The sequence below is a fragment of the Ornithorhynchus anatinus genome, chromosome 7, assembly GCF_004115215.2.
Source record: "Ornithorhynchus anatinus isolate Pmale09 chromosome 7, mOrnAna1.pri.v4, whole genome shotgun sequence".
NCBI lineage: Eukaryota > Metazoa > Chordata > Mammalia > Monotremata > Ornithorhynchidae > Ornithorhynchus > Ornithorhynchus anatinus.
The window spans coordinates 21,090,270-21,234,112 of record NC_041734.1 but is presented as its reverse complement, the minus strand read 5'-3'; the positions used below and the strand labels follow the sequence as shown (position 1 = coordinate 21,234,112).

Sequence of the window (143,843 nt, the reverse complement as noted above, 5' to 3'; positions counted from 1 at the left end):
ACGGACAGACAAGAACAATGGCAATAAATAGAATCGAGGGGAAGAACATGTCATTAGAACAGCAGCAAATAAATAGAATCGGGGTGATGTACATCTCATTAACAATCCCTTTTCTCAGCTCCCCCTCCCTTCCACATCACCTCGACTCCTTTCCTTTGCTCTTCCTCTCCTCTCCCTGCCCCTCAGCACTTGTGTATATATGTATATATCTACAATTCTATTTATTTATATCGATTCTCGTTTACTTGTTTTGCCGTCCGTCTCCCCCCTCTCGACCGTAAGCCCGTTGGGGGCGGGGACTGTCTCTCTTTGTTGCTATATTGTACTTTCCAAGCGCTTAGTACAGTGATTCTGCACACAGTAAGTGCTCAAAAAATGCAACTGAATGAATGAGAAAGAAGGAGGAGACTTTTTACCATGTGTCAAGCACTAAACTAAGCACTGGGATAGATGCAAGAAAATAGGATGCAGTCCCTGGCCCATCTGGGGCTCACAGCCTAAGTGGGGGAAGAAGAGATAACGGGCCCCACAGCACTTATGTACGTAGCCATAATTTATGTATTCATATTAATCCCTCTCTCCCCTTTTAGACTCTAAGCTCACTGTGGCATTTACTGAGCTCTTACTATGTGCAGAACGCTGTACTAGGCGCTTGGAATGAACAAGTCGGCAACAGATAGAGACAGTCCCTGCCGTTTGCCGGGCTTACGGTCTATTCGGGGGAGACGGGCAGACGAGAACGATGGCAATAAATAGAGTCGGGGGGAAGAACATGTCGTAAAAACAATGGCAACTAGATAGAATCAAGGCGATGTACATTTCATTAACAGGGAATGCGTTTGCTATATTATCTTGTACTCTCCCAAGCACTTAGTACAGTGTTCTGCACCCAGCGCTCAATAAGTATGATGGATTGATGAAGAAACTGAGGCACAGAGAAGTGAAGTGACTTTCCCAAGGTCACCCAGCGGGCAAGAGCAGGGTCTTCTGACCTCTCAGGCTCCTTCCGTAGCATCTAGCAACTCTACTGGATTGTGTTCTGCCAGACACTTTATACAGTGCTCTGCACACTGTGAGCGCTCCAGAAATACCACCCAATGAGTGATCGATTGACAGTAACAGTGCCGAGTGCAAGTCTGAACCTGGGCTTCTCTCCCCAGGCAGCGCTTCTCCCGGGGTCCGTTGCATCAGTGCTGTCCAGGGCACAGGCAGGGGGATGGCTGTAATGGAAAGGAGCAGTGATCCTAGAGGTGGAAAATTCCCCGAGTTGGGGTTAGACTACCGAGTGGTAGCAAGACCCTGTCCAGCCTGCACACACAGGCTCCTGGGTCCCAAATAATAATAATAATCATAATACTGTTGGTATTTGTGAAGCGCCATGTGCCAAGCGCTGTTCTAAGCGCTGGGGTAGGTACAAGGTGATCAGCTTGTCCCACGTAGAGCTCACAGTCTTCATCCCCATTTTACAGATGAGGTCACTGAGGTCACAGAGAAGTTAAGTGACTTGCCCAAGGTCACACAGCTGACAAGCGGCGGAGCCGGGATTAGAACCCATGACCTCCCCAGGGGCCTCCGGAGTGTTCAAGAAGATGAGGGCCCCAGCTCCATGACCCAACCGTACCCCCTGCCCTTAGTGGAAAAAAGCCCGGGCCTGGGAATCAGAGATCCTATTTTCCAATTCCGACTCCGCCACTCGCCTGCTGTGTGACCTTGGGCGAGTTACTACGTTTCTCCGTGCCACGGTTTCCTCAACCGTAAATCGAGGGCTCGATACCCGTTCGCCCTCCTTCTTACACTGTGAGCCCCAAGCGGGATAGGGACTGCGCCTGATCCGACTACTCTACCGACCCCAGCGCTCAGCACACAGTAAAGCGCGTAATGAATACCTCCACAAATGCCGGCGCCCCGAGGGAGTGGCGTGGGGCGGACGGGGTCCAGGATGGCCCAAGGAAATGCTGCCACAAAGAGAAGATCCAGCCCCGTGATGCCAGCGTCTCAGAACAGAGATTCCTTTGTGCAAGCACAGACCCGAGGGGCTGGCCCAGCCTCGGTGCCAAGGCAAAGCAGGGGGCGAAGTACAGTATCTCCCGGGCCGGCCCGCGCCGGTCACGTCACCGGGCCAAGTCTCTAGCCGGAGCCGGTCGGCCCCGTGCCGCCCTCCGACTTGTCTGGAAACGTTCGGTGGTTTCCCTCCCGGATCGGCGTTTTGGGTGGTGTCTAGGTGCCGGCGATCCCTTTAATTCTGCGGTTTCCACGTGTCTGCCGCTCACTTGGTAACTGCCCCCGCTGGGAGAGGGCGCCCAGCCCCAGCGGGGTGAGCAGCGAGGATTGCTCGGGGCCCGGGGAGTAGGGGGAGGCCACGTCCCCCGAGGCGAGCCTCCGGGCTGTGACTGTGGGCAAGTCACTTAACTTCTCTGTGCCTCAGTTCCCTCATCTGTAAAATGGGGATTAAGACGGTGAGCCCCACGTGGGACCACCTGATTCCCCTGTGTCTACCCCAGCGCTTAGAACAGTGCTCGGCACATAGTAAGCGCTTAACAAATGCCAGCATTTCCACGGTCGGCTGGGTCCCAACCGTCCCGTCACTCAAATCCCTAGACCTTAAGCTCGTTGCCGGCAGGGAATGTGCCTGTTGATTATTATACTGAACTCTCTCAAGCACTTAGTCCAGTGCTCTGCACACAGTAAGTGCTCAATAAATACGCTTGACCGACTGACTGAGCGCCTGGGCCAGTCAGGGGCCGAGTCGGGGGCTTTGCAGTGCCAAAAGGCGGGAGGGAGGCAGGACTGGATCCACTGGGAGCCCAGACTAAGACTAGAGGGGGAGAAGGACATTCATATAATAAATAAATCACAGATGTAATTTATAACGGTAATAACAGACACATTCCCTCCACATGCCCGCGACCTGCGTTGGAGCCGGCTAGCCCTCGGGGTGGGAGTCGGGGGGTCGGGGGGACACATCTGAGCTCTCCCAGTGATGTGCCTCTCTCTCCCCCCGGGGACGGACTTGCAGGAACGCTGGGGGAGAACGGACAGCGGGATGAGGGCGGAGGTGGTCGCCTCCCTCTGAGCCGCTCAGAGCCCGAAGCCACCCTCGCTAGCCCACGTGGGCCCCGGCCACCTGGACGTTCCCTGGACCCCGGTGATCCCGTCCAGCCCCATCCGCCACTCTGTCTTCAGAATCGGGAATTCTCCCCCCAGTCTGCTTTTTCTGCGGAATGCTGCCGTCTGAAAGGCAAGGGGATCTCGGACGGCCGGGTACGGTCTCTTTCACCAGAGGGCCACTGGGCCCGGAGGGATCCCAAGGAGAGAGCCAGGCTCGGTGTTTCGGCTGGGTGAACCACTGGGTGATGCTAACGGGACCACTCGTGGGCAGGGCACGAACCCAGTCAGTCGGTCGTATTTATCGAGCACTTACCCCGCCCAGAGCACCGTACCAAATGCTAGGGAGAATACAATGTAATGACAGACACATTCGCTTCCCACGGGGAGCTTACAGTCTAGGGGGGGGAGACAGGCGTTAATATAAATACATAAATTAGGGATAGGTGCTTAAATGCCGTGGGGCTGGGAGGGGGGATGAATAAAGAGATCAAGTCAGGGCAGAGCAGAAGGGAGTGGAAGGAAAAAAAAGAGGAATTAGTCAGGGACGGCCCCCTGGAGGAGTTGTGCCTTCAATTAGGCTTTGAAGAGGGAGAGCAACTGTGCGGCGGACAAAACGAGGGAGGGTGTTTCAGGCTCGCGGCAGAACCTGGGAGAGAGATTGGTGGTGAAATAGATTCGATGGAGGTACAGTGAGAAGGTGGGCATTAGAGGAGCCAAGTGTGCCGGCTGGGTTGTAGTAGGAGAGTAGCGAGGTGAGGTAGGAGGGGCCAAGTTGACGGAGCGATCCACCGAGCCATCCGATCCTGTCCGGCCGTCCCTGAGTGACAGGCCTGGTCAGCGGGAGGCCCCGTCCGGGGCCAAAGACAGAGCCGAGGCTAAGTGGGGGGGGGGGCTGGCCCGACCCCCACTTCTCCCCTCCAGCCTCCCAGCTACGAGGCGGGAGCGAGGACGGAAATCTCGGCCGTCCAAAGGTTGGGGCAATCGGATTTTCAACGAATGTGGGTTTGGCAGCACCGGGCGTGACGAACACGTGACCCAGAGGCAACCCGCTCGGCCGGCAGGCTGGTGGCTCAGCCCTGCTGCTTCCCCACCCACCGCAGCCCGGGCCTTCTTCCCCTGCCCCACGCTCCCCACCCAGGGGTCATTTCTCTGCCGCCGGACCCGGGTGGGCAGGTAGCTTCCCGCTCCGCCGCCAGCAGCGGAGAGCCTGGCTCACGAACATGAAGTCCCACAAAGCTTCTCTGCCGTGGGACCTTAGGCAAGTCACTTCACTTCTCTGGGCCTCGGTTACGTCACCTGTAAAATGGGGATTAAGAGTGTGAGCCCCAGGCGGGGCAGGGACTGTGTCCAACCTGATTAGATTGTATCTACCCCAGCACTTAGAACAGTGCTTGACACATAGTAAGCACTTAAAACCATTACTATCATTATCATTATTATTATTATTGAACGTCTTTCCCTGGTTAGTCCTCTCAATCAATCAATCAATCCATCAATGGTATTTTGGGGGTGCGCACTGTGTGCAGAGCACTGTACTTAGCACTCGGGAGAGTACAGTACCACAGAGTGGGTAATCGTTTCCCACAAGGAGCTTACAGTCTCCAGGACCTGACTGTCAGTCAGTCAATTGTATTTATTGAATGCTTACTGTGTGCAGAGAACTGTACTAAGCGCTTGGGAGAGTACACTATAGCAGTATAATAGAGCTTCTCCCACAGTGACTTCCATCCCTCTACCAACTCGGATATACTGTACTCTCCCAAGCGCTTAGTACAGGGCTCTCCAAACAGTAGGCGCTCAATAAATTCATTCATTCAATAGTATTTATTGAGCGCTTACTATATGCAGAGCACTGTACTAAGCGCTTGGAATGTACAAATCGGCAACAGATAGAGACGGTCCCCGCCCTCTGACGGGCTCTCGGTCTAATCGGGGGAGACGGGCAGACGAGAGCAGTGGCAATAAATAGAATCGAGGGGAAGAACATCTCATTAAAACAATAGCAAATAAATAGAATCGGGGTGATGTACATCTCATTAACAAATTAAATAGGGTAATGACGATATCTACAGTTGAGCGGACGAGTACAGTGCCGAGGGGATGGGACGGGAGAGGGGGAGGAGCAGAGGGAAAGGGGGGAGAAGAGGGTTTAGCTGCGGAGAGGTGAAAGGGGGGGGGTAGAGGGAGTAGAGGGAGAAGGGGAGCTCAGTCTGGGAAGGCCTCTTGGAGGAGGCGAGCTCTAAGTAGGGTTTTGAAGAGGGGAAGAGAATCAGTTTGGCGGAGGTGAGGAGGGAGGGCGTTCCGGGACCGCGGGAGGACGCGGCCCGGGGGTCGACGGCGGGATGGGCGAGAACGGGGGACGGCGAGGAGGTGGGCGGCGGAGGAGCGGAGCGTGCCGGGTGGGCGGTGGAAAGAGAGAAGGGAGGAGAGGTAGGACGGGGCGAGGTGATGCAGAGCCTCGAAGCCTAGAGTGAGAAGTGTTTGTTTCGTGCGGAGGTCGATAGGCAGCCACTGGAGGTTTTTAAGAAGGGGAGTGACAGGCCCAGAGCGTTTCCGCGGGAAGAGGAGCCGGGCAGCGGAGTGAAGAGTAGACCGGAGAGGGGAGAGAGAGGAGGAAGGGAGATCGGAGAGCAGGCCGACACGGTAGTCTAGCCGGGATATTACGAGAGCCCGTAGCAGTGAGGTAGCCGTCTGGGTGGAGAGGAAAGGGCGGATCTTGGCGATATTATAAAGGTGAGACCGCCAGGTCTCGGTGACGGATCGGATGTGCGGGGCGGACGAGAGAGCCGCGTCGAAGATGACGCCGAGGTCGCGGGCCCGAGAGACGGGAAGGACGGTCGTACCGTCCACGGTGATAGGGAAGTCAGGGAGAGGACCGGGCTTGGGAGGGAAGATGAGGAGCTCAGTCTCGGTCATGTTGAGTTTTAGGTGGCGGGCAGACATCCAGGTGGAGGCATCCCGGAGGCGGGAGGAGATGCGAGCCCGAAGGGAGGGGGAGAGGACGGGGGCGGAGATCTAGATCTGCGTGTCAACTGCATAGAGATGATAGTCGAAGCCGTGAGAGCGGATGAGTTCACCGAGGGAGCGAGTGTACATGGAGAACAGAAGAGGGCCGAGAACTGACCCTTGAGGAACCCCAACAGTTAGAGGACGGGAGGGGGAGGAGGCGCCAGCGAAGGAGACCGAGAATGACCGGCCAGAGAGGTGAGAGGAGAACCGGGAGAGGACGGAGTCCGTGAAGCCGAGGCGAGATGAGGTGTGGAGGAGAAGGGGATGGTCGACAGTGTCAAAGTGTAAATACCACTGAATGACGATGATCGATGACGACACTGTGACTTCTGTCTTGACTTCACTAGCCAGAGAGCAACTTTGCCAAAGGATCGGAGGATGAGAGGGAGTGTTCCCAAGTGACATTAGCGGACTTGGGCTGTGCCTTCACTTAGAGGTCGCCAGCCAACGAGCAATCCCTCCGAACCTCGTGGCCCGGGCTTCTTCGGACTACACAACGAAGCTTTCCGGCAGAGGTCCGGAGAGGAGATCCAACCTGTTTCGAACGGGGTTTCCCTGGGGTGTCGTCAGGGAGGAGAGGATGATTCGAAGTCTGAGCTGTTTGTTTGTCTAGCGCGGACTGCAGGCCCCCGGGGTTGAGACCTTGTCTTCTTCCAGGGAATCCGAGCATCCGGCTAATGAGGGAAAAATAAAAAAGGGGAAATGTTTAGGTGAGCATTCGATGGCCAGTGGCCCCTGGCTCTCATCTGAGTGGCTTAACGGAAAGAGCAGGGGCTTGAGAGTCCGAAGACGTGGGTTCTGACGTCGGCTCCACCGCTCGTCTGCCGTGTGACCTCGGGCGAGCCGCTTAGCTTCTCTCTGCCTCAGTTACCCCATCTGAAAAATAGGGATTAAGCCCCACCCTTGTATCTATCCCAGTGCTTGGCACATAGTAAGCACTGAACAAACCCCATCATCATTATTATTAATATTATTATTGTTCCTTCAGACTCGCTTCCAAGGCCAAGGCAGGAAGTGGGCAAGAGGAAGAGAAAGGTGGAGCCACTTGGGATAGACTGTATCCACCAGCCTAGGATCACCATCAACCACAACCAAGCAAAGAAGCTATAGGCTCCATTACGGGCTGCTCACACTCCTCTGTGGTGTATTCACACCTACTTTACATATAATTTGTGTCTGATTCGTATGCCCGCCCCTGGCTCCTATTCTTAGGCCGTGTCTCCTCTTTTCTTCCTCTCCTGGTCACCGCAAACGAAAGCAACACGGCCTAGTGGAAAGAGCATAAGTCTGGGAGCCAGAGGACCTGGGTTTTAATCATCATTGTGGTGTTTGCTAAGTGTTTACTGAGTGCCAGGCACTGTACTAAGCACTAGGGTGGTTACAACCAAATCGGGTTGGACACAGTCCCTGTCCCCCGTGGGGCTCACAGTCTTAATCCCCATTTAACAGATGAGGTAACTGAGCCGCGGAGAAGTGAAGCGGCCCGGCCAAGATCACACAGCAGACAAGTGGAGGATCCGTTATTCAAAGCCGGGTCCTTCGGACTCCGAGGCCCGTGGCACTAGGTGCACTAGCTGCTTCCCAGCTCTACCATACACCTGCTGTTTGACCTTGGGCAAGTCCCTCAACTTCTCTGTGCCTCAGTTCCTTCGTCGGCACAGTGGGGACTTAATACCTGTTCTCTCTCCTACTTAGACTGTGAACCCCATATGAGACCTGGTTACCTGGGACAGGGACTGGGTCCATCCCAATCACCTTGTATCTACCCCCCAGCACTTGGTACAGTGCTCGGTCTATAGTAAGTCCTTAGGAAATACTCTTTTTATTATTTTTATTGCTACTGATACAAATGGCCGGGTTCACTTCCCCTCAAGAGAGAGAGGGACAATGCCCGACATCCCCTACCCGGAGGCCCCCGGGAAAGGGTGGGTCTTGGAAAGCAGGCTTCGACACTAAGAAAAGTCAAGGTAATCCAGTACCTGAAGCCAACGCCAAGCGGGGGCTTGGCCAGGCCTGAGGGGTCAGGCCGGTCCACCCGGACCTCTGACCCGACTGACCACAACCAAGGGGCTGGGCCCTGGGAAACTTTTCTCGGGAAGGCTTCCCAGGGCTACCCAAGGGTGGCCAACTGTCCTGTTTTAGACCGGAAAATCCCATTTTCAGCCAGCCAGCCACCATCTGGTTCCGATGAAATAATAATAATAATAATAACTGTGGTATTTGTTAAGCAATTACCATGGGCCAGGCACTGTACTAAGCACAGGGGTAAATACAAGGTGATCGGGCTGGACACAGTTCCTGTCCCACCTGGGGCTCACGGTCTTAATCCCCATTTTACAGATGAGGGAAATGAGGCCCAGACAAGTGAAGTGACTTGCCTCGGGGACACAGCAGACAAGTGGTGGAGTCAGGTTTAGAACCCAGATCCTTCTGATTCCCAGGCCCGTGCACTATCCACTTGGCCCCGGATCCAGGTGGTTTATGCTCGGTTTTTCATTTTCAGCCTCCCTCCAAGCCTCCGAGCGACGACGAAACCCTCTTCGGTTGCTTCTCCGACCAAACCCTCTTTTCCCCTGCCTTCCCTCCCCTCTTTGTGGACTACGCTCTTGGCTTTGTGCCCCACGAGCACTTCGAGACTCATCCCAGCCCCGCAGCAATCTGTAATTTATTTCAATGACCATCTCCCCCTTGAGACTGTAAGCTCACTGAGGGCAGAGCTCACATCGACCAACTCTGTTTTGTTGTACTGTCCCACGTCCTTGGTGAGGTGCTGTGCACAAGGTAAGTGCTCAATAAATTCCAGTGATTAATCGATTGACGGATTGCAGCAGACCTCACCCTGATCTAAGACAGGACTTCAGAGGTTCTGGAGCAAGTCAGGGATACGGGTTTGCCCCTAAAAAATGCTCTAGGATGAGGTGACAAGCCTCCTACTTAGACTGTGAGCCCCATGTGGGACAGGGGCTGTGACAGACCGATTAACCTGAATCGACCCCGGGCCTTAGAACAGGGCTGGTGCTTGACACAGAGTAAGTGCTTCATAAACACAATCATAATCAGTGTAGTAAGAATAATCATCACCCTCTTCATTATGATATTTAGTAATTCCGGCATCGGTTAAGCACTTACTAGGTGCCGGGCACGGTACTAAGCACTGGGATGGATACGAGCAAATCATGTTGGACCCAATCCCTGTCCCGAGTGGGCCTCACGGTTTCAATCCCCATTTCACAGATGAGATAACTGAGGCACAGAGAAGTGAAGTGACCTGCCCAAGATCACACAACTGTCAAGCACTGACTGAACTAAGCGCTGGGGTAGATACAAGCTAATCAGGTACGACACAGTCCGTGTCCCACGTGGGGCTCCCGTTCTTGGTATTTACTTGGTATTTACTGAGCGCTTAGTGTCCAGAGCACTGTATTAAGAGCTTGGGAGAGTACAATATAGCAGACACATCGAACTCACAGTCTAAGAGGGGGAGACAGACATTAATATAAAGAAATAAATTACGTTATACCTAAATTACATAATAAATAATAGTCGCCCCGCGTGGCTCGGCCTGCTCCGATCCCAGAACTTTGGCCGTTTTCATCTTCCTTCTGGGTGGGGAAAGAGGAATAATAAGAAGAATAACTGTGGTATTTGTTAAGCGCTCAACTATGTGCGGAGCACGGTACTAAGCGTTGGGGTAGATACAAGATAATCTGGTTGGACACGATACCTTTCTCGCAAGGGGCTCAGAGTCTCCATCCCCATCTTACAGATGAGGTTACCGAGGCGCAGAGAAATGAAGTGACTTGCCCAAGGTCACACAACAGGCGAGTGGTGGAGGTGGGATTAGAACCCAGGTGATGATGATGATGACGGTGTCTGTTGAGCGCTTACCATGTGCCAGGCACCGTTTTAAGCGCCGGGGTAGATGCAAGCAAATCGGGTTGGACACAATCCCCGTCCCACGTGGGGCTCACAGTCTCGATCCCCGTTTTCCAGATGAGGCGACTGAGGCACAGAGAAGTTAAGCGACTTGCCCGAAGTCACACAGCGGAGCCGGGATTAATAATAACAATACCGTTGGTATTTGTTAAGCGCTTACTACGTGCAGAGCACCGTTCTAAGCGCTGGGGGAGATCCAGGGTCATCAGGTCGTCCCACGTGAGGCTCACGGTTAATCCCCGTTTTTACGGATGAGGTCACCGAGGCACAGAGAAGTTAAGTGATTTGCCCACGGTCACCCGGCTGACAAGTGGCAGAGCCGGGATTAGAACCCACGCCCTCTGACTCCCAAGCCCGGGCTCTTTCCACTCAGCCACGCTGCTTCCACTAGACCCCCGCTGCCTCTCCAAGACCAGACGCCGCCGCCTCTTGAAGACAGGCCTGCCCTGAAACGCGAGCCCCTCCATCCCAGCGCCCCCCCCCCCCCCCACAGTACGGGTCCCCTCTGGGTCCGGTTCGGAGCGGCCCCCCGGGAGACGGGCTCGGAGGCCCGCTGTTAAGGAATGCGCCGGGAGCCCCAGCCGGCCCGGGCTTGTCTCTGGGGCGCTACTGAAACACCCGCCCTGGAAGGCCTTTCGAGTCGTCACTTGCCGTGGAAGGAAGGTCTGCTGGCAGATGTTGTCATCATTAGCCTCGAGGCCATGTTTTTCCTCTTAAGTGTCTTGTGTCTCATCCTAAAGCTTCAAGCTTGTTAAACTGGGAGGGACTCGGGGCGCGTTGCCAATGTCAAAGAGTAAAGTTTTCTTTCCTTCTGGGCTAGCGGCCCGGGGAGACCGGGCTACCGGACGGAACGGGGAACGGGGGTGCAGCCGGGCACCACCGTGCCCACCCACGCTTGCCCCCCGCCCCCGTTACAGCAACTCCGTCTCCCTGAGGGGGAAGCTTTAGCCTCTGGGAAGGGAGCTGCTCCGAGGGAGCCGTCTTCCCCGTGGCCGGGTCAGTGCTGGAGACAAGGAGAGGTGAATTGTCATCTCCAGGTGAGATTAATAATCCCCGTGGTACTTGGTAAGGGCTTACTATGTGCCGAGCGCTGCTCTAGGTGCTGGGGTAGATACAAGTTAATTAGGCCGGACGTAGTCCCCGTCCCGCTCGGGGCTCACGGTCTCAATCCCCGTTTTACAGATGAGGTGACCGAGGCATAGAAAACTTTAGAGATTTTGCCCAAGGTCACACGGCAGCCGGGATTAGAACCCAGGTGTCCTTCTACCGCCCGGGCCCGTGCCCTATCCTCTAAGCTACACAGATGGAAGGAACCCGAGCTGGGGAGTCGGAGGTCATGGGTTCGAATCCCGCCCCTGCCACTTGTCCGCTGTGTGACTATGGGCAAGTCACTTAACTTCTCTGTGCCTCAGTGGCCTCATCTGTAAAATGGAGGTTAACCGTGAGCCCTACGCGGGACAACCTGATGACCCTGTATCTACCCCAGCCTTAGAACAGTGCTCTGCACATAGTCAGCGCTTAACAAATACCAACGTTATTATTATTATTATCAGTCGGTCAGTCAGTCAGTTGTATTTATTGAGCACTTACTGCGCGCAGACCGTTGTCCTAAGTGCTTGGGAGGGGACAATGCAACAATAGAGAGACCCGTTCCCCGCCCACAACGAGCTTACGGGTTTGACCATCTGGACCGCGTCCACGCCACCGGCTCCGGCTTTGTGGCCCAACCCGCCCCGGCCTGGGCACTTCCACAGAAGTGCTGGGCCGTGTTCAGATGCCCCTCTGACCACGGACCACGTCCCCGCCTCCGACCGGCGAAGGACACAGAATCTCAACTGGCCGGAACAGGTGTCTCTGGACTACGGGGAATGGAGTAGAGATTTTCAATTCCCGGACCCCAAAGTTCTCCTGGTACTAAAAACTGGTTTGCCGAGCACGTTCCGGAGTCCCCTTCCCGCCGCCTCATCCCAGAAGGCAGGTGCCGCTGGGAAGGAAAGCGACAGCTGGTGGAGAGATCTCAGCGGCCTTTCCAAGCAGGTTCAGGCAGGTTCGAGAATCCTGAGTGCGGTGAAATTGCAGGGGGCTGGAAGAGCCAGAATCAAGTTACCAGCGGTGTGGTTCGGCTGGGGCTCGGAGGAAAACGCCAATCATGCTTCGATTATACGAAGCATCTCCTAAACACCACTCAACTGACCGCCTCAGCTGGGAATTCCAGAATATGGGAAGAAAGGAGCCGGGACCCGCTCCTGGAAGGAGAACCGACGGGCAGGGGGTGTAGGTTCTTCCGTCTACATCTTTTCATTAACCCACTAGCCCTGCCCCCTGGGCCACTGCCCTTCCTTTCGAGAGTCAAGGCACCACAAGCCAGCTGGGAGGGATTTTCCAACATCCGAGTTCACTCCGATCGCTCCCTCATCCCCTCCGCTGACCACCCCCTCGGAGTCCGCCGGGGCCGATCTCATCCTGGGGTCCGTTCCCCTCAGCCAGTCACCCCTCTCCTAGCTGATCTGGGGAGACGGAACGCGGGCCGGGGCGGGGTGGAGGGTCCCGCCGGATAAGCTCCTCGTGGGCCGGGAATGTGTCTATACTGTTGCATTGTTCTCTCCCCGGCGCTCAGTACAGTGTTCTGCACGCAGTAAGCGCTCAATAAATACGACTGAATGGATGAATAAATGAGAGCTGCTCCATCGGGAACCTCCTTCAGAGCCTTACTCAAGGCACATCCCCCCCGAGAAGTCTTTCCTGACTAAACCCTCTTTTCCCTTCATCTCCCGCTCCCTTCCGCAACATGTTGACTTGCTCCTTTTTTTAATCCTCCCTCCAATCCCCAAAGCCCTTACATTCTTCTCTGTAATTTCTTTATTTATATCAATGTCCGTCTCTGCCGCTAGACCGTAAGCTTGTTGTCGGGCGGGGAATGTGACTCAGATATTGCCATGCTGTATTCATTCAATTCATTCATTCATATTTATTGAGTGCTTATTTGTACTCGCCCAAGCGCTTAGTACAGTGCTCTGCACACAGTAAATGTTCAAAAAAAACACAACTTACTGACTGACCTTCTAGCCCAATACCCTGCCATTGGCCGTCCTAGTTTTCCCTCCAGGGCTTCAGGGAAGAAGACATCTCCTCCTCCAGACGGTAAGCGCGTGGTGGGCAAGGAATGTGTCCGTTGATTGTTGTACTCTCCCGAGTGCTCGGTACAGTGCTTTGCACACAGAAAAAGCACTCAATAAATACGACCGAATTGAATTCTCCATTTTTTTCAAATTTCTAGGTAGAGGCCCACCCGCAGGAGGGTTTACGCACCGTCTGACTTCCAGGCCGAGGCTGGGAGCTCCGGAACGCTCCAGACGACGAACGCAACCCAGGCCCGGAAAGAGGTACGGAGGAGGGAATTCTTGGCTTGACGGGAGGTATGTGTTGGATTATTTTTTAAGCTGCTTATCAGTCAATCAGTGGTGTTTATTGAGTGCTTACCGCCCGCTCGATAACTTGAATCTGAGAGCTTACAGTCTAGAGCGAGAGACAGACAATAATATAAGTAAATGTTTGGAAAGCACTTGGGAAGAGTACAATACAACGGAGTCCGTTATAAATGTTCCCTGCCCACAAGGAGTTCACGGTCTACGGGGGGAGACGGGCATTAATATGAATAAGTTATGGATATGTACAAAAGTGCCATGGGGCTGAGGGAGGGGTGAATACCAAGTGCCCAAAGAAGCGGCGTGGCTTAGCGGAAAGAGCCCGGGCTTGGGAGTCAGAGGTCACGGGTTCTGATCCCGGCTCCGCCACCTGTCAGATGCCTGACTTTGGGCAAGTCACTTAACTTCTCTGTGGCTCGGTTACCTCATCTGTAAAATGGAGATTTAGACGGTGAGCCCTACGTGGGACAACCTGATTACCTCGTATCTACCCCAGCGCTTGGAACAGTGCTTGGCACATAGTAAACGCTTAACAAATACTATCATCATCATCACCATTATTATTGTTACAGATCCAACGGCAGGGATGATGCGACGGGGAGAGGGAGATGGGGCAAAGAGGGCTGAAGTGGGGAAGGCCTCTGGAAGGAGATGTGACCTTAATAAGGCTGTTTGTCATGTTTGTTTTCTGGGCACCTCCTGCAGAGGTCTGCGAACCTGATCCGAGAGCCCTGGGGATAAGCCTCTCCCAGTTCGGCCCAGTCGAGCTGAAGCTGCGGACTCAGTGGCTGGGGAGCTCTGGGTGCACGGTGGGTACCGACCCCCTCGGACAACCCGGCAGGTCAAGAAGCAAGAGGGGCTGTGTCCAACCCGATTTGCTTGTATCCACTCCACCTCAATGTCCCCGTCCCACGTGGGGCTCACAGTCTTAATCCCCATTCTACAGAGGAGGGAACTGAGGCCCGAGAAGCGAAGCGATTTGCTGAAGCACGCATAGCAGACAAGTGGCAGAGTCGGATTAGAACTCGGGTGCTTCTGACTCTCTCGGGCTCCCTGAAACGCGATGGATTTCACGGGGCCGCGTTTCGAGACCTTTAAGGCCGAGCTGCCCGGTGAGTCCGGGGGAGAGACCCAATCCTGCCGGGGATGGAAACTCACGTAGGCCCGCCGACCCGTCCCGTGAGACTTTGGTCTCACCGGTTCCTTTAAGGTCACCGGCCAGCCGCGCGGGGAAGGAGTCTGCGCTTGTGTGTGCGTTTGGGGTTGGCTCTTTCGATACCATTATTGGCTGCTGAACTGGAAATGAGCAATCTCTAGGGCTCTTCATTTTTCCTTTGAAGAAAAGCTTCAGACCTTAATGAGTCCCGTTAAAGTGGTTTTAATGAGGAGGCCTCATAACTGTAATTACATGGTCAAATAGAGCAGCCGGTCCTGTAAGGATTTGAGGTCAGGCTCGGTGAACTTCATCCAAAAGGGAGCGAGCGGACGCGATGTGTTCCCACTGAAAGCTGAGCACAAGGAAGCCGCAACAGGATGAAGATGGGGAGATTAGACCATAAGCTCCTTGAGGGCAGGAAATGCGTGTCTGGCTTCCGGTGCACTCACCCGCCCCCCCCCCCCCCCCCCCCCGCGCTGAGGCCGGCTCTTTGCAGGAGTAAGCCCTCAGGAAATAGCAATGATGGATTGAAGGGAAATTTGGACCGACTAGTGGTAATAATAATTACGGTATTTATTAAGTGCTTCCTATGTGCCAGGCATTCTACTAAGCGCCGGGGTGGATGCCAGCAATTCGGGTGTCCCACCTGGGGCTCACGGTCTCAATCCCCATTTTACAGATGAGGTAACTGAGGCCCAGAGAAGTGAAGTCACTTGCCCAAGGCCACGCTGCAGACAAGTGGCGGAGCTAAGATTAGAACCCATGACCTTCTGACTCCCAGCTCTGTGCTCTATCCGCCGTGGGATGCCGCTTCTCATCAATCAGACCCTGCCCGACCTGATCGACTTGTGTCTCCCCCAGTGCCCAGAACAGCGTTCTGCACATGGTAACACTTAAATACAATCACTATTATCCGTGGAGGGGAGACCTTAATGGGTTACTCGGATATGGAAAGGGGAGAGTTGGGGGGTTCTGGATGGGCCATCCCTAATTGGAAAGGAGGGCGCCCAAAAGGACAACGAACACAAGTTCCTCCAGAGGACAGAGACGGAGTCCTGAGCCAGGAGGGACTGATGAGGATGAGCCAACGTAGCGCGAGGGTCGAAAAGATATCCTAGATCTCTCCACCAGGGATGACGAATGGATTGCCCGGTCAGTATAAAACCAACGCATCCCCTGCCCACAACAAGCTTACAGCCTAGAAGGGGAGAGAGACATTCACAGAAATAAATAAGTTCCAGAAATGGACAGCACACGCCTGCCTGGATTCACTGCTCAGTTTAACGGCCCCGGGAGCCACCGTGGAAGGCTGCATTCCGACACCCCCCCAAACCTCTCCGTGGCCTTGAGTTAACCGGTTAGTAAGTCGGGGTATTTGTGAAGCACTTACTATGGGCCGAGCCCTCTTCTGAGGCTGGACGCCCGGCCTTAGGACTGCTTACTGAGTTGAAAATTTTAGCAGATCCTACATTGAAAATTTTAGCAAATGCTACATCTGAAAGTCCACTGAACCCAAAACAAGGGGTCAAAGTTGAAGAGGCACGGGAGACCGGAGGAAGCGATCCCGCAGTCGGACCTTGAGCGGTTCGGCGGGGTGGGGCGGGTAAGTGAATCAGACCACAGAAAGGAGCCAGCGGGGACCGTGCCTGAAAATCACCTGAATAAAATCGAGGCAACCCACCGAGCACGTCTTCCGAACCGTACGTGGATGATTGCCCGCGGGCAACGGAATCATGCCACCTTCGGGGGATCCCACCCCGCTTTCCCTCGGGTGACTTACGCGTTTGTACTTGAAGTTTATATCGGGCTCTCACAAGCGCTCAGTACAGTGCTTTGCCCACAGTAAGTGCTCAATAGACACGATGGAATGAAACGGTATTATTGCTAACAATAATAATAGCCGGTCATTTTACCTATCCCGGCAGGGTCTGTTTATAGTCGTATTTTCCTCTCTCAAGCGCTTAGTACGACGTTTCGCACACGGTAAGCGCTCGATAAATACGACCGAGTGAATGAATGGTTGCATGGTTATTCATCAGGGGCAGAGGCCAACCTTGAATTCCTTGAATTGGAGAAGCAAGCGTGGCTTAGTGGAAAGAGCACAGGCTTGGGAGTCAGAAGTCCTGGGTTCTAATCCCACTCTGCCACTCGTCAGCTTCACTTCTCGATGCCTCAGTTACCTCCTCCGCAAAATGGGGATGAAGCCCGTGAGCCCCACGTGGGACGACCTGATTACCTTGCATCTACCCCAGCGCTTAGAGCGGTGCTTGGCACATAGTAAGTGCTCAGCAAATGCCATCATTAATATTATTATTTCAGAGGAGAGCCTTCTTCTCAGCAAACAGAAGGGGGAGAACGTGAGGCCATAAACTGAAACCTTAGCCAACTCCACCTGAAAGGATGTCAAAATAATAGATAGCCTACTTGGAAAAACTTGTCGACAAGAGTTTAATCTGTGTTCGAAGATGGAAAGGGTGTAGTCGTTTCCTGGCGGCGGCCTCCCAGCATCTAACCTGAGTGAAAAAGGAAAATCTGTGGCGGCTCTGCCAACCTGTAATTGTTCCCTTAGCCCCCCAGGGCCCTGACACAGGCCGCGGCGGTCTCCTTGATTTGCACAATGCTTTCCGTTGGGAAGACTGGCCGGGGCTTCCTGCTTTTTCCGGCCAACGCCGGGGAGAGGGAGAGAGCTGGCTGGGCCTAAATCCCCTTTACTCCAGTCGGCTCGTGAGTGTGTGTGGCTTCGATGAAGATGATGGCATCTGTTAAGCCCTTACAATGCGTCGAGCGCTGCTCTGAACGCTAGGGTAGATATAAACTAATCAGATGGGACACAGTCCCTGTCCCACGTGGGGCTCACAGTCTTAATCCCCTTCTGACGGATGAGGACACTTGGGCCCAGATGCATTCGATTCATTCAGTCGTACTGACTGAGCGCCTGCTGGGGGCAGAGCACTTGGGAGAGTATAAGAGAACGGTAGACGGACGTGTGCCCAGCCCAGAACGGGCTGATAGTCCCGAGCTCGGCCCGTGAAATCATCATTCTAATGATGCCCACGTACTCTCTCCCGAGCATTTAGTACAGTGTTCTGCACCTAGCGAGCGCTCGAGAAATACCACTGATTGATTGACGGATAGTAAGTGATTAACAAAGGCTGCCATTATCTTTATTACTGTATATATACTACTTGTGCCCGCCTGCCTCTTCCAAATAGGTCCCTGTAGGGCCGGGACTCGTGTCTCCTAAGAGCTAAAATGGCAACTGGGCACTATAAAGTGGGGAGGTCGGAGATCATCTGGGGAGATGCGATCTCAGAAGGGCTTGGAAAATGGGGAGGGTTGAGGTCTGTCAGCTATGAAAGGTGAGAAAATTCAAGGTTGGGGGAGGGCAAAAACAAGGGGTCGATGTCAGGAGACACGGGTTCGAGGCACTGTTGGATAGGTTAGCTTGTGAGGTACCAAGAGAGATGCGAGTTGGGGGTCTAGTAGGAGAAGAGAGAGGATAAATAAGAGGACTTTAAGACCCTTGCTCAAGAATTTCTGCTTGCTGACGAGATGGGTGGGCAACCTTTGGAGGTTTGGGAGAAGTGGAGAGTCGGGCAGAATGACATTTTAGAAAAGTGACCTGAGTAGCGGAGTGAAGTATGGACCGGAGAGGGGAGAGGCCAGGGACAGGGACGTCAGCCAGAAGGCTGATGCCATAAATCAGTGCGGAATATGCCAAGTGTCTGGATCACAGCATGGTGCCTATTAGGATGGAGAGGGAGGGGAGGATTCTGGAAACGTGAAGGAAGAAGCAGCGTGGCTCAGTGGAAAGAGCACGGGCTTTGGAGTCAGGGCTCATGAGTTCGAATCCCAGCTCCGCCACTTGTCAGCTGTGTGACCGTGGGCGAGTCGCTTAACTTCTCTGTGCCGCAGTTCCCTCATCTGTAAAATGGGGATTAAGACTGTGAGCCCCACGTGGGACAACCTGATGCCCCTGTGTCTACCCCAGCGCTTAGAACAGTGCTCCGCACGTAGTGAGCCCTTGACAAATACCAACATTATTAACTAACCGGATGGGTGACGGTCTTGATACAGAGATCGAGAGAAACGGGGGAATCCTGGAAAATGTCAAGTTTGCAGGCAGGATATATGGAGAGGATAAGTGGTGCTGTCAACAGTGATGGGAAAGTGAGGTGGAGGACAGGTTTTGCTGGGGAAAATGAGCGGTTCACTTTGGGACATCTGAGCTTGGAGGAGCTGCGGGGACATCGACGCGGAGAACCGATCCCCTGACAAGTTCCCCGATATGCTCTAACGGGGAGGGAGAGCCGGTGTGGGACACCTGTGCCCTCTGATTCCCCCTAAATATCACGCTGTCTTCTCAGACAAAGAGCAGATAGTGTTCCACTGTGAGAGAGACGCCCGATTTGAAGAGAAAGTACGGACACCTGTAGGAAACACAAAGACCATTGTGTTCAGGAATGAAACATGTGATCTGGGGAAATAAATGCCGGTTTCTCCAACTTTGGCTGGGATGCCGTTGGGTTACGAGAAGGGACGTATTTTTGAGACAACCACGATTAACTGAGGCTTAATGTGCCTTCTTGTAATTACCTATAATTTTAAAAGATTACACTGTAGTTTGCAAGGAGGGTTCAAACACCGATCAGCTGATCTCTCATGAAAGGACCAAACATTGTCCTTATCATTTCTTACCATCAAGTAGGACTGAAACGTTTTCTCCGAGAATGAAACCCTTTCCTGCTGACATTAGACAGAAGAGACCGATTTCTGACATCTCTAGCTTATCCTTCTTCCTCGAAGAAGACGCAGTGATGGTGAAATTTACCTCTGTCCCTCGGTACCGTCCTCTTGTTTGCAGGTTCTAGGGCTGTTTTCACTTTTGTCACTTCTCACAGTCCTCATGAAGCTTCTTCTCAGAAAGAGCTGCTCCTCTCTTGATGGAAGGGTGCCAGACTCATCAATCTTTGGCGATTGACTCTCGGTTTCCTGCCGGGGCGCGGGCTTCTCTGAGGATTTGCTTTACCGTACCGTAATAACGTTGGTATCTGTTAAGCGCTTACTACGTGCCGAGCACTGTTCTAAGCGCTGGGGTAGACACAGGGGAATCAGGTTGTCCCGCGTGGGGCTCACAGTCTTAATCCCCATTTTACAGATGAGGTAACTGAGGCACAGAGAGGTTAAGCGGCTTGCCCAAAGTCACCCAGCTGACAAGTGGCCGAGCCGGCAATCGAACCCATGAACTCTGACTCCAAAGCCCGTGCTCTTTCCACTGAGCCACGCTACCGTATCCTGAAAGTGTTTTCTCTACCCTCCCGTCTTTCCATTTTCCCATTTCGGCTCCTCAGAGGACAGGAGTTCACCGTTCCCTTGTCCAGGCTCACTTCGTGAAAAACGGCACTATTTTTAAGTGATCACACCCTGCACGAGAACTCAGTCTTCTTTCTTCCGGGGGGTAAGTTGGACCATCCCATTCGGGCTAAGGAGCTTAGAAAGTGGGGAGGATTGAGAAAGAGCTACTGTGCTCAACTTGATTTGGTTGTATCCACCCCAGCGCTTAGTATAGTGCCTGGCATATAGTAAGCGCTTAACAGAGGCCACAGTTATTAGTATTAGAAGCACTGGTTCAGTTGCCCATCAGCACTACAGAGACACATATTGGAATCCAAAGGTCCATCCAACGGGGGGAGAGGAAGTCTCTGGGATGCGAGGAAAGTCCGTTGGACCAAAGAATCACGGGAAACAATGGGGGAAATAGAAGATTTTCGTACAGGAGCCACCGAGCCCACGACCTTCCCTCCACCCCCTCGTTGCATGCGCCCGGTGGCCATATCGGAAGGCGAGAACTCGACGCCACAGCCGAGGCAGTAGCCGTGGAAAAGGGAGTCCGGATGACGACCGGCCTAAGGCAGAGGAATGGCCACCCTACTTCCATGTGCATGCATTTAGGGGCCACACACGGATTGAGCGATTCCGGCAGGAAGGCTGCCGTTTCCAGAGGCTCACTTCCCCCGCCCCCCCCCCCTCCCCCCCCGGGCGCACCACGACCCGATTCCCGTTTCACAAAAATAGCAAATTCTGCGCTCGGCCGTCTTTCTCACTCCGCTTCAGCCAAAGTCAGACATAACCTTCCAGTCCTTTAGCACAAACTGGATCCCATCTCTGCCCAGACAAAAGCAATAGGTCTCTGCCTGAACACAAAAGGAAAAGGCATCTGAAAGCTTGGTATTCTTAGGGCAATCCCCAGATTCCCCTTCAAGTTCAGTCCTGTAAGGGAAGGAGCAGCAATGCTTTTTTCTAAATTTGGCTTGATGTACCACAATGATTCCCCATTGTGAAATAAGCCTTAAGATGACATCTGATTGTCTGGCAGTTTCTCGCCTATTGATACAGAAGGTGCCTTTGGAAGGATTGTCTTTGATGGAAATGAAACCCCGCTTCCTTCTCCACCCAAACAGCCTTCGACCTGCCTAATCAATCCGTGATATTTATTGAGCGCTCACTGCGTGCGGAGCTCTGTACCAAGCGGCCGGGAGAGTACGAGGAGGAAATCTGGAGGGTTTCCCACTAAACGCAGTCCACGCGCTTCGGTCCTCCGGTGCCAACTTACTCACGGTACTCCGACCTCATCTATCTCGCCACTCATGTCCTCGCTCTGGCCTGGGGCTCCCTTTCCCTCCGTATCCGACAGGCCGCCATTCTCCCCACCTTCAAATGCCTCCTAAAATCACACCTCCTCCAAGAGGCTTTCCCTGATTTAGCCCTAATTTCTTCCCTTTCTCCCTCTTCCTCCTGCATCACCTCTGAACTTGGATCTGTACCCTTGAAGCACTTGATATCTCCCCCCACCCTCAACCCCGAAGCACTCGGCTTACGTGTCTGTAATTGATTTCAACGTCTGTCTCCCCGTCTTGGCTATGAGCTCTTTGTGGGCGGGGAAAGTATCTACTAACTCTGTGGCGATGTATTTCTCCCAAGCACGCAATGCAGCGCCCTGTAAACAGTAAGCACTCGATAAATGCAACCGACCGATTCGTCAGTCGATCGCATTTCTCGTGCGCTTACTGAGTGCAGAGCGCTGTACTAGTCGACTGCGAGAACACAGTTCAACAGTAAACAGACACATCCCCTGCCCACGGGGAGCTTAAAATTTAGAGGGGGAGACAGATATAGATATAAATACGATATGATGGAGTAGGTAGATGCAGTCTCGGCCTATAAGGAGTTTACGGACGAGAGGGAAAGAGGGGCAATAAAATAAATGGCAGATGGATGTGAACTTAAGGGCTGTGGGAGTATTATACTATGCACTCGGGAAAGAGAGTACGATACAAAAAGGTTGGACGACATGATTTCTGCCCTCAGTTCCTCTGCAAAACTGAAGAACTAAAACTCCGATTTTGGTTTCACCACTCCGATAAACTGAAGGGGTATCTATTGGTCAGAATCGCTGTCGCCAAAACTACGTCTATACATCCCTCCATCAGTCGATCAATGGTATTTACTGAATGCCCGTCCTTCCTAACTTTCCGGCCGCCGATCGTCTCGGAAGATTGTCTCAAAGCGGTACCGAGGCAGTAGAGCCGAACGGATTCGGCTTTCCAAACTCCAGGCGCGAGTTGACTTCCAGTCGTTAACGAGCGCGCGGCAACCCGACGGCGTCCAACGGAGCCGCCCCTCTCCAGGTGGGCAGTGCCAAGGTTCCCGAATGAACGCTCAGCCTCCCACCTCTAGGGCCGCTGCCGGAAAGGAGGGGACGCTCTGGACCGTTGAGGAAGAGTGTGCGGGCAGGTCGTCCTGTCTGCTGAACGGGAGTCATGGGGGTTGGGAGGGTGGGTGTGGTGGTCGGATGGAGGGCCGATCGGTAGACTGACGGTTGGGGAGGCGGATGTGGGTGAATTTGGGTGAATTTGCTGGTGTTCCCGTCCTAGTGGAGCTTGACTATTTCTTCACTGGTTCATTCATTCAGTCGTATTTATTGAGCGCCTACTGTGTGCAAAGCAATGTACTAAGCGCTTGGGAGAGTTCACGGATAGGGAAGTTGATGCCCAAGTGCCGCCGATGCGGCTGGAGGAACGCTTTGGTCCAATCAGTGAACCGATCAGAGGCTGAGCCCTAACTGTGTGCAGAGCATTATACTAAACGCTGGGAGAATAGAATAGAAAAGTGTTGGGAGAAACGACCCCGGGCCCAAAAGGAGCTTACGGTCTAGAGGAGGAGACAGTTATTAAAATAAATTATGGATATTTTCTCTCCAGGAAGAAGGAGGGATTAATCGGGGAAGGCCTAGGGGAAGGAGCATGGCCGCATGGAACGGACGTGGGCCCGGGAGTCGGAGGACTTGGGTTCTAATTCTGCTTCTACCGTTCGAGCCTTGATGGGCTTGGTCAGGAGCCGTCGTTTGCCGCGAGAGGCAACGAACGGGGAGCCACCTCGGGCTCTGCGCTCGGCCGATGCCATCGATGGATCGATCGCAGGAAGAAATCACTTCAGACTCACAGAAAGTGAGCGGGGAGAAGTGAAGAAGGGAGAGTTGATCTGAATTTGCAGGAGATCTCCGATCGGCTCCTGTTAGCTCTGAGGAGGTGTTTTGGCATTGTGTTGGAAAGGTGCTTGTACGTGCATACTTTTTCCACAGCGCAAGTCTGCGCTTGTGTGGATTTGATTGTTTTTCCCAATTTGCTGGATTTGCGTCCCTGCGACACGGTCTCCCGACCTGACCGGGACTCCTCTGTTTGTGTTGCATACGCTGGAAAAGTTCCCTTAAAGTCATTCCAGTGTACCAGCATTCTGGGAGAAAAAAATAAATAAAAAGGTTGACTATTCTGTGCTTGGAAAGCCCAAGCGTAATTTAAGTCAAGGCCAAGCATCCATTTGGGTGTTGTTTAACATATGATTCTTTTTTATCGTCATAAGCGAAGTGAACAGAATCCCCTGAGAAGAGAAAAGGTCGACTGGGGATATCCAGTCCACCTTCTTCAGTTAAAAAAGCGAAATGCAGAAAATCCGTGCCCGAAGTCCCTTTAAAGCCCGAACCTTTAAATCCTCATAGTAGTTCTTACCCTTGTCTCACCCCATCTTGACTCCCCATCTAGACCGTAGGCTTGCTGTGGGCAGGGAGAGTGTCTGCCAATTCAGTTCAGTTGTGCTCTCCCAAGCGCTTAGTACAGGGCTCTGCCCATGCTAAGCGCTCCAGAAGTAATATCGATTGAGTGACTGACTACTGTATCTGCCTCCTCGCTGAGCTCCCGTCTCTCTCCTCCCCAGTCCATACTTCACTTTGCTGCATGGAACGTTTTTCTAAAAATACGTTCAGCCCACGTCTCCCCACTCCTCAAGAATCTCCAGGGGTTGCTCATCCACTTCCACATCAGACAGAAACTCCTTAGCTTAGGCTTTAAAGCCCTCAATCAACTCGCCCCATCCTACCCCACCTCGCTGATCTCCAGCCCCCACGCCTTTCTCCTCTAGGGCCATCTTGCTCACTGTGCCTCAGTTGACCCATCTCAGTTGACCTAGCTCACCGTTGACCCGTTTCCCTTTCCCTCCCTCCGGCCTGGAACTCCCTCCCCTTCAAGCCCACCACTCTCCCCACCTACAAGGCCTTATTAAGTTCACATCTCCTCCAAGTGGTCTCCCCTGACTCCCTCTCCCTTCTTCATCACTTGTACAGTTGATATTTTCACCCCTCCGCCCCCCAGCCCTTTATTCACATTAATGTCTGTCTCTCCCTTTAGACTATAAGCTCGCTGGGAGTAGGGAGCATGTCTACCAACCCCGTTGTACTGTACTCTCCTCAGCACTTAGTACGGTGCTCTGCCCACAGTAAGTGCTCGATAAATACGATCGATCGATCGATTGGTTACATCTCCTTTGAGAGTGACAGAAGGGATGATGGGGTTTAGTATATGATGATGATGATGATGGTATTTGTTAAGCGCTTACTACGTGCCAAGCACCGTTCTAAGTGCTGAGTGCGTAAGGCGTTTGACAGAGGGGTAGAGTTCAACTTGGCTGATTCAGTGTGTGAAGAGCAGAGCGGGGAGGGAAGAGAGGGAGAGGTCGTGTTTCAACCAAAAGTAGGGTAACCTAATAGAGAGTACCCAGGATTTACAGTCACGATCGTCGGGTTCTAATCCCGGCTCTAACACCTGCCTGCTGTGCATCCTTGGGCAAGTCCTTTCAGCTCTCTGTGCCTCAGTTTCTTCATCTGTTAAATGGGGATTGAATTCCTGTTTTCCCTCCCCCTTGGCCCGTGAGTCCCCATGGGAGACAGAGACTGCATGCCCCGACTGGCTCCCTCTGCTCTGCCCCCCTCTCCCCGCCCTACAGCACTTGTGTATAGATGTACATATCTATAATTTTATTTATTTCTATTAATGCCTGATTACTTGTTTTGAACGGTATATAGCTAAAATTCTATCGATTTATATCGATGCCCGTTTACCTGTTTCGATGTCTGTCTCCCCTCTTCTAGACTGTAAGCCGGGTGTAGGCAGGGATGGTCTCTATTGCCGAATTGTACTTTCCAAGCACTTAGTACATAGTCAGCGGTCACTAAATATGATTGAATGAATATCTAGCAGATAGTAAGCATTTAACAAATATCATATAATGAGGAAAAGGGAAAAAGCCTTAGCTGTCAGAAATCCAAACGGATGTTCTCTTGACTAATGGAACTGGGGTATGTCTCTCCTCTCAGGAAGAAGGAGCTCGAAAAAGACACGAGAATCCACCCGTAGACAGCAGGGGTTCAGTAACACACTCCAGCACAGGCCGGCGCTTAGAAGAGTGCCTGGTCATAGTAAGCACCTAACAAATACCGTTAAAAAACACATTAATAATGATAATAACGGTGACCGATTCGCTGGAAATGACTGAGAGAATGAGGCCATTATAGTACCCTGTCTTACCCCACCATCCAATTCATTCGTTCATTCACTCGTATTTGTGTGCAGAGCGCTATACTAAGCGCTTGGGAGAGTTCAGTATAACGATAACCCGACACAGTCCCTGCCCACAGCGAGCTTACTGCTGAGGGAGAATAGGTCAGACCAGCTCTGACCCGACCAGCCCCGTCAACGCTAAGCAGCCTCAATCCTTAAAGAGCTTTTCCGGGCTCCATTCGTTCAATCGTATTTATTGAGCGCCTACTGTACTAAGCGCTTGGGAAGTACGTCCGGCAACATTCACTGAGTCGTCTCTGGATCTACTGTTGCGTTTCATTAGTGAAAACTATAGCGAAGGCTTGGGGCCTTTCTCTGCTCTTCCCCTGTATCCAACACGCTGCAAAGATCAGGGTTGCTTGACCATACCAGGGGCCCAAGTCACGCGCTGCTTGGCCGAGTGGAAAGAGCGCAGGCTTGGGAGTCAGAGGACCTGGGTTCTAATTCCGGCTCCGCCACTTGTCTCTGTGCGTCTCCTACCTCATCTGTAAAATGGAGATTAAGACTGTGAGCACTATGTGGGACAGGGACTGTGTCTGACCTGATTATCTCGTGTCTATCCGGCGCAGGGTAAGCACTTAACAACGACCGCGATTATCCTTGTCGTTATTATTACTGCAATTCTGAGACAGTGCAGTCAGTGATCTTTTCCTCTGACCGGGAGGTCTCAAGCAGGGACCTCGCCAGCAGTCTTCCCTTTCACCTTTCTTCTTGAAGAATCAATCAATCAGTGGTTTTTATTAAGCGCTTACTGGGTGCAGAGCACTGTACTAAGCGCTCGGGAGGGTACGAGAGAGCAGAGTTGATAGACACGTTCCCTGCCCGTAATGAACTTACGGTCTGGAGGGAAAGCATCTTTCGGATCTGGAAGCGTCTCTTCACCGTCCAATAAATCGCAGAAAATGTGTACGGGTATTCGAGCACGGGGTTCCCTCCATCAGTTAATCAATCAGTCGGTCAGTCGGTGGTATTCATTGAGCCTGATATTGCTGGTTTGCTGTGACGTGCTGGACCTGGGATGCCACCGGGACCCGGAGATGGGTCATCTCTCATGCCGCTGACTGCGGCGATAACTTCCTGGATAGTTGAGAAGAGAATCGTGTTTTTTGGCCTTTGGAGGATTCCACCTTGGAGAGTAGAAAGGGCATCGAGGAGATTGTTGTTGTGAGGAGGTGAGTTGGGAAGGAACGGGGTAGAGCGGAAAGAACCCGGGACTGGGAATCAGGAGACTTGGGTCCTCAGTCCAGCCCCGCTTGTGAGACCTGGGGCAAGTCACCTAACTTCTCGCTGCCTTTGTTTCCTCATCTGTAAAATGGGGATTAAATACCTTTTCTCCCTCACCTTTAGCCCATGAGCCTTTTGTGGGACAGGAACTGTATCTGACCTGATTGCATTGAATCTGCCCCAGTGCTTAGCGCCTAGTAAATCCTTAACGAATATTACACTGAAATGTTTTTGCAATCCCTTCAGGGTTCCCTCCTTGTTTGTGACGGGGTGGAGATATCTTCATTCCTCAGTGGCACTATATAGGGCCAAATAATGCCCACAAGGCTATTATGTTATAAATTTTATAGATTTATATTGATGTCCGTCTCCCCCTCTAGACCGTAAGCTTGTTGCGGGCCGAGTAAATGTTCGCCAACTCTGCTTTTCGTACTCTCCCAAGTGCTTAGCACTGTGCTTTGCCCATAGCAAGCACCCGATAAATACCATCGACTGACCGGTTGATTGTCAAAGTTGGTCTGGTGGCGGTCTGCATGACCTTGAACCTCTTCTGCTTTGGCATCCCCCGATTTGCTGCCCGAGACTCTTAATCGACTTTACGTGACGCAGGCTAGGTTTCTGCAAGCCTGTCTTTTGTCAGGAGGAGTCTCAGATTTCCATCTCAGTGAAGAAACGGTGAACCACCGAGGGGGCTCGTCCACCCTTCCTCAGAACAAAGGGATTTTCCACCTGAATCACTAAGCCACTTCCTCCAGCACTTTAAGTCTCTCCTCTTGGTGTCTCTGCCCGACCTCGCCCTGCCGTTTCCCTGCATTAACAGTAATAATAATGTTGGTATCTGTTGAGCGCTTACTATGTGCAGAGCGCTTGTTCTAAGCGCTGGGGTAGATACGGGGTCATCGGGTTGTCCCACGTGAGGCTCACAGTTAATCCCCATTTTACAGATGAGGTCACTGAGGCACCGAGGAGTTAAGTGACTTGCCCAAAGTCGCACAGCTGACGAGTGGAAAGAGCCGGGATTCGAACTCAGACTTAGACCCATGGCATCGTATCCTGAACTGGTCTAGGTGTCAACACCTATGTGCCAAGCACCGTTCTAAGTGCTGGGGTGGATACAAGTTAATCAGGTTGGACACAGTCCCTGTCCCATACGGGGCTCGCACTCTTAACCCCCATTTTCCAGATGAGGGAACTTTGTTCGTTCAGTGTATTTATTCACTGAGGGCTTGCTGTGTGCAGAGAGAAGTGAGGGGACTTGCCCAAGGTCACATGGAAGCCACTGATGAAAACAGTTGGGATTTCTGTTAAGCGCTTACTATGTACCAGGTACTGTTCTAAGCGCTGGGGTAGGTACAAGACAATCGTGTTGGACACGGTCCCTGTCCCGCACAGTCTTAATCCCCAGTGGACAGTTGAGGGAACTAAGGCCCAGGGAAGTGAAGTGACTTGCTTGAGGTCACACGGCAGACAAGTGGCAGAGCCAGGATTAGAACCCAGGTCCTCTGACTCTGAGGTCCATGCTCTTCCCACTTGGCCACCCTGCTTCTTTTCTTCCACACCATGGGATTTTTATAGTCCTGGCTCCTGGTTCCCGTGACGAGTGGTGACAGAGACGCCGCCTAGCACGAATAATAATAATGTTGGTATTTGTTAAGCGCTTAGTCCGTGCAGAGCACTGTTCTAAGCGCTGGGGTAGACACAGGGGAATCAGGTTGTCCCACGTGGGGCTCACGGTCTTCATCCCCATTTTACAGATGAGGGAACTGAGGCACCGAGAAGCTAAGTGACACGCCCACAGTCACCCAGCTGACAAGTGGCCGAGCCGGGAGTCGAACCCGTGACCTCTGACTCCGAAGCCCAGGCTCTTTCCCCTGAGCCACGGTGCCTGGGTCCCTAAGAGTTTACACCTCGGAGTCAGATCACCAGGGAGAGACGCTACGGATGCACTTGACATTTTCCTCCATTTGTTTATATCTGGATGGATGTTGCGCTTCTTTGGAGAGCCCAGGCAAAAGAAAGGGGAAGGAAACCGAGAAAGGAAACAAGGCTAGTCAAGCGATAGATGAGAAAAGTTCAGCTCGGTGCAGTAACATAAAATTTGGCCACTTGGGTGGAATCTAAGTCTGAAAGATGAGCTGTTCTCTGACAAATATATCATCCTTTCTATGTCAAGCAATTCAACAGAGAATAATAATAATAACGTTGGTATTTGTTAAGCGCTTACTATGTGCCGAGCACTGTTCTAAGCGCTGGGGGGGGGATACAGGGTCATCGGGTCGTCCCACGTGAGGCTCCCGGTCTTCATCCCCATTTTACAGATGAGGGAACCGAGGCCCAGAGAAGTGAAGCGACTTGCCCACAGTCACACAGCTGACAAGTGGCAGAGCCGGGATTCGAACCCACGACCCCTGACTCCCAAGCCCGGCCTCTTTCCACTGAGCTACGCTGCTTCTCTAGGAGGCAGAGAAGCCGTGTGGCCTAGCAGAAAGAGCCCGGGTTTGGGAGTCAGAGGACGTGGATTCTAATCCCGGCTCTGCCGCGTTGCTGCTGGGTAACCTTGGGTAAGTCACTTCGCTTGTCTGTATCGCAGTTATCTCCTCTGGAAAATGGAAATTAATACCGTGAGCCTCAGTGCTTAGGTAAGTGCCCGGCACACAGTAGGAATTTACAAATATGATCGATCAAAAAACAGGGCAGGAGACTCCTCTAAATCTCCCTGCTCTTTCAAATGCTTCGTAAACTGACTTCGAACTCTGCCAGGCCCATGGCTCGTGGTTTTCCCGTTTCTCCTGCCCAGCAGCCTCCTTGATTAGGTTAGAGTGCTTCGTTTCAGGTTCGACAGCTGACCCTGAAAGTCACTGTCGCTGAAATGTAATAAACCTTCCTCATTTCCAAGTGAAAATGAAAACAAGTGGATGGAAAGACTTGGCGCGAGTCGATTTCCTGATGCACTTGTGGGTTGGGGAAGTGCAGAGAGATCATCTCCCACCCAGAGATCGGTTGCAGAGCGGGTGGAGGCACAGAGGAGGAACATTCATTCATTTATTCTATTGTATTTATTGGGCGCTTACTGTGTGCGGAGCACTGTACTAAGAGCTTGGAAAGTACAGTGGGCTCACAGTCTAGAAGGGGGAGACAGACAACAAAACAAAACAAGTAGACAGGCATCGAAACAATCAGAGGACTTCCTCAAAAGACGCTTCATTTGACGCAGTCTTTCCCCCTTTGAGCCCTGCTTATTCCTGGACCCTCGTTATTAATAATAATAATAATAACGATCTTTGTCGAACACTTACTTTTCGATAAACGCTATACTCAGCGCTGGGGTAGATCCGAAACAATCTTGTCCCGCACAGTCCCGGTCCCAAGTGGGGCTCCCCCTTTAGAGGGAGAGCAGGCATTTAATCCCTATTTTACCGACGAGGAAATCGAGGCACAGAGAAGTCAGGCAATTTGCCCACGGTCACACAGCAGGCAAGTGACAGAGCCAGGATTCCAACCCGGGTCCTCGATGCCCAAGCCCTGGTTCTTTCCATCAGGCCCCGCTGGATCTCCCTCCTCGCCTTTGTTCATCCCGCTAGACCGGAAGCTCCTTTGGAGACAGGGAACGTATCTACCACCTCTCCGGCACTGTAATGATGATGACGTTCGTTAGGCGCTTATTACGGGCCAAGCACCGTTCTAAGAGCTGAGCACTGTTCCGAGCACTGGACTCTCTCAAGCATTTAGCACAGTGCTCGGCGCCCAGTAAGCACTCAGTGAATCCCTTTGGTTGATGGAGCGATTGCCTCTCTCCCCGGGGAGCCGGTCCCGGGGACGGCTGAGGAGCGGGCTGGGCCGTCCAGACTGCCGACAGGGAGGAAGCGGGCCGTTGCCTGTCCAAGCCCCGGGACCCGGCTCAAGAGAGGGACTCCGATCTCCCTGTTTCCCCCTCTACAGTAGTCAGAGGACGGGGGTTCTAATCCCGGCTCCGCCACTTGTCTGCTGTGTGACCTTGGGCAAATCACTTCGCTCCTCTGGGCCTCAGTCACCTCACCTGTAAAACAGGGATTAAGACCGTGAGCCCCCCGTGTGGGACGGGGACCGTGTCCAACCCGATTACCTGGTATCTACCCCAGCGCTCAGAACAGTGCTTGGCACATAGGAAGCGCTTAAAAAGTACCACAGTTATTGTCGTTATCATTATCCCAATCTAGGCCTGCCCCTCACTGTGGATTCCAGAGAGACCAGGGCAGCCGCAAGGCCACATGGGAGCGTGGATTTCTTTCTGGGCGGGCCCGAGGGCCAGTCCGCCACAGGAAGCAGCACGGCATAGTGGATAGAGCACGGGCCTGGGAGTCAGAAATTCAAGGGTTCAGATCCCGCCGCTGCCTGCTGCGTGACCTTGGGCAAGTCGCTTCACTCCTCTGGGCCTCAGTCACCTCATCTGTAAAATGGAGACTGAGACCGTGAGCCCCACGAGCCCCACGTAGGAAAGGGACCGTGTCCGACCCGATTTGCTCCTATCACCCCAGAGCTTAGAACGGTGCCTGGCACACAGTAGGTGCTTAACAACTACCATTTAAGACAGCTGCCAGGACTGAAGCCGAGCTGAGACGGACCCCTCCCTACCTCCCCGGACCCCAGGCCCGGCGTGACCCTGTGGTCCCTCGGCCCGAGGCTAAGCCGCAGAAGCTTCGGGCGGTGGAGGTGGGGAGGACAGAGGTCAGAGGAGCAGGTGACTCGTCTCACCTCACCGATTTCCCTTCGATATCCAATTTCAGGCTCCCTGGGCCCAGAACAGAGGAGCCGCGGAAGGGGAGGGCGGGAGTCTCACAGATTTCTCTTCGCCATTGGCTTTCCCAAGCCACGAGGGCCTCGGAAGCCCCTAATGGCACGTCCAGAACACTCCCCTCGGGGCCCGCCGGAACCCTGCTCCTACCTCGGCGGCGAAAACGAGTTCGCCCGAAAGATCTCGCCGTACTCGCTGCGGATACACCCCTCCCACGGGCCCCGACTAAATTACTTCGCTGGAGGCTACAACATTTCTATCTCGGCGGTTTGTCGGGAGTTGACGGAGGCGTGAATAATTCACCCTGTGCGAAGGGGTGCCCGAGCTGAGCTGCGACAAGTTGGGCTCCGGCCTTTGATGCGGACCGGTCGGGCCGGTTCCCGGCCTGCCGGAGAACCGGTCTGGCTGGCCTGTTATGCCAACAAATTCTGGTTTGAGTCCACGTTCCGTAGAAACCTGCCCGGCCAGTTACATGAAAGGCGTATTGGGTTATCCGCTGCACACCATATATACCTGCATGCAACCCAGCTTCTCCACCCAGCCCCGGTTTCTCGGCGTCCTCCGCGGTGGTCCGGGGAAGGGGCTCCCTCGGTCCTCTCGGCGCCGGAAGATCATCGCTCCGAAGGAAATCAACTGTCGGCACGTTGGCCCGAAGCGGAGATCGTCCGAGACCGTACGACGGAAGGGTGGGTTATTTCGTTTTCCTAATTTAACTCTTCTCCCAGTAACGTGTTTAGGAAAGCTTTCGTTTGGAAATGAGCACGTTTCCAGGTCCGTAGTCTCTCTATTCCTTCGGAGTTTCGGTACCGTTCACTTCATCAGAGGCTGAGCAGGTAGAACGTCATATTATCGGAGCGGCCGTGGACACATCTTGCCCGTGGATTAGCATGAATCCATCAACCAAAGGTATTTATTGAGCACTTAGCGTGTGCGGAGCATTATATAAAGCTCTTGGGAGAGGGCAGTGCCCCAGAATTGGTGGATGTTCCTAGTCAGTGGTATTTATTGGGCATTTGCTGTGTGCAGAGCCCAGTGCTAAGAGCTTGGGAGAGGGCAATGCCCCAGGATTGGTGGATGTTCCTTGTCAGCGGTATCGACTGGGCATTTACGGTGGGCAGAGCGCGGTTCCAAGAGCTTGGAAAAGTACAGTACAGCAGGGTTGGTGGACACGTTCCCTGTTAATGAAGGTAGTTTTGTTAAGAATGTGCTTCTTGCCAGACTGATGTACTCCGTTTGACAGACTAGAGTCATCTCAAGAGGCTTGGCTGGACTGACCGTCTCCCTGGCTGCATTTAACGTCTTAACGATCAACCATTTGGATAGTGGATAGTAGAGGTTCCCGGGATGTCCCGATATGGAATGAATCAGAACTACAGTTAGACGCAGCATCCGAAAGACATTGCTAGAGCAGGGGAGAGATTGTAGAAAGACTCTGGGATCGTGAGTGCCCTCGGAGGAGGAACGGTCTTCTAAGAAGAATGGAAAAACATTTGTGTGTGAAAAACAAAGACCGGAATCTGGTAACTGATTAACTATTGGAGCCCAGAAGCACTTGCTGAGCTGAACAGAAAGGTATGAGGACAGGTTTTGTCATGCCTATAAGGGCCAAAGTACTTTATAGCTAAGGAAAATGGGAATCTTCTCCTCACCTGGATGATACTGAAAATTGCTTCTATCCCTTCTCTTCCTTTTCGGTTCCTGGAGGGGACCTATTTAAGTGAATCTTTTTGCAGTTAGGTCAGTCAATGAAAGGCATGTATTGAGTGCTTACTGTGTACAGAGCAATATACTAAGCGCCTGGGAGAGGTAATGTCGTTACCACCCTTTAGGCCGGCCTGATGGGATGGCGTATAATTTCCTAGAGGCCTGGACAAGTCGTTTCTGGCAGACCAAGACAGCTTTTCAGGTACCGATGTCTGGATTTCTTTAGGGGGTAAGGAGACGGGTAACCGATCTGAAGCCCTATCCTGAGCTCCAGTGCTTCTGCAAGCTAAAACTGGAGTGGGTTTCTTTCGGGGGGATAATAACAGAGGAGGGCGAAAGGAAACTTGTTCTTTCTTTCTCTCAGAAAGAAAATTGCTATTTAGGTCAAGTCGTGTTGCATTTTTAAGGAGAACACCCCCTCATCCATTCCCCAAAACTAATCAGTAAGCTCTTGGTGGGCAGGGTTCACGTTTACGGACTCGTATTGTACTTTCCCAAGTGCTCACTGCAGGGGTCTGCATACAGTAGACTGTAAAATCAATCTGTAGGGATGTGAAATCAATCAGTCAAACATTTACTGAGCGCTTGCTGTGTGCAGAGCACTGTACTAAGCACTTGGGAGAGTACAATATAATAATAAACAGGCACGCTCCCTATCCGCAACAAGGTTCTAGTCTAGAGAACCTACAGAGACGTTTTTCGTTTTGGAAGACCGTTCCTTCTCTGATAAATACCAATAAATACCAGTGATTAAAGGGAATTCTGCATTCACGTTTGAAAGATGAAAAGATGCAGAATTAGGATGGTTCGAAGTACAATTTTCTGCCTTTTTCAACGTATACACATTGTGGACCTAGCTATGATTTTCTAAACTGTTTCTTAAGTTGATATTTACCCCTCTTTTGTGTCTGAAAGGAGGCCCAGTTCACCTCTCCCATTTCCTACCTTAGCGACCCTCATATTTATGATCTTGGCATCCGTTTGGGAATAGCTTTGGTTACCTGTTTTGCCTTGGGAATTCAGGAGTAAAAATTACAAACCTGTTTTTTTTTCTTTTTCCTGTTAGGACATAGTGTCAAAGAGTTCTGGTACTCTGTGACAGGGGCTTCAGAAAACTTAAGCCCCAGCCGAAGGACAAACCGCTAGGCTTGGGAACAAAAACTAAAGGAAATAGAGCTTCGAAGGGCGGGTCTCCCTTAACATCACCAACAACCCCCAACCTACGGTATTGAGGAATTTTGATCCCAGGTCCCTCATCTCCCAGGCAAATTCGTACCAAGGAGCTGCCAATTTTCTTTTTTTTGCAAGAAATACACTATACGTACCTGCTAAGAATTGAATTTTTGTAGCTTGAGCTTCCATCTCTGAGTATAGGTAAAGTGTCTTTTTAGTGTTGTCCATTGGCCAATTACTTAAAAGTCATTCAGGATTTTTAATGCCTCTCTGTCACATACAAACAGGCACACCCACATATATATTCTCACAGGCACATATATGCACCCATACCCAGAGACATCCAATCTTCTGAAGCACCAGTTCACCCTCTTGTGGGTAGGGAACATGTCTACTAACTCTACAGTATTGTACTCTTCCTAGCAGTTAGTACTGAGCTCTGCACACAGTAAGTACTCTACAAATACCACTGATAGGCTAATAGATAAATTAATAGAGAAATCTCAGCATCTCCCTCCACCCCCCATTCTGGACTTTTGTCCCACTCCTCTAGGATGCCACCAAGGGGATGCAAAATCAGTCAATCATATTTATTAAGTGCTTGCTGGGTGCAGAGCCCTGCGCTAAGCACTTGAGAGAGTATAATATAACAGTAAATAATAATAATAATAATAATGTTGGTATTTGTTAAGCGCTTACTATGTGCCGAGCACTGTTCTAAGCGCTGGGGTAGACACAGGGGAATCAGGTTGTCCCACGTGGGGCTCAAAGTCTTAATCCCCATTTTACAGATGAGGGAACTGAGGCACCGAGAAGTTAAGTGACTTGCCCAAAGTCACACAGCTGGCAAGTGGCAGAGCCGGGGTTCGAACCCATGACCTCTCATTCCAAAGCCCGTGCTCTTTCCAGTGAGCCACGCTGCTTCTCTAGGCACATCCCCTGTCCACAACAAGGTAATAGGCTAGAGGGTCTACGAAAATGCTTTTCTTTCCGGAAGACAGTTCCTTCTCTGAGGGCATTTTCAATCCCGGCGTCTTTCTACAGTTTCTCCCCTGCTTTAGTAATGTTTTTCTGATCCTGCTTCTAGCTGTGCAAAACCTTGAAACGATTCCACTCCTGACATCTGGACAAGTGTTCTACTCCCTCCGACTGGAGAAGAGCCATCTCTCATCTGCTTCCTTAGTGGCAAAAACCATGAGCCTGGGAGTCAGAGGACCCGGGTTCTAATATACTTGCCTTGCTGTGTGACTTTGGGCAAGTCGCTTAAATTCTCTGGTCCTCAGTTTCCTCATCTGGAAAATGACCACGCGATACCCTTTCCAGCTCCCGCTGAGATTGTGAGCCCCTTGTAGGACAGGAACTATGTCTCACCTGACTAACCTGTGTCTATCCCAGCACGTAGAACAGTGCTTGACACACAGTAAGCGCTTAACAAATACCATTAAAAACAAAACAAAAAAACAATAAATTAAAAGTCTCCTGGCTCTTGTTATGCTATTGAGACAAAAGTGAAGTTTCACCTTACAGTTAGAAATAATAATAATTATTATTATAGTACTTGTTAAACACTCACTATGTGCCAGGTACTGTACTAAGCGCTGGGGTGGATACAAGCAAATCAGATTGGACACAGTCCCTGTTCCGCATGAGACTCAGAGTCTTAATACCCCTTTGATAGATGAGGTAACTTAGACCTACAGGGTGAAGTGACTTGCCCAAGGTCACACAGCAGTCAAGTGGCGGAGCAGGGATTAGAACCCATGACCTTCTGACTCCAAGGCCCAAGCTCTATCCACTACGCCATGCTGCTTCCCCTAGCCATGAGGACCCTTTCGTTGGCCTGTTAGAGATACAGGTGCATCTGCTCATTCGTTCATTCATTCGTATTTATTGAACAGTTACTGTGTGCAGAGCACTGTTAATGACTTCACCTTCAAAGCTGGAATTACAGTGGGTCAGTTCTAAAGGTCAGACGGATGGAGAAATATGCCTGAAAAGATCAGCCAAGGCCTCGGGTAAAGCCCGAAACATCACGTATCGGAGAAAACACTTTCTCCTAACGCCAGCTCAACATTTTTGTCCAAACCAGTCCATTACTAAAGCCTCCCGACGGTCTCATCCCATCCCCCAGGCTGTAATTTCCTAAACTTTCAACATCCCTAATTGCAGTGACTTCCTAGGCACTTGGGTGGGGTCCTGATCCAGCTTTGCATTCAAACCTGTACTCGATTCTCACTAGTCTGTGTGTGCGGGACCAGCTCTTTCCATCTAGAAGCAGCATTTGAAAGTGCTGGTTTTAATTCTACCCCCTTGGCCCTCAGATTCCCGTCCGCCTATTCCTTCTATATCCTTGGTCATTCTTCCGCGTTCCGGTGGACATTTCGGAAACTGCCTCAAACTCTAGTTTACCCTTCGTGACCGTGGCGCCGTTCGTGGGTGATTGACGGCTTGCTCGGGAAAAGCCAAAGCCTTCCCCGCCGTAGCAACTGAAATCTTCTGTTTCTCCCACAAATCCTGCTACCTGGGTGAGGGGTGAGGGCCGCAGCTGAAGGATTGGGGGAATAACTCGTCTTTGGAAGGTTTCATTCCAAGAAACGCCTTCCTTTTCATCGACTGTCTAAGCCTGGAGTAGCTGTTAACCGTAGCTCTAAATGAAGGAAGCAGTGAAAGAAACCTCAGAGATAGTATGTCCTCAGGGGCAGATATTTAACATGTTCACAATTAAACACGCTGAGCCTACAGATTGTTTAGTCGAAACAGGCCTCGACTTCCAGGTTACCTCCCTGGGGTTAAAAGGTGCCCTTTGTCGACTGTCTTTCCGACAGGTTAGGGATACAATCGCTGCTTTGCTGGGGTTAAAATAACAGTGTCCTCAAAGAGGCTGCTCAGAAGGCAGACTTGACACACATTTTGGGCAACTGAAAGCAATCTAGAAACACAGAAATGACGTTGAGAATGTCTGAAGGGAATCCACACCACCCCCCCTCAGGTGAGAATTAATATCCTCCTCAAAGAGCTTGGGTTGATTGGCCGGCTCCCTTTAGAAATGAAATGTAGCCTGCCTTACCTCCACTAGATTTTCACTTTCCTTTCACAGATGAGTCTCACCCAAGGCTTTCCCACTTGAAACCCCCGCTGAGGCTCATCTGTACCACATCCCGTGGACATCATCAGCCCGGTGCCGTGGGTCCCTGCGGCTCTCCCGGAACTTAGAAGAACTATCCTAGGAGGGCGGTGGTGCTCGATATCTTCTGTCTTACCTTGACCTCCTCTATCTCACCACCGACGTCTCGCCCACGTCCTGCCTCCGGCCTGGAATGCCCTCCCTCTTCACACCCGACAGACAATTATTCTCCCCACCTTCGAAGCCTTATTGAAGACACATCTCCTCCAAGTGGCCTTCCCTGACTCCACCCTCCTTTCCTCTTCTCCCGCTCCCTTCTGCCTCGCCCTGACTTGCTCCCTTTATTCATCCCCCTTCCCAGCCCCACGTCACTTATGTACACATCTGTAATTGTATTTATTTATTTATATTAATGTCTCTCTCTCCATCTGTAAGCTTGTGGCAAGGGAATGTGTCTGTTATATTGTTATATGGCACTCTCCCAAGTGCTCAGTACGGTGCTCAGCACCCCTGGGCCTCCTTAGGGACCCACCAGTGCTCAGATCTGTTGACCTCCTGTGCCAGGTCCACTGGAAAGAGTACTAAAGAGTAGTATAAATGGATTTTCCTGAGCTAAAAGTTGCCACCCATTACTGTGGTAATAAAACACATTCGCTCGATTTTAAATGAGTATTCTGTAGAGAAATAAAAAGATATAATACTAGTGATTACGATATTTGTTAAGCGCTTACTGTACTGAGCTCAGAGATGGATCCAGACAAATCGGGCTGGACACAGTCTCTTGCCCCATGTGGGGCTCACGGTCTCCATCCCCATTTTCCAGGTGAGGGAACTGAGGCTCAGAGAAGAAAAGTGGCCTGCCCAAGGTCACAGAGCAGGCAAGTGGCAGAGCTGGGATTAGAACCCAGCACCTTCTGACTCCCTGGCCCATCCTTTATCCACTACATCATGCTGCTTCTCAGGCGGAATTCTTGGCAGATGAGTGCTGCACGGTAAAGGAACTGTTTACCTAGCTCATCCTACTAGAAGCACATTTATTCTAAAGAAAATTTTATAATAGCAACGAAGAAACATTCTGTTTTCTGTTTCAGGGGAGCAGTGTGATCTAGTGGAAAGGGCAAGGACACGGGGGTCAGAGGATTTAGGTTCTAAACCCAGCTCCGCCACGTACCTGCTGTGTGACCTTGGATAAGTCACTTCACTTCTCTGTGCCTCAGTTTCCTCATCTATAAAATGGGGATTCAACGCCTGTTTTCCCTCATGACTTAAACTTTGAGCCCAGTGTCAGACGGGATAATCTCCTATCGGTGCTCGGCACATAGTAAGTGCTTAACAAATACCAGTTACCATTCTACCACCATGGGAAGGCGGGGAATTCTCTTAAATCATGTATTCGCTACATAAGCATTTCATTTACATCTTCAGTAGTTTAGTCCTGTGTTAACTGTCCACAGGCCAAAGGGACATTGTAGTTCAATTAATATGGAAAAACTCCTGCCCCCACAGACTTGCAAATCTAGTGCTAGGGTATTTAGGGGATGTATTTCTTTTTTTTCCTTTTTACAAAAAAGGAAAAAAATCCAGTCTTTTTTGTACCATCTGCCCAAGTGCCATGTTATGTTCTTTCAATCCACCGGTGGTATTTACTGAGCACTCAACTGTGTGCTGAGCACTGTACTAAAGCCCTCCGGAGAGTGCGGTAGCCTTGGAAATAAGGATCCCGGCCCTTTCGCCCATGGATTTGGGCTCTCCAGCAGCTGTGGTTCCATAAACCTTCAAACTAGCTGGTCAGGAAGGAGGAGGGTTGGAAGGAAGCAGGGGAGTGGAGCTATGGGGAAACCCTAGTCAAAATGCTGTACAGGAAAGAACAAATCGAAGAGCTACTGTCATTTTAAGAAATGGCTAGAAATAAAAGGTGTAGGAGAAAATCAAATCTTTTCCAGAATCTTTTCCTTGTGGGAAACAGATTTCCCACAAGGTCCCTTTCTAGTCTGACCCTGAAGAGGCGTTTATTGATTTTCCAACACAGCATGGAAGCAGCGCGGTCTAGTGGAAAGAGCACAGGTTTGGGAGTCAGAGGACCTGGGTTCTAATTCTGCCTCCGCCACTTGCTGCTGTTTGACCTTAGGCAGGTCACTTAACTTTTCTGGGCCTCAGTTACTTCACCTGTAAAATGGGGACTAAATCCCCTTCCCTCTGACATAAATAGTGAGTCCCAGTGTGGGACGGGGACTGTATCCAACCGGATTATCTCGCATCTACACCAGCGTTTAGTACAGTGTCTGGCACATAGTAAGCTCTTAGCGATATTTAAAAAATAAATAAAACAAAACAAAAGCAAAAAAAAAAAAAAACCCAAAAAAAGTGAGAGAGGTCTGTACAAGAGCTTATCGCCCCAGCGAGCAAAACGATCCACCAATCAATGGTGTTTAATGAGTGACTGCTGTGTGCAAAGCACTGTACTAAGCGCTTGGGACCGTACAATACTACAGGGTTGGTAGACCCGTTCCCTGCCCACGGGTTTTCAATTTAGAAGGGCGACTATTTCATCTCCCCGCTGCCCTTTTCAGCTGCTCCTTGCACATTCAGTTCACGGCCCCACTCCCAGATGGGTTTCCAGAGAGAGATACAATGTAAAGATGGATGAAATCCACATTTCCTGCTGTGGGCTGCACGTACAAAGGAAACTCTCTGCCTCTGCCATCCTACCTGACCCATATTTCGCCCTGAGCTGCTGTGAAACTCGATCCTCCTGAAGAGAGGGTAGGAGGAAGAGAGCCAAGAAACAAGCTCTGCAGATGGGCTGGGCTGCAACTTTCCTAAGTGCTGAGAGAAGCGGTGTGGTCTAGTGGATAGAACACAGGACTGGGAGTCAGAAGGACCTGGGTTCTAATCCCGGCTCTGTCACTTGTCTGCTGGGTGACCTTGAGCAAGTCACTTCGCTTCCCTGTGCCTCAGTGAGCTCATCAGGGAAATGGGAATGGAGACCGTAAGGCTCATGAGGGACAGGGACTGTGTCCAACCTGATTAGCTTGTATCTACCCCCCCGTGCTTAGAACACATAAGTGCTTAACAACTGCCGCTTAAAAAAAAAATGGGAGGGAAGAGAATCCTTTGAAGAGATGAGTATCCTTGCAGGCTGTTCCCCAGCCTGCAAGAGAAACGTAGTAGCCTTTTACTACTTTGGAAGAGCCCAAAGTAGGTATCCATCCGACAGAGACCAGTTTGATCTGTTCCCTCTCCTTTGTCAAGAGCCAGAGTCAGAAGGTGGCGATTTAGAGGAGAGGGCAAGGGCTGGGGAGTCGAAGGACATGGGTTCTAATCCTGGCTCCGCCACTTGTCTCCTACGTGACCTTGGGCAAGTCGCTTCACTTCCCTGGGCCTCAGTTACCTCATCTGTCAAATGGGGATTGAGATTTTGAGCCCCACGTGGGACAAGAGACTGTGTCCAGCCCGATTTGCCCGGATCCATCCCAGGGTTTAGTACAGTGCCTGGCACATAGTAAGCACTTTACATATATCATAGTCATTATTATGATGGTGATTATTATGAGCTACATGTTTTCACGAAGAGAAGTCCTGTAAGGCTCTCCATCACCTTGCCCCTTGCTACCTCTCCTCCCTTCTCTCTTTCTACCGCCCACCCCGCACCCTCCGCTCCTCCGCCGCCCACCTCCTCGCCGTCCCTCGGTCTGCGCCACGTCCTCCCCCGGTCCCGGAATGCGCTCCCTCCTCACCTCCAACAATCTAATTCTCTTCCCCTCTTCAAATCCCTACTTAAAGCTCACCTCCTCCAGGAGGCCTTCCCAGTCTGAGCTCCCCCCTTTTCCCTCTGCTCCCTCTACCCCCCCTTCACCTCTCCGCAGCTAAGCCCTCTTCTCCCCCCTCTCCCTCTGCCCCTCCCCCTCTCCCATCCCCTCAGCACTGTACTCGTCCGCTCAATTGTATATATCTTCATCACCCTATTTATTTGGTTTAATGAGATGTACATCACCCTGATTCTATTTATTTGCCATTGTTTTAATGAGATGTTCTTCCCCTTGACTCTATTTATTGCCATTGTTCTTGTCTGCCTGTCTCCCCCGATTAGACTATAAGCCCATCAAATGGCAGGGACTGTCTCTGTTGCTGATTTGTACATTCCAGGCGCTTAGTACAGTGCTCTGCACATAGTAAGCGCTCAATAAATACTATTGAATGAATGAATGAATAAAAGCCCCTGAGGAGGGTGGAAGTGTGAAATGAGTTCACAAGGCTGACACACACAAGGTCTGTTCAACAAAGAGGCCCCGAGCCCAATCCAGAAAGAATTATAGTCCCCCAAAGTGGGATTTGTTAAATGTTTACCGTGTGCAAAGGACGGTACTGAGCACAGAGATACATGCAAGAGAATCATGTCAGACACATTCCCGATCCCATACAGGGTTTACGGACTAAGGGCGAAGGGAAACAGACTTTGAATCCCCATTTTACAGATGAGGAAACTGAAGTCCAGAGAATTTAAGTGACCTGCTCGAGGCCACACAACAGCCAAGAGGCATAGCAGGATTAGAACTCTGGTCCCTGGACTCCCTTCCCACTAGATCACGCTGCTTCTCCCTGGGCTCAGAGAAAATCCATCGCCTCAATCCCTGGCCTGTGTGGGGAGGCTGTTAGCGGGGAGTGGAGAACCTGATGCTGATCCATCTTCCAGGTTTTTAGCTAAGACTCTTAGAGACTCAAATGTCCATTTGCTCCTGAAACGGTGCCTTAAAATGAAGACGAAAAAATCCTAAAGGCGGAGATGAAGCAGTTTTGACCTAATGAACAGAGAACAGTGGTTTTGCACTTGAGTCCTGCCAAGAGAGCAGGAGGGAAGCCACTATGTCCTGCCTCCCCAAAATTGTCAGTACTGGATGAAACAAATGAAGCAAAATAGGATGGCCCTTTTCCGTCAAACAGTGATATTTATTAAGAACTAACAGTGTGCAGAGCGCTGTACTAAGCACCTTTTCAGGTCTAGCTCTACCGTCTCTCTCAAAACGGAGATGGAGACTTAACCCGAGTTCTTCCCCAGTGGGGAAATTGCAGCGCTGGGTGTTGGAGAAACAAAGAGGAAGTCATCTATTTACCGGGAGTAAGCGGGCGAAAGGAATATAAGCCCTGCGTCAGAATAAATCAATCAGTAGCATTTACTGAATGCTTATGCTAGGCAGTGCCCAGGGCTGAGCGTTTGGGAGAGCACAACAATAGACTTAGTAGAAATGATCTCTGCCCTCAAGGAGCGTTTTTTGTTTTATTCGGAAAGAGGTGGGCTGAGTATCTAAGTGTGTAGGAGGTAAACAGTAAGGAGGGAAATTGGGTGGGGAGGTGACAGATTAGTACAGTGCCCTGCACACCGTAAGCGCTCAGTAAATACGACTGAATGAAGGTTAGTCAGGGAAGGCTTACTGGTTCTCATTAGGTTTCTCCTTGAAGACGTTCCCCTGAGACTCCTTTCTGGACTGTAAGCTTGTTGCGGGCAGGGAACGTGTCGTGAACACTTCCCAGTGCTAAGTACGGTGCTCTGCACCCAGGAACTGCTCAATAAATACCATTCAGGATGATGATATATCTATAAATATATATGTTGGTATTTGTTAAGCGCTTACTATGTGCAGAGCGCTGTTCTAAGCGCTGGCGTAGATGTACAGGGTAATCAGGTTGTCCCACGTGAGGCTCACAGTCTTCATCCCCATTTTACAGATGAGGTCACTGAGGCACCGTGAAGTGACTTGCCCACAGTCACACAGCTGACAAGTGGCAGAGCCGGGATGATGACTCAGTTTCCTCAATTGCCCAAACAGAAGACTAATAGTTCCCCCCTACCTAGCGGGGGATAAAATGAGATTGCTGCTGTAAAAGTGATTTAGAAAACTGAAACTTATTACAAGGTCAAGGTGCTACAACAACAATAATAACAATAATATTTGGTAAGTGCTATTATTTGTTAAGTGCTTACCATATGCCAGGCACTGTACTGAGCACCGGGGTAGATACAAGCAAATCGGGTTGGACACGGCGGCTGTCCCACGTGGGGTTCACAGTCTCAATCCCCATTTTGCGGATGAGGTAACTGAGGCACAGAGAAGTCAAGTGACTTGCCCAAGGTCACAGAACAGACCAGTGGCAGAGTCAGTATTAACACCCATGACCTTCTGACTCCCAGGCCCGGGCTCTATCCACTTTTTTCTCAGCCTGACGTTTCAGTGTGAGCTCCCAAATGCCACTTGGGTGATAGAGTCGCAATTACGGTCAGGAGAGGAGACGGTTTCTGAAATGAACTGCCGCCCGAAAGTCCATGAAGTTGCCACCAAAATGAAGAAATTAACCAAAATGAGGCTAAGGTGTTGGGAATGGTTCTGAGTGCCGTGGCAGGGAACGTTATTAATATGAGGAAAGAGAGGGAAAATCTTCCTTTCAGGGCTGAATCTCCGTCTCAATATATATCAGAATACAGAGTCTGCAGTGACACCTACCAGAAATTCCCTTTCAGCAGCCTGATTCATAAAGAGAAGGCCAGTTTCCCAAGTCAGGGCACTCTGCTTGAGTCGAGTCAAAACAGGATCAGGCACGGTATGGAGTCTGTACATGTGCCTGCCTGCAAACTATTAGGCTAATTGAGGCCTAAAATATTTTGGCTCCCCCCAAAACCCTTTCGCCTGATTAGGTGAGGTGCAGGGAATTGTGTTCGCCCGGGTTATCCTGATAACTTCAGCCTCGAATCCTTGGAAGACCAAGCAGTGGGGCCGTGTGCGATCTGGTTGGATGAGGGATCCGTCTGTGAACCGCTGGGATATGATAGCCAATAAATCACTGCTCGCCATATGAGCTCTGAAGAAGTTATGAATCACTAAAAGAAGCACGGACAGAGCCATGAGGATCGGACTTGTTTGCTCTTGAGTTATTGAAACGCGGTTGCCATTGGCTTCTTCCCGTCGTCCTCCCTCTTGAAAGTTGCCACCCACGCTACCACGGGCAAAGAGTATTTCCCAGCACCCATTTTACTTACCGAGGGATACTACATGCCCGAAAGACCAGTGACTTTCCTAAAGAGGATCCTCCGATTCCCAGATTTACCAGATTTATGTTCCTCAGTCTCCTCTATCTCACAGCAGTCCCCCTCGTCCTCATTCTTCCTCTGGCCTGCAACTCCCTCTCCTTTCACAGCCGACAGTCCACCACGCTCTCCACCTTCAAAGCCTTATTAAAATCACGTCTCCTGCAAAACGTCTTCCCTCACTAAGCCCTCATTTCCCCTTCTCCCTCTCCTACTGTGACCCCTCTGCACCTGGATCTGTAAGCGCTTGATACTCACCCCGCCCGCAGCCCCACGGCACTTCTAAGGCCATATCTGTAATCTATTTTCATGTCTCCCCTCTAGACCATAAGCTCCAGGGATGAAGTCGGTTGTACTCTACTCTCCCAAGCGCTTAGAAGAGTGTTCTGCACACAGTAAGCACTCAGTAAAATGCCATTTTTTCCTTGTAGTCGGTTTCTTCAGATGGTATCTGTTAATCACTTACTATATGCCAGGCACCGTGCTAAGTGCCGGAGTGGACACGAGATAATCGGATCAGGCGCACACGCTCCATTTCCCTCACAGTCTTAATCCCCATTTTACAGAGGAGGTAACCGAGGCACAGAGAAGCTAAATGACCTGCCCAAGGTCACGCAGGAGACAAGTGGTGGAGCCGGGACAAAATCCAGGTTCTTCTGACTCCCGGGCCGGTGCTCTGTATCCACTAGGCCGCGCTACTTCTCTTGATCGATTCATCAAGGTGAGAGCAAATCAAGCCAATGGTCTCTCTAGGGGCGACGGAAGAAATCAGCACTAAGGAATCTCTATTTCTCCCACCACGCTTTGCTCCAACAGTTGCTGGATTCCAAATACCTGGGCGAACTTCTTGAAACAATGAAGTCTTTCCAAATCTAGGCCCCCAGAATTCTGCCGAGCTTCCTCGGCCACGTTTATAAACTCGCGGATTTAACGAGGACTGAGACACCTTAACGTTGAGCAAGCTACCTAGCCGGGACTAGCTTTCCTGTCTCGGGGTGAAATGAGGTGTCCTTTAATGACCCTGACAACACTACCTAACCACTTACAGTTGGAAGTGAAGGATGGCTTCGTCAAATGTAACTGCAGGGAAAATTGAGGGAAGCAGTTTAATCACCCACATTGGCATCCAGGACTAGCACTCAGAGCCAACAGGCAGGGTTTTCCACACGATGATTACTATCACTGTGGTATTTGTTAAGGGCCGATTGCGTTCCAGGAACTGTACTGAGCGCTGGCGCGGATACAGGCAAATGGGGTCGGACACAGTCCCCGTCCCACGTGGGGCTCACGATCTTAATCCCCATTGTACAGACGGGGTAACCGAGGCACAGAGAGGTTAAATGACTTGTCCGAGGTCACTCAGCAGACGAGTGGCAGATCCGGGATTAGAATCCGGGTCCTTCGGACCCTCAGCCCGGGGCTCTGTCCCCTAGGCCACGCTCCTTCTCTATTAACACTGATTAACCAGCAGGTGAAAACCTTGTAGTACGGGGGAGAGAATGGCCACAATCCCGGTGCTCAGGAAATGTTCAGTAACTGGGCAAGGAGTGCTCGGGGCTGACACCCCACTCCCTGGACTTGGCAACTCAGCCCAAACCCCAGGAGCCGACTGCATGGCGGAGGTGGGGTGATCACCGCGGTATTTGTTAAATGCTTAGTATGTGCCGAGCACCGTACCGAGCGTTAAGGTAGGTCCAAGGTAATCCCATCGAGATACAGCCCCGGTCCCACGTGGGGCTCACACTACATTCCCCGGTGAAGATTCAAAACCCTGGCAACCTCGCCGTCCCGGTCTCTCCCCGCTTCGGTCTGCGCCGTCTGCTGCTGTACAGTCATCTTCCTGAAGCCTCTCTCTGCCCACATCCGTCCTCTCCTCAAAACCCTCCTCTGGCTCCCGACGTCTCTTGGCATCGAACAAAAATTCCTCACAGTTAGCACCGAGGCTTTCCACCAAATGGCCCCACCTTACCTATCTGTTCTCTTCTCCCTCTCTTCCCCAACTCAGTCAGTCAATCAGTGGTATTTATTGAGCATTCACTGTGCGCAGAGCACTGTACTCGTCACTTGGGAAAGTATCTCAGTGGCAAGAGCCCGGGCTCGGGAGTCGGAGGTCATGGGTTCAAATCCCGGCTCCGCCACTTGTCAGCTGTGTGACTGTGGGCAAGTCACTAAACTTCTCTGTGCCTCGGTGACCTCATCTGTAAAATGGGGATTAAGACTGTGAGCCTCACGGGGGACAACCTCATCACCCTGCATCTACCCCAGCGCTCAGAACAGTGCTCTGCACATAGTAAGCGCTTAACAAATACCAACAGTATTATTATTATAGTTATTAAGGCCTTACTCCGTGTTAAGCGCCGGGGTAGACGCAGTTAATCAGGTCGGACACCGTTACTGTCCCAGATGGGGCTCAGATCCTAAGTAGGAGGGCAAGCGGGCACGGAATCCCCCTTTTACAGTTAAGGAAACCGAGGCTCAGTGAAGCAGTGTGGCCTAGTGGAAAGAACGGGGGCCTGAGAGTCAGAGGTACTGACTCCACCACTTGTCTGCGGTACGATTGGGCAAGTCACTTCACTTCTCCGTGCCTCATCCGTAAAATGCGGATTAAGACTGGGAGCCCTACGCGGGACAGCGACTGTGTCCAACCCGATTAGCTTCTATCTACCCAGGGGTTAGTTCAGCGGCTGGCACGTAGTAAACGCTTAACACGTCTATATAAAAAAAAAAAAAAAATGAAGTGACTTGCCCAAGGTCACACGGCAAGCAATTTGCAGAGTTGAGATGAGAGCCCAGATCCTCTGACTCCCAGGCCCATGCTCCTTCCACCGGGCCCTGCTATTCAATAGTATTCATTTACTGAGCGCTTACTATGCGCAGAGCACTGTACTAAGCACTTGGAATGTACAAATCGGTAACAGAGACAGTCCCGGCCCTTTGACGGGCTTACGGTCTAATCGGGGGAGACGGGCAGACGAGAACGATAGCAACTCTCCATCCTATCCACAGAGAGCTTACAATCTACAGGGGAGACAAGCATTAAATAAATTATAGATAGGGGAAATAGAATATAAAGATATATACGTAAGTGCTGCGGGCTGGGGGACTAAAGTACTTAAGGGGTTCGCGGCTGAGTACGTAGGTGACGCAGAAGGAAGGGGGTAGAGGGGAATTGAGGGCTTAGCCGAGAAACACATCTTGGAGGAGATGTTATTTTCGGACGGTTTTTTATAGGTGGGGAGAGTGGTGGTCTGTCGGACACGAAGGGGGAAGGCGTTTCAGCCGGAGAAAGGATGTGGGCAAGGAGTCCCAGGTGGGATAGATGAGATCGAGGTTCGGAGAGTAGGTTGGCGTTAGAGGAGTGGAGTCTGCGTTTTGGGTTGTTGGAAGCCCAGGGAGGTAAGGTAGGAGGGAGAGAGCTGACCGAGTGCTCGATGCAAGAAATTTCTGCTGGATGTGGAGACGGATGGGTAACCCTTGGAGATTTTTGAAAAGTAAGGAGATATGGACTGAAGGTTTTTCAGAAAAACGACCTGGGTTGCAGAGTGAAGTCTCCCCCGCACTGTTGACTAACTAAAGATGTTGATGACCGTGGTATTTGTTAAGCGCTTACTACGTGCAGAGCACTGTTCTAAGCGCTGGGGTAGACACAGGGGGAATCAGGTTGTCCCACGTGGGGCTCACAGTCTTCATCCCCATTTTACAGATGAGGTCACTGAGGCCGGGATTCGAACCCATGACCTCTGACTCCAAAGCCCGTGCTCTTTCCACTGAGCCACGCTGCTTCTCTATCGCCTGAGTCTGCTTCTCCTCCACCCTCCACCACCCCCCTGTTCCAAGCCCTCCTGGATGGCTAACTTCTTCCGCCTCCTCGTGGGCCTCCCTGCTGTCAGCCTCTCCCCTCTTCAGTCCATCCAGCCTTCTCTTGTCCAGATCGTCGCTCGGTGGTATTCTCTGAGGGCTTACCGTGTGCAGAACACTGTGCTGAGCGCTTGGGAGAGTAGCACCCGACAGAATCGGTAGAGGCGATCCCTGGACACAGGAACATACAATCTAGTTGGAGAGCTAGACGTTAAAATGAATTATGGATCATCTTTCTAAAAAGCGTGTCTGCACACATCACTCTCCTCCTCGAAAACCCTCGACGGCCACCCATTTCCCTCCGCGTCGGACAGGCCGGCCGACCATTCAGTCGACCGATGGCATTTAACGAGCGCCTACCGTGTGCGGAGCGCCGGACTGAGTGCTTTAATAATAATACTAATTATGGTATCGGTTAAGCGTGCCAGGCACCGTACTGAGCGCTGGGGCGGATCCGACCAAATCGGGTTGGATACGGTCCCTGTCCCGCGTGGTGTTCACGGTCCTCCTCCCCATTTTACAGAGGAGGTAACCGAAGCGAAATGACTCGCCCGGGGTCACACGAAAGACAGGTGGTGGAGCCGCGATTAGAACCCATGACCTTCTGACTCCCAGGCCCGTGCGCTAGCCACTACACCGTGCCATTTTGACGTGGAAGAACGAGCGTCATCAGTCTCTTCTTTCCTCGCCTCCCACTACCCCTCAGCTCACACCGGGCGCGCTCCTCCAACTGAACTCTTGGCTTTCAACTCTCCTGTCTCCAACCCATTGTGCACACTCTTCCTCCTGCTTGGGGATTCCTTTCCCGTTCTCTCCCCAGGCGCTTCCTAAAAAAAAAATTTCCTCCAAGGGGCATTTTCCAACCAAAGCCCTGCTCTGGGTTCCGGTCCCTCTCCCACCTCTCCTCACCTTCCCTCCTGCCTCCTTCTTAGTATTAGTGTACGTACCGGTTTGTTCTTCCGCTCGTTTATTCATTTCGCTTGTAACCGGTCATTTCTGTTTTCTCTTTAGCTCCTGGGGTGTGTAGACTATACCTGCCTTTCTCTCCCTTTAGATTATAAATTGCTCGAGGCGGAAACCGTGGCTTCTACTTTTGTTTCATGTTCCCAGCTGCTCAGTTCGGTAGACTGCTCTGCCCAGCGTAGGTTCCCAATAATACCGACGATGAGGATCAATCAACCCGTCCATCAGTTAATGGCATTCGTCGGACGCTTTACTGCGTTCGGAGCGCCGCACCGAGCGTTTGGGAGAGTGCGGTGCGAAAGGGTTTGGTTGGCGTGTTCCCCGCCCAGCCGGAGCTTAGAGCCCAGATGGAGAGAGGGGTATTATTTATTTATTTCATTTATGGTATTTGTTAAGCACTGTTCTAAACGCTGGGGTAGACCCAAGCTAATCAGGTTGGACGCAGTCCCTGTCCCACACGGTCCCTGTTCCCATTTTAATAATGTTGGTATTTGTTAAGCGCTTACTATGGGCCGAGCACTGTTCTAAGCGCTGGGGTAGACACGGGAATCAGGATGTCCCACTTGGGGCTCACAGTCTTAATCCCCATTTTACAGATGAGGGAACTGAGGCACAGAGAAGTTAAGTGACTTGCCCACAGTCACACAGCTGACAAGTGGCAGAGCTGGGATTACAGATGAGGTGACTGAGGCCCAGAGAAGAGAAATGACTTGCCCAAGGTCACAGTACATAAGTGGCGGGAGCCAGGTCGAGAAGCCGGGTCCTTCTGACTCCCGGGCCCGGGCCCTATCCACTAAGCCGCACTATCTGTGCAGTTGGTTGACGCGTTCTCCGTCCAGGATGAGCCCACGGTCCAGAGGGGGAGAGAGACATCGATACGGAGAAACGAATGACGGATACGGACGTAGGTGCCGTGAAGCTGGGAGAGGGGGACAGATCCAAGTGAAACCTGGCTCTTGAAGCTAAAGCCCATTCTCCCAAACTGGATTCCAAAGAACCAAAGCCCAAGGGGTCAGTTAGTAGCCCACTTGACGCTAACGCCGGAAGAACTCAAGTTTTTCATTTCAACCCCCCGGAGAAGGCATGAAAATAAATTAGGGATATGGACCTTGGAGCTGTGGGGTGAGGGTGGGGTGAATATCAAGTGTTTAAAGGGAATGTATCTAAGCGCGTAGGAGATGCAGAAGGGAGAGAGAGTGGGGGAAGTGAGGGCTTAACGGGGGACTAGGAAGGGTAGGGAGAGTGGCGGTCTGTCCTGTGTGAAGGGGGTGGGCGTTCCAGGCCAGAGGGAGGATATGGGCAAGGGGTCAGGGATGAGATAGATGGCACTGAGGTACAGCGGAGTAGGGTGGACGTCGGAGAAGTAGAGCGTGCGGGCTGGGTCGTAGTAGGAGACCGGCGAGGTAAAGCAGGAGGGGGCAAGTCGATCGAGTGCTTTAAAGTCGGTGGTAAGGGATTTCTGTTTGATATAGAGGTGGATGGGCAACCGATGGAGGACTGTGGTAACAATTACCAGGTCAAATTTAATTATCGCCGACTCGATTCGAGATGTCTGTCCCACGCGGCCAAGTCCTTATCGGTCGACGGCGATCGTGGTATTTTGGGAATCTCTGCCTACTAATTCTATCGCGCTCTCCCGAGCGCTCAGTACGGTGCTCTGGACACGGCAGGCACTCGTTATGGATTATTGTTTGATTGATAGGAACCAACCCGCTTGAATTTCTGAGCTGGAATCCACGATGTACTTAGCAGTAAGGCTTTTAGAACTGACGGGTCTGTGAAAACTCATCAATTCCGAGGTGAAGCCGCAATTTCATACGCCTTATTGCACAGCTCCGGGAAGACTATGGAAAGAGAATTCAACTCTCTCCTGGAATGGGATCTCTGAAAACGTGGCTGAAAATTGTATTTCTATTGTTACGTTTACTACGCGTGCTTACTTAGCACTGGGCTAAGCACCGGGGTAGATATAAGATAATCACATCAGAGCCCGTCCCTGCCCCTCACAACCTAAGAGGTAAGGGGAGCAAGAATATTATCTCATTTTACAGATGACGAAACTGAGGAACAGAGAGGTCAGGAGACTTGCCTAAGGTCACTCAGCAAACCGCTGGTCCAGGTGGAATTAAAACGGGGTCCCTCGACTCACGGTCCCGAATTTTTCGATTCGGCCAGGCCGCAAGGCCTAGTGGAAAGATCACGGGCCTGGGAGTCAGAGGTCCTGGGTTGAGGTCGTGGGTTCGAATCTCGGCTCTGTTGTGTGACCTTGAGCAAGTCACGTAACTTCTCTGGGCCTCAGTGACCTCATCTGTAAAATGGAGATTAAGACCGTGAGCCCCACGTGAGACAGGGACCTCGTGTCCCATCCGACTTCCTCGTATGCTTACTTGTATGCTTACTGTGTGCAGAGCACTGTACTCGGTGTTTGGGGGAGTCCAACATAATCATAAACAGACACATTCGTTGCCCACAGTGAGCTTGCGGTCTAGAAGGGGAGACAGCCGTGAATATAAATAAATGAAATACGGATATGTACGTAAGTGCTGCGGGGCTGGGAGGTGGAGTGAATAAAGGGAGCAAGTTGGGGAGATGCAGAAGTCGGGTGGGAGAAGAGAAAGGTGGGGGGCTTAGTCAGGGAAGGCCTCCTGATGGACAATTGCCTTCAATAAGGCTTTCCTCGGGAGGTCGCATAACTGGGAGGGAGACCAGGAATGGAATCCCCGTTTCACAGAGGGGGAAACTGAGGCATGGAGAAATTAAGTGGCTTGCCCACAAAGGACAGCAGGCAAATGAAAAAGCCAGAATTAGAACCCAAGTCCTCTGACTCCAAGCCTGGGCTCTTTAGGCCAAGCTGCTTCATTTTTCACGCGTTCAGGTCATCTCTCCTGGAGTGACTCCCCCAGTACAATACGTTTTCCTCAGCACAGTAGTCCTGGTCCTCGGGTGCCGTTCATTTAGAGCGGGTTTAAAACTAGTGTACGAGAACAGGACAGAGAAGACCGTAAGCCCGTCAAAGGGCAGGGACTGTCTCTCTCTGTTACCGACTTGTACATTCCAAGCGCTCAGTATAGTGCCCTGCACATAGTAAGCGCTCAATAAATGCTATTGAATTAATCCAGAGTCTAGCTGTGTATCAGCCCTGCAGGCCAATTTAATCCGTTCGAGGCAGTTACCCAGAATCTGCAAGTAAGACAATGGCACGGGCTTTTTTCGATTAGCAGCCTCCCACAGACCGCTTTCAAAAGTCACGACCTTTTAACACAAGCTGTTCTGTGCTTGTAAAAGTAGAGGGAGGCTAAAGAGGGAGAGGTCTGCGGGATCAGTAAAGAAGTCACTAATGTTAAAAACACAGTTGTTGAGCGCAAGCCTCTTCCATTTAAACTCCTTTGGCTCACGCGAGAGGCCCCGTGAGGTCGCCCAGCCAAATCGGACATAATATTTATGCGAGTGGATTTTTTTTCTTTGGATCTAGCTACGGCAGGTCAGATGCGAACGCCTTTCAAATCGACGTCCGGCATGTCGAGCAGTTGGGTCCATGGCGGCGTCACCAGTTCATCCGATCGGATCGACTGGGCGCCCACCGGGTGCCGAGCACTGTAGTAAGTGCTTGGGAGAGGACCCGATAACAATGAGCAGACACATTCCCTGCCCACAGCCAGCTTTCAGTCTAGCGGGGAAGTTGCCTAGTGGCCAGAGCACGAGCCTGGGGCACAGAAGGTCACGGGTTCTAATCCCAGTTCTGCCACTTATCTGCTGTGCTATCTCGGGCAGGTCACTTTATTTCTCTGTGCCTCCGTTATTAGTTTTTCCGGCGCCGAGTCGTTTCCGATTCATAGCGACTCTCCGGCTCTATCTTCTCCAGAACGTCCCGTCTTCCGCCATAATCCGTAACCTCGCTGACGGTTCTCCCTTTATCGTTGTTACGGTTTCCGTCCATCTAGCTGCTGGCTGCCACGTTTTCCCTGGACTTTTCCTAGCACTGGTGTCCTCTCCAGAGAATCAGCTCTTATCATATGTCCAAGATACGCTAATCTGGGTCATCTGGCCTTCCCAAAGACCGCTTTTGGCTCAATCTGCTCCAAATTCCGCGTGTTTGTTTTTCAGGCAGTCCGCGCTGTTGACCGAAGCCGTTTCCAAGACCACATTTCCAAAGAATCGGTGCCCTTTCTATCCTGTTTCTGTACTGTCCGGCGTTCGGATCCATACGTTGTCACAGGAAACGCCGTAGAATTGACGGTTTGTATTTGTGTGGCAGTTGTTACCTCGGCAAGCCTCGTGACCTTTTCCAGGCTCTTCGTAGCAAGTCTTCCCAACACTGGGAGTCAGAGGTCTTGGGTTCGAATCCCGGCTCCGCCACTGGTCAGCCGGGTGACCGCGGCCGAGTCACTTCACTTCTCTGGGCCTCGGGGACCTCATCTGTAAAATGGGGATTAACCGTGAGCCTCACGTGGGAGGACCCGATGACCCTCTATCTCCCCCGGCGCTTAGAACGGTGCTCTGCCCATAGTAAGCGCTTAACAAATACCAACGTCATTATCATTATTAATCTCTGGCCTATTTCTTCATTCATTCATTCATTCATTCATTCATTCATTCATTCGTTCATTCGATCGTATTTATCGAGCGCTCACTGTGTGCGGGGCACTGGACCGAGCGCTGGGAATGGACAGTCGGGCAACGGCTAGAGACCATCCCGGCCCGACGATCTAGAAGGGGCGGACGGACGGCAAAACGAAACGAGTAGTCGGGCAGCAGTAGCCATCAGAATAGGTAAATAGAATCGCAGCTATATCCACGTCATTAGTAAGATAGAGTAATCGATCATATATGGAAATATAGACAGGTGCTGTGGGGGAGGGAAGGGGGGAGAGCAGAGGGAGGGAGTGGGGTGGGGGGGGACGGAGGGGGGAGGGGGGGGCAGAGGGAAAGGGAGGGGGGCAATCTGGGCGGGCCTCCCGGAGGAGGGGAGCTCTCAGTAGGGCTCTGAAGGGGGGGAGAGGGTTCGCTTGGCGAGGGGCGGGGCCTAGGCGGGTGGGGCCTGACGGCACGGAGGGGGCGGGGCTTCCGTCGGGCCGGGCTTTGCGCTGACGTCACGCGGAGGGGCGGGGCCGAGCCGCGGCCTCCCCTGAGGGGCGGGGCCGGTGACGTCACGAGCGGGGGGCGGGCCCGGGCCGGTGACGTCACGGGCGGGGGCGGGGCCGGCGGGGAGGCGCCGCAGTCGGCGCGGCGGCCCCCGCCCAGCCTTTGAAAAGCGCGGGCTGCGGGCGGGGCGGGAGCAGAGCGGAGCGCACCGCGCAGGGCTGCTGTCCCAGCCCCGGCCCGGTGAGTGCGCGCCAGCGCGGGTAAGAAGAACCACAATGATAATGAGGGTGTTCGTTAAGCGCCGACTACGTGCCCAGCCCCGCGCCGTAAGCGCTGCGGCACAGCCGAGGCCATCGGGGGGTCGTCGTCCCCGCCCCCGCGGGGCTCCCAGCCTTCATCCCCATTTTCCCGAGGAGGGAACTGAGGCCCGGGGAAGGGAGGCCGCTTGGCCGAGGTCGCGCAGCGGGCCGGGGGCGGCGGCGGGATTAGAACCCACGACCTCCGACTCCCCAGCCACCGACTCCGACTCCTCTCGCCCCTAAGACACCCTGCCGCAGGACCCTCCCCCCGCCCTGGGAGTCCTCATGCCCATCCAGCGCTTAGCACAGTGCTTGGCGCGTGAGAATGTTGGTATCTGTTAAGCGCTTACTATGTGCGGGGCACTGTGCTAAGCGCTGGGGCAGATACGGGGTCATCGGGTGGCCCATCTCCATTTCATCCCCGTTTGACAGATGAGGTAAACTGAGGCCCAGAGAAGTGAAGCGACTCGCCCACGGTCCCCCAGCTGACAGGCGGCAGCGCCGGGATTCGAACCCGTGACCTCTGACTCCCAAGCCCGGGCTCTTTCCCCTGAGCCACGCCGCTTCCCTAAGCGGCCCTGAGTAAGTCAGCCCTTAACAGATACCGACGTTATCATCACTATTCTCATGATTATCCCCTGCCCATGCCCCGGGGGTCTTCATGCCCATCCCTTGCCCCTGCCCTGGGGGTCCTCACGCCCATCCAGCGCTTAGAGCAGTGCTCGGCACATAGCACGCCCTTACCAAATACCAACGTTATCATTATTATTATCATTAATAATAATAAACAGTGTCGGTATTTGTTAAGCGCTTACTATGTGCCGAGCACCGTTCTAAGCGCTGGGGGAGATCGGGTTGTCCCACGGGAGGCTCCCGGTCTTCATCCCCCTTCTACAGATGAGGGAACCGAGGCACAGAGAAGTCAAGTGACCTGCCCACAGTCACACAGCTGACAGGTGGCAGAGCCGGGATTCGAACTCTTGCTCGTCACTATTATCATCATCCCCTGCCCCTGCCCCGAGAGCCCTCACGCCCATCCAGCGCTTAGAACGGTGCTTAGCGTTTAATAAGCACTTAACAGCTACTGTGAGCCCGTCACTGGGCAGGCATTGTCTCTGTTGCCAAATTGTACTTTCCAAGCGCTTAGTACAGTGCTCTGCGCTTAGTAAGCGCTCAATAAATACTATTAAATGAATGAACATTATTATTACTATTATTATTCTTAACCCCTGCCCTGGGGGTCGTCCCCCCCCCGACCCCCCTACCCGGACTGGGGGTGTGAGGGAGGCTTACACTTCGTTGTGATGATGTTGGTATCTGTTAAGCGCTTACTATGTGCAGAGCACTGTTCTAAGCGCTGGGGGAGATACAGGGTGATCGGGTTGTCCCGTGTGAGGCTCACAGTCTTAATCCCCATTTTACAGATGAGGTCACTGAGGCCCAGAGAAGTGAAGTGACTTGCCCGCAGGCACCCGGCTGACAAGTGGCGGAGCAGGGATTCGAACCCATGACCTCTGACTCCCCAGCCCGTACTCTTTTCACTGAGCCACGCAGCTTCTCTGCCAGGTGGGCAGGTAATGGGTCTGTTTACTGTCGTGTTGTTCTCCCCCAAGCGCTTAGTACGGTGCTCTGCGCACGCGAAGCGATCAAGAAACAGCCCTTTCTTTTGAGTGAACGAATGAATTCATTCATTCAGTCGTACTCATTACCGTGTGCAGCGCCCTGTGCCAAGCGCTCGATTTCTAGGCATCAATCCGGTGGCGACAACTGGGAAGTCCTTAAAGCAGGACCCGCTGTTTGACCCCGAGCGACCCCGGCCTCGCCCGCGTCCTGGAAAGCCCCCGGATCCAGGATGCCGACCTCGGCTCCACCACCCCCCGGCCTGCTGGGAGCCCTTGGGCAGGTCACTTGACTCCTCCGGCCTCAGTTTCCCCAGCTGGGCTGGGAGGGGGGGTCTTAAGTACCTGTTCCCCTATCCCGTGGGGGGCAGGGACCACGTCTCATGCGGTGGTCATTCATTCAGTAGTATTTGTTGAGCGCTTACTATGTGCGGAGCACTGTGCTAAGCGCTTGGAAGGGACAGATCGCTAACAGATAGAGACGGTCCCTGCCCTTCGACGGGCTCACGGTCTGTTCTGGCCCAGGTGAGAGATGGAGAACCTCGGGGTGCTGTTCGGTGGCCGGGGGAAAGAGGTACAAATCGAAGGCCAAAATGAGGGCGGTGTTTGCATTTCTGTAACCGTTTCCCCTCCATTATCGCTTAGAACAGTGCTTGGCACAGAGTAAGCGCCGACCAAATGCCATCCTCGTTATTATTCTTGCCAGTGTCCCTCCGCAAGCGTGGTAAACCCCGTTTCTCCCCCCTTATATTAGCTCTTTTCCCCTGCCCCTCGCCTTCCTCGACTGGCCTCCTGGAACAGCGTGAAGCTTAGTGTGCGGTGACTGCGCGAAACTTACCCTTACTTAGGCTCGCCCACCCTTCGCCGTCTGCCTTCAACGCTTCCGCTAGCGAACTCCTCTCCGTTGCCAGTGTTTTATACCTGGAAAGACTCTCAGGGAGGCGGCGTGGCTTAGTGGAGAAAGCACAGACGTGGAAGTCAGAGGACGCGGGTTCTAATCCCGGCTCCGCCGCTGGTCTGCCGTGTGACCTCGGTCAAGCCGCTCTGCTCCTCTGTGCCTCAGTTATCTGTAAAATGAGGATTTGACACTATCACCGCCTGATGACCTCGTGTCTACCCCAGCGCTTTGAACAGTGCTTGGCACATAGTAAGCGCTTAACGAATACCATCAGTATTAGTATTATTTATTATTATTTTTATTCAGCAGCAAAATCCTTGTGGAGAGGGATCTTGTCTGTCGACTTTATTGTACCCTCCCAAGCACTTAGTATCAGTGCTCTGATAGTGTATAAGCTGGATCCAAGCAGCGTGGCTCACTGGAAAGAGCACGGGCTTTGGAGTCAGAGGTCATGGGTTCGAACCCCGGCTCTACCACTTGTCAGCTGTGTGACTTTGGGCAAGTCACTTAACTTCTCGGTGCCTCAGTTACCTCATCTGTAAAATGGGGATTAAGACTGTGAGCCCCACGTGGGACAACCTGATTCCCCTGTGTCTACCCCAGTGCTTAGAACAGTGCTCGGCACATAGTAAGCGCTTAACAGATACCAACATTATTATTATCCAAGCAATAGGAGGGCAGAGGGAGGATAAGCTATTTCTCTTTAATAACAATAATAATAATGGTACTTTCAAGAGGCTCACTGTGTGCCAAGCGCTGTTCTAAACACCGGGATAGTACACGTTAATCAGGTTGGACACGGTCCCTGTCCCACGTTGGACTCACACTCTTAATCCCCATTTTTTAATCGATGAGGTAAGGGGCCCGGAGAGGTTAAGTGACTTACCCAAGGTCACACATGTGGCAGAACCAGGATTAGAACCCATGACCTTCTGACTCCCAGGCTTGTGCTCCCATAATAATCCTCACGGTATTTGTTAAGCACCTGTTATGTGCCAGGCGCTCTTCTAAGAGCTGGGATAGATGCAAGATGATACTTGGCTTATCCACTACGCCATCCTGCTTATTTGTGTTATTTGATCAGTCGATGGTATCGACGGCTTTTGTTCAGGGTACTGTACTAAGTGTTTGGGAGAGTACAGTCGTCGAGCGTACAAGTCTAGAGGGGAAGATAGACATTAGAGTAAATTAGCGATAGGTCCGTGAGTGTTACGGGCCTGAGGGTGGGCTGAATATCAGGTGCTTAAAGGGTACAGATCTAAGTGCAGACGGGAGAAGAATTAGGAGCTTCGGGGAAATTGTGCCTCTCTTGCTTCTGGCTTCCGGGATGGTTTGGTGCAGAGAGGTGCTTTTTACCTTTTTTCCCCTCGTATTCCATCACTGCCATCGAGGGTCACTTGCATATTGCAGCCCCTCGGAGTGCAGCCCTGCCTCAGGTAGAGAATTCCTTGACCGGGAAGAGTTCATTCAATCATATTTGACATAAGTCGATTCGAGTTGACATCAACGCCCTGGGTGGGATTGAGTAGCCTGAGAAGCAGCATGGTTTAGCCCGGGAGTCAGAGGGTCATGGGTTCTAATCCCGGCTCTGCCCCTTGGCTGCTGTGTGAGCCTGGGCAAGTCTTGTCTTGTTTCTGTTCTGTTTCGCTCTGCCGTCTGTCTCCCCCGTTTAGACGGCGAGCCGGGCGCCGGGCAGGGATTGTCTCTATCTGTTGCCGAATTGTCCATTCCAAGGGCTTAATACAGTGCTCTGCACATAGTGAGCGCTCAATAAATACTATTGAAGGAATGAATGAAAGTCATGTCACTTCTCTGGGCCTCAGTGACCTCACCTGTCAAGTGGGGAATTAAGACCGCGAGCCCCACGTGGGACAGGGACCCGATTTACTTGTATCCCCCCCAGCGCTTAGCGCAGTGCCTGGCACAGAGTAAGCGCTAACAAATACCATAATAATAGTAAGATTTAGTGACGTCGAATATGCGGATTGAATGACCGTAGTCTCCCCCTCTAGACTGTGAGCTCTTTGTGGGCAGGGAATGTGTCTTATGTTATATTGAACTCTCCCAAGCAATTAGTAAATTGCTTTGCGCGCAGTGAGCGCTCAATAAATACAATTAAGAATAATAAACTCATTATGGGCAGGGAAGGGGTTTGATAATTCTGTTGTACTGTACTCTCCCAAGTACTTAGCACACTGTTCTGAACAATGTAAGCGCTCAAATACGATTGAATGAGAAGTGAGTTTGAGATGAGAGTTTGCGATGAGAGATGAGAGATGAGATGAGAGATGAGTGAATTTGAGTTTGAGAGTTTGAGTGAGTTTGAGATGAGATGAGATCAAGGTTTGTGAGAAAAGAATAGTGTTCTCTACTGACGGGGTAAGAGGATGAGTTCTCTTCTGCACAATGTTACGTTTGAAGCGTCGGAAGAACATCCAAGTAGAGGCGGCCTGAGGCAGGAGGAAATGCGACAGGTTGGAGGAGGAGAGAGGTCGGGGCTGGAGAGGGGGATTTGGGAATCCTCTGCGTGGAGATGGTAGCGGAAGCCCCGGGAGTGGGTGGAGACGGAGCAAAGCCGGGCCCCAGAACTGAGGCAGCCCCACAGTTAGGGGAGGCAGAGGAGCGGCCCCGAAAGAGCCTGAGAAGAAGCAGCCAGAGAGGAAGAGAATGAAGAGAGGGCCTCGGCGGTGAAACCAAGGCTAGGGAGTGTTTCCGGGAGGAAGAGGTGGCTCACGGTGTACCAGGCAGCCCAGAGGTTGAGGAGGATGAGGGTGGAGTCAAGGCTTTTTTTTTTTTTTTTTTAACCTTCTAAACTCCTGCTTCACCCAACTCTATTCCCTCTTCCAATCAGGGAGAGTTAAATGGGCTCTTCATTAAGGTGGCATACTGCAAGAGTTGAGGTTTTTCTTCCTTCAGTCGTCAGGGCTTCCTTAGCAGCGGGGCTTAGCGGAAGGAGCCTGGGCTTAGGAGTCAGAAGTCATGGGCTCTAACGCCGACTCCACCACTTGGCAGCCGTGTGGCCCCGGGGAAGTCACTTAACTGCTCTGGGCCTCAGTTCCCTCTGTAAAATGGGGATTAAGACGGTGAGCCCCATGTGGGACAACCTTATTATCTTGTATCTACCCCAATGCTTAGAACAGTGCTTGGCACATAGTAAGCGCTTAACAAATACTATCCCTATCATTATTATATTAGTCCAACTCCCCAGAGGTAGTGGGGCCTAGTGGAAATAGAATTTAAGTGGCAGTCAAGAAACCTGGTCCTGGCTCCACCACTTGGCTGTTCTGTAACCTTGGGCAAGTCACTTAAGTTCACTGGGCTTCAGTTACCTCATTTGCGAAATGGAGATGCAGCGCCCGTTTTCCTTCCTTTTTAGACCGCGAGCCGTGTGTGGGATAGAACGGTGTCCCATCTGATTATCCTGCATCTCCCCCAGCATTTAGCGCAGTGCTTGGCAAAAAAATTCTCAACGAATACTACTGTCACTCTTCCCCTAAATGCTATGAATTTGCAGGAATGGGCATTTTTAGTCTGCAAACTGGAAAGGGTATTTGCAAAATTGACGCCATGCAGCGTAATCAAATTTGAAACCCTTCAGAGTGGAAAGTTCAGTGAAACAGATTCCTGCCGAAACCTTTACCACCTTATCTTCGAGGTGATTGGTGATAAATTGACAACGTTGGGTAGCATGTAACGAGTCCCTGAATAAACACAAAGACTTAAGCGTCGTCGATCTGTCATTATAGGTCTCCCATCCGTCGCCGAGGACAGCTTCGTGACTACGTAATGGAGCAGAAAGATTAAAAAGAAAACACCAGGCGAGAAGAAGTTCAGCCGGAGAGGACGAGATGAATGCTTCCGGAAGCGGTTGCGTCAGCCCCGGCTCTGCCGAAGTGGCTGGTGACTTTAAAGAACTCTGGTCTAAGCTAAGGGAGTGTCACGATAAAGAAGTACAAGGTAAAAAGAAAAACAACTCCACCGAGGTGCTTGGGTTGCCTTTCTAATAACTGAAATTTTGAAGGAAAAGTACACACACTGATAGGTGGAGGAGCGCTTAAGCTTTGTAAGATGACATGTAGAGAAGCCAAACAGGAGTGAAAATATGCTGTAAAGGTAAAGTGTATCCTTTAGATTTGTTTGTTCTCCTCAGGGGAGCCCCTTGGAGGGGAATGTACATAATCACCAACAAACATGAGGGGAAATCCCACTTAGAGGAACAAATCCCCCTTATATCCGCCCAAGCGCTTAATACAGTGCTCTGCACACGGTAAGCGCTCGATAATCCGACTGAATGAATGAATTCCAACTGTGTCCGGCCTGATTAACTTATATCTACCCCGACTCTTCTAGCAGTGCTTGACGCTTAATAAATGCCGTAGTACTAACGCTTAGCAGATTGGGATTCTGCAAAACAGAAGTTTCCCAGTGTTGAGAGAATTTAATCTACGGTCCTTTGACACCCAGTTCTGGAGTTGAAAGAAGGTACTGAGCTAAAATGTCCTCACAACAGTGGACCGTACTCTCCCAGTCGCTTCGCTCATCATTCCGCACACAGGAAGTGCTCAAAAAAACCCCCCTGGTTTTTAATGATCCGAGGTACCTAATGACTAAGTAGTGGAAAGAAAGATCAAAAGCAAGAGGGAGATAACTGGTGTACTACATGTAGCCATGGGCTACGTTTGGCCAGTTCTGATATAGCATGTGTTTTCATTACGTGATTAACAGACATCCCCGCCCTCACACACAGTCGCCTCTTTCCCTTTCCAACTCCAGTGCTACAGCTCTGCGGGATAGGAGCCATTTGGACTGTGGCGATATGGCAGAAAAGGATTAGGGCTGAGGGGCATTCTGTATTTCAGGAGACCCGAGTTGGGAGGACTGGACGGATGGTTCCTGGGATCACTCGCTTCACCACCATCAGTCAGTGGCATTTATTGAGCATCTGTGTGTGCAGAGCACTGTACTAAGCACTTGGTACACCGGCGATGGTGATAATTACGGCATTGGCACGTACTAAGCGCCCGGACGGACGGAGCCACGTGGGGCTCGGTCTCAATCCCCATTTTATAGGAGAGGTAACCGTGGCACGGGGAAATCAAGTGACTTGCCCTAGGGCACACAGCAGACAAGCGACGGAGGGGGATTAGAACCCGAGACCTCCTGACTCCCAGGCCCATGCCCTATCCGCTACGCCATGCTGCTTCTCACAGAGTTGGTGCACGTTCCCGGCCCCAACAAGCGAACGGTCGCGAGGGGAGACAGACATTCGTATAGATCATTTATAATGTGCTCATACCTGTAAATTATATAAAAGCTAGGGGGATGAAGGTGGGGTGAAATAATAAATGTCCTAAAGATCCAAGTGCATAGATGATGCGGAAGGGAGAGAAAGCTGGAGGAAAAGAGGGCTTAGATGGCCTCCCTCTCATCCTTCCCAGCTGTCCCAAAAGATCTCTCATCTGGGTACCGCATCTACTCTCACCACCTGGGTCCCCGTCCACCATAAAAGCACTTGAACACCCTTTTATCCCCCTCCCTGCCTGCCATCTTCAACCTATTACTCTCCGGTGGCTTCTTCCCCTCTTCCTTCAAGCCAGCGCGCATCTCTCCTACACTAAAAAAAATAAAACCCTTGCCTGGACCCACTCCCGCTTTGGCCAAACTCCTTGTTTGCACCACTCGCTCCCTTCTTGACCCTCTGCGGTGTGAGTTCCTCCCTCTTCACTCCATTAAACACCCACTCTCCAGGTTCACCAATGACCTTCTTGCCAAATACAACGAATCCTAAATCTCCTTTCTCTCTGCTGCCTTTGACGGCGCGCACTACGCCCTTCTGTCGGGGTTCTCTCCGGTTCTCCTGCCCAATTGCTCCTCCTCGGTCCCTTCTGCTGATTCTTCCTCTTCATCCCCTAACTATCCCCTAAGCCTCCGTTTAGTGTCCCCTTCTCATCTTACTTAGCACCTCTTTAATTGGACTCACCTACTCCCTTGATTTGGGGTGATCTACCTCGCTGGCCCCACCTTCTCTGCAATCCCACACTTCCTCCTGCTTTCAGGGCATTTCTACTTGAATGATAATAATAATGGTACTTATTATGTGCCAAGCAGTGTTCGAAGCGCTGGGGTAAATGCAAGATGATCAGATCAGACACAGTCCTTGTCCCACATGAGGACTCACGCTCTTATCCTCGTTTTACGGATGCGATAACTGAGGCTCAGAGAAGTTAAGTGACTTACCCAAGGTCACACAGCAGACAGGTGGCGGGAGCCGGGGTTAGAACCCAGGCTCTTCTAACTCCCAGGCCGGTGCTCTATCCACTAAGCCACACTGCTTCTCTGATGTCCCACCAGGACTTCAGACATAACACGTTGAAAACAGCATCCCACGTCTTCCCTCCCAAATCCTCTCCTCCCTCCTAATTGTCTTGTCACCGTAGACAACACCACCCCCTCCTGTCTCTCTTCATCTCTGGCATTATCCTTGACTCCTCTTGCAACCCCCGTGGTCAGCGTCTCTCCAAATCCTATCAGTGTTTTTTCCCCCAACATCCCCAAGATGACCTTTTCCTCCCCATCTAAGCAGGCGCCACTCTTGCCCAAGCACTTTACTGTTAGTTAAATCGGTCTCTGTCCGGACGGGTCGTCCTATCACCAGTTTCTCCCCTCCTTGGTCCATACTTTGCTCCGTTGCCCACATTTTCCTCTAACCCTGTCTTGCACGTAAGAGGACGTTCCAGTCCCGCCTCCGCCACCGTCTGCTGTGTGACCTCGGGCAAGTCACTTAACTTCTCTGTGCCTCAGTTACCTCACCGGTAAAACGGGGATTAAAAGTGTGAGCCCCGTGTGGGACAAGCTGATTACCCTGTATCTACCCCAGCGCTTAGAACAGCGGTTGGCCCATAGTAAGCACTTAACAAATAACATCATTATTATTATTATTTCCCCACCCTTTGTCAAACCCTCCAACGGTTACCCATTAAGAATATAGATACTGAGCACTTCTTAGGTGCCAAAACTCTGGGCCAGGTAATAATAATAATGGCGTTTATTAAGTGCTTACTATGTGCCAGGCCCTGTACTAAATGCTGGGGTGGATGCAAGCAAATTGGGTTGGACACAGTCCGGTGTCCCCCGTGGGGTTCACAGCCTCAATTGCCATTTCATAAGTGAGGCAACAGGCAAGTGAAATAACTTGCCTAAAATCTCGCAGCACACAAGTGGCGGAGCCGGGATTAGAACCCGTGACCTTCTGACTCCCAGGCCCGGGCTCTAACCACTACGCCGTGATCACATACAGTTCCTATTCCACACGGGGCTCACAATCTGTAGTTTGGTGTCTGTCTTCCCCCTCTGGACTGTAAGGTCCTTGTGGGCAGGGATCATATCTACCGATCCTATCGGATGGTACCTTCCCAAGTGCTTAGTTCGGTGTTCTGCACCCAGTGTGTGCTCAATAAATACCATTGATTGACAGGAGGTAGGCAGAGCAGGTATCTTATCATTTCTGGGTGAAGAAACTGGCTCAAAAGAGGTTGGGTGACTTGCCTAAAGTCACCCAAGTAGGGTTCCGGAGGTGAGAAGAACATTCTTCGGCTTTGCATATTTTTTTCCCCGTTATTCCAAGTCAGGTAATGAAAACACCCGTTATAACCAAACGGGGCATTCTGAATAAAAGAGAAGCTCCTCAGGCTGACTACCTCTTGCTTTTTATAGCTATCTTTATATTTTCTTTGCTTAGCCTATTCATTAGGCAGCCTGGATCATTACTGAGAGTGATGACGTTTTAGTTTTAAGCAACTCATAATTTAAACTTTCTCTAAATTTCAGAATGGTCAGATAAGGTCAGAAGACCTCGTTTTACATTTTCTCAACTCTAGGTTACTTCTGTTTTGCAGGCCTCCAAACTGGTAGTCTGCCAGTGGATAGCTTTTCTGTTTTGTGTTTTTTTTCCTCTCAAGTGGAACCTCCCTCCTCCCAACGTTCTCCCCCCAGGGCTCTCTCTACCAGTACCTCATATTTTAATTCCTTCTGGGCTTCTACACCTAACATTCAGTCATTCCATCGTGTTTGAGAGCTTACCTTGTGCAACGGACATTATTACCCTGTTGCTTCTGCACCCATTTATTCTTGGGAAGGGGGATCGTGTCTGCCAACCGTGTTGGCCTCTCCCAAGTGCTTAGTTTGCCGTGCGTGCGATAAGTGATATCGCAGAGACGCTAAACCACTCAGCACTCTGTGCAGAATTGTGTTAAGTCCTCCTGCTAACAACTCTGAAGTCTGCCTTTAAAGCGAGCGACTGTGCTACCGCCAGAGAGGTTTTGTGCTGGAGATCCTTAATCTCTGATCCAGGTGGACATCGTGGGTATGAAAACGTATCCCGAAAAAAAGCAATCAAAAACGTGTCTCCCTTTTTCAAGTATCGGTTAACCTTGAGTTTACATTTCTTTGTTTACATTTAGTAAATGTAGTTTACATTTAAACTCGACGTAGTTTGCCTTTATACCATGTACTGCAGTTAGAGGTGAATTTAAAACCTCCCTTGGGTACGACCAAATGCATTTTCTGGTAGGCAGGCGTTTTCACATCTAGCCTCTCCAAAAGTTTCCACACAGGCCTGTGGAAAATTAGATCTCCTGACTCTAGGGTAACGTCCAAAACACGCCTCGGGGATACTTTATTTCCTAAGGAGGTGGTGTTCTTCAATCGGATCTGATCTGAAAAGGCTACTTAAGTGGCATCCGTCATGGACTTGCCTGGACTCTACTTGTTTTGAAGTCTCCAAATAGGAATCAAAATTGACTCATTATTTTAAAATGCGATTATCAGCCAAAAAAAGGTCGGGAGACTTGATGAATGGTGATACTTAGTCAACAGGAAGGGTGTGTGTGTGTGTGTCGAGGGGAGGGTGTGGGGGAGGATGCTACTTTGGCTCAAGAAACATTAGCTGCATCATCCAAGGTATATAGTTATAGGGCTCGACCCGCAGGATTGGCGTCTCTGGAAGTAGAATTTGGCTTAATGTGGATGACCCTTATTATAACAATCGTGAAGTTTCACTTCGCTATATTTGTATTGAAAATCCAGTGTGGTAGATTAGACAGGCAGGTTAAAAAAAAAAAAAACAAAACAATTTACCGTTGCACTTTTATGCCCAAAGGTTATTGTTGAACTAGGCCCTTAAATGAATTGTGCCAAAGAAGAGAAGATGCCGTCATAGACAGCGGTCATTTTTGTTGGAAGTTTTTTGTTTTTTAAGGGGTACTGAAGCACCTCTTGTGAGCCAAGCGCCAGGCCGGAGCCAAGATAATCAGGTTGGACACAGTCCCCGTCCCATGTAGCGTTCACTAGCAACCCCGACTATTAGTGGTTAGCATCTGTACTTAGCGGTATTGAATTCATCTTTGATATAGAGCAGCAGCGTGGCTAAGTGACGAGAGCCCGGGCTTGGAAGTCAGAAGTCGTGAGTTCTAATCCCTGCTCCGCCACTTCTCAGCGGTGTGACTTTGGGCAAGTCCCTTAACTTCTCTGTGCCTCAGTTACCTCATCCGTAAAGTGAGGATTAAGACCGTGAGCCCCACGTGGGACAATCTGATGACCTGGAATCTACCCCAGCGCTCAGAAAAGTGGTCGGCGCATAGTACGTGCTTAACAAATACCATTATTATTATATACCACTTCCAAGGTTGGCACACGTTGGGCTGTTTTCTTGGCCATTGACAGAATCTTTTCTAGTTGTTTTTTTTTAATCTTCCAATATCGTGTGAGCCATCTGAAGCAGGGGCATCTTTGTTTAAATTTTTCCTCCTTTTTCTATAGTTGGTTTTCTTCTTGTGCCTCACTGAAGTAACCTTTAGGAAGGTCATATTTTCCCCAATACCACTGTGACTAACTGCTGTTAGTTCTGCTGTTCTCCCATCCCCCTTATGATCCTGGGGTCTTTAGCTGGTAAATAAAGTCCGCTCTCCATAGGAAACCAGACAGCTTTTACGTTTCCGGAACTTCATTTTTCGAGCTTTGTTGCCGCCTTCGAACAGGAATGCAGTTTGTGTTGCTTTGTACCTCTCTGTATTGCCTCTAGTTTTTATTCGGGGTCCCAGGGGGCAAAGATGGTCTCTCTTGAGCATGTACTGGGTGCAGAGCACTGTCCTAAGAGCTTGAATCCCTGCCATCAAGAAGCTTTCACTCTAGCAGAGGAGATGACAAAATAATTTTCAGAAAGGAGGAGAAAAGAAAAGTAGATATGTAGGGGACCGAGCGTTCGAAAGAGTAAATCGATACGTATAGAAGCACTCCACGCGGCTCTTAATTGATGCAGAGGTAGTAGCTGTGGAGATAAAGCCAAGGGAGGAAAAACCAATCAGGGAAACCCACCTGGAGGAGGTAATTTCAGATGGGGAAAGATGGATGTGGTGGATTTGAAGGGGGTTGGGGAGGAGCTCTAAGTAGGAGGAAGAGTAGAAGGCTTGTGGAAGAGACAAGAAGGGAGTAGGTTCACTTGTGCGGGATGAGTGGGAGCTGGGGTGGAGTGGGAGATGGGAGATCTGATTGAGCTCCTTAAAGCCAGCGGTCCAGAGTTTCCCCTTGACGTGGAGAGGATGGGCATCCTTGGGAGACTGTTGAGCAGTGGAGTGATATGCGGAGAGATAGTTTAGAAAAATGATCTGGGCAGCAGAGTGAAGGAGGCAGAGAGGCCAGACTCGGGCCAGGAAATAACAAGCATGGCCGGCTGTTTGGATGGCGAGGAAGGGGTGGATCCAAATAATAGTAATCGTTATTTTAAACACTTACCATGTGCCCGGCACCGTACTAAGTGCCGAGGTGGAAATGCAAACAAATTGGGTTGGGCACGGTCCCCGTCCCCCCATGGGGCTCACAGTCTTAGTCCCCATTTTACAGATGAGGTAACTGAGGTCCAGAAAAGTGAAGTGACTTGCCCAAGTTCATACAGCAGACAAGTGGCAGAGCTGAGATTAGAACCCAGGTCCTTTTGACTCCCAGGCCTGTGCTCTATCCACTAGGCCATGCCGCTTCTAGAGATGTTGTGGAAGGAGGGGGGCTAGGATTTGGTGACAGAACGTGGAGGTTGGAAAAAGGAGAGGCGTTGGGTGGGTGGATGGATGGTGAGACAATCATCCTCTCACTCGTGAAGGTCCACGTCCACTTGCAAACGCGTGCGTTCAGGGGTCCACCCACCCAGATGGTCGGTCTTTAGGACAGTGGTGGAAGCAGGAGAGATACGTGGTGCGAAGCTCCAGTGGTTGCCCGTCCACCTCCGCGATTACTGTCGGCTTTGAAACATTCAATCACCGTACCCCTCGTAACTCACCCCACTACCCTCCTCCTACAACCCAACCTTCTCACTCTATCTCAGTCTCATCTAGGTCGCTGCCGACCTCTCGCCCAAGTCCTGCCCCCGTCCTCATATCCGACAGACCATTACTCTGCCCCGCCCCGCGGCTTCACAGCCTTACTGAAGGCACGTCTTCTCCAGGAGGTCTTCCCTGACAAAACCCTCCTTTCCTCTCTTCCCATTCCCTTCTGCATCACCCTAGCCCTTGGATATACTCCCCTTATCCACGCCGCACAGCTCCACACACATTTAAGTGCTCAATAAATACAATTATTCGGGCAGCTCTGGGCTGACAGGATTGCTGGGGCTCCTCGCTGCTACCTGGGGTTTCCGCTGTGGCCAGGGAACGGGCCTACCAACTCTGTTGTACTCCCCCACGTGTCTGGTACGGTGCTCAATTCATTCATTCGATCGTATTTATTGAGCGCTTCCTGCGTGCGGAGCACTGTACTGTGGAAAGTACAGTTCGGCAACAGATAGAGACAATCCCTACCCAACAATGGGCTCGCAGTCTAGAGGTGGGAGGTGGACAACAAAACAAGTAGACAGCCTTCAGTAGCATCAAAATAGATAAATAGAACCATAAATAAATGCCCATCATTAATAAAATAAGTATGTACAAATATTGACAAGTGCTGTGGGGCAGGGAGGGGGGTAGAGCAGAGAGAGGAGGAGCAGAGGAAAAGGCAGGCTCAGTCTGGGAAGGCCTCCTGGAGGAGGTGAGCTTCCACTCAATAAATACCTTTAAGTGATTGCAATTGCACTTGATAGTTCAGTTTGTTCTACCATCTATATCACAGATATATAGAGACAGATATAGATACATTTATACCATTTGTATAAATGCTTGTACGTTACCCAGCCGCACCGATGTCCAAGGAAGAGCGTGAGATTTCTCTCCCTTGATTTCAAAATTTCCATCGAGTCGAAGTGTCAAATGGTCTCCCCGGGTAAGCCTACAGTTTAAGTGATTCAAATAAGGCGGCGGCTTAAACAGCATAAAATGGTGTTTTACCCTTTATCTAAACCGTGAGAACCCAAGCCCGCCGCCGAAGGGGGAATGCCATTCGGTTAAACAGGTGGTACATTGCTGGGTCAGGAAAAGTTAGGGTTGAGGGGACGAGTAAGGACAAAGTAGAGAAAGCCACATCTGTTGCATTTATATGATGCCTAGGGGAAAAAAACACAGGCCTGGGAGTCAGAGGACCTGGGTTCTAATGTATGTCCAGCTTCTATCTATTCCAGTGCAAAGAAGAGTGCTCAGTACATAGTAATCATGTAACAAATACCGTTATTATTATTATTACTGCTTAGAGTTCTGTATAGACTGCACCGAGTGTCTTATGTGTCGTTGCCCACTTTTGAATTGCGCTCTACAGATATAACAGTTACGATCCTTGTTAAGCCCTTACTACGTGCTAAGCACTCTTCTAAGCTCTGGGGTGGATACAAGTAAGGCAGGTTGGACACCGTCCCTGGACCACGTGGGGCTCACACTCTTAATCCTCACCTGGGGCCTAGAGAAGTGACTTGCCCAAGGTCACACGGCAGACCCGTGGCAGAGCCGGATGAGAACCCACGTCCTTCTGATTCCCGCGCCCGTGCTCTGTCCACTGTGTCACGCTATCAGGATGGGACCTTCCCAACAGGCTTCAGGCCCATTCTTTTTCACTTTTAAGGAATATCGGCAAACTGAAATGATCAGCCGTAGAATTCACCTTCGCTTGAGACGCTGGAGGTGTTCAGGCCTTCAAATGTGTCTTGAACATGGCCAGGTTTAGTTGGCGTGGGGAACGCTAATTTCTTGTGGAAGTGATACCAGCACGAGAGAAATGCCTCGATTATGATCAATTCAGCATTATTAACGGTATAATAATGACAGTGGTATTTATTAGCACTTACCATGTGCCCCGGACTGCGTACAAAGCACTGGGGTGGATTCAAACAGATTGGGTTGGACATAGTCTGTGTCCCACAGAGGGCTCACAGTCTTAATCCCCATTTTACAGGCGAGGTAACTGAGGCACAGAGAAGCGAGTGACTTGCCCAAGGCCACGCGGCAGACAAGTGGCGGAGCCGGGATTAGAACCCGTGACCTTCTGACTCCCGGGCCCGTCCTCTATCCACTGTGCCACGCTGCTCTGAGTAGTGTGTTGATGACGTAAAATATCGACAGTCACAAACTGCTTTTTAAAATCACCCGATTATTGTAAATACAGAGCACCGACCGTGTTCCGCGGGTGATCGTCTTAGTCCCCCAGAGTCGGGGGAGGGCGCGTGGGTAGCGCTGCAATTCTGCTTCTCACTAAAGAAACGACTAAAACGGATTTCTGCCGCATTCGGTCGTATTTATCGAGCGCTTGCTGCGTGCCAGGCGCCGTACTAGGCGCTTGGGAGAGCACGTGCAATCTGTGTTTGAACTGAGGGGCGTGGATGTGTTCTGGGGGGATCATTTTGGAGGGAGAGTCTTTACACACACCTCCTCCTCATCTCCCCCCCACCAGCACACTCCCCACTCCCTCTCGCCCACACCCCTCGCCGATGTCACTTGTTGAGGTCTTCCCCGACTCAGAAGGGGGCGGGTGAAGGTGATGTTACTTGAAGCCCAGTCTTGGTCTTTTGAACCCCGCGTCTTCAATTGGCGGCTCAGGTTGCCAGTGTTACAGTTCCAAATCCGTGGCGAACAGACGACCTGTTCATACAGGAGCTGCATTGTTGCGTAGCCTCATTCCTTCCGATGGGTGTGGAGTAGGATTAAAGCACACTTTATAGGGGTTCTAATTGCAGATGCCTAATTGACTTGATGAATAGCAACCACTCAGGAAAAAAAAACCCTCAAACTCCTGTTTCTGGGCTGATCTGCATGACGGAACAGAAGTCTCCCAGGTGTTGAGTGCTTATAAGATAAAAGCGGAGTCTTTCCATATTTCCCAAGAATTTTCTTTTGAAGTCCTCCCTGGGCATTTTCTATCTCTTTGTTACTTCATCCTGCTTGAAATGGTCCATGGCATGAATCCATCCACTCTTTCCTCCCCCTCCCTGCCTGCGAAATGCCAGCCTCCAGTGGGGAGGGTTGGCTAAAGCAGAAGCTAAGAAAATCCATCAGCAAGTAAATTTTCACTTAATCATCCTTCGCGGGGTGGAATGGGAGTAGAAAATCGCAGGCTATATCTGTTTCCCTTAGCTCATGGAATTCTTAAAGGCTTTTTTTTTTTTTTATCCCCAAGATTGTCTGCCTCTGCTGAAACGGAGATAATCCGAAATGACTTAATTTGATACGTGACGAGAGGAATTTATTTTTTGGCGGGGCGGGGGTGCCTTGAAGTAAGTTCATTCAAGACTTCGGCGTTTTTGCGAAGAAAACGGCAAGGAAGAGGGGAGGGGATGGCTATGGTCGTCGTTCACAGATGCAAACTCCCCCGATCCCCACAACACTTTGGGGGTATCGGTTTCCTAGAGACGCTGGTTTCCTACTGAAATAATACTCCTCTTGGGGTAACTGGTAGCAGGACCATCCTATCGATCCCCAATTCTCCTTCCTCCGCTTATTTTTTAGTGGTATTTAAGTGTTTACTACGTGTCGAACAATATTCTGAGTGCGGGTAGATACTAGTCAAGTTGGACAGAGTTTTTGCCCCGCATGAGACTCACAGTTTAGGAGGGAGAACGGAGGCACAGAGAGGTTAAATGACATGCCCAAGGTCACACGGCAAGCAGTTGGCAGAGCCGGGATTAGATCTCGGGTCCTCTGACTCCCAGGCCCGTGCTCTCTCCACTAAGCCGTGCTACTTCTCTAGTACTTAACCAAACATTTAGTAACATCATTATTGTATTAAGTGCTAAGCAGTGCACTGAGCACTGGGTAGAAAGAAAATAATCATGTTGGACACCATGTTTGTTATGGTATTTGTTAAGCACTTAGTATGCACCAGACACTGTACTAAGCGCTGTGAGCGACCCAGCCTCCTCCTGTGCGACTGTGAAGTCTCCAAGCCAGGCAGGTTGGTGCCAGGATAAAGAGGAGAACAGGAAGCTTCGCCCTGTCCAGCTAAATCCCCCAATCTAGACACAAACCCCCAGGAAGAAGCGGCGAGGCTCAGTGGAAAGAGCTCGGGCTTGGGAGTCGGAAGCCATGGGTTCTAATGCCGCCGCTGCCGCTTGCCAGCTGTGTGACTTTGGGCAAGTCACTTAACTTCTCCGTGCCTCAGGTACCTCATCCGTAAAATGGGGATTAAAACTGGGAGCCCCACGTGGGACATCCTGATCGGCTTGTATCCCCGCAGCACATAAAACAGTGCTTTGCGCCTGGTAAGGGCTCAACAAATACCACCATTATTAAAGAAGGCCTTTACAGCCCAGGATCAGCTTGGTGCCCGCACATAGTAACGTCTGCCCATCGGGCTCCAGGCTCTTCCTCGCCACTCATGGCACCAGAGTGGCCCCGGGGCTCGATGCCTCCTCGGTGGCTTCCCGGCAGCCAGACCCCTTTCACGTCGTCCCTATGGAGAATAAGAGCGCAGAGTTCCTGAAACCTTCCGTTCTTCATTCCCCCCGTCCCCGGTGCCGTGGCTAATCGGTACCGGATAAATAAGACCCGTCTTCGACCTCAACGGCAGTGCCGAGGGATCGGAGAGCTTATCTGTAGGTTTTTCCCTTCACAGTCAAAGGCAGCGCAGCTCTGGAATAAGCACATTATGGGCAGGAGTGGATCTGCTTATTCTCTTGTATTTTACACTAGACTGTAAGCTTGTTGAGGGCAAGGATTGCGTCTGTTGTATTGTACTTTCCCACGCGCTTAATACAGGGCTCTGCATTCGGTAAATACGATTGACCGACTACACCCCCCCCCCAAGCGCTTAGAATAGTGCTCTGCACATAGTAAGTGCTCAGATGCTATTGATTGAATGTCACCACCATTACTCTGAAAGACGGAATTTAAAATCATCCTCATTTCTTCAGCACTGAACTTTTTGGAGAGTGCTGAACTAGACACTTGGGAGCATACGATGAAAGTAGAAGACCTTTTCTTAAAGACTTTTTTTGAAAAAAGAGAAACAGCGTGGCTTAGTGGCAAGAGCACGGGCTTGGGAATCAGAGGACGTGGGTTCTAATCCTGGCTCCGCCACTTGTCTTCTGGGTGACCTCGGGCAAACCACTTTACTTCTCCGTGCCTCAGTTCCCTCATCTGTAAAATGGGGATTAAGACATGAGCCCCATGTGGGATGACCTAGCACGGGCCTAGGAGTCAGAGGTCATGGGTTCTAATCCCGGCTCCGCCACTTGTCAGCTGTGTGACTTTGGGCCAGTCACTTCACTTCCCAGTGCCTCAGTGACCTCATCTGTAAAATGGGGATTCAATAGTATTTATTGAGCGCTTACTATGTGCAGAGCACTGTACTAAGCGCTTGGGATGAACAAGTCGACAACAGATAGAGACGGTCCCTGCCATTTGACGGGCTTACAGTCTAATCGGGGGAGACGGACAGACGAGAACAACGGCAATAAACAGAGTCAAGGGGAAGAACATCTCGTAAAAACCGATGGCAACTAAATAGAATCAAGGCGATGTACAATTCATTAACAAACTAAATAGGGTAACGAAAATATATACAGTTGAGCGGACGAGTACAGTGCTGTGGGGATGGGAAGGGAGAGGTGGAGGAGCAGAGGGAAAAGGGGAAAAAGAGGGTTTAGCTGCGGAGAGGTAAAGGGGGGATGGCAGAGGGAGTAGAGGGAGAAGAGGAGCTCAGTCTGGGAACGCCTCTTGGAGGAGGTGAGTTTTAAGTAGGGTTTTGAAGAGGGAAAGAGAATCAGTTTGGCGGAGGTGAGGAGGGAGGGCGTTCCGGGACCGCGGGAGGACGCGGCCCCAGGGTCGACGGCGGGATGGGCGAGACCGAGGGACGGCGAGGAGGTGGGCGGCGGAGGAGCGGAGCGTGCAGGGTGGGCGGTGGAAAGAGAGAAGGGAGGAGAGGTAGGAAGGGGCAAGGTGACGGAGAGCCTCGAAGCCTAGAGTGAGGAGTTTTTGTTTGGAGCGGAGGTCGATAGGCAACCACTGGAGTTGTTTAAGAAGGGGAGTGACATGCCCAGATCGTTTCTGCAGGAAGATGAGCCGGGCAGCGGAGTGAAGAATAGACCGGAGCGGGGCGAGAGAGGAGGAAGGGAGGTCAGAGAGAAGGCTGACACAGTAGTCTAGCCGGGATATAACGAGAGCCCGTAACAGTAAGGTAGCCGTCTGGGTGGAGAGGAAAGGGCGGATCTTGGCGATATTGTAGAGGTGAAACCAGCAGGTCTTGGTGACAGATAGGATGTGTGGGGTGAACGAGAGGGACGAGTCGAGGATGACACCGAGATTGCGGGCCCGAGAGACGGGAAGGATGGTCGTGCCATCGACGGTGATAGAGAAGTCTGGGAGAGGACCGGGTTTGGGAGGGAAGATGAGGATGAAGGGATGAAGGGATGAAGACTGTGTGCCTCATGTGGGGCAACCGAATTACCTGGTATCTCCCCCAGCGCTTAGAACGGTGCTCGGCACATAGTAAGCGCTTAACAAATACCAACATTATTATTATTATTATGACCCGATTACGCTGCATATACCCCAGCGCTTAGAACGGTGCTTGGCACATAGTAAGCACTTAACAAATGCCATCATTAGTATTATTATTCTTATAGGAGTAATTAGTATCGTTTAGATAAATCTCCTAAATCTCTCTCCCCTCCAACACCCCCAATAACTGAGGATCAGTATCCTTGCCCCGCATTTCTCTAGAAGAACAGTGAGCTGGACTTTATCAGATTAACCTCCTGCTCTGCCTCCAGATTATCTTGCTGATCTGCAACGGACTCCAGGCTGCCCCAGGTGATCTCAGTGTTCGGCCCCAGTGACCAACTCGCTGTACCTTGTTTCATCTGTTACACCAGCTCCCCTCGCCCCAGTCCTCTCTCTGGCGTGAAACTCCCGCTCCCTCTGTAACTGACAAACCGCCCCCTCCCCACCTTCACAACCCTCCTAGAAATCATCTCTCTCTCCCTACCGCTTAGCACAGTGAATCGCACACCATAAGTGCTCAGTAAGTACGATTGAATGAATAGGCCTGCCCAGATTAAAACTTTTTTCTCCCCACCTGCCCCACCCTCCTCCCACCCTCCTCCTAGATGATGTACTAGGTTATATCTACCCCTTAAGCACTTTTTAATGGTATTAAGCACTTACTGGGCACTGAATTAAGCACTGGTGTAGTTAAAAGCTAATCATGTTGGACACAGTCCATGTCCTACGTGGAGCTCACGGTCTTCATCCCCATTTTACAGATGAGGGAACTGGGGCTCAGGAAGTTTATTGAGTTGCCCAGGGTCACACAACAGACAAGCAGCGGAGCCAAGTTTACAACAGGTCCTCCGGACTCGCAGGCCCTTGATTTTATCACCAGGCCTCACTGCTTCTCACCTCAGCCCCACAGTACTTATGTAAATATGTTTATACTGTACTATTTTCCCCTATCCCTAATCTATTTCGATGTCTGTCTCCCCTCCTAGACTGTAAACTTCCTTTGGGCAGGAATTGTGTCCACCAACTCCGTTGTATTATACTTTCCAATGTCTGATTCCCCCTTTAGACTGTAAGCTTGTTGTGGACAGGGAATGTGTCCGGTATATTGTTGTATTGTACTCTCCCAAACGCTTAGTACGGTGCTCGGCACTCAGTAAGCGCTCAACAAATACGATTGATGACTGAATTTCCAAGCGTTTAGTTTAGTGGCTTGCACACAGTAAGGGCTCAAATACCACTGATTGATAGAGGAGCGAAGCATGTGAATTAAGTTGTAGATCAGCGAGGTAAGGTAGGTGGTAGAGAGTTGATTTGAATGCCTTAAAGCTGGTCCAAGGAGGTTTTAGATTCAGTAAAGTCTATATAAATTTAGGGTGATTACAAGCATTTTTAAAATTCGGAATACTTGGGTACTTAGTGTGACTTTGTATATCCCATGCATTTTAGATAAGTGAGTTTTTTGTAAAGTGCCCTTGTTGCAGTTATGTTCAGAAAGGTCCACAGGACCTTCAGAAAAGCAACTGTTTCCGATGTGACTTAATTTTTTTGGTTTCTTCTTTCCAGCTGGGTAAGATCCATAATGCAGGGATTATGGCACCCTGACCTGTGGCTAAATTCTCTCAATTTTTAAATGATCACAACTATATAGAACATCCAACGTGCATGGTATTCCTAAGCAGATGAATGATGCCATTTCTCCTTTTCTCTTCACAGGCTTACAGGTGAAAGTTACCAAACTGAAAAAAGAACGAATTTTGTAAGTACTGTCATCCAGGCGTAAGGCTGGTAGTCGTTTTGCTGCTATTGTACTTTCCCAATCCCTGACTACAGTGCTTAGCTCTCAGCAGATATCACTAATTGCTAATTTGCTTTCAAGATATTGCAAGTTATTTAGGACTTTAATAGTGGTGTTTGAAAGTACCTTTTTCAAAGTAAAGCAAATGCATTTTAAACACTTTTTAAGAAATGGAATAGTTTAACCAAAAAGGCTAGTTCTGAAAATTAGAATTTGAAACAACAGTTCCCTTGAGCGGCATAGAACAATACTCTCCATCCACGCTTTGCACCTCCAAACCAGAGAACGCTTCCACCCTTTTTTTTCTTCAATTATTAAATGTAGATTGCAGGGTTAATGTCTGTGCTCATTATGAGCAGGGAATATGTCTGTTTATTGTTACACAGTACTTTCCCAAATGCTTAGAACAGTGCTGTCCACACAGTAAGCGCCCAATAAGTACATTTGAATGAGTGAATACTCAATCTATTGTCATTTTCCAAGTGCTTAGGACAGTACTCTGCACGATAAAGTGTTTAGGATAGCACTCGATAAATGCCACTGGCTGAAAATAGAAGTAGCGTGGTGAGGTGGATAGAATGTAGTCCTGGGAGTCAGAAGGACCTGGGTTCTAATCCCACTCCACCACGTTCCTGCTGTGTGACCTTGGGCAAGTCACTTTACTTCTCTGTGCCTCAGTTACCTCAGCTGTAAAATGGAATCGGGACTGTGTCGGACAGGGACTGTGTCCAACCTTATTACCTCGTATCCACCCCAGCGTTTAGAACAGCGTTTGACACACGGTAGGTGCTTCACGAATCCCACCATCATCATCATCATCAAACAGAAGGCAATTATTCATGCATTCAGTCGTATTTATTGAGCACTTACTGTGTGCAGAGCATTGTACTAAGATCCTGGAAAGTACAATTCAGCAACAAATAGAGACAATCCCTGACCACAACGGGCTCACGGTCTAGAAGCGGGGAGACAGACATCAAAACAAGTAAACAGGCATCAATAGCATCAATATAAATAAATAGAATTATAGATATATACACATCATCATTAAAATAAATAGAATTATAAAGATGTACCTATATACACACAAGTGCTGTGGGGTGAGGAGGGGAGGTAGAGCAGAGGGAGGGAGTCGGGGCGATGGGGAGGGAAGGGGGAGCAGAGGGAAAGGGGGGCTCAGTCCGGGAAGGCGTCCTGGAGGAGGTGAGCTCTCAGTAGGGCTTTGAAGAGGGGAAGAGAGCTAGTTTGGCAGATGTGAGGAGGGAGGGCATCCCAGGCCAGAGCTAAGACGTGGGCCAGGGGTCAGCGGCGGGACAGGCGAGAACGAGGCACATTGAGGAGGTTAGAGGCGGCAGAGGAGCGGAGTGTGCGAGCTGGGCTGGAGAAGGAGAGAAGGGAGGTGAGGTAGGAGGGGGCAAGGGGATGGAGAGCTTTGAAGCCAGCAGTGAGCAGCTTTTGCTCGATATGGAGGTGGATAGGCAACCACTGGAGATTTTTGAGGAGGGGTGTGACATGCCCAGAACATTTCTGTAGAAAAATAATCTGGACGGGATTATCTAATTGCCTCAGGGGACTCTGTGGTGGAGATTAGCCCCCTTCAAAGGAAAGGGTCAAACAGTTTGCAGAGCAGGGAAGCCACTGTACTCCCCAGGACCCCTCCCGGGGGGAAGGCTAGTTTACTTCAGAAGTTAAGACCCCCTCACAGACGCCCTGCCACCTGGTGAGATCAGCTGGACCACAGCCCATTCCAGGGAAGAAGGAGCATGGCCTAGTGGAAAGAGCACAGGCCCAAGAGTGAGAAGGACCCGGGTTCTAATGCCAGATCTGCCACGTGTGTGCTGTGTGACCTCGGGCAAGTCACCTCACTTCTCTGTGCCTCGGTAAACTGATCCGTAAAATGAGGATGAAGCCTGTGAGTCCCACGAGGGACAGGGACTGTGTCTGACCTGATGGTCTTGCGTCTCTCCCAGGTATAGGACAATGCCGGGCACATAGTAAGTGCTTAACGAATACCACAATAATAGTAATTATCATTATGATCATTAAAAGCAATTCCAGAGCCCATTTTTGACATCGGGTACTTGGAGCCGGTGTTTGCCAGGAAGACTGACGTTTCAGCCAGGCAGATCCCGTGGCTGCTAAATGCCCACAGATGAGCACCTTCGGGAACTAAAAGCATTTGGGTCGGTGGGGGACGGGGACAGCGCTAATTACCCCGATTGGGAATTAGGATTGAGCGTCACGACGGGGCAAGGCGGCTGGCTATGCCCAGATCTAGTTTGATTCCGTTGGACAACTGTTGCTGTGAAATCCTTAATTAAGGAAATCCTGCTTATCTCTGTGTTTGTGATCAAAGGCTTCCAAGTAGGTGGAGCTTACTAATTTGGAAACTCACTATCACAGGGGAGAAGTGGGTGTTTAGCAGTTCTCCAAACCTCAGGAGCTTCTAAGAAGCCCTCTGGGCTTCTAAATCCACAAGTGGTGGGTGGCTGGCTAGCAGCAGACACCTGGGGCTATCTCAAGGTGCATTTGTGGGAACCCCAAGAGGCCCGACTGGGCGACTGGGTGGTAGGCAGTAGCATCCCGGGGTTTCCCCGGACCTTAAACGGAAAGAGGAAACAATTCAAAGACAGTCATTCGTTCTGTAGCCCCCTGCGATCAGTTCAAACTATAAAACCCGATGTTCAAGCGCTTAGTACAGTGCTGTGCACACAGTAAGCGCTTACTAAATATGATTGAATGACCGAATGAAACCTGTCAGGAACATTTTCAGTCACCTCCGAAGCAACGCAGTTGAAATTGGAGTAAGTCTAACCTAGACGTAGACCTGGGGACTTACTATAGTACTATAATACTAATAACTGTGGGTGCTTACTATGTTCCAAACACTGTTCTAAGTGCTGGGGTAGACTGGAGATAATCAGGTGGACACAAGGGACTGTGTACTGGAGTTCTAAGTTATTTTTACCAAAGTTTTCAAAGTTTCTTCCCTCTTTCACTTTTTACAATGACGGTGTTGGTTATATTTTCAAAGCACCCTCTAGACTGTAAGCTCGTTGTGGACAGGGAATGTGTCTTTTACATTGTGTTATGGTACTCTCAAGCGCTTAGTACAGTTCTCTACAAATAGTAAGCGCTCAATAAATAGGACTGACAGACCAGATCAGATTCTCTGATCGCTTATATACACAGCACTTAGATACATATCCATAATTTATTAAAATTAATGCCTGTCCCCTCCTTGAGAATAGATATGGACAGGAAATGTCTATCAATTTCTGTCGTACTCTCCCGAGCACTTCGTACAGAGCTCTGCACAAAGTGCTCAGTAAACGCCACTGATTGCTTAGGGAAAGTTTTCCTTACAAACCGCCGGTCCCAGCTGACCCTAACAGCCATCGAGACTAACTCGTGTTAGTTAGTTAGTTAGTTAGTTAGTTAGTTAGTTAGTTAGTTAGTTAGTTAGTTAGTTAGGGGCACTAACTCATGCCCCTGTTCTCTGGGAGGAAGCTTCTGGCCGGTTTCAGTTGAGCTGTCCTGTCTGACAGTGCCAAGCCGACTTTGGACATTTCCTCCACCGCCCAGCACAACTCCTGCGGGCTTGTGAGCTATCACTGCAGCGGGCCCAGTCGCCCGTAAACATTGTCAAGAGTCCTGGGCGGGGCTGGGGGTCTTGAGACTCTGGCTGAACAGTCACCCTGGGGGAGGCGGGGAAAGGAGAGAGAGGAGAGACGAGAGGGAGAATTAATCCAATCTTTCAGAGCAATACATCATACCCCAGAAATCAAATTTTCTCTCGCACATGCAATTTACTAGTTTTATGAGGTGAGAGGGAGGGTGGATTAGTGGGAAGAGCACAGGTTTGGGAGTCAGAGGACATGGGTTCTGATCCCGACTCCGGCACTGGTCTGCTGTGTGACCTTGGACAAGCCACACTCTGTGTCTGTTACCTTATCCGTAAAATGGGGATTTAGACCGTGAGCCCCGTGTGGGACAACCTGATTCGCTTGTCTCTACCTCAGCACTTAGAACAGTGCTTGGCACATAGTAAACACTTATCAAATACCGCTATCATCATTGTTGTTAATATGCTTTATTTACCAGCATGTATAAAATCTACCCTGGTTTAAAATCATAAATTCAGCTCTTTTATTGATTTTTTTTTGTAGTCCATAAATACCCTGACTTCTCCGCTTCATCTGGCTGAACTGACATTCATCAGCTCAGATCTAAGTTGTTTCATCAAAGACCTTCTGTTGCGACTTACTACGTAGGGAGTGAAATGTTTCGGGCAAAGGAAATTTATCCATTCTACAAGTCCCTCATTGTATACGTGGTAGCCTTATGTAGCAGTTCTCGTTCACTCTGACCCTGTCAGGTTTAATATTTCAGCGTTGATAACCAGCTGGACAATGAGCTCCTTATGTCGTTCTGGGATTGAACGTTGAAGCTAATGATCTTGGAAAGGGTGGGTCGGAGACCATTCGTTAGGAAAACTCGATGCAGAGCCAAGATGTCAGTCGCTTTTGTCGAGCAATATTAAGACCCTGGAAAACATCATTTTTGTGTGTAGTACATTGTTTTGCCATGTGATTTCAAAGTGAGAGCTATTTTCTCAGAGTAGTGTCTGTAAAGGAACCTTGAAACTCAGCTCTAGAGATCCATCAGCTGAGCCGAACTCTTATTACATTTTTAATTGATGCCTCCTTCTCGAATGCTCCAGAAGCCCGCGCTTCACACCTCTCTGGCCTTAGTAGCATGGAAATTTTATGGAAAAACCTCAACCAAATTTGCATCTCACTTTTCCCATTTGATCGGAAGAGGAGCCTAAGCAGAGGGAAGTTGGCAGAGTTACTGTTTTTTGCAAGTGAAAATAGTAATCTGTGTGGAAAAACAGAACAAAAACTCTCAAATGCCAGAGATTAATTTCTGCCCCGTCGTGGGGAGAAAATATTCCTCGAGCAGAAGTGCGTCAGTCCATGCAAAGCGAGGTCTCTAGCTTGTCTGAGATCAAAAGGCCGGGGGGTGGGACAAAGCAGACTTTTGTCTTTTTTTTTTTTTTACTTGCCTACTCTGGGGCCCAAGGGAAGCCCTAAGAACATACACTCAATCCATCAATCAATGGTATTTATTGAGTGCTTACTATGTGCAGAGCACTGTACGAAGTGCCAGGGAGAGTTATACATCAGTTATACATCAGTACAGTTATATATCAGTATAACTGACACATTCCTTGCCCACATCTACAGGGGACTGCTATCTCTGAGCAGTGAAGGCAGGACCTTCCAAGGAGCGTCTGGGCTCTGTGGGGTGAACCAAGAGCCAGCCACTGCCATAGTGCTGAGCCAGCCACACTTTCTCCCATGTCTGCGTCAGAATTTGGACTTGAGAGAATTAATAAAAATAATAATTGTGGAGTTTGTTAAAGCTCTTGCTATGTGCCAGGCACACTGGTCTAAGCATTGGGGTAGACAAGCAAATCAGTGGACCCAGTCCTTGTCCCACATGGGGCTCACAGTCTTATAGATCTATATATGTATATTTACACATACACGTGTATATATATATATATATATATATATATACATACACATGTATCTGTAATTTATTTAGTTATCTATTTCTATTAATGTCTGTTGCCCCTCTTGACTGTGAGTTCATTTTGGCAGGAATGTGTCTGTCATTATATTGTATTCTCCCAAGCACTTAATGTAGGGTTTTGGACACAATAAGCATTCCTTAAATACCCCTGAATGAGTGAATGAACACCAATTTACAGATGAGGGAACTGAGGCCCAGTGAAGTGACTTGCCCAAGGTCACACCGCAGACAAGTGGAGCTGGGATGAGAACCCAGGTCCTTCAGACTCCCAGACCCGTGCTCCTCCAGTAGGCCATGCTGCTTCTCAGACTGAGAGCCACTGTAGTTTATTTTAAAAATTCGTCTCCCCCTCCTTTGTGGGTGGGGATCACAGCTACCAGCTCATATTGTACTTTGCACAGTGCTCGGCACAGCGTTCTGTGTAGGGGAAGCGCTCAATAAATGCCTTTGGCTACTATACTGCATAATAATAATAATAATTGTGGTATTTGTTAAGCACTTACTATATGTTAAACACTGTTCTAAGCACCGGGGTGGATCCAAGCAAATTGGATTGGACACAGACCCTGCCCCCCATGGGGCTCATATTCTTAATTCTCATTTTACAGATGAGATAACTGAAGCCCAGAGAAGTGAAGTGACTTGCCCGAGATCACACAGCAGACAAGTGGCAGAGCCAGGATTAGAACCCGTGTCCTTTTGATTCTCAGGCCCGGGCTGTATCCACTATGCCATGCTGCTTCCCTGCACATGGCCCAGGGTCTATTTGAATTCTTATTCCCTCAGCTCCCCAATTCCTCAGAGCAGAGATGTGCCGTTGTCACCAGCCAGAAATCAAAAAAGGGCAGTAGCATCACTGTGAGGTGGTATTAATAGCTTTAGGCACTTACTCCATACAAATCACATCTCCCAACCTCCCGGCTCTCCCCACTTCAGTCTATACTCTGCTCCCTGGATTATCTTTCTACAGAAACGCTCTGGACACATCACCCCGCCCTCCTCAAAAAATCTCCAGTTGTTGCCAGTCTACCTTCGAAACAAGCAAAAGCTCCTCACTGTTGGCTTCAAAGCTCTCCATCACCTTGCCCTCTCCTACCTCACCTCCCTTCTCTCCTTCTACAACCCACCCCATACACTCCTCTCCTCTGCCACTAGCCTCCTCACGGTGCCTCATTCTAGCCTGTCCCACCGTCTAGCTCTGGCCCATGTCCTACCACTAACCTGGAATGCCCTCTCTCCTCACATCCCCCAAACTAACTCTCTTCCCCCCTTCAAAACCATACTGAGAACTCACCTCCTCCATGAAGCCTTTCCGGACTGAGCCCCTCTTTTCCTCTGCTCCCCCTTCCCTCCCCATCACCCCGACTCCCTCCCTCTGCTCTACCCCCTCCCCGCCCCACAGCACTTATATGTACATATTTATCATTCTATTTATTTTATTAATGGTGTGTATATATCTATGATTCTATTTATCTACCTTGATGCAATTGATGCCAGTCCACTTGCTTTGTTTTGTTGTCCGTCTCCCCGCTTCTAGACTGTGAGCCCATTGTTGGGCAGGGATTGTCTCTCTCTGTTGCCGAATTGTACTTTCCAAGCACTTAGTACAGCGCTCTGCACACAGTAAGCGCTCAATAAATACGATTGAATGAATGAATTAACCGGAAGAGAATTAGACCCCTGTCCCTGAAAGGTACACCATCTGAGAGGAGACTGGCAACGGACCCCAAGGAAAGATGGAGCATCAAAAACAAGATAAAAAGATGATGATCGAGGCAATCGATGGTATTTATTGAGCACAGTGAGAAGGTTGACTTGCCCTAGGTCACACAGCAAGCAAGTGGTATAGTTGGGAATTGAACCTGGGTCTCCCAACTCCCAGTTCCGAGCTCTTTCCGTTAGGCCATGCTTTTCTCTTTTTTGCCCACTGAAACGAAATCCAAACTCCTGCTCTTCAGATTTGAATGTTTTGGGGATTTGTGGGGTTTTTTGGTTTGAGTTTTTTAAGTTCTCTACACTGGAAGTTCGTCGTGGGCCCGGAATGTCACTGTTTATTGTTGTATTGTACTCTCCCAGGCGCTTAGTACAGTGCTCTGCGCAGAGTAAGCTCTCAATAAATACAACTGAATGAATTGGCAAGAGCATACTGTTAGGGAAACTGTTGGACTTTTTCAAAGCTAAGACACTTCTGAATTTAGGCCATCCTAAAATTTGATGCTTTGGAAGAGTAAAATGATTTTAGAAAGCAAAACATGCTAGCATTTTAAAAATGACTTAATATATGTTCAGTCCTTATTGTTACGATTGTTCTCACTCTCACTTGGACTGTGAGCCCCGTGTGGGACAGGGACTTTGTCTGACCTGATTCTCTTGTATCTGCCCCTAGTACGGTGCTTGGTACATAGGGCTTAACAGATACCATCCTTATAATTATCATAATTATGAGTATGACGTCTTTAATTTCCTCAGCAGTAGCTCACACCGATATCTTCATCATTCCCATCAGCCGGTCGTTTGCATTTCTAGGGCAGAGCGCTGTACTAAGCACGTGGGAGTATATAATAGAGTCGTACAGCGTCGAGAGAGAATGAAGTTAGTCGGAGGAGGTAGGAGTCCTCAGACTTCCCACGGTTCCAGGCAAACCATATTTAGATCCAGACCTAAACACAGCTTCCCCTAGGTTTTAAAGGCAATAAAGGCAGCCTTCCCGTACCAGGCAGCCTGCAGCCCCGTCGGGGAGACTGGTCTGAACAGCAGAACTCAGGTTTTAAAGAGGTTCTGGAACCATGCGTGAATCAGTCGATCGTATTTATTGAACACATACCATGTGCAGAGCCCTGCGGTTGGGAGAATACAATTTAGCAGCCACATTCCCTGCTTAGAGTCTGGAGGGGGGAGATTACAGTCCAGAGTCCCGCCAGTCCCCTGCCGGTGAAGAGAAGGTGGGCTACGTGGTGCCGTGGGATGGGAATACAAGTCAAAGAGCTACACTGGTGAGGCAGAGCTGAGTGCCGTGATAGACTGTGCGCTGGGCAGTACGCTGGTCAAGGACGCAGCTGCGGGCAAGGAACTAGGAAACTGGGAGCGGCCCACATGGTTTGCTGGCTGCGGTCAAACAGAAGAGCCTCTCCTCGAGCAGACGCCCTGTCAGGAATGACGGACAAGGTGGCAAAAGTGAAATCTAGGCCAGGAGCTGTATATGTCCAAAATGACAGATGGGGGAGGGAGAGAGAGAGAGTGCGTGGAAAAGCAAGAGCTCGTTTATGCGTATGTGTGCGCACGTGATGTGGCAGTCACATCTCTGAGTCCAAAGGACAAATACGTATATAAGAAAAAAATGTCTGTGTGTAAGAATGAATGAATTTATTCATTCAGTAGTATTTATTGAGCGCTTACTATGTGCAGAGCACTGTACTAAGTGCTTGGAATGTACAATTCGGCAACAGATAGAGACAATCCCTGCCCACTGACGAGCTCACAGTCTAATGCGGGAGACAGATGGACAAAAACAAGACGACTTAATCGCAATAGAGTCAAGGGGATGTACGCCTCATTAACAAAATAAATAGGGCAATAAAAATATATACAAATGCGCACAGTGCTGAGGGGAGGGGAAGGGAGAGGGGGAGGAGCAGAGGGAAATGGGGATTTAGCTGGGGGGGGGGGCAGAGAGGGAGCAGAAGGAGCAGAGGGAAAAGGGGAAGCTCAGTCTGGGAAGGCCTCTTGGAGGAGGTGAGCCCTCGGTAGGGCTTTGAAGAGGGGAAGAGAGTTAGTTTGGCGGAGGTGAGGAGGGAGAGAGTTCCAGGACCGCGGGAGGACGTGACCCAGGGGTCGATGGCGGGATAGGAGAGAACGGGGGAGGCGGGGAGGTGGGCAGCAGAGGAGCGGGTGCGGGATGGGCAGTAGAAAGAGAGAAGGTAGGAGGGGGCAAGGTGATGGAGATCCTTGAAGCCCAGAGTGAGGAGTTTTTGTTTCGTAAGGAGGTTGATAGGCAACCACTGGAGGATTTTAAGGAGGGGAATGACATGCCCAGAGCGTTTCTGTATATATAATATCAATCATATTTATAGAGCACTTACTGTATGCAGAGCACAGTACTAAGCACTTGCGAGAGTACATTGTAACAGACACATTCCCTGCCCACAGCAAGCTTACGGTCTAGAGGAGAGGAGACAGACATCAATAGAAATAAATGAATTAGAGATATATACGTAAGTGCCGAGGGGCTAGGTCGGGGGAAGAATAAACGAAGCAAGTCAGGCCATGCAGAGGGGAATGTATACATATATATATATACATACATTTTCTCATTTTTTTTTTGATATATATACACATTTTTTCTTAATGTATTTTTTCATATATACACACACACTTTTTTTCTTATATGTGTATAAACTGTTTTAGAGGACTGGTTCAAGTATTCCGGAGTCTTTTGCCCCATAAAATTGAAAGAAGAAATTTGATCCTTAGGTGCTTCTGCTGAATTGACACAAGAACTGCTATTAAAACATGGGTTTAAAAGAAACCAGATGCCTTACACACACTGATAAGTTTTATTGGGTAAATAAATATTCTGGAAAGATTGGAAGGCATTGTGTTTCTCTGACCTGAAAATGATTCATTTTTGTAGTCGTCGTATTCCAGATTTCTTTAGGGATACTTTGTGGACGAGATGTAACTGTTTTGCTTCTGAGTAGTTAGAGAACCAAATCGTGAATTTCAGTCCCATAAAGGTGTTTGAACGCAAAGGAATACTTTGGGTACATTTGTGGTGGTAATTTTTTTTTCCCCGGAGGCCATTCGTAATATATAAATTGTATTTTTAGTTAAAATTATCACTTGACAATTGTTTCCAATTATCCACTTTCTGAAGTTTGAGAAAAATGGCAGTTGAGATTGGCATAAGAGTCATAGGAAGAGGTCTATATTAGAATTTCACCATATAAAATAACAAACTTTATTTCCTAAAGTTTTTAAATATTTTCCCTCCCTTTTTTTGTTTTAAGAGATGCACAAAGGCTCGAAGAATTTTTTACCAAAAATCAACATCTGAGAGAGCAACAGAAAGCCCTTCACGATACCATTAAAGTTTTAGAAGATCGGTAAGTGAAACTGGTAATTACTTCAGTACTTCTGTTTAAATAGGGACAATCGAATATACATTCGAATTTTAGCTTTACCTTGTAATTACACTTGGAATTCAAATCCTATTTTTCCTGTCAGCTCTCAGATTTAATGAAAGGTCTTCTTGTCTTTCTGTGTTCTCCTTGAAACACTTCACCCCACAGCACTTATATACATAACCGAAATTTATTTAAATGCCTCTCGCCCCTTCTAGACTGAAAGCTCCCTGTGGGCAGGAAACGTTTTCTAACATCTCCCAAGCGCTTAATACAGCGTGCTCTGCACCTAATTAGTGCTTAAGAAGTCCCACTGATTGATTTTTCCTGTGACATAGGCCAGAACAGTCATTTGCACATAGTAAGCGCTTAACAAATGCCATCATTATCACCACGACATTGACTTGACACCAAACAATACATTTCTGATGAGTCAAGTCCGATGCCTCTTCCTTCAGAGGCTTTCATATTAAACACTGACAGTTAATGCTCATGCTCTAATAATTAATGAAGTCAGTTGTCATCTCCTCTTGCCCTCCCACCCCCACAATAAAAGAAGCCTTTCACATTAAACATTGACAAACATCGATCGACACCCAGTTGATTCGGGCTAGTTCTTGATGAAGTCCCCTCCCTCCCCTCCAAAAAAAAAAAAAAACTGTGACAGATTAATCACCTCGATTCAAATAAGCCTCGCTCGAGAGGAATCTGAGGCAAGGTCACAGGAGGTGGAGGAATGTGGCCGGACAGTAAGAGCCTATATCACTTGATTAAGAATCGTAAAACTTGGTTTAAATTTTTTGGTTGATTTTTCGTTTTTGGAAATTGCGATTAGAAAAATTTTCAGAATCACTTTTAGACCGTTCGTTTGGAACTCGGTCACAACCCCTTTTCCAGTGGACGGGTAGGGCATCGTCTAGGGACACAAGAAGCCGCGAACCAGACACAGCCATTCACTCCCGATTAAAGTTCACGCATGTGTATTATATCCCCAGATATTCCTGGCACCGGGTTGGTATTAAGGAAAGAGAAATTTAACTTCACCATTTCTACGTACTTCTTGTCTGGTGGTATTTGTAATATCTGGTAATTTTTTTATTAGATGTTAGTGCACATTCAGTTAGAGTTTTTGGTATATTTTGGGTCCGAAAGCCGTAGAAGAGATAATGGAGGGTGTTATGATTTGCTTTAGCGAGCTTGTGTAACCCATTATAGGGTGTGTGCGTATGTATCATTAAAATTTATAGACCATATAACAACGTAAATAATGTAAACTTATAAAGATTCATGAGGTTAATGTTTTCCTAATATCTTTAAAAGGTAACATGAAGTCTTGCCAGGATGACTCGGTGGTTCTAGCATTTGCTGTTCACTTTTTAGGAATTTAATGGGTGCTTGGGGTAATGTTTTGAAAGTGCTTTGAGATCTCTGGATGAAAGGTATTGCATGATAGGTTTCCAGTAAAAGCCAACAGTAGCATTGTTAAATACCTGTGTTTATACGGTTTGTTTTATTTTATTTTTACTACAGTTCCAATTAAATTTACTACCCTCTCCTTCCAAGAGCACAGTGTGCTTTATGAAGACTGGCTGGTTCTTCCCCCTTCCTCATTAGGATATTGTGAAATACATCATATAAAACAAAAATGAGCCTAATTTAAATGAGTTACACTTCATTACAAATCCCTCTAAAATTCCAGAATGATCAGTGGCTGAGAGTCCCGTCTCTTTACCAACTCTATCGTATGGTACTCTCCTGAGCGTTTAGTGTAGTGCTCTGTGCAAGTAAGCTCTCTGAAAATACGATTGATTGGAATGGAAAATTATTGGGTGTTCCCCACCACAGAGAGTAGTGTAGAGATATTCCTAAGAGAGTAAAGAAATGATACAATAAAAAGAGTCTCTATAAGCTGTCTTTCTTGGACTCTTCATCTGCCCATCGTCCCTTTTCGGTGGTTTATATTTTTTATGGTACTTGTGAAGTGCTTAATAATAAAAATCATAATAATTTTGGTATTGTTAAGCACTCACTGTGTGCCAGGTACTGTACTAAATGCTGGGGTGGATACAGTCCCTGTCCCACATGGGCCTCTCTGTCTCAATCCCCATTTTACAGATGGCGTAACTGAGGCCCACGGAAGTGAAGTGACTTGGCCAAGGTCAAACAGCATTCACGTGGAAGGGCTGGGATTGGAAGCCATGACCTTCTGACTCCCAGGCCTGTGTTCTATCGACCACGCCATGCCGCTTACTTTGTGCCAAGCGCTGTACTGAGCACTGGGGTAGATTCAAGATCATTAGATTGGACACAGTCCCTATTCCACAAAGGGCTCACAGTCTAAAAAGGAGGGAGTAGGATTTAATCCCCATTTTACAGATGAGGAAACTGAGGGACAGAGAAGTGAAGTGACCTGCCCAAGGACCAAAGCTGGATTTGGTTTCTGCCCCTAAGGCTTACAGAAAACCGAGGGAGCGGAAGCTTTGCTTTACCGTCGATAACAATAGTAATAATGATGATGGTATTTGTTGAGCGCTTTCTATGTGCCAAACACTGTTCTAAGTGCTGGGGTAGATAGAAGGTAATCAGGTTGTCCCACGTGGGGCTCACAGTCTTAACCCCCATTTTACAGATGAGGTACCTGAGGCACAGAGGAGTCAAGTGGCTTGTCCAAGGTCACACAGCAGATAAGTGGTGGAGTCAGGATCAGAACTCACGTCCTCGCTCCAAAGCCCGGGCTCTTTCCACTGAGCCATGCTGCTCTGCCCCATCTGCTCCATCTCCACTGTTGTCCGTTCTTCACCCACTACCCGTTTTGGGAGACTCCTCCCAAACCTACCTTCTCACCGTACCCTGCCTTCAATTTTCCTTTGTCCCGCCTCTTTGCTCTGCCCGCTCTCCTTACCTGCTTGGAAATCCCTCTCTCCCTATTACCAGTTTTATCCTTATTCTTCCTCCTGCGCTCACTATTTCAAAACCCCCTCTCTTCCACCATGAACCCTTTCGATTCCAGTCTCTTCTGTCCCAAATGGCCAGTATCCCGGATCCGCCACTTGTCTGCTGTGTGACCTTGGGCAAGTCACTTCACTTCTCTGTGCCTCTCAGTGACTTCCTCTGCAAAACGGGGACTGAGATTGTGAGCCCCGCATGGGGCAGGCAATGTCCAACCCGTTTTGCTTGTATCCACCCCAGCACTCAGCCGATTAGACTGTAAGCCCGTCAGTGGGCAGGGACTGTCTCTATCTGTTGCCGATTTGTACATTCCAAGCGCTTGGCACAGTGCTCTGCACATAGTAAGCGCTCAATAAATACTATTGAATGAATAAATGAATATAATACCTGGCACCTAGTAAGTGCTTCACAAATATCATCGTTATTATTATTATTGTCCCTCCTGACCTGACCCTTTTTTTTAAACCAGTGATGTGTGTGGTGCCCTGAAAATGGTACCAGGGAAAAGTCTGGCCTCCCGTCAAAGTGGTCCAGCTCCCTATCTTTCCCTCTGGCAACCCTCTCCTTGCCGATTTATGCGAGTGTAGATTTCGTGGTGGTTTCAGGGCCTTTTGGACTTGGACCCTCCTGATGCGACAGGGCCCCAAATCCCCCGGCTAAGGATCAATGGCTGTGAACGGCTCCGGGCTGTTCAGGGCGGGTGCCGCCGCCACCTCTGGGCTCGGAGGTGACGGGACTGGCCGCTCTGCCAAGGCGGAGATGCCAGGCGTGGCCGGGCTGAGTCCGCCGGGGACTGAAAGGGAGGGAGTTAGCGAGCGGTCCAAGGAGAGGGCGAACCCCAGGGCCGTTCTCGGTGGCTGGTGGAGAGCCCAAGGAGCGTGGGGGTGTCGGCTCACCTCCGGGGTCTGGAGCTCCTGTGGAAGGGGGGCAAGGGCTGGGAGAAGTGGCATCGTCCCAAGCCGGGGTCTGCTGCCGAGACCACCTAGCGCAGCAGGGCCGGGAGGAGAAAGTTGCAGAGAGGAGGCCATCAGACCAAGTCAGTCAATCATATTTATTGAGCTCTTACTGTGTGCAGAGCACTGTACTAAGCACTTGGGAAGGTACAACGATAAACGGAAGAGCTTACAGGCTAGAGAGGGTGACAGCCATGAATGTAAATAAATAAATGACAGATATGGACGTAAGTGCTGTGGGGCTGGGAGGGAGGATGAGTAAAAGGAGCAAGTCAGGGCGACGCAGAAGGGAGTGGGAGAAGCCAGTTTCCTGCGCCTTGGGGTTCAAGGAGGCAGGACAAAGATCTAGGCTTCGGGCGGGCCCGGATCGTGGCAGCACAATTTTCTGACTGTCCGGGTCGTCTCCCCCGGCCCCCACTTGCAGCCGGGAAAGCCACCGGTTTCCAAAAGCAGCCTGGCCTAGGGGAAAGTCAGCCCGTCGACTGTATTTACTGAGCGCTCACTGGGTGCAGAGCACGATATGAAGCACTTGGGAGAGTACAGTACAACAGTAATCAGACATATTCCCAGCCCACAACAAGCTTACGGTCCAGAGGAAAGAGCATAGCCTAGAAGTCAGGGGACCTGGGTTCTGACTCCAGCTCTGCCAGTTTGCTGTGTGACCTTGAACAAGTTACTTTACTTCTCTTAGAACAGTGCTCAGCGCTTAGAACAGTGCTTGGCACATAGTAGGCGCTTAACAAATACCCTAATTACTATTATTGTTCTCTGACCCCCTTTCCCTCATACTTAGACTGGGGAACAGGGACTGTGTTTAACCTGATTTACTTGCAATCACCCCAGTGCTTAGACCATGGTAAGTGCTTAACGCCCATTATCGTTATTCAAAAAATATATTGGGGAACAGTGGGAGGAATAGGGAGATGGTGTTGGGGTTACAGAGAGATCAGCAAAGGTTCTAGGATTAAAGGGGTCTGGTCGTCACATCGCTTCTGATTCGAGAATGAAACGTAATCGAATGTGAGTTTAGGCAAGTATTGTTCCTCGAAAGCATGGCTGTGTGGTGACTGGCTATTTGGGGAGATTCGTGTTCCTTTATCCTGAGGTCTGGGGAAATGGATCCTTTCAGAGCATCAAGAAGCTATCATTTGAGGAACGGCCTGGCCTCGTGGAAAGAGCACCGACCTGCGAGTCAGAGGACCTGGGTTCTAATGCCGCCTCTGCCACTTGCCTGCTTTGTGACCTTAGGCCAGTCACTTCACTTGTCTGTGCCCATTTTCCTCATCTGTAAAATGTCAATCCCCTCCTCCCTCCTACTTAGACTGCGAACCTCATGTGACAAAGGGACGTGATGAACTCGAATCTACCCCAGTGTTTAGAACAGTGGTTGTCGCATACTAAGCTCTTAACAAATGCAATTATTATCGTCATTAACCTTCGAATCCACTTTTATTTGGGTGAACCGATGCGTTCGTATCTTGAATTCGTGTATTCCAAAATCTGAGCTGTTTACGCCCGAGCGGGTAGATTTACAGGGTTTGTAGTCATTACTGTATTAACCCCAAGCTTTTAGGTCTTGTGCAAACTGGAACACCAGAGACGTAACAGAAATGCTAAGTCGCTTAAACGAATGCTTTAATATGACCGTCCTTTGGTAGAAATTTTGCAGCGTCTTGGTTAGAGATTAGTAAAGGGAGTCTGTAATCTCCGTATTTATTTGGGGAATTTAAAAATGTAAACAAAGGCCTGGAGAACGTTTTTTCAAAGACTTTCAGGAATGTTTTATTGACTGAAGTGCAGAGCTGGTATTTTAGAAGAAAAAGAGCGAACGTGTTCTTTTTAGTAGCCTAAATCCCTTTTGAGAATTCAGTCGGTTATATTGCAATTCAGAGTTTGCCAAAACGTAATCGTTTTCGGCCCAAGTGGTCTAATGATATGTTCAGTTTATCCTGCTTCGCCTATCATTCTCCAAGAACATAAACACATTGATCCCGAAGACTGAGCTTGAGATTTCCTCACATAAAAAACGTGGGTTTTTCATCATTTGAATGTGAAAACCCCGTGTCTCGGAATACGCCCTGGGGTGAAATTACATGTGATTAGTTCTAACCCACATAAACAGTCACTTTAAATGTGTGATTAGGGACGAATTTGGCAGTGAATCATATAGAATTACAGCATTGATAAATAGATTGCTACATGGGATTCCGTGCGGTCTCATCAAAGGATGCTTGGCTAGCCAAAACTTTTTTTTCCCCCACTCTGCTTAGCCCTCTAACTATATGATTGTGGCAGTGATTTCACTTCTCAATAGTTCAATGTCTTTCCCTGGAATTGAGCCACCGGTAGAAGTTTGTAGCATTCTGAGAGGAATAAAATTGCCGGGAAAATGTGAGTTGTGTAGTTTCTCGCCCAAAAAAGTATGGTACGGATTTTTGATTAAAGTAATAATAATAATTATGGTATTTGTTAAGCGCTCGCTATGTGCAGAGCACTGTTCTAAGCTCTGGGGTGGATACAGGGTAATCAGATTGTCCCACGTAGGGCTCACATTTTTTGATCCCCATTTTTACAGATGAGGTAACTGAGGCACAGAGAAGTTGAGTGACTTGCCCAAGGTCACACAGCAGACAATTGGCGGGGTTGGGATTAGAACCCATGACCTCTAGCTCCCAAACCCAGGCTCTTTCCACTAAGCCACACTGCTTCTCAGGACTGTTTGGGGTCTGAATTTTAGTTCAAACAGTGTTTAAAAATGAGGGAAAGACTGCAGATCTTACTTCTCTGGTACAGTTTTACATAAAGGGAGACTATGCCCAATTCTCCTGACATATGGGATTATTCATTTTTTTAAATGGTATTTGTTAAGCGCTTACTATATGCCAGGCACCGTACTCAAGGCTTGGGAGGTACAATTTAATCATGTTGGATGCAGTCCATGTCCCACGTGGGGCTCACAGTCTTAATCCTCATTTTACAGAGGAGATAACGGAGGCCTAGAGAAGTGAAGTGGCTCGCCCAAGGCCACAAAGCGGACGAGCGGCGGAGCCGGGATTAGAACCCACGTCCTTCTGACTCCCAGGCCTGTGCTCTATCCGTGATGGCACACACCTTCTTCAACCATTCAGTCATATTTACTTAGGATTTACTGTGTGCAGAGCACTGTTGTAAGCGCTTGGGAGAGGACAATATAACAATAAACAGACACATTCCCTGCTCACAACGAGCTTACACTATAACCCCACATGAAGCGAAGATCTCCCTGCCCTTCAGACATCCCCCTAAACAGTCGGGAGGGAGCTATGCAATCAAAAACTATATCAAACATATATATCAAACATGCTGTATCAAACAAAAACTCCTCACCATTGGCTTTGAAGCACTTAATCAACTTGCCCCCTCCTACCTCACCTCGCTACTCTCTTACTACAACCCGGCCCGCACACTCTGTTCCTCGAATGGGGGGCGGCGTGGCTCAGTGGAAAGAGCCCGGGCTTGGGAGTCAGAGGTCATGGGTTTTAATCCCGGCTCTGCCACTTGTCAGCCGTGTGACTGTGGGCAAGTCACTTAGCTTCTCTGTGCCTCAGTTACCGCATCTGGAAAATGGAGATTAAGACTGTGAGCCTCACGTGGAGCAACCTGATTACCCTGTATCTACCCCACTGTTTAGAACAGTGCTCTGCACATAGTAAGCGCTTAACAAATACCAACATTATTATTATTATTATTAATGCCAACCTTCTCGCTGTACCTCCATCTCGTCTATCTCGCCACTGATGTCTTGCCAACTTCAGACCTCTCGCCCACATCCTACCTCTAACCTGGAACTCCCTCCCTTCTCATATCAGACAGATAATTGCTCTCCCCCACTTCAATACCTTATTGAAGGCAAATCTCCTCCAAGATGCCTTCGCTAAGTCCTCCTCTCCTCTTCTCCCACTCCCTTCTGCGCCGCTCTTCCTTGCTCCTTCGTTCATCCTCCCTCCCATCCCCACAGCAATATATATATATATATCTGGAATTCCCAGATATATCTAGGCTCCCAGCCTTAATCCCCATTTTCCGGATGAAGTAACTGAGACACAGAGAAGTCAAGTGACTTGCCCAAGGCCACGCAGCAGGCAAGTGGCGGAGCCAGGATTAGAACCCATGGCCTTCTGACTCACGGGCTCGTGCTCTATCCACTCCGCCATGCTGCTTCCCAGTCCGGACAGGTAACGAAGCAGGATGGAATTGATGAAATGAGTGTACGGCGAAAACGGAGCCCAGATTGTGGCCGTATTCCCTGTACATCCACACTTTCAAGGAGATATTATAGCGTATCGCGGGGTACTCCTGGACTCATCCATTTCGAGCTTCGTCTCTTCCGACGTTTGGGAGATATCATTATGCTTGTCGCCCCCGTTCCAGTGTGAGCTCCTTGTGGGCGCGGGACGGTATGGTTCAGATTAACTTCACAGGCATTTATTACAGTGCGCGATACCAGGCGAACTCTCAGGAAATACCGCTGTTAATTCCTCTACTCCCACAAAATAATGATGATAATAATTGTGATTTTTTTGTTAAGCGGTTTACTACGTGCCAGGCACTGTACGATGCGCTGGGGTGGATAATAGTAAATCGGGTAGAATGGAGTCCCTGTCCCAGTGGGGCTCCCGGTCTTAATCCCCATTTTACAGATGAGGTAACTGAGGCGCAAAGTGAAGCGACTTGCCCAAGGCCACGCAGCAGAGCTGGGACTAGAACTCATGACCTTCTGACTCCCAGGGCCAGGCTCTATCCACTACACCATGTTTCCCACATGCCGTATGCCGAAAGGCTCTCCTTGTCAGACAGACATTCCTCGATCGGAAAGCAGCTTTATCGATCAATCAGTCGTATTTATTGAACACTTAATGTAACAGGGTTGGTAGACGCGTCCCCTGCCCACTAAGAGCTTACAGTATAGAGCTTTGTAGCTAGAATGCTTAGCGAACTCATCTGTGGGTTAGAACCAAGTACATGGTGGGTTAGATCTGTTAGATCCCGGGAAGGAACATGGATGACATGGCACCAATTCCCGGAACCAATTTCCCAATTATGCCGTGGTTTCTCTGAGAAAATTGGTTTCACCTTAAGAGGTTTTCTTTCTTCAGGTATGGCGAGTGAGAGGAATGCCTCTTTTAAAGGGAACTGAAATTCCAACCTGTGAGGAAGATCGTAAGAGGAATAAACGGGAAATGATCATTTGGGGGGAGTTAAAGAGCAGAAGTTTTCCCCTCCAATCTCTCTTCTCCTCCCCCTGCCCCGCGTCCAGCAGTGGAAGACTTCTCCTGTGTCCCACCGTGGCACAAAATCAACCGAAGGGAGAGATCGAAGGAAACTTACCCTACAACCTCTCTCCTCCCCTTTGTCCCCTTCCCCCTCATCTCCAGAGATATTGTGCCAAGGTGGGACTGACCACCTACTGCCTCCCTACCCTTCCCAGTGACCTTCCTGATGACCCCAACCCGGACCCAGAAGCGGCCCAGGTGGGTCTCAACCCCACCGTGAAGTACGGAAGTGCAGGCAGAGTTGCTCAACCAGCACGTCGTAGCATTCGTTCGTCCATTCAATCGTCTTTATGAGCGCTTTCCGTGTGCAGAGCGCTGTACTAAGCGCTTGGGAGAGTTTAGCGACATGACAGTCTGCCCTTCATTCCGTCAGTTTGCCCTTTACTATATCAACACGCTACTTTCCTCACTATCACCTGTAGCAGCCTCATGCCTTTGTAGAGTCAAGGGACTATATATATATATAAAATCACCATTCACATTCACCTCTATAGATTTCTTTATGTCTGTACTCACTTGTTCGTTTTTCCCAATTCTTTTTTTTTTATGGTATTTGTTAAGCCCTTACTCTGTGTCAAGCACTGTCGTAAGCGCTGGGGAAGAGACAAGTTGATTAGGTTGGACACAGTCCCTGACCCACATGGAAGGAGAGCAGAGGCACAGAGAAGTGAAGTGACTTGCCCAAGGTCTCACAGCAAGCATTTGACAGAACTGGATTTAAAAGCCAGGTCCTCTGCTTCCCAGGCCTGGGCTCTTTCCACAAGGCCGTGCTGCTTCTCAACTGCATCTATGCTATTGATGATGATGATGGTATTTGTTAAGCACTTACTATATGCCAAGCACTAAGCGCTGGGGTGGATACGAGCAAATCGAATTGGACGTAGTCTCCGCCCCATGTGGGGTTCACAGTCTCAACCCCATTTACCAACTGGATCTTTTTTTTTCTCTCCCACTCTCACAATTTGTAAACAATTTGTGTCAGCCTGTCTTCCCCCATTCTTTAAAGGCTCCTTAGAAGGGGGACATGGATATATCTGCCCTCTTAATACGTTCCCAAGTCCCTCCTAAAGGGTTCTCTACGCAGGTACTCACAGATACTATCGATCGATTACTAATATCGCTAACTCGCTAACCATGTGTGTTCTATTGGCAATTTTCTCTTTCGGGGCAGGGTATTTGTCACCATATTCCTCGTTCTCCATGTCTTATCCGGTTTGTTTCTGGACTTACTGATCTACATAAGGGAATAGTTTCAGCCTATCTCTGACTGTGCCTATATTGCATTTTCAAATAGATTTAATCATAAATGTTTGAGCTCTCTTCCGATTTACATTTGGCCTCGCACACCGGATATATTAGTGAGAAGGGAATGTATTTTTCTCTTCGTCTTTAAATCATCCTTATCAATAGCATTTTCGCTTGTGATAGGAAAGTGCCGCGAAAGAAATATACAGTTAAGATATAGATAATAATAATTAATAATTATGGTATTTGTTAAGCGCTTACTATGTGCCAGGCACCACTCTAAGTGTTGGATATAGTAGATACAGTCCCTGGCCCCAGGCAGTGCCCAATCAAAACGTAAAGAGGGGAGGTGGTTGGCGACAAACACGTGAAGAAAAATGAAACAAATAGAAAAGACGAGGGTGGCGAGAGAAGCAGAATTTTGGGCTCCTCATGGCTCAGACCAACAGCCATAAAAGTCCCCAGTTGTTTCACTATGGTAACTTTCTCCCTTTTTTTTTTCTTAAATAATATTTGTTTAGTGCTTACTTTAAGCCAGGCACTGTACTAAGCACTGGGCTAGATATCTGTAATTTATTATATCTGTAATTTTTTTATATTAATGTCTTTCTCTCCCTCTAGACTGTAAGCTCACGGTGGGCAGGGAATGTATCTGTTTATTATTATGTTGATCTCGCCCAAGCACTCGGTACAGTGCTCTGCACACAGTAAGTGCTCAACAAATACGATTGAATGAATGAATACAAGCTAATCAGGTTGGTCACAGTCCACGTCCCACATGGGGCTCACAGTCTTAATCCCCATTTTACAGACAAAGGAACTGAGACATAGAGAAGTGAAGTGACTTGCCCAAGGTCATACAGCAGACATGTGGCGGAACCGGGATTAGAACCCAGGTCCTTCTGACTTCCAGGCCCAAGCTCTATCCACTAGGGCATGCTGCTCCTCGGTGTTCCAACGTAGAGCCCCTACTGTGTGCCGAGCGCTGTACCAAGCGCTCAGTACAGTACTCTGCACACAATAAGCGCTCAAAAAATCCGATCGACTAAGCCCTCGAGAGAGAGTAGTAGAGAGTATGGAGTGATCCCTGCCAGTCAGTTTTTACAAGTAGATGTGTAACGTATACATCCTGGAGCTTCGTCTTTCGGGCACGTCCTCTCTTGGGCGCTATGCGAGCTAGGCCAGCTCAGGAGGTAAACTTCAGTCCGACCCAGTGACAGAGGGAAGAGAAAGATGGCAGGGAACGAGTCACCTCATCTTTCATCTGTCTGAGATTGGGAGGCCCATGTGGGACAGAAACTGCGTGTGTGCCCGACCTAATTGACTTGTATCTATCCCAGCGCTTAGAACAGCGCTTGTCACAGAGCGCTTAATAAATACCGTAATAATAGCCACCACTTCAGGGATTGAATCTGATGAGGAGAGAGACAATGTGATATAATAATAATAATAATGATAATAACTGTGGTTTTTGTTAAGCACCAACTATGGGCCAGACACTGTATTAAGCACTGGGGGGGATTACAAGCAAATTAGGCCGGACACAGTCCCTGTCCCATTTGGGGCTCCCAGTCTCAATCTCCATTTTACAGATGAGGGAACTGAGGCCCGGAGAAGTGAAGTGACCTGCCCAGGGTCACACAGCAGACAAGTGGTGGAGTCGGGATTAGAACCCATGACCCTCTGACTCCCAGGCCCGTCTTCTGGCCATTACCCCATGCTGCTTCTCGAGAACAGGGAGAAAGGGAACAGATGAAAGTAACTGGGTTAAACTGGCAGACTTCCATTTGCCTTTCCTTCCCTCCACTAATGAAAAGCAAATATACTTGCAAGTGAGTAGCCGGCACCGGTTTCCGTCAGTTTGGGAAAGGAGGGTGACACAGGTTACATTCTCCATCCGCCACACCTGTGGGTACTTTCCCCTGCCCTTGAAACCTCTCCCCAAAGAATGTGGATAACTACCTCCAAGGAATAGGGAATGAATGTTAAGCTATTACAATGATTTTTCAGAGGTGATCCGGCTCTCCAAATATTTGGGCTCTTAATCCCCATCGAGTGTGGAAATCTGCCTTTTCGATTGCCACAGAGTTTTTCTTTTTTTCTGTTTTATAGGTTAAGAGCAGGATTGTGCGATCGCTGTGCGGTAACAGAAGAGCACATGAGGAAGAAACAGCAGGAGTTTGAGAATATCCGGCAACAAAATCTTAAACTTATCACCGAGCTTAGTGAGTTTTTATTTTCTTTTAAATCCCCAAAGCAAAATATCCCAGTATCAAAATGATAAGCCGGTTAGTGGTATATGAATTTCCTGTTGGTATCTGAGCAGGTTTTTACACCCCGCAGATACTCCCTTTCTTCACTAGGCTCTTATAGTTTTAAAAATTGTCTTTGGCTATCATGCTTAATCTGTCAGGGTTTTTTTTTAAATATGAAATACACAACCTGTTCTTCAGTTTATTCTTGGAATGACTTTGTAAGGGTGTGTGTATCTATGTATGTTGAGTGAATATATGTACTTGTGTTGAGTGGAGTGGGAAAAGAGGGAGAAAGTCTGGTAGAGTTATGGGAGGGGAAGTAAAGTAAAAGTAATAGGAAAATAGAGGTCTGTCAAGTGAAACTCTCCTCCCACAAAAATAAGTGCAGAGATGTAAAACCCAGTCAATGTTGGAAGCATAAAAGGGGGGAAAATATTCAGGGAAAGGCCATTGCAAAGACAAGAAGAGATGGGAAAGGAGAAAGCCCTCCCTTCTAGGTTGTGGGTCAAGAGAAGTGTTTAGCTCCTGCAGGATAGAAGGTACATCTGCCCTGTATGAATCACACTCAGCATCAAGTAGCAGGTTGAGCCTGCAAAGCATGAGGACCTGGAATATAGTCCGTACGCTAGCATTCATTCAGTCATATTGATTGAGTGCTTTCTGTGTGCAGAGCACTGTACTGAATGCTTGGGAGAGTACACTACAGCAACAAACAGATACATTCCCTGCCCACAGAGAGCTCTCAGCATTGAATTAGTGTTCTTTGAAACACAGCGCCCCTGAACTGGACGTGTGAGATCAATCTAATCGATGGCATTTATTGAGCACTTATTGTGGGCACAGCGCTGTGCTAAGCAGCTAGAAGAGACAACATAACAGAGTTGGTAGACAAATTCCCTGCCCACAAGGAGCTGAGAATGGATGGCAGCAGGATAAGTATGCGGCTGTTGGGGTTTTCTGTTGTTTTTTATGACATGATGATGTTGGTATTTGTTAAGTGCTTACTATGTGCAGAGCACTGTTCTAAGCGCTGGGGTAGATACAGGGTAATCAGGTTGTCCCACGTTAGGCTCACAGTCTTAATCTCCATTTTACAGATGTGGGAACTGAGGCACAGATAAGTTAAGTGACTTGCCCACAGTCATACAGCTGACAAGTGGCAGAGCTGGGATATTTGATATTTGTTAAGCACTAACTCTATGACAGACACTGGGTAGATGCAAGCTAATCAGGTTGGTTACAGTCCATGGCCCACCTGAGGCTTTCAGGCTTAATCCCTATTTTACAGATGAGGCAGCTGAGGCCCAGAGAAGTTAAACGACTTGCCCATGGTCCCACAGCAGGCAGGCGACGGAGTCACGATTAGAACCCAGGTCCTACTGACTCCCAGGCCCGTGCTGTATCCACCAGGCCTCGCTGCTTCCCTGTTGTTGGGCAAACCGAACAGGAACACACAAGTCAGGAAGGTAAAACGATCTAACGACATAGGGAAGTACAATCTCAAACGATATAAGAAATCAGTGGTATTTCTTGAGCGCGTACTGTGTGCAGAGCACAGTACTAAGCGCTTGGGAGAGGACAGCAGAGTTGACAGACACGTTCCCTACCTATAGCGAGCTCCCAGGCTAGAGGGGGGGAATCTGATCTAGCAGCGGACAGTGGGGAGACCATGGCAGCCAACTGCCCAGCTTGACACGCACCAATCATGCTGCCCTCTCCTTGAGCGAAGCCTTCACGAGGATCAGGAGATCAAGAGGCATCCCTAAAAAACAGGGACAATGATAATGCAGTCTTATCCCGTGGAGATTACGATCTTGATAAACTCCGCGTTCGGGAAGACCTGTGTTAGAGTACGCCCACCTTGCTTGAGTTCCAGGGCAGGTGCACAGCTTGAATTGTGGAAAGAACGCTCCCTAATTTCCAACAGCATCCTATCCAAACCACACAGTGAAAACACACATCCTGTCAGTACTAGTGGACCCTGTATTGGTGTGGAACTTTTGTTTTTCAAAAGCATTGCCACACATCAGTTTTCTCATTTCATCCTCACCTCCCTGGAAGAGAGAGGCGGGTCTTATGATTCCCATTATAAAGATGAAGTCACTGAGGCACAAAACAGAAAAGAAACTTGCCTAAGGACAGACAGCAGATGCCTATCATTAGCAAGAGGACTCATTTGCTCCCACGGCTTCAACCACTGTTGCGGAGCAGATGATTCCCAAATCCACCTCCCCGGCCCTGACCTCTCTCCTATTTCCTCATGCCTTCAGGACATCTCTACTTGGAAGTCCAGCTGACACCTTAAACTTAAAATGTTTAAAACAATCTGCCGTTACGCTGATCCAAGCACTTATCATATCCCACCTTGACTTCTGGATCCGCTTTCTTGCCGATCTCCCCGCTTCCTGCTTTCCCACAATCCAGCCTTCATCTGCTCTCCTGCCCAGATCATTTTTCTGAAAAACTGTAAAGTCCCTATCTCCCCACTCTTCAAAAACCTCCAGCGGTTGCCCATCCACATCAGACTCCTTACCGTCGGCTCTAAAGCACTCCATCAGCTCTCTCCCTCCTACCTGACCTCTCTGATCGCCTACTACAACCCAGCCTGCACACTCCACTTTTCTAACGCCGACTTCACCTCTGTTTTGTCTATCCTGCCGCTGACCCCTTGCCCACGCCCTCCGTCTGGCGTGGAACTCCCTCCCCATTCATATCTGACAGACCAACCCTCTCCTCACCTTCAGAGTCCTCCTATAATCACATCATTCATTCAATAGGTCTGTCGTATTTATTGAGCACCTACTATATGACGAGCACTGTACTAAGCGCAAGGGAGAGTTCAGTAGAACAGAGTTGGTAGTCTCATTCCCTGCCCACAAGAAGCTGACAGTCTAGAGCGGGAGATAGACATTAACATAAATAAATTACGGGTAAGTGCCGTGAAGCTGGCAGAACAATCCAAGTACAGGAGTGATGCAGAAGGGAGAGAGAGAAGAAATGAGAGCTTAGTCACAGGAGGTCTCTTGGAAGAGATGTGATTTTAATAAGGTTTTGAAGCGGGGGAGAGTGATCGTCTGTCAGATATGAAGGGGAGGGAGTTCCAGGCAGAGGCAGGATCTGATTGAAGGGTCGGCGGTGAGCTAGACGAGATCGAGGTGCGGCGAGTAGGTGGGCATTGGAGGAGTCAAGTGAGCATTCTGGGGTGTAGGAAGTCAAATAGGAGGGGGTGAGAAGATTGAGTGCTTTAAAGTCAATAGTAAGGAGTTTCAGTTTGATACGAAGGTGGATGGGCAACCACTGAAGGTTCTTGGGGAGTGGAGAGATGTGGAGTGAATTTTTTTTAGAAAAATGATCCTGGTACAGGAGAGGAATATGGACTGGAGTGGAGAGAGACAGGAGGCAGGGAGGTCAGCAAGGAAGTCAGGAGGTCAGCAGCAATCAAGGCAGAATAGGATAAGTGCTTGGAATAACATGGTAGCGGTTTGGATGGAGACGAAACGGTGGATTTTAGTGATATCGTGAAGGTCGAACAGACGGGATTTAGCGGCAGATGGAGTCAGAAAGAAGAATTGAGTGTAACGTCAGGTTAAAGGCTTGTGAGACAGGCAGGATGGTGGTCTACATCAAGGGGAGGACAGGATTTTGGCAGGAAGATGAGAAGTTCTGTTCTCAACATGATAAATTTGAGGAGCCCATGGGGCATTCAAGCAGAGATGTCCTGAAGGCAGGAGGAAATGTGAGACTGCAGAGAAGGAGAGGGGTCAATATTTGAGAGGTGGATTTGGGAATCACTCCTCTAGAGATGGTAGTTGAAGCCGTAGGAGCGAATGAGTTCTCTGAGGGAGTGGGTAAAGACCGAGAATAGAAGGAGATCCAGAAATGAGTCTTGTGGAATTCCCACAGTTAGAGGATGGGAGGCAGGGGAGGAGCCCGCGAAAGAGAAGGAGCGGCCAGAAAGATGAGATGAGGACCAGGAGAGGACGGGGTCAGTGAAACCGAGGTTGGATAATGTTTCCAGGAGAAGGGGATGGTCGAAAGTTTCGAAAGTGGCTGAGAAGTGGAGGAGGATTAGGATGGAGTAGAGGCTGTTGGATTGGGCAAGAAGAAGACCATTGGTGACCTTAGAGAAGGCAGTTTCTGTGGAGAGAACCGGGCGGAAGTTAGATTGCAGGGGGTCAAGGAGGGTATTGGAGGAGAGGAAATGGAGGCACCCCGCGTAGGCGACTCTCTCAAGAATTTTGGACGGGAATCCTAAATAGAATTATAGAAATATACACATCATTAGCAAAATAAATCGAATTATAATTATAAATATGATGATGGTAGTTGTTAAGCGCTTACTATGTGCAGAGCACTGTTCTAAGCGCTGGGGTAGACACAGGGGAATGAGGTTGTCCCACGTGGGGCTCACAGACTTCATCCCCATTTTACAGATGAGGTAACTGAGGCACAGAGAAGTGAAGCGACTTGCCCACAGTCACACAGCTGGCAAGTGGCAGAGCCGGGATTTGAACTCATGACCTCTGACTCCAAAGCCCGGGCTCTTTCCACTGAGCCACGCTGCTTCTCTATGTGCATGTGTACGAAAGTGCTGTGGAGGGAAGGGGGTAGAGCACAGGGAGCGAGTCGGGGCGATGGGGAGGGGGAGCAGAGGAAAAGCGGGGCATTTACTATGAGCCAAGCGCTGGGGTAGTTACCAGATCAACAGGTCCTACAGGGTGCTCACAATCCAAGTAGGAGGGAGAACAGGCACTGAATCCGCATGTTGCAGATGAAGGAACTGAGGCACAGAAAAAAGTTGCAGGTGAGTGGCAAAGCCGAGACTAGAACCCAGGTCTTCTGACTCCCAGACCCGTGCTCTTTCCACTAGGCCAAGCTGCTTCTCTGAAGTGCAAATATTTGGATTGACAGGGACTGAAGAAGGGGGCTCAAGAAATGCAATAGGGAAAATGGGGTGGACAAGTGAGAAGCAGCGTGGCTTAATGGAAAGAGCCTGAGCGTGGGAGTCAGAGGTCGTGGGTTCTAATCCCCGCTCTGCCGCTTGTCAGCTGTGACCTTGGGCAAGTCACTTAACTTCTCTGTGCCTCAGATACCTCATCTGTAAAACGGGGATGAAGACTGTGAGCCCCACGTGAGACAACCTGATTACCTTGTATCTCCCCCAGCGCTCAGATCAGTGTTTGGCCATAGTAAGCGCTTAACAAATCCCAACATTATTATTACGCAGTGGATTGCTTCTTGCTCCCCTCTCCTCTTCAGCATGAAGCATAGAATCCCTGGCTCACGCAGTGCAATTTCAATCAATCAATCAATGGTATTTATTAAGCGCTTACTGTGTGCAGAGCACTGAACTAGGTTGATGGGCACTTTCCGCGCCCAAAAGGAGCTTGCGGTTTCTCTTTGTTATTCACAGACATAGCCTAATTTCGTCAGGAAATCAGTTACAGAGAACTAATGCATTTTTAGATCCAGTAGGCAGTATTTAGCAATTAATTAATTTTTCCCAGTAAACTGAAGAACTCAGTAAATGACCAGATAAGGTATTCCCAACTTAGAAATTTTGAAAGATAGGGAATTCTCAGAATATACAAGCTTGTTAGTTACCTCAAAATTCAGATCTCAGCAGAAACGTCTATTATTTGGCCAGAGAAGATAACCTAGTTGTCAAATACAACTTAGTTACATGTCTTTTCACAATTTATTGCAGTGAATGAAAAGAACACCTTGCAGGAAGAAAATAAAAAGCTTTATGACCAGCTGCATCAATTGCAAAAGCAAGTTGAGTAAGTACTTTTCCTTTTTGTTCAAATTGCAAGCATCACTAGTTTTAAGAAAGTGTCCATGTTCGGATGAGCTGGTAACAAGTAATGAACAGGAAATCATCCTGAAGAAGAGTTCAGTGGCAAATTGTAATTTCCTTTTGTCCTTTTAAGCTGTGCTTTGAATAGAGTATGGAATACTTCCAAGGCACAAGGATTGATGATTGAATCAAAGTGATTGTATAATATGAGTTTCCCTGGAGGGAAATAAAAAACTTAAAACGTAAGAAGCAGTGTGGCCTGGTGGATAGAGCACAGGCCTGGGAGTCAGAAGAACCCGTGTTCTCATCCCGACTCTGCCACTTGCGTGGCTCAGTGGAAAGAGCATGGGCTTTGGAGTCAGGGCTCATGAGTTCGAATCCCAGCTCTGCCACTTGTCGGCTGTGTGACTGTGGGCAAGTCACTTAACTTCTCTGTGCCTCAGTTCCCTCATCTGTAAAATGGGGATTAAGACTGTGAGCCCCACGTGGGACAACCTGATTCCCCTATGTCTACCCCAGCGCTTAGAACAGTGCTCGGCACATAGTAAGCGCTTAACAAATATCAACTTGTCCGCTGTGTGACCGTCATCAAATTGCTTCACGATTTCTTTCAGAAGATGGAGATACTAGAAAAGTTTCAAGAAAAATCATTTTTTTCCTCTTCTCCTTTATGACACAGAGGACACAGTACAAAACCCAAATTTATTTACTTAGCTTAGAAATCTCTGGTTAGAGCCGGCTTTTTACCTTCTTGACCCCCTGCCTTTTTAGGCAAACTATTTTCCTCGTGATTCATTCGTGTTTAGGATAGATTTTGCAGCTAATGGCCAAGAAAGCTGAGGTGGGATTAGTTAGAGTTGGGCCAATTAGGCTTCACGCTCCAATAACTCAAAAGGTGTTCTCATGCGATTCAGGTTGGCCCCGGTATATTGAAGGAATGAGCCTCCATTGCCGAAAGGTTGTTTCTCAAAGAACCACCAAGAGTGACTTTTTAATAATGACAGTCAATTCTTTACCAGAGGATTTAGGTACTATAAAGCACCTTACTGTAAAGGAGAGTTTAATATGTACTTTTAAGTAACAGATAAAGACCCGGGAATTTTCAGGCCACCTTCTCACTTTTGACGTCTGCTATGTTGACTGGTTTGGCGGCAGCTACTGATTTATGCCGTTATGGAAAACACTATACCCACCCGGTCTGTAACCTTGGTATGGGCAGGGAGCGTGTCTGCCAATTCCGTTGTATTGGACTCTCCCAAGAGCTTACTGCATTGCTCAGCGCATAGTAAGCAGCCTATAAATGTCACTGATGGATTGCTTGTGACTCCAGTTTACGTAAGAGAACTCGTTGATCTTTATCATCATCCGAAACCAAGATACAGTCACTTTTCCACGACCTGCCATTTATGCCCTTGACAAACCTCACATCAAGAAAAACTTGTGATATCCGTATTTTGACTCCCTCAGGATGCTCACACCTTTCTGACAGCACGATGGTGTATCCAGAGAAATCTGGGTGGGCAGAAGAACCCTCCCTAATTCCCCAATCCCATTCTTCCTAAAATACGTAGTGAAAAATACTCACTGCGGAAGATCTGACTATACTCTGAAATAAAGTTCACTCTACAAACTCTTTCTAGTAAGGAACCATCGTCACCGACAGAAGAGCCTGAAGAAGGAGTTATTCCCGATTCACCTAATCTGACGTTCTCGTTTTCCGGGTTGAATCGGCTGCGGAGAAAGAAGGAGAACCTGCACATCCGATATAGAGGGCAAATTCCCAAAGGTTTAAAACAGCCCGAGGGCACAAATGGTAAGGAAACCAATTGGTGAGAAAGTCTTTACATTGTCTCTGTAACTCGCCTCTCTTTTCCAGATACCTTAAGAAATAAAAACGAATGGATTTGGGAACAGATTAAGCCAGAGCGGTCTTTGGAAGGCCAAATGACTCGATTTAGATTAGCACGGTTTGGTCACATAATCAGGACGACTAATGCTCTGGGAAAAGAGTGCTAGGAAAAGTCCGGGGAAAACATGGAAGAGGCAGACCGGCAGCTGTGTGGTCCGAATTACATGTGGAGAGCTAGAATAATAATAATAACAGTGGTACTTGGTAAGCGTTTAATATGTGCCAAGCACTGTTCTAAACACTGGTTTAGATACAAGTTAATTAGGTCAGGGTTCTTTCTCTTCACCCTTGAAAGCCGCGTTAGACCGTCTTTCAAGGGGTGTTTAAAACCTATAAGCAGTTAAAGAGCTCCTGGGTTCGTAATCATTCTGTAACTCTCAGGTAGAACTTGATTGTACTCGCCTGTTTGATTTCGAAAGATTTTTCACAAGTCCCCAGATCTTCGCTCCATGGGTGTCCAAGTTCTCTCGAAGTGGTAGAAATGGCGCCCTTTGTCTGTGCGCTTCCATCACCATCTAGTGGAGAATAAACAAAGCACTGAATAAGCCGCACCAACTCAGCTTTTAAATTGGGTTTTAGTAGTTACATTCACTGAGCGCCCACTTGATGGGGTGCACTGGAAAGTACGGAAGAGCAAAGTGGCATGCTCCCAGCCCACAAGGAGTTTACGCATTAAACGGAGAAGGCAGACATAAACGGCATTTACAAAACGGTCAGAAGTACGAATCGAGCGACATTTACACCCGAGACAAGCTCACTGAGGAACATGTCCACCAACTCTGTTATATTATACTCTCCCAGGCACGTAGCCCAGGGCTTCACATACGATAAGCACTCGATAAATATAAGTGATTGAGTGCGGAGGAGGGGGTAAATGAGCTTGTTGTGGACAGGGAATGTGTCTGTTTATTATTATTTTGTACTCTCCCAAGGGCTTAATACAGTGCTTTGCACGCTGTGAGCGCTCGGTAAATACGATTGAATGAATAAGCGCTAGGGTTGGAAGGAAGCCTGAGGGGATCTGGGTTCCATTCCAGGTTTGAAGCAGGACGCCACGTTAAGCCTCCTAGACAGATTAGGATATCCATCCTGTTATTAAAAGTCCTAAATAAAAGGACCCGATTACCCGGCATCTACCCCAACGCTTTGTACGGTTTGTTTTGTTTTTATTGTATTGGTTAAGCGCTTGCCATGTGTCAAGCACTGTTCTAAGCGCTGAGGGTGGTACAAGTTAAATAGGTCAGACACAGTCCCTGTCCCATATGGGGTTCACAGTCTAAGTACAGTGCCTGCCACATACATAGTAAGTGCTTAACAAATGCCATAAATTAAAAAAAAGAGTAGCGTAATTATTGTTCTTTCAAACCTAAATGAGGCCAGCTATCTTTCTCAGTGCTCTTTCCTTTTTTTCCCCTCTTTTTGCAGAGTTTGGGAAAAACCTGAAGTCCTCAACTCAATTACAGCCAAACCACTACGACAGCGAGATTCTAGTGGCAGACACATGTGGCCAACCACCGTCCCCTGGAGCCGGTAAGAAAAACACGGGGTTATTTCAAAATGGTGATAAAAAGCATGGCGAATATATGTCAGAACCTGCGCATCAGTTCGATGCATTATCCCTCCTCCACCCCAGCCGGAAGCTTGAGATCTTCCCTTTTAATATAAATATTCAAGAATTTGAGATGTGGTTAAGTTTTGAAGAAAGATGGGATTAAAAAGTGAGATTGCAGAAGGCTCATCTGGGAAGAAAAACCACTTGTCCAATAATGTTAACAGGAGATGACCAGAGTGTCATTCAATCGGTGGGGTTTATCGAGTGCTTCCTGTGTGCAGAACACTGTACTAAGCGCTTGGAAGACTACCGTACAACAGAGTTGGGAGACATGTTCTCTGCCCACAAGGGGCAGCTTAAATCTCATGTCATTTCTTTAGCTTGGTAGCAAACCTATTAACCTCTCCATGCCTGTTTCGGTATCTGACAGCCATATGGTCCCACCTGCTAATGATGCTCTAAGGAATAATAATAATAACAATATTAATAATAGTGGTATTTGTTAAGCGCTTATTATATGCCAAGTACTGTTCTAAGCTCCGGGGTAGGTACGAGCTAATTGGGTTGGATACAGTCGCTCTCCCACATGGGGCCCACAGTCTTAACCCCCCTTTTACAGATGAGGGAAAAGTGAAGTGACTTGCCCAAGGTCACAGAGCAAACATGTGGCGGAGCCGGGATTAGAACCCAGGTTCTTCTGACTCCCAGGCCCATGTCCTATCCACTGAGCCATACTGCAATTAGAGACTTTGGTATTAATGGTAAATTAAGTAAGTGCTTAGGACAGTGTTCTACACACAGGAAGAACTCCTTAAATACCACCGATTAAGTTGGAGGAAAAAGCCCCTTTTTAGGGGGGTATTTCAGTGGTGATCTTCCTGCACACTAAAATCTCCAGGAAAAGATCCATTTAAACTAAATAAGGGAATCTGGTAAGAGGGAATGTGTCTGCCCACTCTGTTATATTGTACTCTCCCAAGCATTTACTTAGTTCAGTGCCCTGCACACAGTAAATGCTCAGTAAATACGATCGATTGATGGATTTACCAGTTCAAGCAGCTTTTAATTAAAGGAAGTGCCCGTCCTGTCCATTTCCCCTTCGGTTTATGGTCTGATCGTGAAAATCCTCTGAATATACAATTCAGAGTTGATGTTTTTAAGCCTGAACGGAAATGCCTGAAAGCCTCTATACTTTTACAATGCCGCTCTTTGAACGTGCACATTTACAGTTTAAATAGATGATCGTTTGCTTATTGAATATTCTTATCACTTGCTTTAGAGATTTTTAGTTCTTTTATATCTTTTTTTTTTTTTACCATACATATGCTCATATTATAGCTACCTAATTTCTACTTCTCCCAGTTTACCTTCCCTTAATAGGAGCTAGCTCCATTATTGAGAAGGCAGCTGGTGACTTACTCTTTGACAGAACATATGCCTATTTGGATCACTAAATTATCACTTATTAAGTTAGAGTACTCCTTGCCATGCACTTAATATTTTTTTTTTGTATTTGTTAAGCTCATACTGCGTGTCAGCCACAGTCTCTGTCCTACCCAGGGCTCATAGTCTAAGTAGGAGAAAGAGCAGGGATCCCCATTTTACAGTTGAGAAAACTGAGGCATAGAAAAGTTAAGTGACTTTCCCAGGGTCACACAGCAAGCAATTGGCAAATCATGGATTAGAACCAAGGACCTTTTGACTCCCTGGTCTGTGCTCTCTCCACTAGGCTGCTCGTTCTTCTAAAGTTAGGAGCGCTTTCCCTCCTTTTGGGGGATAAATGTGATTTTTTTTTTAACCCAGGGGAAAATTTAGAAACACAAGGAGACTGGGAATGTGAGTATTTTGAGTAGCTTTAAAAAAGGTGGCACACAAATTGCAGCTCTTGACTTATTGGGAATTTGGCTGGGATTTTCATTTTCCTTGGTAGCTGTTCATATGGATACACGTTGTTTTCCTGTAGAATTAGGCAAGCCCTTCTGCTAAAGTTGGGATTTGTTTAAAGCTTTTACTTAGAAGGCCACACAGAGGGTGATAGGGGTGATGGTAGCCACACTACCCTATCTCACTATTTATTGAGCGTCCACGGTGGGCAGTGGATTGTTTCCAGTGTTTGGGAAAGCCCAACAAATGCACCAAAAGTGATTCCTACTTTTTTGTGTGTGTGTGGTATTTGTTGAGCACTTACTATGTGCCAAGCACGGTTCTAAGCATTGGGGTAGATATAAAGCAGTCCAGTTGGACCCAGTCCATGTCCCGCATGGATACGTCCCACAGTCGTAATCCCCATTTGACAGATGAGGGAACTGAGGTGGCGAAGGGAACTTGACTTACCCAAGGTTGCACGGCAGACAAGTGGCAGAGCCTGGACTAATACCCAGGTCCTTCTGACTCCCAGGCCGGTGCTCTATCCACTAGGCCACGCTGCTTCTCAGCGAGGAGCTTGCATTTGAAGAAAAATAGTCACGCACGGTGGAATTGGAATAAATAATTGCACATTCAGTAGAGTGACCGTAGATACTCATTCGCACCCAGTCTTGGCTTGTGTTTAGATAATTGCTACTTAAACTCTGAGGCCCAAGTGGGACAGGGACCGTGTCTAACCTTATCATCTTGTATCTGTCCCAGCACTTAATGCAGTCTTTGGCACATAGTAAGCGTTTGCTAAGTATCATAATTATCAGTGGGGGTTTGGGGGATGATGTGACTTGTACCGAAGCCTTTTGCACCGAGTTGGACTCGTCTTCAATCAGTCAATCCATCGGTGGTTTTTAATTAAGCGCTTTACTCTGTGCGGAGCACTGAATTAAGCACTTGGGAGAGAACAGTACATCAGAGTGGGTAGACACATCCCTTGCCCACAAGCAGCTTAGAGTCTATGGGGGGACAGACATTAATATAAATTATGAATATGGACACATCAACTGGGAATGGAGTGTCTGATGTAGATATATCTGTAATTGCAGGGGTTTTTCACAAAGGGTGTGGTGTTTCATAGAAAATCTTTGCCAGTCAATCAATAGTAGTTACTGAGCACTTACTGTGTACAGAGCACTGAATGCTTATACCAGTAAGCATGGTCTTGTAAATTTCCCAGGTATTATTCATCCCCATTCATGTAACTGGGATATTTCAACAGCCTGAAAGTAAGAACCTTCCATCTGTACTGTGTTTACTGTACAGTCATAAAGAATTCATAACTCTGACAAGATTTGAGAAGGCATGCTGAATAGGGGTTTTGAAAAAAAAAATTTAATATAACGTCAATTATCCAAGTTGTCTTTAAAAGTGAGGCGACTGGTATTTTTCTTTTCAAAGAGGAATCTGTTGTCCCACAACATCCCTGATAGGTGAACAAGTATGCCCATGGGTTGACCTTTGTTGGCTCGCCTTTTTAAAATATTGTTGGCTCGCCTTTTAAAAATAAATCTGCTTTAGCATAATATTTTGGATCACCATTTGAAATTGTAAACAAAAAGATTGGGCCTAAATTCATTCATTCAATAGTATTTATTGAGCGCTTACAATGTGCAGAGCACTGTGTTAAGCTCTTGGAATGTACAATTCGGCAACAGATAGAGACAATCCCTGCCCAGTGACGGGCTCACAGTGTCGTACCTGTTAGCCGAAAGACAACTTGAAATGTGCAACACCTTAATCCTTGTGCTGTGTGACTATGGGAATGCTCCTACAATCATATACACACACATGTATACATACACGAGAAGCAGCGTGGCTTAGTGGAAAGAGCCCGGGCTTGGGAGTCGGAGGTCATGGGTTCTAATCCCGGCTCTGCCACTCGTGTGCTGTGTGACCCTGGGCAAGCCACTGAACTTCTCAATGCCTCAGTTCCCTCATCTGTAAAATGGGGATTAAGACTGATTACCTTGTACCTTCCCCAGCGCTTAGAACAGTGCCCGGCACATAGTAAGCGCTTAACAAATACCATCGTTATTATTCACACACACACACACATCCACAATCCAGTGTCTGTCACTATCATTAGGTGTCATCCTTTAGAAGAGTCTATGAAGACGAGTTATGAAGAGATTTGTTTTGGGCACTCCATACATCTTAAGAGGCCATCTGTAAAGATGTAGCCATTTTCCCATCTAAAACTCTTTATTAATATCTCACTGCCGTTCCTGGGTGGCTCTTTTGGCCTCTTCGGTTGTTATGGACGTTCCTTTTAGGCCCTCTCCGCTTGGAGCGGCATGGCTTAATGGAAGGAGCACAAGCATGGGAGTCAGAGGACCTGGGTTCTAATCTTGCTCTGCCACGTACCTGCTGTGTGTGAGCTTTGGCAAGTCACTTCACTTCTGTGCCCCAGCTACCTCACCTGTAAAATGAGAAATCAATACCTTCTCGCCCTTCTCCTTAGATTTTGAGCCCTGTGTGGGGACAGAGACTGTGTCTGACCTGATCACCCTGTATCTTCCCCAGGGCTCAGAACAGTGTCTGACACATAGTAAGTGCTTGACAGATGCCAAAATTAGTATTATCATCATCGGTGGTGTTGTTATTATTTTGTCTCTTTTTCACCTGGGCCCCAAATAATTGCATAAATAGTTTATTTCTTTCACTTGTGTCCCCTCAGGTAACCAAGGAAAGTCATGTTTTAATCTGGCTGCCGTTGTGGCCGAAACCCTTGGACTTGGGCTTCAAGAAGAGTCAGTAAGTCACGAGTTCAGCTTGGTGGCCATTTTAATGAGCCGCTTTGTTCTTTTCCTAGCCGCGTTTTCAAAATGGTGGGCCAGGAAAAGAATTGAGCAGGACAAAGAAACATCCGCCTGTCCCCATCCCTGCTCCAGCAGGGCTTGACCGGAAGCAGCCGGAGCTCGATTAGCCCCGGTTCAGGGGACACGGGCCAGCGAATCACTTCTGGGATTTATCAGGTGGCCGGGAATTGCTCTTGGTAGGATTAGAATTGCTCCTTTGGGTGAAACCTGAAAAGCGCTCTCGGGCCTACCCAAAAGTGAACCTAAGCCCGGAGACTGATCTGAAAATTCAACCCAGAATCTCTAACGTCCTGCCTTACAGGGGTATGCCAGATCCCAGGGAGACGTCCCAAGACCACCATAGTGGACCCTCATGGATCCATTCTGGTCCCAAATTGCTTAATGATATTATGTCAAGACCAAGCCAGGGCTGGGGAGTGGGGTGGGGAGAGGGGGTCAGAAGGGGAGCAAATGCTGTTTGCTTCATGTGATTCTCATTTTCAGTTTTTGTTTCTCAAGCAATAGGACTAGCTTTCCTAATTCATTCATTCAGTCATTTATGGAGCGCTTACTGTGTGCAGAGCACTGTACTAAGCTCTTGGGAAAGTACAATACAACAATGAACAGTGACATTCCCTGCCCACAACGAGCTCACGGTCTGGGGGCCGGGGAGAGACATCAATACAAATAAATAAAATTACAGATATGTACATGTAATGATATGTACATTATAGATATGTAATGAAGGGAAGGGGCAAGGGGAGGGGAGAAAGGGGAAGATTTCTATTTCAGTATTGTTTGAGATGCTAATATTTATCCGTTTAATTCGGGTGTACGCTTCTTTAACGTATTTTTCTTCATTTCTTTTATCTGAGGAACCTCACGATAACTCATGTCCTCTTGAACAGCAGCAGCAGCAGGAGGAAGAGCTCAGGAAACAGGAATCCCCAAGAAACAGTGATGACAGTTTGGGGTAATTTTTTATTGTTTTACTGGCGGGCTTTTATCTTCATCTTTTGAAGTATATGAAAGTGGCTCTGAGTGTTTTAGGGGATGAAAGTCATGACAAGGGATGTTTTCTTACCTTCTGTGAGCCAGATGAAAAGGAACCCCCATTTTCTGTCCTTCAGTTTAGATAAGTTTAGCCCTCCTTAAAATACCTTGGTCACTTCATTGGCATGCAGTTGTCCATTCTCTTGGAGGTCCAGAGTTCTGGCTTCTGAAGCAAATATCAGTCAATCGATGGCATTTATTGAGCACTTACTATGTGCAGAGCACTGTGCTAAGCGCTTAGGAGGTTACAGTAGAACAGAGTTGGTAGACATATTCCCCTCACACAACAAGTTTACAAACTAGAGGGGGAGATAGACAATATAAATAAATAAATAAATTACGGTTAGGTATATAAGTTCCAAGGGGCTGAAGGGGGGGTTGAAAAAAGCACTAAGCGCTTGGGAAATTACAGTAGAACAGAGTTGGTAGACACATTCCCTTCCCACGGTGAGCTTTCAGTCTAGAGGGGGACATTAATATAAATAAATAAATTACAGATATTTATTCATTCAAATGTATTTGAGCACTTACCATGTGCAGAGCACTGTACTGAGCGCTTGGGAGAGTACACTATAACAATAAACAGACACATCACATAAGTGCTCTGGGGCCGAAGGAGAGGTGAAAAAAGTACTAAACGGTTGGGAGAGTACAGTAAAGCTGAGTTGGTAGACACATTCCCTGCCCAGCTTACAGCGAGCTTACAGTCTAAACAGGGGAGACAGACGTGAATATAACCAAATAAATTACGGATATGTATATACGTGCCGTGGTGCTGAAGGAGAGGTGAGAAAAGGGGAGCAAGACCTCCCCCCCAAAGTTGACTCAAAGTTGACTCTTACTTCTCCACTCAGCATCTGTTTTTCTAGCCCCCTTCGGAATTCACGGTTTTCTCGGGAGTAGATGGTAAACGTAACACCGCCGTTGCTTTGTTCAGACTTTCAGACTCCTCTCCACGAACGCCCCCAAGAGCGGCCTGGCATCCCCGGGCGTCGTCGCCGGTGTTTGGAGCCGCTTCCAACCTGAGGGACAGCGCAGCCTTGAATACCGGCCTGTCGCCATCGATCTTAGAGCCCGCCCACCGGGCCCACCTCCAAACCAACCCCCACCAAAACCCTTCCCAACCGAGGCCTCCGAAAGCCAGATCCAAATCAGAAGCCTCAGGCCTCGGCCCGGTCTTTCACCTCGGGGCCGATGCGGACGGCGTCATCGGCCAGTCGTCTTCCGGTAAGCAAGCGATTCTGAAAGGGAACACCGATGAACAGGTGGCTCCCCGCGGCGGAGCCGGCCCCGATCACGAGGGGTTCACGGGGCCGGAGGATTCCTTCGTGCCGCTGAAACCCCTGGGAGGCAGAGGAGCCAAAAGGAAGAAGCCCGAGGAAGGGTGTGAACAGGCGATAAGCTATGAGAGGCCTTCCTTCGATAAAGAAAATGCTTTCCCTTCCCAAGCGGGTGTCCATCCCGTCGTCAACGGAGACCACCCGCTAGATAAACCCTTGGACCTCTCCGACCGGTTTTCGACCGCCTGCCCTCAAGAGAAAGGCCAAGGGATCGAGATCTGTAAGAACCGGTTTAGGCAAGTGACTCTACACGAGGCCCTGAAATCCATCCCGAAGGGCTCCCCCTCGAGTCGCAAGGCCTTCAGTGGGACCCCCGCGGGAGGCCGAGATTCCCGAGAGGAACCCGGGTTCCAGGACTGGGCTCGCCAGTCCCTCGGTAAGGCATCCCCGGAGAAAAAAACCCAGCTCCAGATCAAAGATGAAAACCCCGCTTTCAAAATTCCTCCACTTCCACATCAAGGTCTGAACCCGGTGTGTCCTGACAGTGATACGAAGGTAGGTTCCTTGGCCTGTTCTGCTGTGATTCTTTGCGCTTTCTTGAGTAGCATTTGCCCATCCCTGCTGATGCCAACGCTTCCTCTCTCGTCAGGTTGGCGGCACCCGGGAGCGAACGAGCGAGAAGACCAGGGCAGGGCACGGGGAGTGTGAACTAGCATCGGTTCTCCAGCCCAACCCTTGCAGAGTGGCGAAAATCAAAGCTCTGCAGGCTGAACAGAGTAAGCTGTCAACTTCAACTCTCCCTCTTTAGGGTGGAATGGGAAAGCAGTGGACCAGTTTACGCGAATTGAAACAAAAAACCGGCCATTCTTACACTGCATCTTTTACGTAAGCAGATTCTTGAGAAATCTGGTTGTAAGACTTACGGTACTTTCAGCAAGCAACTGTGGATGCTTATTAAAACCCATATTGTCGGTCTGTCTACACAGACTGGAATGTGCTTTTGTATCCATTTCATTTTTGCCCTCTTATAATAACTGTGCCTACTCTGTTAAGTGCCTACTCTGTGCCAGGCACAGTATTGAGTGCTGGGCGGAGTACAAGCAAATCAGGTTGGATACAGTCCCTGTCCCACAGCGGGCTCACAGCCATAATCCCATTTTACAGATGAGGTAACTGAGGGCCAGAGAAGTGAAGTGACTTGCCCAAGATCATACTGCAGACAAGTGGCAGAACCATGACCTTCTGACTCCCAGATCTAGGCTCTATCCACCAGGCCATGCTGCTTCCTTTCCTAAGATACTTCTCAAAAGTTTTGAGAAATGGAAGTCTTTGCTGAGCCCTCACAACCCTCTTGTAGGTGTACTTTCAGCATTCTCCAAGTCAGTAAATTACAGGGCCTGCGCCATATCTAGTTTTCTGCAGTTATTCGAGTAAGAAAATACAACCCACAGTCTTGGTGAAATTATTAAATTACCAGCAGGAAGAGCTCTCCTCTTTCATTATTCTGCCACCCCTGCAATCCAAACCCCCTTTGTCCAGGATAGAATCGAGAAAAAGGGAGCCCTTTTCCATTCTTCTTCCCCCCAAATATTTGGTGTCTCTAGGGTCATCATGTTATATACTCCTAGGTTCGTAGTACATACTAAGCAGAACTTGAAGTGTTTCATTGGCAGCTTCCAAATCACCTTCCATTCTTGGATATTTCTGTGAGCAGCCATAAAATATTTCAATTATTGAGTATTCGTGGAGTGTGGGGAGGAGTCGGGGGGATAGCGGTTTATTTGTTTTTAAATCCAACCTAGTAATGGCTTGAGTCTCAAAAGTCTTTTGCTCAAGATTGCACGGGGCAAAAATGTCATAGTAACACATAGGTCACCGGTAAAGTTATGGTTTATAGCTAACTCTGCCCTCATATGCCTTTATTTAAATATGTGGTAAGTAAATGTCACCTCTGGGGATGTACGCTGTCCACCCGAAACGACGCGTCACTGTGTCTGAATTCAGTTTTCTCTCCGTGTTTTGCTTACTTTTCCCGAAGATAAATCACCTTTAGAAAACATCCAGTGGAGTGTCGATCCAGGTGCAGATCTTTCTCAATATAAGATGGATGTGACTGTGATAGATAGAAAGGTAAGCTAAAGTTCAGCCAATCCTCGTACTTTGTTGAAATGGATCTGGGATCCCCACCAGCTCTGGATTCATTCCAGGAGTCTCTCAATCTCTGGGGCGGGCTCACCGAAACAAAAGGTGGCGTGCATTGTTCAATTAACGGTATTTATGGAGCGCCTGCTGGGTGCGGAGCTCTTGGCAGAGTATGGTAGGATTTCTTGTTTTTGTTTTTTGGGGGTTTTATGGCATTTGTTAAGCACTTACTATGTGCCAGGCACTGTTCGAAGCGCTGGGGTAGAAACAAGGTAATCAGTTTGGGCAAGGTCCCTGTCCCACATGGGGCTCCTAGTCTTAATCTCCATTTTACAGATAACTGAGACACAGAAAAGTTAGGTGACTTGCCCAAGATAATACAGGAGACAAGTGGCAGGGTCAGGTTGAGAACCCATGACCTTTTGACTCCCAGGCCTGGGCTCTGTCCACCAGACCATGCTGCTTCCTTTTCTAAGATACCTCTTAAAATTTTTGAGAAATGAAAGTCTTTGCTGAGCCCCCGTGACCCTCTCATAGGTGTGTAATAGTCACTGTGTACTATCCGAGCTCTATCCACTAGGCCACGCTGCTTCAGGACAGTGGGTTTGAATCAATTAATCATTTAATCAATGGTATTTATTGAGTGCTTACTGTTTGCGGAGCCCTGTACTAAGACCTCGGGGGAATACAATAAACTAGGGTTAGTAGATTTGTTCCATGCCCGCAATGAGCTTACAGCTTAAAGGGGAGACAGAGGTCATTATAAATAAACAAATTCTGAATACGAACATAAATTCTGTGGGGTTGAGGGCGACGTGAGTATCAAGTGCTCAAAGAGTACAGATCCAGAGTGCACAGATGACGCAGAAGAGGTAGGGAGTCGAAGAAAAGAGGGCTTCATCGGGGAAGGCCTCTTGGAGGAGATGCGACTTTAATAAGGCTTTTGAAGGTGGGGAGAGTGGCCGTCTAGCACATGTGAAGCGGGAGGGCCAAAGGGAGGCTGCGGGACAGGGGCCGGTGGCAGGTTAGAGAAGATAGGGGCAAAGTGAGTAAGCTACTACTAGAGGGGTGAAGTGCGTGGGCCAGGCTGTAGTAGATCAGTGAGGTAAGGTTGGAGGGGGCAAGGTGATTGAGTGCTTCAAAGCTGATGGTAAGGAGTTTCTGTTTGATGTGGAGGTGGGTGGGCAACCACTGGAGATTCTTGAGGAATGAGGAGACACGGGCTGAATGGGTTTTCTGTAGAAAAATTATCCAGGCAGCAGAGCGAAATATGGACTGGAATGGAGAGAGACAGGAAGCTGTGAGGTCAGCGAGAAGGCAGTAGTCAAGGCTGGGGAAGATAAGTGCTTGGATCGGCATAGTCTCCGGTTGGATGGAAAGGACAGGGCAGATTTTGGCGACGTTATGAAGATAGAACTGACACCATCTGGTGACGGATCGAATTTGTGGGTTGGATGAGAGAGATGCATCCAGGATAATACCAAGGTTAAGGGCTTGTGAGATAAGGAAGATAATGGTATTGTCTACAGTGATGGGAAAGATACCAGGAGGGAAGAGTTTGGATGGGTGGATAAGGAGTTCTGTTTTGGACATGTCTAGTTTGAAGATAAGACCCCTGCCCTTAAGGAGTTGACAAGCCTACGTGGGGATGACTGAGGAGATCATTTCCAGGTGAGAGGAAGGAGTGCTTAAATAGGAAAGTGTCTAAATCGATTGGGACAGAAATGCTCTGGGGGGATGGAGGTGTATAAGTGTTTGAAGTAGGAGTTGGGAGAATACGACTTAGGGAAAAGAAAAATGAGTTGTGCTTACCATGTGCAGAACATTGTACTAAGCGCTAGGAAAGCGTATGCGACTGGGAGTTAGACACCAACCCTGTCCATCGAGGAGCTCACAATCCAAGAATATAGATTGTTGGGAGGGGAGGACTAGAGACAGGCACAATGGGAGCATTGAAACAGTTCAATTCCATGCTGCTCAGAGTCGCTCCTTCCAGCTTGCTTTTAAATGCCGTCATGGAAAATATGTGATTAGCACGGAATTCTCGAGTGTGGCACATTTTTCATTCGCAGAGTTTAGAGCTTTTTAAGGACACTAATCCCCAGTCTCCACTACGGAGGGAGCGTCAAACAGAGGCATATCCAATCCCTTCCTAGCTTGGGCAGTGGCTAGCGAGTGGAAGGCAATCTGCTACAAGGCAGAATTCACCCACGTCGGGCAGCAGCGACACGGGAGAGAGTCGAGGGCCGAGACTCAAGTTTACTGCGCGGAAGGAGGCGATGATAAACCGCTTTGGGATTTTTTACCAAGAAAACTCTCCGGTTACACTACCAGAACGATCGCAGATGGAGGTGGGGCGTTCTGGCAGACACGTGTCCATGGCGTCGCTATGGGTCGAACACGGATCGACAGCATAAGGCATCAATGACGCTAATGCCCTAGAGGAAGGAGTACGGACCTGGGACTCCGTGGACCTGGGTTCTAGTCCCTAGTCACGCCTCTGCTACTTGCCTGCTGTGTGACTTGGCACGAAATACTTAACTTCTCTGTGCCTCAGGTTTCTCATCTATAATATATGGATTCAATACCTGTTCTCCCTCCTACTTAGACGGTAAACCCTGTGTGGAACAAGGACTGTGTCTAACCTGAATATCTTGTGTCTCCCTGGGCAAGTAGTACTTATTCATTCACTGTCGTATTTATTGAACACCTACTGTGGGCAGATCACTGTTCTAAGCACTTGGGAGAGTACAATCTAACAATAATCAAGCACATTCCCTGCCCGCATTGACTTTACAGTCTAGAAGGGGAAACAGACGTTAATATAAATAAATAAATTACAGGCATTTACATAAGTGCTGTGGGGCTTGGGGGCGGGGGTGAAGAACAGAGGGAGCAAGTCAGGGTGACGCAGAAGGGAGTAGTAAAAGAGGAAAGGAGGGCTTAGTCAAGGAAGGCCTCTTGGAGGAGATGGGCCTTCAGTAAGCCTCGGAAAGCAGGGAGAGTAATTTTCAGATTTGAGGAGGGAAGGTGTTCCAGCCCAGAGGCAGAACGTGGGCGAGGGGTCGGCGGTGAGATAGATGAGACGGAGGTACAGTGAGAAGGTTAGCGTTACAGGAGCGAAGTGCGAGGGCTGGCTTGGAGTGGGAGAGTAGTGCGGTGAGGTAGGAAGGTGATTGAGGGTTTTGAAGCCAGTGGGGAGGAGTTTTTGTTTGATGCAGAGGTGGATGGGCAACCACTGAAGTTTCTTGAGGAGTGGGGAAGCATGGCCTGAACGTTTTTATAGAAAAATGATCCGGGCAGCAGAGCGAAGTATGGACTGGAGTGGGGAGAGACAGGAGGCTGGGAGGTCAGCGAGAAGGCTGATAGAGTAATCAAGGTGGGATAGGATCAGTGCTTGGATTAAAGTGGAAGCAGTTTGGATGGAGAGGGAAGGGCGGATTTTAGCGACGTTGTGAAGGTGGCACTGACAGGATTAGCGATGGATTGAATATGTGGTTTGAATGGGAGAGAGGAATCAGGGATGACGCCAAGGTTACGGGCTTGTGGGACAGGAAGGATGGTGCACATAAAAGTCATGAAAGCCAAAATTGCCATCGCTCCAGCGGTACGGCGTTGTACAGCTCTCCACCGGCATCAGGCTCGGGCCCGGTTTCACAGGAGGTGATTGGAGGATAAGGGTTGAATGTGCACATGCGTTTCTGTCTCTTCAGAGTGCCAGTCAAGCACGCTTAGGAGAGACCGTGGACATGGACTGTACGTTGGTTAGTGAAACCGTGCTTATAAAAATGAAGAAGCAGGAGCAGAAGGGAGAAAACAGCCCAGGTAAGATTTGTTTCAGTTGAGAAGCGGTTCATTCATTCATTCGATAGTATTTATTGAGAGCTTACTATGTGCAGAGCAATGTACTAAGCGCTTGGAATGTACCATCTGGCGACAGATAGAGACAATCCCTGCCCAGTAACGGGCTCACAGTCTAAACGGGGGAGACAGACAGGAAAGCAAAACAGAATGAAACAAAACAAGTAGTCTGGCGCAGGCATCATTAAGATATATAGAATCGTAGATATATACACAGTCGGAGTCGCAGTTGGAGAAGCAGCGTGGCCTAGTGGAAAGAGCATAGGCCCGGGAGGCGGAGAACCTGAGTCCTAATCCCAGCTCCACCACTGGTCTGCTGTTGGACCTAGGAAAAGTCACTCAACTGCTCTCTGCCTCAGTTCCCTCATCTGGAAAATGGGGATTCAAAACTTGTTCTCCCTCCTATTTAGACTGTAAACCCCATGTGGGACCTGATGATCTTGAATCTACTCCAGCTCCTAGTACAGTTCTTGGCACAGAGAAGCGCTTAACGAATAGGACAGTTATTGTCATTATTGTTGAAGATTTTAAGGAAGCCTGCATCTAAGTAAAAGCTCCGGAATCCTTTCCCTCTTGTGTTTTTTCTTAAAGTTTATGAGTTTTTTCTCTCAGTGGAGCCCAGAAGGAAACTTTGTGAAAGACTCCGATGGTTTTTGAGCCATTTTAATCTTAGAATAGTTACTTTTGCTGTGAAACAGTTCTGGGTCTTCTACCTTGCCTGGAGCAGTTCAAAGTACTAAACTATTTCTGGTTTTTGCCTTGAAAACTCAGCGTTTACTTAGAGGCGTGCTTTCTCTAAGTTGTTTACGAATGGATGTATTAGACTCCATTCTCACTCGTGCTCTGAGAAAATGTAGCCGGGCCCACTGCCAGTGGGGTTGAGTGTGTCATGGAGTGGGCATTTCCCCTTGGTTCCTAGGTCAGTGTCTGCGCACAAAATATCCACGAGAGACCGAATGCTCACATTTTGCCCAGCCCAACCCGCAGGTACCCGCAAGTCGCCAGCTGGGTAGGCCAGCTAACGTCAGTGGACGAGAATGGGTTGAGTGGCGGCAAGATCAGCTGATGCCGCGGTGAAAGAGCAGACGCCGCTGCCATCAGGATGCCCGTGGCAGAGAATCATAGCCGGAGCTGTGCCCCGGCCCATCCTGGGGATGCCCGGCCCCTACCTGCCTCCTCCTGCCTCTGCCCTGACTCCAAGGAGTGGCTTGCCCAAGGCCACACAGCAGACAAATGCAGAGCTGGGATTAGAACCCATGACCTTCCGACTCCCAGACCTGTGCTCTATCTACTATGCCACATTAATGCTATTACCACCACTTGACCACTACCAGAGAAGCAACGTGGCTCAGTGGAAAGAGCCCGGGCTTGGGAGTCAGAGGTCATGGGTTCGAATCCCTGCTCTGCCACTTGTCAGCTGTGTGACTGTGGGCAAGTCACTTAACTTCTCTGTGCGTCAGTTCCCTCATCTGTAAAAGGGAGATTAACTGGGAGCCTCACGTGGGACAACCTGATTACCCTGTATCTACCCCCAATGCTTAGAACAGTGCTCTGCACCTAGTAATTGTTTAACAGATACCAACATTATTATTATTGTTATTACTTGGGCTCTAGGAGAGAGTCAATCAGTACTGCTGCTGATTGATGACTTTGAAAGGGAGACTTCTCTTTGAAATGTCTTTTTTCATTTAGATTTCTAATATCAGCAGCTGGAGTTTCTTTAAATCCAGATCTATCCCTTAGCCTTGGCAATATTTATTCCCCAGCTTCAGGGCACGAGTTAGCAGGGAAATCAAGGAAAGCCCCTTGGACCAAATGAACGATATCACCTGAGCCAGTAGCTCTGAAAACGAGGCTCCGTCAGCGTTCTCAGAATTCTGGGGAAGGGAGGTATCAAATCCACGTTGAAACCCCTAAGCCCTCTCGTTAATGCACATTAACCCCGTGACACCGGGGAATCCGTGTTGCCTGCGTGTCTGGACTGCCTCGGTGCCAACTGAGGTGAGATTCGTAAATCCCACCAAAAATAAGTATTAGCTGGCAGCCGTAAACCACTAAGCTTCTTGATCCAGGCTCAAGCCTCTGGTGTTTTCCACAGAGAGGGAAAGAAAGATGAGCGACAGCTTCGCCGAAATCTTTGATCGGACGACCCACGAGGAATATGAATCCTGCCTGGCAGATAGCCCTCTTCCTGGAGATGAGCAAGATGAACATTTTCAAGTGGAAGATGAAGAGGAATTAACAGCTACAAAGAAACCCAACAGTAAGTGCGCTTTTCACTTTTTTTGTAAGGCGGGATTCTACCGATCAAGCCGCGTCGGCTGAAATAAAATCTTCTTAACTGGGACATTTCCAGCTGGAAACAAATGAACAAATACAAGTGATGGAATCTCCCGTTAACAACAGCATGAGAAGCAGCATGGCCCATTGGCTAGAGCCCTGGCCTGGGAGTGAGAAGGACCTGGGTTCTAATCCTGGCTCCGCCACTTGCCTGCCGGGTGACCTTGAGCAAGTCACATCCCTTCTCTGTGCCTCACTTCCCTCATCTGTAAAACGGAGATTGAGACGGTGAGCGCTATGTGGGACAGAGACTGTGTCCAACCCGATTGTCTTGTACTTTCGTATCACTGCCAATCACCATCTTGTGGGGGCATGAAGGGGGAAGGCAGAGGAGAAGGAGGAGGGGGACAGGGACGCTGCAGCGTGGCTCAGTGGAAAGAGCACGGGCTTGGGAGTCAGAGGTCATGGGTTCGAATCCCAGCTCCGCCACTTGTCAGCCGTGTGACCTGGGCAAGTCGGTTAACTTCTCTGTGCCTCAGTGACCACATCTGTAAAATGGGGATTAAGACTGTGAGCCCCACGTGGGACAACCCGATTACCCTGAATCTACCCCAGCGCTTAGAACAGTGTTCTGCACATAGTATGCGCTTAACAAATACCAACATTATTATTATTATTATTATTAATGTGCCCACAAAGTATCCATACCCCCAGAACCCATCTATGGCCGTGTGGCCGTAGCTTGGTGCTGATTAATTTATTCAGTTACATTAATGTCTGTCTCCCTCTCTAGACTGTATGCTCATTGTGGCCAGGGAAACTGTCTCTCCCAAGCGTTTAGTACAGTGTTCTGCACACAGTAAGCACTCAATAAATACAATTGACTGACTGATGTTTTGCCCAGGAAGTGGTTGCCTTGGTAACGGCTGTGGGCTTTGCCACCCAAGTTAGCCGGCTGTTTTTTGGCCTTTCTGTCGGGCCTGTCCGTTCTCGTGGAATGCCCTAAATATGTCCTCTGGTGAGAAAACTCCACCGCCAGTGGCTTAGTAATAAAGGATTAAGCTCTCACTGTGTGCAGAGCACTGTACTAAGTACTAAGCACTGTACAAGAGAGGATTAGACGTGTTCCCCATCCCTTGGGGTGGGGGGAACCTCTCCATCTCTCCAAGCTAGTCATTCCTGTACTTGCACGTATGGAGGGCAAGAACCCGGGTGTCCTGTTTCCCAGTGCATATGTTCTTTCCCCTGGACCGACAGCAGGACCTTGGGGAATCCACTGAACGATTAAAGGTTCATCTTGAAGTCCACAAGTTGCTTATTTACAATAACTTGTGACTGTTTGGGAAATGGTCTGGAAGAAATACGTTCAGAGAGACTGAATCAGTGACTGTAATGGAGGCAAGGCGAAATCGAAGAAGCAAACAAGAGCCATTTAGGTTCGTAGACTGCGTAGGCCTAAAGAACAGACGCTCGGGCAGCGGCCCCAATGTTGGTAACGTGACTAAGTGTGCAAGCCAAGGCGGCTCCCAAATCGCACATAGATCAGCCCCATGGGTGGATCAAGATATTTCGGGGTCTATAGGTACCCAGTTCCATCACGGGGGTGGGGGACCCTTGCTTCCATGGGCTTCCAGTTCTGGAGGGCGCGGAAGCCCTTTATTCTCCCACACGGCTTGTTAGCCCTACTCGCTCCAGGGCTCCATCGGTAGCGGAGAGGGAGTGGATCAGGAAACCCGCCCAACCTCTATCCCCTCCATTGGCCCTCGCCCTACAGATGAAAAGGTGGGCCTTACGTCTCATTTCCCCTGGAAAGCACAGATAGTTTAGAACATATCGAAATGCTCTGACCTGGAATTTGATCGGGAAGCATGTGAAGGTGGAGGATTCACCACATGATCAGAAATCTCCATCTCCCAAGACCCCTCTGAGGGGTCAGAATCCAACTCCGAAGCCCACAGGTGCCTGCAGCGCAACTCTGAAGCCTTTGATTCTCCTCTTCAGACACCAGACGGGTCGGCCCGGCCTCCCTGAGCCTGGAGCCCCTCCTACCTCCTCCCGCAGCTCCCGTCACACAGTAGCGGGCGGCTCGCCTCGCTGGCTTGGCAAGCGCAGGCCCCAACTGAAACCTCTCTCTCAGCCTTTCGCAGTTGAAAAATTACAGCTGTTCAGGCGAGACCCTCACGGAGAGATAATTAATAGGATCCTCCTCGGCCAAGGAAGACCCTTTCACAAAGTCGTAATTAGTGGTTTCTTCAGAAGAGAGGGAGGTAAGGAGGTAGGCGATCCTAATTGCGGCGATAGAGCCGATAGAAACATTCTTTAATTAGTAAGAGCCAAGTAATTCGGAGCCAAGAGCAGTTTTTGAGAGATGTATCCTCTGTGTAGCCCACTTTTAGGAAGGACGGGTTTGCAGATAAATGATCTGGGTTGGAGGTATGAAAGACAGCAAATTCCTGATGGACCGAAATGAAAACGGCCCTAAGACATAAGTGCTCTGAATGAAGAATAGGCGTGTATTCTCCATCCGACTTGCTTCCTCAGTTGGCAGAAAGGATCTGATTTCCGGAAACCCTCGGTTTTAGCACTGGCAAATTAGTGCTGGCAAAGCTAAGCTGCTCACGCCTGTGAGCTTCTCCAGGTGTAAGAAGGACAGCCAGGGCATGAACCTTTGAGCCCAGATTGCTGATGATATTCACTTCTCGATATTTACTAAAAACTGTTCCTCCCTCCAATCTGAAAGAGTAGGAAATTGAATAATTCTAAGGTTTTGGTCACTGTACATGTTTAGATGCTGTTGAATTTGTCACTGCCTACTGCGAGACCTTGGGCAAGTCACCGGGCCTCAGTTTCCTCAACTGTAAAAAGGAGGTTCAGTACCTGTTCTCCCTGCTACTTAGACGGTGAACCCCACGTGGGACAGGAATTGTGTCTGACTTGATTAACTTGTATCTCCCCCGGCTCTTCATACGGTGCTTGACACACAGAGAAGCTACGTGGCCTGGTGGAAAGAGCACGGGCTTGGGAGTCTGAGGTCATGGGTTCTAATCCCGGCTCTGCCGCTTGTCAGCTGTGTGACCTTGGGCAAGTCACTTAACTTCTCTGTGCCTCAGTTACCTTATCTGTAAAATGGGGATCAAGACTGTGAACCCTGTGTGGGATAACCTGATCACCTTGTATCTACCCCAGCATTTAGAACAGTGCTTGGCATATAGTAAGAGTTTAACAAATACCAACATTATTATCGTTATTATAGTAAGGGCTTAACACATACCGCTTTTAAAAAAAAACCCCAGAAAACCCTTTTTTTGGTTAATTTCTTGTAGATCTTAAACCTTTTGCAAGGGACGAGACTAAAAATAACTCAGTCTAAACAACTTTCTGATTTCAAACAAGTTAATGCAAAATCTCCATGTCGCAAGTTTTCAGCTAGGCAGGCTCGCGATACCAGCCGAGTGAAAATTTTTAGTGTTGTTTTGTTTTGCACTCCAGTTAAATGGAGAGGGTTTGCAAGGCCGAAAAGAGTGATCCTATCTATGCTTTCACCTCTCCTCAGACTGCTCCCCTCCTCTTAAAAACAGGCAGCATGGAAACGACCAATAATAATAATAATAGTATTGTATTTGTTAAGCGCTTAATCTATATCTAAGCACTGGGGTAGATACAAGCTAATCGGGTTGGACACAGTCCCTGTCCCACATGGGGCTCACCGACTTAATTTCCATTTTACAAATGAGGGAACTGAGGCCCGGAGAAGTGAAGTGACTTGCCCGAGGTCACAAAGCAGACACGCCATGGAGCTGGGATTAGAACCCAGGTCCTTCTGACTCTCCCCATGCTCTATGCACTAGGCCATACTGCTTTTTACTAAGCCACGGTGTTTTTCCAATAACTAGAAACAAGACTTTTCAGCTATGGACAGGAGGGACTATGCTAGTCCTTTGGTTCTGTGGGATTCTGTAAGCCAGAAATAGGAGGAGCCATCTCCTTCCTGTTCAATTAATCACTCGTTGGTATTTACTGAGCACCTACTCTATATGGAGCGCTGTACTAAGCACTTGAGAGGTTACAACAAAGTCGTGGCCTAGTGAACAGAGCCTGGGCCTGTGAGTCAGAAAGACTGGGGTTCTAATTCCGGCCCTGTCGCTTGTCTGCTGTGTGACCTTGGGCAAGAGAAGCAGCGTGGCTTAGTGGAAAGAACCCAGGCTTGGGAGTCAGAGGTCATGGGTTCCAATCCCGGATCCGCCACTTGTGTGCTGTGTGACCCTGGGCAAACCATTTAACTTCTCTGGGCCTCCGTTACCTCATCTGCAAAATGGGGATTAAGACTGTGAGCCCCACGTGGAACAACCTGATTACCTTGTATCTACCCCAGCGCTTAGAACAGTGCTTGGCACATAATAAGCGCTTAATAAATACCATAATTATTTATTATTATTCATTTATTTATTTAAGAAACTTCCCTTCTCTGGGCCTCAGTTACCTCAACTGTAAAATGGAGATTGAGGCTGTGAGCCCCATGTGGGACGGACACTGTATTCAACCCAATTTCCTCGTATCCCCCACGGTGCCCGGCACAGAGTAAGCGTTTAATAAATACCTCGGTTGTTATTATTACCATCCCTTCCTGCCTTCAAGGAGTTTACGATCTAGCAGGGGAGACAGTAAAATAAGTTCCAGGTAGGGGAAAGGAGGAAGTATAAAGCTAGGTACATAAGTGCCGAAGGCACGAGGAGGTGAATGTCACGTGCTTAGCGGAAGCGGGAATCGAGTGCAAAGGCGATCAAGTAGGGAGATGAGAGATGAATCAAGATTTCTTGGTAGAGATGAGATTTTAACAGAGCTCTGAAGATGTGGAGACCTTGAGAGAGTTACAACAGCAGCAAACACACATTTCCCTCCCTCAAGTTTACCATCTAATGGATAGCGATAACGGGCAATTTTCTGCCAATTTCCACCCTCATACAGGTCAGCAATCCACTTCTGGACTAATGATTTTTCTTTACGTGCTTAATTTACAGATCACAGCGACAAACAGGATAAAGCCAAACAGAAAGTATTCGTGGAACCGTATTTTAAAAGCGACGAAAGGTAACCCGTCTTAATCGATCTGTGGGTAACATCAAAGGATTCTCGTAGGAGAAGCAAAACTGTCTTGGAAGGACAAGGGATGGAAAAAGAAACCCAAACCGATAAATCGTTGAAGGGAAGGCAGAGCGATGAAGATGGTCCTGTAATTTGTTGGCTTCCTGACAGAGCAGGAAGATCAAGCAGGATTAGAGGAAGCAGGGAAACAGTACAAGAAGGGTGTTTGTTGCTTTTTGATAGAGCAGATCTTCCTCTCTCTTGGTTTTAGGAAACTGCCAAATTGCTTGATGATACTTGAGGGAGGTTTTCAGCGAAAGCGTAACAGCGGTGTGGATTTCTGCCATTCCATCCCTCATGGGTGTTTTCTGGAGTTTCCCTCTATAGCATCTCATTAATCTGATGGCCCATCTTAATGCCTTCCTCCTGACGTTTCAACCTAAACCATAAATTATTTCTTCCCGTATTTACTCATCTCATTCTCAGTGTAGGCAAAGTCATGCTTTTCAACAAGTCTGTACTTGCAGTAGTTCTTTTGAGCTAATTCTGTTGTACTCTCCCAAGCGCTTAATGCAGCGCTCTGCAGAGAGCGCTCAATAAATCTGATGGATTGACTGAGCGGAAAAACTGTTTATCTGATCAGGCTTTGCTAAAAAGAAAGGTCAGCTCTTAAGAGTATTTGCAATTCCACTTTCCTTCAGCTTTGTTGCTAACGGGTTGTTAGATTGGTGTCTTTCTGTGGAACAAAGCTATAAGCTTTACAATTTAATCACTTTCAGGAACCAGGTCGTCCAAAAATATTAATTAGTATTCCCTTAACATGGAAGTTCTCTGGGGCCTGGGATCATGCCTTTTTGTTTCCTTATACAAACCTGAGGCCAAGTGTTAATAATCGCAATTACCTCATTATTTTACACTTACAGATGTATCATCTATTATTATTTATTAGAAATATTATTTATTAGAAATAGCTTTGACAAATAACACAACATAATGGCCAAAATATGTTCGCTCTTTAAAATTGGGTCCATTTTGAGTGTCCTGAATTCTAAAAGGAGACAGGGCAATTGTTCTCCATAAAAATCTACCCAAACTTGAACTTCTAATGGTCTTGTATAGGTACATCCAATATCACATATTAAATAATGGAGATGCTGAGAGAGTCATTTGAACCAATGTTATCCTAGACCTTAGGCTGCTGCAGTTGCTTGATATTTTCTTGAGGGATTAAAGTTTTTGGATGTTGAATTTGAGTATTTGGCCATTCGTGGCAGCTCAAAGTGATAATGGGAAAAAGCAATGTATCAGAAGACTCTTTTAGGAGCAAAGCATTTGCTTCAAAGAGATAAACTGCGTCACAGTGGAGAAAGTAATATAGTAAAACTTCAAATAAATTCCATCTTGCCCAGGAACTCCCTTCCTCTAGAATGTAGCACCATTTTCCCTCCTGGATTCTAATCCCAGCTCTGCCACTTGTCTCCTTATGACCTTGGGGAAGTCACTCAACCTCTCTGGGCTTCAGTTACCTCGTCTGTAAAATGTGGATTGAGACTGTGAGCCCCACGTGATAGAGGGACTGTGTCCGACCCGATTCGCTTGTATCCACCCCCGCGCTTAGTACAGCACCTGGCACATAGGAAGTGCTTAACAAATACAGTAATTAGTATTAATTATTATCCCGACTCCACCACTTGTCTGCTGCGTGGCCTTGGTCGGCACTCAACTTGTCTGTGCCTCAGTTACTTCTTCTGTAAAGTGGGGATTAAGACTGAGCGCCCTGTGGGACAGAGACTACGTCCCACCTGATTATCTGCATCTATCCCAGTGCTTAGTACAATGCCTGGCGCATAATAAGGGCTTAACAAATACCATTATAAAGAAAGCCACCCCCTGATATTACCATGACAGAAATTTCTCTTCTCCTCACTGGACCCCGAGTGCGGGAGACTAAGCCAAATATCCACCTCATCCCAGAGTCCACCTTGACAGCCGGGGGTTGGGATTCTTTAGAGCTGCTGCGGTAGTTATTTAAACTATTCGGGGTCACCCAGTTCCTTGGGCCCCCTGACCTGCGGAAGCAAGGAAGCTGTAGCTGCCCCAACAGGTGCCCATCCCATTGAGGAGTCATCACCTCGCCCCTGTGGGGATGGCATCCCTGTGTAAAGCCAGAGCTCTTTGGAGTGGAGGCGTTTTCAATCTTTTCCTCATCTTTCTTCAGAAAGACCACGGTTCAAAATTTCCCTCACATTGAGGTGGTTCGGAAGAAAGAAGAGAGGAGGAAACTGCTTGGACATACGTGTAAGGAATGTGAAATTGTAAGTACTTAATTTGTCGTTTCCTGTCGGTTCCTATATTTAAGGCTTCTCGAATGTGGGTCTGGATTTTTTTCTTCCAACATTCAGCACTGAACAGATCTGTTTTTTGCATTTGAAAGCTTTTCACTCAGGCCAGGAATAATTACCGTATCTGTTAAATTCTTACTATGTGCCAGGCACTATACTAAGCACTGGGGTAGATACAAGGTAATCGGATTGGACGCAATCCCTATTCCACATAGGGCTCACAGTCCTAATCCCCATTTTACAGATGAGGGAACTGAGGCACAGAGAAGTTGAGTGACTTGCCCAAGGTCACACAGCAGACAATTGGCAGAGCTGGGATTAGAACCCAGACCCTTCTGACTTCTCGGCCCATGCTGTTATCCACTAGGCCAGCAGGAGCTAAATCCCATAGCGTCAAAAAGAAAAATAATGCGATTAGTCTGTGCCCCTCTGTGACAGCATGGAGGAGAGCCCGGTTTTCCGTGCCATCTGTTAAGCAGTAGTATTTTTGAGGGCCCTATTGCCCTGCTCTGAGAATATAATAAACTTGAAAGACCTGAGCTCCCACCCCCAAAGGAACTCACAGTCTAGCAGAGAAGCAGACACAAAACAATTTACAAATAGCAGAAGCGTGGCCTAGTGAATAGAGCACGGGCCTGGGAGTCAGAAGGACCTGGATTCTAACCGCGGCTCTGCCACTTGTCTGCTGTGTGACTTGGGGCAAATCACTTCACTTCTCATTTACCTAATCTGGAAAGTGGGGATATAGACTGTGAGCCCCACGTGGGACAAGGACTGATTTGTTGTATCCACCCCAGTGCTTAGTACAGTGGCTGGCACATAGTAAGCATTTAACAAATGCCATGATTATTACTATTATTAGTACATCTGGACCGATGACACGGGTATGCCCATCTCTTTCTTCCAGCACCGGTGAGGTTTGGGTTTTACCCAGAAGAAACTCAGGTAGTGTGAAAAACATTCCCTAAGTCCTCACTTCCGTTCTAAATCTAAATCATGAAAACATATCTTCCAGAAGAACTGACTGACGTGTTCTCAAGCTTCAGTGGATGCCTCCAAATCTGGCGGGGGGTTCGTACCAGCACCAGGAGAAGTTTGGCATTAGAGGAACAGAGTGCGCAGGCTTGGCTGTAGTAAGAGAGGAGCGAGGTGTAGTAACTAGGTTTAACGGAGCGTAACGAGGTTTAGTAACGAGTAGCGAGAGTAATGACAGCCCGGGGCCGCCCTGCGGCAGCAGAAGCCAGAAGCTCCGTGCGCGGGACTCTGTAGCAGAGGCCACCCGGGGGTCCCCTCTTTGCCCCAGAGCGAGAGCCTCTGGAGGGCAAAGGGAAACAAGAGCGTTCTTAATAAACAACCCTCCCCCGTCCATCTCATCTTCTCCAAGAAACAGGAGTTCCACACCGCTGTCCTGCCCCAACCTCCTAGCCCACCTTCCCCTACACCCAGGTACCATTTTCAGCACTTTTGGACTCCACCCTCAGCACTTTTATACAGATCAATTAGCAGACTGTCCTGTTTAAACACTTACTGACTCACTTGTCCATCTTCCCATTCTGCCTTTCCTCATATTTACAAAGTATTTTGTCCCTGTCTCCCCAAGTCAAATGTAAGTTCTCCCAAGCTCTCCTGGGCTCTCTCAAGCAGTCTGGTTTTTTGTTGTTGTTTGTTTTGTTTTTTAAATGCTATTTGTTAAGCGCTTACTATGTGCCAGGCACTGTACTAAGAGCTGGGGTAGGTACAGAATATTCATTCATTCAATCATATTTCTTGAGCACTTACTGTGTAGAGCACTGTACTAAGCACTTGGGAGAGCGCAGCGCAACAATAAACAGACACATTCCCTGCCCACAGTGAGCTTACAGGCTAGAGATGTCAAGTTGGACACAGTCCCTGTCTCACATGGGGCTCACACCGTTAATCCCCATTTTACAGATGAGGAAACTGAGACACAGTGAAGTGACTCCGCACACAGCAGACGTGGCGGAGCCGGGATTAGAACCCAGGTCCTTCTGACTCCCACCCCCATGCTCTATCCACTAAGCCAAAATTGGTAATCCCCAAGGGATCCGTTTCTCACTCTCTCTTCTCAAGATCCAGGGTTTGTTAGACACCTTTAAATGGCAGCTCTTTTTCTTCAGCTAACTTGTTCTGCTAGGAAATGAATCTTGAGACAGCAGGGGAGGGGGGAGAACTCCCTGAATTGAACACCATTTTAAATACAGTTTAAATCGGAGTCGGGAAGCTCCATATCTAGTTCCAAAATATCTCAAGGCTCAAGGATTTTCTTTAAGCACAACATTGAGCGGGCCTGTTTCTCCAGCCAAATGCTCTGTAATCATTTTAATCTCTTGTCCGCGCTTGCTCTTGACCACCGCTCCCTTTGACCCTGATTCTGGATTCATTTTGGCCAGAAAGAGTAGCATCTCTGTTGTTGGAAAGATTTGGAAGCTCTAGTCCCTAATGAGGTGCTAGAACTCTGGTTTCTGATGTTTTGGAGGAAGTTTCCGTCTAAATCGTTCAAGGTGAGCGCTTTTCCAAAAGGTTGCAAGCTGCTTGGCAGCAGCTCCACCGCAAGGGTCTTTGACTTGAGCCATGTTCATAGACTGCGGGAGTGAGTGCCGGAGAAATCAGTCATGGTTTCTGGCTCAGAAAAGAATGACGGATGAAACGTCTTACTCCAGACGGACCTTAAAAATATCCCAAGGCTGAGCAGATAGATGGAGAGGAAGTAGCAGAAACCATTAGTGGGAGGTTGTTTTTTAAGATGGTAAAAATTGGGCTTAAATTTCCAAAACGTGTGTTTCAGTAATTTTTATTAATATGGTATTTAAGAACTTACTATGGGCCAGGCATCACAGATACAAGATAATCGGGTTGGATGCAGGCGCTGTCCCACATAGGGCTCAGGTGTTAATCCCCATTTTACAGATGAGGTAACTGAGGCCCTCTTTCTTTAACTGTGTTTCAAGAAGAGGGTTTGCAACTCCTGTAGCTTTTAATGCTTTTCAATAGCATTACCAAAGGCCTGGACCTGATTAATCCAAGCATGGAGGACTTGCCCTTTACAGCGCCCAGCACTTAGTACTGTTCCTGGCACATAGTAAGCACTTAACAAATACCATTATTACTTTTATATTATCTGTTGGTGGTAGGCAGATAGTCAGTATTCTATAGACTGAGAAACGTTGCTTAAATATCTGCTCCCTAATTTAAGAAATTTCCATATTGTTGCACTTCCGTATTTTCTAACACCCAATTCCCCACTGCCCTACTCCTTAGTTTTTCTCTCCTACCCTTATCACCTCTGTCTCCTCCTCCTCCTTTCTACTCTCAAAACACTGAATTGTATCATACAGGAAGCACACTTTAATATATGTCCTAAGTATGCAAATATAAAACGTGAATTATGTCAAGCTATTGAAATATTTTTTCTCATATAATCTGCTTTAGGATGTCGTCGCTTTTTAGTGTAAAAATTCAGGGTTCTGGCAGGACAAAGGGTTGGGGGGGGGAGTGTGCGTGTGTGTGTTCTGATTTTGTTTTGTTTTTTTAATAATTGAGAGTAGTTGGAAACTGGTTGTGAGTCTGTGGCCCCATTAATTCCAGGAGGGTGGATAATTCATTTCTTCTGCTGCAGATACCACAAGTAAGTCACATTTGTGACTTGAAGAACAATTTAAGTGGGGAAGTTACAGAGGATCCAAATAAGTAAACCTACATTGTATTTGGGGTAAATTTTCAAATTTGAACGAGACCTTGAAACAGACCCCCAAAACTGACTCTGTGCTCTTAATTTGCCTTGAACACAAATTTGAGTACTCAGGGCATGGAACTGTACCTAGAAGATCATAATCAACTTGCCTAAGATTCAGTTTTCCTAACTGAGCAGTTGTAATGCTCTATGCCCCACTCTAGCAAAGCACTAATGCTCTTTCATTATCATTAGTATTATGCAGATATTCCAGAAGAAGAGAGAGAGAAGAAACTCGCTTCCTGTTCCCGACATCGGTTCCGCTACATTCCCCCCAACACACCAGAAAACTTCTGGGAAGTTGGTTTTCCTTCCACTCAGACTTGTGTGGACAGAGGTGAGGGCCCATCTGGGAATTTATGTGGTGTCATTTTATTAGGACTTATTACTGTTATCGTTGTTATTATCATTATTGAGTTAAGTGTTTACTAGGTGTCGATCGCTGTCAGTTCGACCTTTACAACATCGCTAAATTCGTCCTTTCCTTTCCATCCAAACTGCTACGAAGTTAATCCAATCACTTATCCTCTCCTGCCTTGTAGGAGCAGCGTGGTTTAGAGGAAAGAGCCCTGGCTTGGGAGTCACAGGTCGAGGGTACTAATCCCAGCTCTGCCAGTTAGCAGCTGTGTGACTTTGGGCAAGTCACTTCACTGCGCCTCAGTTACCTCATCTGTAAAATGGGGATTACGACTCTGAGCCCCACGTGGGACAACCTGATGACCTTGTATCTACCCCAGCGCTTAGAACAGTGCTTGGCACATAGTAAGCGCTTAACAAATACCATCATCATCATCATCACCGTCATTGATTACTGTATCAGCCTCCTTGCTGACCTCCCTGCCCTCTCCCGACTCCAGTCCCTATTTCACTCTGCTGCCCAGATCATTTTCTACAAAAACGTTCGGTCCATTTTCCCCACTCCTCAAGAAATTCCAGTGGTTGCCCATCCGCCTCCGCATCAAACGAAAGCTCCTCGCCATTGGCTTTGAAGCAGTCCCTGCCTTGCCCCCTCCCACCTCCCCTCACTACTCTCCTACTACAACCCAGCCCACACACTTCATTCCTCCAATGCTAACCTACTTACTGTACCTGGACCTCGTCTGTCTCGCCGCTGACCGCTCACCCATGTTCTGCCTCTGATCTGGAATAACCCTCCCTTTTCATATTCGACAGACAATTACTCTCCCCAACTTCAAAGCCTTACTGAAGGCGCATCTCTTCCAGGAGGCTTCTCTGAGTAATTCCCTCATTTCCTCTTTTCCCACTCCCTTCTGCATCCCTCCGACTTGCTCCCTTTATTTCACCCCCTCCGTCACCCCTCAGCCCCGCAGCACTTACGTACATATCCGTAATTCATTTATTTATATAATGTCTGTCTCCCCCCTTTAGACGGTAAGCTCTTTGTGGTCAGGGAACGTGTCTGTTTATTGTTATATTGTACTCACCCAAGCGCTTTGTACAGTGCTCTGAACACAATAAGCACTCAATAAATACGATTGACTGTTCTAAGCACTGGGATGGATACCAGTCAATCAGGTGGGATATAGTCCGTGTCCCACATGAGGCTTACAGTCTAAGTAGGAGGGAAAACAGGTATTGAATCCCTATTTTACAGTAGAGGAACCTGAGGCCCAGAGAAGTGAAGTGACTTGTCCACGGACACACGGCAAGCAAGTGGCAGAGCTAGGATTAGAACCCAGGGCCTCTTCTCCCAGGCCCATGCTCGTTCCACTTGGCCACGCTGCGGCCCTGTACAGTCTTATCTGTATATCAAGCTTCACCATCTCTCTTAGTGTGTAGAGGTTTAGTCTTTTACCCTTTATCATCCTAATTTCACATTCTGTCCCAAGGTAGGCAAAGGAAAGCTAAGCTTTTATCCAAAGTATCCAGAGGGGAAAGACCAATACTTAAACTCACTACGCTTGCTTAAGACTTGTGGATAAGGTCAGCCCGTAATTCCCTCAAAGCGCAATGCTGATACCTGGTTATTCAGCAGTGATGTGGATAGTGATGGTAGCATTTATTGAGCCCCCATTTGGCATGGTGCACTGTACTAGACCCCTGAGAAGTACAAACTAATCAAAGTGACACATTCTCTGCCCACTGGCAGCTTTCACCCTAAAGGAGGAGAATGTGTGCCTTGTCCTCCCGGATCACTGAAGTCTAGACAACTTCTCCTTTTCAATTTGACCTGGACTGAAGATTTCTTTAAGTCTAAATAGACCTCAATTTAGCATCAGAAGCTCAGTTCTCAACACAGTGGATAAAAATTCATTTTGATGCCATTTTTCTGTGTGAGTTCTGTGTAGGAGTGCTGGGTTTTACGAGCAAAAATGATTCCTTCAGTATTTTGAAGGGACAAGCGGTGTAGCCCTGATAGCAGATTGCATCACTGAAACCATTTAACATAGGAGGAGTTAATTCGATCTAATTTACTGTTGTATTGTACTGTCCCAAGCGCTTAATATAGTGCTCTGCACACAGTAAGCGCTCAGTAAATAAGACTGAATGAACTCCTTTGTTAAATGGCTGAGGACTATAATAAACGCCTGGGAGAGTTCAATATAACTAAACAGACACATTCCCTGCCCACAGTGAGCTTACAGTCTTGAGTGAGGGGGTGGGCAGAGGGGAGACATACATTAATATAAATAATTATAGATGTGTCTGTAAGTGCTGTGGGGCTGGGAGCGGGGAGGAATAAAGCAAGTCAGGACAACACAGAAGGGAGTGGGAGAAGAGGAAAGAGGGGCTTAGTTAGGGAAGGCCTCCTGAAGGAGATATGCCTGAAACAGCATGGCAAAGTGGATAGAGCATGGACCTGGGAGTCAGAAGGACATGGGTTCTAATCCCGGCTCCACCACTTCTCTGCTGTATGACCTTGGGGAAGTCACTTGGCTTCTCTGCGCCTCTGTTAGTTCATCTGTAAAATGGGGATCGAGACCTAGAGCCCCACGTGGGACGGACTGTATCCAACCTGATTTGCTTGTATCCACCCCAGTGCTTAGTACATTGCCTGGCAAATAGTAAACCCTTAACCAATACCACAATTATTATCATTATTATTATTCAATAAGGCTTTGAAGTGGGGGAGGAGGGGAAATTATCTGACGGATTCGAGGAGGGAGGGCCTTCCAGGCCAGAAACGGGACGTGGGCGAGGGGTTGGTGGCGAGATGGACCAGGTCGAGGCACAGTGAGTAATTCCGTAACTGGCTATAACCAGATTTGTCCAGAACCAGCTAGAGACTGCCCAGTGTTGCCAGGGCTCCCCCAGATTAGCTTACGACTTAAGGGACAGTGGTATTTATTGAGCACTTAACCACTGTACTAAGCACTTGGGAGAGTGCAGTATAACAGAATTAGCAGTCACTTCCACTTAGTAGTGCCGGGCACATAGTAAGAACTTAACAAATACCGTAATTATCATTTCCCTGCCCGTAGCTGGCTTGCAGTCTAGAGCCTAGATTGTCATTTTCATTCAGAACTGAAGGTTGACCGAGGACATAGGAATAACAAACCTTCTACATCCCAGAAGTATTCAAGAAAATGATGTCATCCAACAGACTAATAATAATAAAAGCAATTGCAGCATTTGTTAAGCACTTAGTATGTGCCAAGCGCTCTACCGAGCTCTGGGTTAGCAGCGGGATAATTAGATCGCCCCACAAGGGGCTCCCAAACTGAAGGGGAGGGAAAACAAGTCTTTCCTCCTTTTACGGATGAGGAAACCGAGGCACCGGGAAGATAAGTGACTTGCTTAAGACCCAGCAGGCAAGTGCCAGAACCAGGAATAGAACCCAGGTCCCCTGATTCCCGGGCCCCTGCTTTTTCCACTAAGCCACGCTACCTCTAACCGCTAACTAGTAGCCGCCCCTTTGCTTTGAAGTTAGCCTCCCGTGCCCTGGCCTCAACAAGAGCGTTTTCATTTCGTTTTTCCGGTATCTGTTAAGCGCTTACTCTGGGCCAAGCATTGTTCTGAACACTGGGATAGATCCAAGTTAATTAGCTTGGACACACTCCCTGTCTCACGTGGGGCTCCCAGGGCGAGTTCTGATTTTCTACCTGACCTGCCTCTCATGGACACCAAAAGGAATCTCCCACCAAGCCTTAGGGATTACCAACTGCTCCTGCTCCCTGCCGAAGTTCGCCACCATTGCTATAAGAACCACAAGTAACGGAATAATTAAATGGAAGGGAGGACTGTCATTTGAATACCAGCCTGACAGAGAGTTTCCCCTAAATGTCTGCTGGGGTAATGCAAAGAATAAGCAATTGACCCATGGACAATTAACCGTAAGCTCCTTGTGGGCAGGGAATTTGTCTACCAACTCTGTTATAGCATTCTATCCTGAACGTTTAGTACAGTGCTCTACACACAGTAAGTGCACCATAAAAACCATTGATTGACTGGCTAACGAGAGCTTCTCCCAGGTGGATTGTGGGCTTTGCAACCTGATGTTTTTCTTGCTCCTTTTCAGGCTACATTAAGGAAGATCTTGCTCCTTGTCCACGACCAAAAAGACGCCAGCCTTATAATGCAATATTTTCTCCAAAAGGGAAGGAGCAGAAGACATAGATGGGGAAATCACCAGAGGGTTCAAAACCGCCTTCGTCGCGCCAGTTATTTATAGTTAATATAAAGTCGGCATAGTAATATAGCGATTTTTGTTTCTTCCACAGTCCGCCGTTACCTGACTTGTAAATTATTGCCCTCTGGTTCACCTGAATAGGATAGCACGTGGATCGGGAAACACTGCTATTTAAAGATGTGGGTTCATTTCTCCTGTGGCTGGTTTTTTGTTTTGATTTTTGCACCCTTTGAAACAGGGTGCTTCCATTTTGCACTGGATAACTTAAGGGGTTTATATCTTTACTCTTCGTTTTTGTAACGATTGTGATACCGATAGCTAATTATAATAAAAAAACATTTTGACGAATACCCTTTGTGGATCGAATGAATGAATTTACCTGTTTCAGGTGGGTTGTCTCCGAAGGTGTTTCCCTGGGTTCAGCAGAGATCCCCGCCGCCCCTGGCCTATTCATTCAGCCTCTCTGGGTCCTGTAGCCTTGGTCTTGCTGCTAGTTAGGTCCCTATCAATTCATCCATCGAATGTATTTATTGAGCTCTTACTGTGTGCAGAGCAGTGGAGTAAGCACTTGGGAGAGGACAGCATTCCCTTCCCATAGTGGGGTCTCCGCAGAGTTAAGTGCAAACCGGAGTCTTTATATCTGGACTATTCAGTGGTGTAGTTCGGGGCACGTGTAAAACCTTCCGTGGCAACACCGTGGCAACATGGGGAAGCAGTGTGGCCTAGCGGATAGAGCACGGGGCTGGGAGTCAGAAGCACTTGTCTGCTGCGAGACCTTGGGCAAATCACTTCCCTTCTCTGGGCCTCTGTTACTCATCTGTAAAATGGGGATTAAGGCTGGGAGCCCCGTGTGGGACAGGGAATGTGTCCAACCCAACTCCCTTATATCTGTTCTAGCACATAGTACAGTGCCTGGCACATGGTAAGCACGTAACAAATACCACCACGACATCAGGAGCCATCACAAGACCCGTGAGCATGTAAGCCAGACTGCCTAACACTCCTCACCCAGCTCGGCTCCTCCAGCGGGCGGTCTTGGCTCCCGGGTCAGGGACTCTCTCAAAGGCCACCATCGGGTGGGGCTCGGTGGCTGGCATTAACTGGTTTTTTCAGGCGGCTTCAGGAAGCCGTGCTTCCCGTTTTCACGTCCCTCCTTCCCCAGCTGCGAAGCTGTCGTGGAACTGCGTGTTGGGAGAAATGATCCAGCAGATTGCAGGCTCCTCCTCGACTTTCTCCCCTTCTCCTCCTTCTCTTCCTCCGCCTCCTCCTCTCTTCCTCCTCCGCTTTCTCCGGGGCCTCGCTTCCTTGTTCTATGGGACTGCTAAGAATCAGACTCAAAATCAGAGTGGGAGTGTAACCTTCCAAAGCTTGGAGGCCCCACGGATAATAACTGTGGTATCTGGGAAGCAGTTACTACACGCAGACACTGAGGTAAGTACAAGACAGTCGGCTCAGACGTGATCCCTATCCACATGGGATTCTCAGTTTAAATGAGTCGGTCCATCAATTGTATTTACTGAGCGCTTACTGTGTGCAGAGCACTGTATTAAGCGCTTGCAGAGTACAATATAACAACCACATTCCCTGCCCACAACGAGGTTGCAGTCTGAAGGGAAAGACAATTTGGGATTTAATCCCCATTTTGCAGAAGGAAACAGAGGAATAGAGAAGGCTTTTGAGGAGTGGGCCATGCTACTCTTATACTCTCCCCAGGCCAAGTGTTGTGCTTTGTGCCCGGAGGCACTTGTTTTTAAATGGTATTTGCTGAGTCCTGGGGTAGATACAAGAAAATCAGGTTAGATACTGTCCATGTCTTACATGGGGCTAACCAAATTAATCACCATTTTGCAGATGCAGTAACTGGGGCACTTAGACGTGACTGGCTTAGGGTCACAAAGCAGACAAATGGCGGAGCCCAGATCAGAACCCAGCTCCTCTGATCCAAGTCCGTTGCTCTGTGTATTAGGCCCCACTGCCTCCTACTCCATGATGATTTGTTTCTGTTTGTTGATTTGACCACTAGGCCTAGAAGCCAGCTCTCCTTACTCCCAAGCTCCTGCTCTCGGCATTAGGACAGGCTGCCGCTGTCGGATCCCTGACATTCGGACTGGTTTGGCCATCGGCGGTAAAGATACCAGGAAAAGGGGGCTCTTCCCCCGGGTCCCTCATTGACACCCTGTCCGCTTCTGGAGGCCTCCCACTCTCAGCCCCGTGGACTGGAGCAGTGACCGCCCCCGCTACCATCGCGGGGGAGACGAGGGGATGGACTCCATCTGAGAGAGCCCAGTGAGATCTGCTCCCAGCCCCGCAGCACTTTTGTCCATATCTATAATTTGCTTCTTCATATTAATTTCTGTCTCCCCCTCTAGACTGTCGTCGTGGGCAGGGAAAGTGTCTGTTGTATCGTTATATTGAACTCTCCCGAGCACTTAGTACAGTGCTCTGCACACAGTAAGCGCTCAGTGGATACAATTAATTGACTGACTCATTGCCTGCCACCCCCAGCATCTCCTCGCTGAAGCCCAGAGGGGTTGGGGGTGGAAAGTGACCCCTCTGAGTCGCTGCTGGGCCTTGTCTGCTGCCTCAATGCCAGTAGAGTCAGGCAGAGCCCCTGGCCAGGATACGGTTCACCGAAACACGGTCACCGGTCCCCGGGTCCTTGGTCCTAATGAGGGAGCTGAAGTTCCTTCCCCCAGGGCCTGTAAAATTCAGCAGAGCTGGGCAGGGGTGGGAAGCAGGGGAGAGAAAGAGAGGCAGAGAGAGAGAGAGAGAGATGAAGGTGGGAAGGGAAGGAGAGGAATGGGAGTGGAAGGGAAGATAGAGAAAGAGAGAGAGATGGGGTGGGAGGGGAGAAAGAGAGATGGGATGGGAGAGAGATATGGGGGTGAGAGGAGAGAAGGAGAGAGAGAGATGGGGTGGGAAGGGAGAGAGATGGGGGTTGGGAGGGGGGAGAAAGAGAGAGATGGGGTGGGAGGA

General features: G+C 49.0%; 1 protein-coding gene across 6 annotated transcripts; it reads left to right on the top strand.

Moving 5' to 3' along the window:
- Positions 1 to 31,737: 31,737 nt before the first annotated feature.
- RBBP8 (RB binding protein 8, endonuclease) lies at positions 31,738 to 141,217 on the top strand. Of its 6 annotated transcripts, XM_029069716.2 has the most exons (20): positions 31,738 to 32,264; positions 53,583 to 53,714; positions 61,123 to 61,333; positions 76,990 to 77,032; positions 87,679 to 87,774; positions 100,364 to 100,476; positions 106,214 to 106,289; positions 107,947 to 108,119; positions 109,641 to 109,745; positions 114,365 to 114,441; positions 115,361 to 115,458; positions 116,476 to 117,373; positions 117,468 to 117,594; positions 118,857 to 118,948; positions 122,674 to 122,785; positions 124,920 to 125,084; positions 130,120 to 130,189; positions 132,402 to 132,498; positions 136,472 to 136,613; positions 140,757 to 141,217. In XM_029069716.2, the coding sequence occupies exons 3-20, from the start codon at positions 61,225 to 61,227 to the stop codon at positions 140,852 to 140,854; spliced, it is 2,691 nt and encodes an 896-aa protein (XP_028925549.1). In that variant the 5' UTR covers positions 31,738 to 32,264; positions 53,583 to 53,714; positions 61,123 to 61,224; the 3' UTR covers positions 140,855 to 141,217. The 6 variants fall into 6 exon arrangements, with proteins under 6 accessions (XP_028925549.1, XP_028925551.1, XP_028925550.1 ...); XM_029069718.2 differs by lacking the exon at positions 53,583 to 53,714; XM_029069717.2 differs by lacking the exons at positions 31,738 to 32,264; positions 53,583 to 53,714 and adding an exon at positions 54,147 to 54,248.
- Positions 141,218 to 143,843: the final 2,626 nt, after the last annotated feature.

Excerpts from the sequence above, each read along its gene's own strand:
- RBBP8 (XM_029069718.2), top strand. The coding sequence starts at position 61,225 with ATGAATGCTTCCGGAAGCGGTTGCGTCAGCCCCGGCTCTGCCGAAGTG. Across the intron at positions 106,290-107,946 it reads CAATTGCAAAAGCAAGTTGA|TAAGGAACCATCGTCACCGA; the intron begins GTAAGTACTTTT and ends AACTCTTTCTAG. Across the intron at positions 108,120-109,640 it reads ACAGCCCGAGGGCACAAATG|AGTTTGGGAAAAACCTGAAG; the intron begins GTAAGGAAACCA and ends CTCTTTTTGCAG.